This window comes from Phragmites australis, chromosome 3 (assembly GCF_958298935.1).
Source record: "Phragmites australis chromosome 3, lpPhrAust1.1, whole genome shotgun sequence".
In the NCBI taxonomy this organism is placed as follows: domain Eukaryota; kingdom Viridiplantae; phylum Streptophyta; class Magnoliopsida; order Poales; family Poaceae; genus Phragmites; species Phragmites australis.
In genome coordinates this window covers 11,583,674-11,726,787 of record NC_084923.1, presented here as the reverse complement: position 1 = coordinate 11,726,787, position 143,114 = coordinate 11,583,674, and the positions used below count along the sequence as shown (strand labels likewise).

The 143,114-nt window shown below is 45.2% G+C and overlaps 8 protein-coding genes and 1 pseudogene across 17 annotated transcripts; 6 read left to right on the top strand and 3 right to left on the bottom strand.

Annotated features, from left to right (window-relative positions):
• Positions 1-11,542: 11,542 nt before the first annotated feature.
• Positions 11,543-21,020, top strand: LOC133912153 (uncharacterized). Of its 8 annotated transcripts, none has more exons than XR_009908764.1 (14): positions 11,543-11,703; positions 11,831-11,920; positions 12,064-12,186; positions 12,918-13,085; positions 13,490-13,576; positions 13,713-13,837; positions 14,996-15,676; positions 15,756-15,872; positions 16,014-16,157; positions 16,262-16,345; positions 16,436-16,564; positions 17,045-17,988; positions 18,411-18,476; positions 20,680-21,020. XR_009908764.1 is itself a non-coding variant. In XM_062354751.1 (13 exons), exons 1-12 carry the CDS (start codon positions 11,683-11,685, stop codon positions 17,799-17,801), a joined length of 2,526 nt encoding a protein of 841 aa, XP_062210735.1. In that variant the 5' UTR covers positions 11,543-11,682; the 3' UTR covers positions 17,802-17,821; positions 17,917-18,055. The 8 variants fall into 8 exon arrangements, 2 of the variants coding, with proteins under 2 accessions (XP_062210735.1, XP_062210733.1); XR_009908766.1 differs by lacking the exon at positions 20,680-21,020 and having other exon boundaries at positions 17,045-17,821; positions 17,917-17,988; positions 18,411-20,438; XR_009908765.1 differs by lacking the exon at positions 20,680-21,020 and adding an exon at positions 20,068-20,438.
• Positions 21,021-35,457: 14,437 nt separating this feature from the next.
• Positions 35,458-36,698, bottom strand: LOC133912152 (AT-hook motif nuclear-localized protein 20-like). The gene has a single exon (XM_062354748.1). It carries the CDS (start codon positions 36,490-36,492, stop codon positions 35,695-35,697), a length of 798 nt encoding a protein of 265 aa, XP_062210732.1. The 5' UTR covers positions 36,493-36,698; the 3' UTR covers positions 35,458-35,694.
• A 5,597-nt stretch (positions 36,699-42,295) lies between these two features.
• On the bottom strand, positions 42,296-47,358 carry LOC133912151 (uncharacterized). Its single transcript, XM_062354747.1, has 3 exons — positions 46,034-47,358; positions 42,868-43,425; positions 42,296-42,775 (listed from the first exon to the last, which is right to left on the bottom strand). Exons 1-3 carry the CDS (start codon positions 46,913-46,915, stop codon positions 42,674-42,676), a joined length of 1,542 nt encoding a protein of 513 aa, XP_062210731.1. The 5' UTR covers positions 46,916-47,358; the 3' UTR covers positions 42,296-42,673.
• An 18,498-nt stretch (positions 47,359-65,856) lies between these two features.
• LOC133912149 (uncharacterized) lies at positions 65,857-68,330 on the bottom strand. The gene is made up of 3 exons (XM_062354746.1): positions 67,402-68,330; positions 66,340-66,921; positions 65,857-66,199 (listed from the first exon to the last, which is right to left on the bottom strand). The coding sequence occupies exons 1-3, from the start codon at positions 68,257-68,259 to the stop codon at positions 66,098-66,100; spliced, it is 1,542 nt and encodes a 513-aa protein (XP_062210730.1). The 5' UTR covers positions 68,260-68,330; the 3' UTR covers positions 65,857-66,097.
• An 8,580-nt stretch (positions 68,331-76,910) lies between these two features.
• LOC133910979 (proline-rich receptor-like protein kinase PERK1) lies at positions 76,911-80,096 on the top strand. The gene is made up of 8 exons (XM_062353215.1): positions 76,911-77,522; positions 77,653-78,108; positions 78,205-78,291; positions 78,380-78,450; positions 78,748-78,824; positions 78,935-79,082; positions 79,190-79,351; positions 79,700-80,096. Exons 1-8 carry the CDS (start codon positions 77,027-77,029, stop codon positions 79,952-79,954), a joined length of 1,752 nt encoding a protein of 583 aa, XP_062209199.1. The 5' UTR covers positions 76,911-77,026; the 3' UTR covers positions 79,955-80,096.
• A 745-nt stretch (positions 80,097-80,841) lies between these two features.
• LOC133910497 (uncharacterized) lies at positions 80,842-100,585 on the top strand (annotated as a pseudogene).
• Positions 100,586-101,709: 1,124 nt separating this feature from the next.
• On the top strand, positions 101,710-104,042 carry LOC133912148 (tropinone reductase homolog At5g06060-like). 3 transcript variants are annotated; one of them, XM_062354744.1, is made up of 5 exons: positions 101,710-102,001; positions 102,096-102,303; positions 102,798-103,002; positions 103,129-103,235; positions 103,508-104,042. In XM_062354744.1, the coding sequence occupies exons 1-5, from the start codon at positions 101,901-101,903 to the stop codon at positions 103,694-103,696; spliced, it is 810 nt and encodes a 269-aa protein (XP_062210728.1). In that variant the 5' UTR covers positions 101,710-101,900; the 3' UTR covers positions 103,697-104,042. The 3 variants fall into 3 exon arrangements, with proteins under 3 accessions (XP_062210728.1, XP_062210727.1, XP_062210729.1); XM_062354743.1 differs by having other exon boundaries at positions 101,778-102,001; positions 102,798-103,014; XM_062354745.1 differs by having other exon boundaries at positions 101,815-102,001; positions 102,793-103,014.
• Positions 104,043-114,750: 10,708 nt separating this feature from the next.
• On the top strand, positions 114,751-118,468 carry LOC133912147 (tropinone reductase homolog At5g06060-like). Its single transcript, XM_062354742.1, has 5 exons — positions 114,751-114,976; positions 115,075-115,282; positions 117,504-117,720; positions 117,828-117,934; positions 118,042-118,468. Exons 1-5 carry the CDS (start codon positions 114,876-114,878, stop codon positions 118,228-118,230), a joined length of 822 nt encoding a protein of 273 aa, XP_062210726.1. The 5' UTR covers positions 114,751-114,875; the 3' UTR covers positions 118,231-118,468.
• Positions 118,469-128,487: 10,019 nt separating this feature from the next.
• On the top strand, positions 128,488-130,240 carry LOC133912146 (probable protein phosphatase 2C 30). The gene is made up of 3 exons (XM_062354741.1): positions 128,488-128,940; positions 129,055-129,390; positions 129,480-130,240. Exons 1-3 carry the CDS (start codon positions 128,629-128,631, stop codon positions 129,987-129,989), a joined length of 1,158 nt encoding a protein of 385 aa, XP_062210725.1. The 5' UTR covers positions 128,488-128,628; the 3' UTR covers positions 129,990-130,240.
• Positions 130,241-143,114: the final 12,874 nt, after the last annotated feature.

Below are 143,114 nucleotides of genomic sequence, written 5' to 3'. Positions count from 1 at the left end.
GTCCTAGTCAGCTTATTCTATCCATACGTCTCAAGTTTCTCAACTATCTATTTTCTTTGCTATGAATAGATACTTTTAAGTGTAATTATGTGATTAATTAATAAGAGTTATGTCTATTATGAAGGAGCGTCTCCTTAATACACATGTCCTCTCATCATATTTATTTAACATGTATAAATATGTAAACATTATCATCGATGAATACTAGAGTTTTCATTCTCTTTTTTCTATACTTTCTATCTCTATCTACTTCTACTTCTACTTCTAATACGTTATCAGCCACGTTCACTCTCTATTAAAGCAACAATCGCCAAGAGAAGGGCGAACATAGGGTCGCGAGATCAATCAATTCAGGAGACACATAACGGCAGCGCTTCACGTCCAACACAGAAGGGATATGACAGTTGTGTGCTTCTTTGGCGACCGCATGAAGGCCTCTGCAGAAGCCACAACATGCCAGAGGCACGAAAACCTCTCCACAACATGGCGTGAAGGCCAGAACAGAGAAGAAGAAGCACTTCAGGGTCACCATCCTTCATCTTCTTCCTCCACGGTGTCACAACGCACCACAACGACGAACAAAGGAAGCAAACACGTGTGAGGATGAACATAGATCAATCAAGCACAAGCGAAGCACAGATCGATGGCAGCCAGATGCAGCGCCCAACAACATCGACTGTGCTAATCAGTCAACCAAGAAGACCAAAGTAGATCCATGAAAAATAGTGGAAGGATGCACACACTGTATTCGCGAAAGACTTCCTTTCATCATACCAACGTTCTTGGGCACTTTCCATGGATGAAGGCCTTGACGGAGGCCATCCACCTATTTCCTCAGGTGGCACCGATGTGGTGGCCAACTTCTACCACGACAGACCATGGCTGGCCCAAACCGGTCGCGCCCCAGCTATCGTCGCTCCCCTCTACTCGCATCTTGTGATAGCCTACCCCAATGTGGCCCACCCAAGAAAAAAATGCCTGGTGGCAGGGCTTGCCCTTGACGGTGGTCGTCACGTTTTGGCCATGCCCGCCCTTACCATCCAGTGAGGAAGCTATCCTTCGGCAGACTGTTCCATCTCCTGCCAACCGTCGACCTCCATACGGTGACACTCAACACGGTGTGGTGATGTGCCCACTTCGGTGTAGCACACCAAGGGCCGCAACCCATTGACAGTCATCGGCCCTCTAGCATCTAGCAGCACTCATCGCAATACGACGACACGCATGCAATGGCATCGCACACCATGGTGGTGCAGCCTCTGTCTCGGCAGACGCAGCTGCTCCGCGTGAGATTCGGTGACCCACTGTTGGCAACCACACCTCCTCCCACGTCGGCCTTCGGCCGGTGCCTCGCCCCATCCCGCGACTGCCACCATGCGGCTATGACATCTTGGCCCGGTGGACTGGGCGCTCCAAGCGGCGGCTGACCCGAAGATGATTGGCCCGCTCTGGCTGCTCGGCCCTCGACCGACAACCACACCCCCTCCCGCGGTTTGCCGGCCCAATCCGACGGACCTTTTCGTAGGCGACAGTGTGACCGCCCATAGCGGTGACATAGGCACAATGAGGGCGGTTAGGGTTGCAAACCCTAACTGCCAACTGCCTCCTCCTTTATACGGAGTGGGGAGGGGGGAGCCCAAATAGGCCATGGGCCAAAAGGCCATATGGACTCCGGCCCAGGTTGCCATTTGGTTGAGGCTCTGCAGCCTTCTATTTTACAAAAAAACCTGAATTTATGGCAAATTACAAGATGGTCCAACTAAATAGTACTACGAGTTTAGTACTTTTCATGTTTAGGCTATCGGTTTTTTCAGTAATTTCACATTGTGTTATTAACTGATGTTAAAAAAATTATTCCAAACCCTATTTATCTGGAATCCTATAATGTTCAATATGTTTGCTTCTTGCAATCTCTATAACATGCTATTTAGTTTACGACCGTGTAATTTTACAATTGAGATATTTTTTTTTTTTGCAAAACTACATACTAATTCACCTTAATTAAGCCCATAGTGCTTTTTATGCCCAAAAGTGCTTAATTCAAGCAGAATTAAAATGAAAAATCAAATTAAGTGATTATCTCAATTTAATATTTGTAAAACACAAAGTAATGAAACTATGACATCTACTGCATATTTATAAATTATTCACCATTACTGCGATGTCTACATTTTGTCACCTTAACTTAATGATTACCTTTAGCGTATTCTTCCTATTATTATGCTTAGCATAACACAAGATAATAGTAACATAGGCATCTAATAACAAATGTCATATTATGTCTTCTACTACTGTGAGATTTACACCACATTTGTTAATTATCTTCAACGTATTAGCTACATAATTTAATATCTACACTATGTAATTCAAGTCTTAACTTGATTTTACAAAAAGTTGCATCATTATTACAAAATTACCATGATAATTTTTAATTTACCAACAATAAATTAATTAAATATATGGTCAAATCCATATAGGATACAATGATCGGTAAAGAGTTCGATGAACTCGCGCTTGACAGTCACAACTATCCAACATGGGCAATAGACCCTAAGGTCAATTTTGCGTTCCACGAAATAGTAGCGGCACTAACACCTCCCCAAGAGGTAGAACCACCGCTACCAAATCAAATTAAATATGGAGCTTTATACATAATAAGTTAATATATTCATCCGGATCTCAAATCTCAGTACCTCATGGAAGAGAATATGAGCACTATATGGCTACCTCTCAAAACAAGATATGAACAATAGAAGACAATCATTCTGTCCAATACAAATCATAAATAGACACATCTCCGACTTCAAGATTTTACGTCCGTCAAAGATTACAATTATGTTATTCATAAAATCTGCTCAAAACCGCAATTTTGCAAAAAAGAATCTACAAATGCGGAAAAGATAGAAACAAAATTATCTTCTATACTTCCCGCTAATAGGATCTAACGGCAACAATATCGTACAGAATAATACTAAATTTGGTATGACTTAATACATGTATTACTTCATGTTGAAAAGCACGATGAACTCCTTCTAAGGAATCATCTGCAACGTCCAATATGCGCTGCTCCTTTACCTGAAGTATATGCTAATGTCCAGAATAACAACAAGTTCGATGTCTCTCTTAGAAGCCAACCAAAGGACTTTAATGGTAAACGCAAACGCAACTGTCGGAGGTTGAACTCCTCAAGCAGGGATTCGGAGGGACCCCTTTGAGATTCGGCCAGGGGGGATGATTCTGAATCTGTTTTGCGGGTGAAATAAATGGGCGTAAATACGATGCAGGTGGAATGGAAGGATCGAACGCAGAAAGCAGTGCATGCTCAGTAGGTTTTTAGACAGGTTTGGGCCGCACGGAGCGTAACACCCTACTCCTGTGTGTATGCTATAAATGCTCTGAGAATGTCTCTCAGAGATGTTGCTGGTTACAGGAATATTTGTCAAGCCTAGAGCTTCGAGCTCCTTGTTCTTCGGTGATCTCAGCTTCTGCGTTTGTACTGAGCTGCGGTCTTCTAATTCGGCTTGTCTCTAACTTCGCCTTATGTGTCCCTTTCACCGGGGAGCTCGCCCCACTTTAAATACCCGCCGGGGCGGTAGCGTGCCCAGAAAGGGAGGACGCGAGTTCCAAGGCACCATAAATGAAAAGGAACCATCATGGGCTGTTACGCGAAGTGACGGGGAGGGATGAAAATGTGCCCCCGTCCGGTCTGGTTCGTCATCATGCCGTTCTGCAACGGGCACCACGGAGAGGGCCCACCGGGCAGCCACTGAACAGCCCGGCGTGCCCGCTCGGTCTTGTACACCTGACACAGCAGGGCGGCAGAAAGGATGCCATGGGCTTCGGGATGTTATCCTGAGGTGCGTCGGATGTCCCGCGATGGGACCCATGCATTAAATATCCCCACACCTCCCTGCCAGGCCGTGACAGGGACTGACAACGAGCGTGGCAGGAGCAGTTGAAGATGACAGGCCACACGCCCTCTTAAATGCAGCATCGGGCTTTTCACCAGTTGACACCTCATCGTTGGACCTCTGTGGGGGCCACCGGCGAAGGACTTCCGAGGTCCTCGGGGAACCGAGTGCTCGGGGATCACTGTTCACAGCCCCGAGCACTCTCTCCCGGATATGCCATTTCTTAGTCCTCGGGGAACCGAGTGCTCGGGGGCCACTGACCACGGCCCCAAGCACTCTCTCCCGGAACTGACTGTTCGGATCCTCGAGGAACCGAGTGCTCGGGGGCTACTGTTCATGGCCCCGAGCACTCTCTCCCGGAACTAACTTCCTTGGGTCCTCGGGGTACTCGGGTGCTCAGGGGGCCACTGTTCACAGCCCCGAGCACCCCCTTTCCTGTACTTGACTTTTCTGGTCGTCGGGGGACTTGAGTGTCCGGGGGCCACTATTCACAGTCCCGAGCACTCTCTTCCTGACACTTGGTCTTCTCGGGTACTCGGGGACCACTGTTCATGGCCCAGAGCACCCTCTCCCGGGACTTACTCTTCTCGCACCTCGCGAAGATGATCCCCGCGGAAGGGCGCTACGTGGCAAACTGCTGATCTGACCTCGGGACTCGGGGACCCCTGGTTCTTGTGTCACTGACAGTAACAATAAGCAAAAGCCATATGCACCGGATCAGACTCAAGGCATTTCCAAACTTGACAAATATAATGTTTGTCGCAAGTGCGGATGCTACAAGCACTCAATTAAGAAATGTTGCATCCCAAGGCATTTAGTTGACCTGTATTTACAATCCGTGGGATGTAACCGACCTGCTCAAGAACAAAGATTTGAAGCATACTTTAATCTTCAAGCTGACTCCACCAAGAAGACTAGATGTTCATAACAAGTTCCACAAGAACTAAGTAACAAGTAGACTCTTTTGCAAATAGAAGATTCTATGAGCAAGAAAAATATGATTGACGAATTTGCTTTGCAAGACATATTTGGAGATCTTAACTAGTCTCTCATTTCGTTAGATACCATGTTATTTACGTCCATTAAATGTTGTAATACAATATTGTATCAGTACTTATGATATGAAATAAAGTTTTTATATATTCTATATATCTGATAAAGAATTTCATATCAAATTCTTCAATTATATATAGATTTTTGCGAGAGTCAATCAGATGCAAGAGAAAATATATCTTGTGGACAGTTGTATCACAAAGTCGATACTACAAGGAATCAAAATATTTCTAAACTCTTACTAAGAGACAAAGAAATATTTTGACAATCACTAGATACGATGCAGTGGTTGTTGGCTCTAGTTGTGCTATAATTACTCTCCCTATGGGTATATAAGTCATAATCGATGATGCTCTATTATATCTCAATTCAACTTGTATCTTACTAAGTTATTAAAATATTCGTCAGAATAGTTTTTATATTGAAACACATGATAACAAAAAAGAGGAATTTCTCCACTTAACAAAAAATAACGGATATGACAAGCTTCTCTATATATCGTCTGGATTGTACTGCACATACATCAAATCACATAGCACATATTGCGTACAATAATTTTTCTATCTTGATCAAATCAAGATTTGTTATGCTTGGCTTGGTCAATCTACCTTAGAGGTGATAAGAAAAAATTATTAACAATTTTATTGGTCACAATATCAATTCTCAAATCTTTAGATTTGTGTGCATCGTATGTATCACAGGAAATTTAATTTTAAGATCCTCTTACCTTAAAATTCATAATGCACCACCTATTTCTTGAACGCATTCAAGAATATACATGTGACTCTATTCAATAATTTTATGAACTATCTAGGTACTCTACAATACTGATTGAACTATCTATAAAATAGTCTCATATGTATCCCTTATACATAAGGCACCACATTTTTTTTTGCCAAACTCCTTGCTCAAATAATTAAAATTAGAATAGAATATTATGGACGATGGATTAAATCCATTCACATGGATAATGTTGTTCTTTAACGTGTATTTAATTAGTTTGTTTTTTAGGCACTACTACATTAAGTACCTTATGTGCACATTCATAATGGTTAAACTGAATATCTCATCAAGAGAATCAATTCATTCGCATGACCAACCAAAGAATTGCAATTTATCAACATCTTATTGACGACATGAGGCTTTACACACCGTATAATTAAATCAAATTTTCATCCAACTACAATCATACGGCTCCCTCCGTTGCAGTTAATATGTGGAAACTTGGCATCGACCAAGTATTTTCTATCTGCGAATCGGTTACGTTCTGCACTTACCGATATCACCACTGTATAACATACACAAAAGGGCATTATGGATCCTTACGAGGTATATTTATCTGTCAATCACATAATACCTTAAGTTTCTCCTACGAGACTTATTCATTGCCTGTATACACATAACATTTTAAGAATAATTTCAAACATTATGGGGAGATTAATACCACAAAAAATGCTAAGAATCATAAAAGAATGTCACACACATTCACATTCATTCCTCAGATCCACATACTCAAGATTCTGAACTCTAGGTTCAGATAATCATAAATTTATAACATATTATAAATAATCTGTCAAGTGTATTTATTGGCAACAAAGGTGTCAACAATCCAATATTTCTACTAAAAATGTGCCAGAAAAAGTGGATGTAGCAAACAAAAAGACTCAACTCCTAAATCAAAATAAGAGTGAAAGAAGTACGACCACAAAGAATAAAACTTCTTGCAAGTAACCGCGAAAACAGAGGAATCTTTTCTCCACAACAATAAATGTAAATCAACATTAAGTTGATAGACACCTTATGGATATTCACTATCTAAACACCTATGGATATTTAGCATCCAAATGTCTAGCACAAATGTGTACACAAATTCAGACGTTGTGTCGTGGGAACACTCTAACTCTATTGTTTTGGAAAATATACGGAGTTAAATAGGATAGTGTTTCTACTAACTATATTGATTCCATATAATCAATTAATACCATATATTACAAATTATCAACATATATTTCTCTCTTCAAAATGATCATACACCTTCAATTGGATCCTAATCAAAAGTCCTAGGCAGAGTACTTCAACACTCAACTTGGTCAAACTAAAGGTAGTAATTAAGGAGAACCATTTTCACTCAACAACACAATATCATTCCTACAGAAGCAAAATGGTTTTTCGTTCTATAAGATGGTGAAATAGTGAGGCTTGTAGTATAATGGTTCATATAGAGACACATCATCAATTACGATACTAAATGTCATATAATATGTGTGATAATTATATTCTCATATTCAATATTATTGGTAGATCAAATGGATTGGATAGATTCGGACATATAAGTTTCTAATTGACTTTGTATATATAAATATAAATCACAATATATATTGTGTAAAATGGAATGAGTTAGAAGCAAAAATAATAAAACCTACCTTTTCAACTTAACTGCTTAAAGTAATTCCATGATTTCAAGTAGTTAAGTTAATTATGGTACAACTGTTTAAATGAGTTCCTTCTACATAAAGGTTATACCAACTACAACGATTGCATATATGTGTTCATAATGAAATCCCAATTAGATTTTATATCATCTCTAAACTACATACGATAAAGTATGTGATCATCTTAAGACATAACTTGAGATTAATGATTTTAGTAAGCAAATTTCGCTTGAGTCTACAACTTAAGTATATTCTTTCAGAAATATTTATCCATCAGTCCACTAAGATCCAAATGATATTGAACAATCATATTCATCAAAACACTTATAGTCATTCAATCCCTAAATATTAATCAAGATCAATTCATACATTGGGTTGACGATGAAAAGATATTGAATCTAAAGTTCTATATCTTAGTGTCATTAAAGTGCTTATATATCTTGCAAATCGAAATAGATTTGATAGTACATTTACAGATAATTTGCTAGCTTAAATAGCGCATCTCTAACAATGTCATTAGGCGGGAGTCAAAGAGGATATCCAAATATATCTTTATGGCACCAAATATCTAAGGTTTTTTATTAGAAAAATCAAGATATGATCATAGTGAGATATTCAGATACTGGCTATACAATTGATCCCTATAACTCCAGATCAAAGATTGATTTTACGGCAATATAACATTCTCATAGGAGTCATAAAAAATATTTCATAGGCTACTTCTACCTATCATTCTGAAACATCGCAAACATATGCGTGGCTTTGTAGAATGATGAACCACACAAAACTATCACGTGATATTGACTTTATTGAATCACTAAGTATTATCTATGAAAATAATTCTGTATGCACTGCTCAAATACAAACATGGTACATGAAGAGCAATATAATCAAACATATTGCACCTAAATTGTTCTATCCTCATAATAGGAGATAGAAATCTTGCAAATTAAATCATATGATAATCTCGTATATTTATTCATTAAGTCATTACCAACTTCCGCATTAAAAAAATATATTCATGAAATTAGTATGCGACGACTATAAAATTTGCAAAGTTCGGAGGGAGATGATCCCTAAATAATAACATATTCTTATTATATTGTACTCTTTTGTTTTATGAGTTTTTTCTTTACGAATTCTCATATAAGGTTTTTAATGAGATCATATCAATCTTATTCCTCCTATTTTTCTAAGAGGTTTTCGAAGATTCTAATATGATTCATAGATCATAATTATTATTCTCTAAACTCACTAATAAGTTTTTCCCACATATTTTTCTCATATGAGCTTACAATGAATCAATAATCAATATATGCCATATTATTTTGCTTACCTTTTCCCATTAGATTTTAAAGGAGTTTTAATATCATATCAATATATTATTTTTTCTTCCTATTTTCCCACAGGGTTTTAGTGAACTTTCCAATAAAAAGTTTACAACTGAAATAATTGATCAAGTGAGAGTGTTATAAATAGACACATTTTAGATGTAACCATATAATAGATTATCAAGAGTTGTATCTATTAGAAAAGAGTGTCTCACCAATAGACATATCCTCCCATCACATTCATTCAACATACATAAATTATATAAATATTATCATCAATAAATACAATAGTTTTCATTCCCTCTTTTATCTACTTTCTATCTCTGTCTACTTCTACTTCTACTTCTAATATTCTTGACATGAACATCTCTTTCTCTCTACGCCACCTCCCCCTCCCTCCGACAGCCCTAACCTCTGCCCATGTCCGGCTTTCTCGGTTGCACTTTAGATCGAATAGTAGTTCTGAATATTATGGTGAATGAGATTTTTGAATCCTTATATAGTGACTTTTAAAACAAAAAAGTAAATAAAAATAATGAGATACTCATCCGATCACAAATTAGGGTTATTTTGCATATCAACATGATTCCCATAATACAGCTTTGACTACTATTTTTATTATAATATATTAATAAAATATAGCAGAAGTATGTTATTATAAAAATATTTTTCGAAACAAATCTACCCATATCATTTCCAAATATCCAGTCATAATTTATAAAAATTAATTTGTAGTCAAAGTTTAAAATAGTTGATTGCACTCTACCCAAAACGACATTTATTTATGGCAAGAGAAGTACAAATTATAATCGGGAACTAAGCTAACTGAGTAGGTATCGGAACTTATTCGTTTTATTTTTCGGTTTGGAAATCTTCGGCGGGAAAGAAACATGGTAACTATTTTTCAGTATACATTTGTATATCCCATTTAGTCCGGGAAATTCTACACGTGCCAGCACGGTCGATCGTAATGAAAACGCACCTCTCCATCCTATAGCACAACCAGTACTTCCGGAGCGGCATGGATGATCGATGCCCCTTCCCGAATTCATGTCCTTGCTTTGCGGCATAAAAAAAAACTGAAGTGATCTCTACCATGTAAAGGATTCAAACATGATGCTCAAACCTACTGTCAATTAGTTAGATTTATACATACCTGTTTTCTTGAATCTCTTCTCTACTATGTAAATCACAAGTTGTTTTCTATATCACTTATTTCCTTACTTTTTTCCTATCTAATAAAATCATCTAAAATTTGAATAATTTATTCTTTTTACTGTATACCATTATTCTGCAGCCTCTATCTTTTTACTGGCTACAAATATGAGACCTATTTTACTAATAAAAATAAAAAAAATCAGGAGAGAAATTAACAGATAGTCTTTTTTTTTATCCTATGAAATCAAATTACGGTATCGTTTTCAACGTATTGGTTCGACGGTACTCTCATAACGTATTGGTTCGACGGTACTCTCATAACGCACACACATCTCGATACTTAAATGTATGTTTGATGTTATCACAGTATTTTCATTATAATGCATCAACACTTAGCTAGTGGATCTATATATACCAACTATTTTTTTTTACACAGAAGCATTGCTTCATTAACCATTGGCTGTAGGCAAATCTTCAGAGACCAAGTTGCTTACATAGTCTGGTGCATGGCTCTAGAACATGTTAGAGCCAAGATTTGTTGTAGTGTTCTAGGAAAATAAGCCATGATCATGAAGTGAAAAGCACAAATAATGGTCTACCTGCACCGAAGGCAACAAGACTATTCGCTACCTGATTACAAGTCCTACTATAGATCGTGACTATAAAATGATTAAACTCAAAAGCCATAATATCTCTTATGTGCCTAAATAAGCATCCAAACTGATTTCTATGATTCTATCCCATTCTGAAGATTTGAGGGTCTCTCGTAGCAGTGATGCATCCGTCTCCACCACAATTCAGGACATGCCAATTTGTGCAACTTTTTCAAACCTACATTAAACTGCTAACGCCTCTACATGCAAAGCACAATCGACCAGTGGTAGAAAGCTGGCTCTAGCTTCAAACACGCCTCCTTCGCTATCTCTCACGATAAAACCCCATCCTCGTATCTTTGAAACTGCATGAAATAAGACATCATCATTTATTTTATAGTACTCTTCTGAGGGTGGAATCCATCTATCCTTTGTTTTGATGCACTTTGTTTAGCAATGTTGACAAATTTCTCAAACTCCATTAAGTAGTAACTGACCGAGCTACATATCTCATTTGTATTTAGCATCTTTTCTCCTGTATTGTCTTTGTTCCTTGCCAACCACCATCGCCATAGCAATACCAGATCCAAACTTGCATCTTTTGTTCCATTTGCATGATTTATGGATGGCTTCGGTTCCAGAATTGCACAACTCCAGTATGATACACTCATTTTTAAGGAGTATGAACCGTCCATACTGTTTAACCCTTTTACACTTGAAAAATAAGTGACCGTAATCCTCATCCAGATGCTGGTATATTGGACATATAATGTCTTGTTTAATGTCTCTTTTTACAATATTACATCACACTGGTAAACTATTATGGATTATGCGCCATATAACTCTATATATACCTGTTACTACGAAAAAAAGCCGAACTTTTTCTTTTTAGAGGCGCCCAAGTTTTGTTCGATGCCGGCAAGCGGCAATCTGTCACCGAACGAACCAATTAGAGAAGCCCACGCGGCATACAAAGCCCACGGCAAGGAGGCCTCGGCCCACGTAGAGGACGTACTCGGATCGGGCTAGGCCGATAGACCTCGCGTGCCCTTCCTCTCCGCTGCACGGACCTTGCCTCGTCGTCGCCTAACTAAGCGGCACACGCGCACGCCTTCTAACCCTAGTCACCCCCGACCCCCGCACTTCTCCGCCGCCTCCTCCACCCCCGGCGGCGGCTGCGGCTGCGGCGTCTACTCCCGCGAAGATGTCGGGCGGCTTCTTCCGGGTAAGCTGCCAAACTCGCCGTCTCGATCTATCTTGCCCGCGCTTCGTCTCGTCGACGTTGTTCCGGCTCGTCGGATCTGTGACTGCGAGAGAGACCGCGCTGATTCCCCGTGTTTTTTTTGCCGCAGGGGACGTCCGCCGACCAGGACACGCGCTTCTCGAACAAGCAGGCCAAGCTGCTCAAGTCGCAGAAGTTTCCGCCCGAGCTTGACCACCTGGTTAGTTAGTTCGTTCGTTCGTTCACTCACGCACTTCGGTCTAACTGTTGGACTCTAATTATCACAGAGTGTATTGCGGTATGTGCTGTTTGTCTTTGACGCTTACTCTAATTCGGGGATTTGTGTGCTGGGTGTGGCGATAGGTGGACATGACGAAGGTCAAGATGGACGTGATGAAGCCCTGGATCGCCACGCGGGTCACTGAGCTCCTCGGGTTCGAGGACGAAGTGCTCATCAACTTCATCTATGGCCTCCTCGAAGAGAAGGTTAAGTTTCTACCAAAAATACTTTGTATTCATGTTTAGCAATACTGCTTATTTGTTTATGCCCTCGTTGAATTGTCTCTGCACGGTGCATAGGCAGATAGCAAATTTGATTGAAATTGGCTCATTGGAAACCTGGCTCTTGTGCTTGGTACATGTAGGGCATGCCTGGATAGGATGGATTTAATCAGCTTGTGGAATGTAGCTCAGGAATTACAAAGCAATTGTTTGTAGTCTAGCTCAGGAATTAAAACTGAAACACTGCTCGGTGTATTTCAGGAATAAAATCCGAGAACCTATGCTGTTTTGTTTGGATAACATAAGACTTGGAATCTAGCCAATCTTGTGGAACCAATCCTGACTTCTGGTTCACAAATTTCGAATCTAGCAAGTCTTGTGGAACCAATCCTGGCTTCTGGTTCACAAAATTCCAATTGGATTCGGTTACTCTTGGAAACTTATCACAAGTTTGCCATACAATGCCCCGTGTTGTATCTTGTAACAGTTGCTTGTGCCTGATAACAAGCACCTCTCTTTTTGGAAGCTGTATTTCTGACTATGTTATCGAGTTCTATGTTTCCCAGCTGTAGAATTGGATTTTTATTAATTTTACCAGAATTCAAGTACATTACAGCTGTGATGTGTCTTGTCTAATGTTTTAAATTAGTGGGCTTCTATCACAGATGATAGCAGATACCCGTGAAGTGTTTATGATTTTGTTTTTTCTATGGCAGGAGGCGGATGGGAAGAAGATTCAGATCCAGCTGACAGGGTTCATGGAGAAGAATACAGTGAAGTTCATGAAGGAGCTCTGGACCCTTCTCCTCAGTGCGCAGCAGAATGCCAGTGGGGTGCCTCAACAGTTTCTAGATGCAAAGGAGTCTGAGATTCAGCAGAGAAAGGTTTGCTTGAGTAAAACTATACTAGTGCACTGTGCATGTTGGATATGCTATTTTCAATTGACTCAGATCATTATTATTGAAGTTGTACATGGTCTTGTTGGTCGTCGTGCACTGGGCATACAACAACAAACTAGGGCATTTAGATGGCGCGGTGTATATTACAATAGTCCCATGTGTCCTTTTTTTAGTGAAAACTGTGTGGAGGACTTTTGGAACATCATTTTTCTCCATTCTTTATGTGCGATTTTTAAGACAATCAAATAGTGATGACTTGGAAGGTTTTTTGGATTTTCTGTTTGTTTGGAGAAATCAGAAATTTTTTAGACGTCATAGAATATTTTTTATCACATTTAATTTTTAGAAAATGAAAGCCTTCTCGTAAACTGAATGTTACCATGATGCAGGCGGAGGATGATAGAATTGCGCAGGAGATCCAAAAGAAGCGGGAGAAAGATGGAATGGACTCAGAACTGGAGAAGCACAAGATGATGGTGAGCTATTCCTTTCAGTCAATTTTTTGTACCATTGATTTTAGGGTTATATTGTGACATCTTGTGTTTCTGATGACATTCAGATAGCTTCTCCGATTTTTTGGGTTCATATCGTTCTTTACCTCAACTACTGTAGGATGGGGATGCTGGTATTTCAAGATCCTATGGTGATCCAGTTGGCTCTGCTTTAAATAATACCTATGTCAATGCTGAGGAGGAAAAGGAATTGGACTTTAAGCGCAGCTCAAGAACAAAGAACCGGTTAGTTTTTAATTTCTGAGAGAACCTTGTAGGCTTCAACTACAATTTAAATGCATGCATAACATTAGATGATATCGCTATGTACCCATCTTTAGGTAATCCAAATCTTATTTATTTGTATTCTTAACATCTGCGTTATCAATATTTTATTTTTCCTATCCATGAAACACATGCTTTTGTTTTGCCTGATGTCTATTCAGCTTGTAGATTGCCACTCTTTATACAGTTGTTTTGTATGTAATAAACAGTCATTGCCAATCAAAATTTTCTGCCACTCCTTTAAGTAAACCATTTTTTAACACATCAGTAAAATAGCTGTTGTTGTTGAACAGTAAAATAGCTAATTTGTATTAGGTGGATATGCTCAATAAGAATGCCTAGATCTGAAATCTTTCTTAATATGCCATGATATTTTAGGTAAGCATTGTATGTCTGTGAATTATTGTTCTACTGTTCTATGTCTTATCTTTTACACTGATGTATCTTTTCTTAAGTATCCTGATTATTTGTGGTAATCATAGTGTTTTCTCTAAATGGCGCAAATATAGAAGTCCACACTAGACGACTGATCTTTATGACCTTAAGGAAAACTCTTCATCTTGAATTAGTGACCGAATTGGGGTCTGTAATTGTCGGCATTGGCATTCACTGATACCTTCTTCTCTATGAATTAGACAATTAGGGCTCTGATTCCCTAAATTGTGTGGATGCTGTAAACCTCTGGTTAAAGAAAAATGACACTGCTTCAGGTGGTTAAGGTGGATATGTAGGAAATTCACATACCGAATGATGGATTGATATAATCTTTAGTTTACCAGTGTGACCTGATTAGCAGCAGTTAAACTTGATTTCTTTGACCTTGTCATGGCGTTTGATTGATGTATTTGTTATAATGTGGGTGTTTCTTTGATCAATATTCCAAAGAGATGCTTTTCGATTATCATGTGCCTCTTTACTATGTATCTTTCTTTTTTTGTAGAGAAATATATATGATGTGATATGTAAATTTCATTGCTACACATCGTCTATTTATCGTTATGCTTGGGTTATTATGATACAGCGTTGTTCTACCCAGTTATTCTGTGGAGAGTAAACATTTTCATACACAAGAAGCTGAAACAAGCTACTCATGGGAAGCTTATTGATCTTTTTTCCCAGGGGAGGTCGCAGATCCAGGAGCAGATCTTTATCGCCCCGTGATCGGCAAAGATCTATTTCTCCCAGAAGGCGTTCTCGATCTCCTTCCAGACGTTCCCCATCTATTGATAGACACCGTAGATCATCACGGCGTTCAACTTCACCTAGACGATCTGTTTCTCCCGGAAGGCATTCTCCAAGAAGCATTCCGTCCATTTCTAGAAGAAGATCACCGTATTCCAGGAGAGAGTCACCTTCATTTCAAAGATATCCATCCCCATCTTCTCGTCGGAGATCTCATATTCACAGAAAATCACCATCGTCTGGGTCGCGGAGGTCACCTTCTCCTCGCCATCATCGTTCTCCAGCTCGTGCACCAAGGAGATCACAATTTCCTTCACGTCGAAGGTCTCCTGTGCGACGCAGATTTTCACCAGCTAGACGTCGATCTCCATCTCCAGCAAGGCGTAGGCCAAGATCCCCATCTCCAGCAAGGCGCAGGCCACGATCCCCATCTCCAGCAAGCCGCAGGCTACGGTCCCCGTCTCCAGGAAGCCGCAGGCCACGGTCCCCGTCTCCTGGAAGACGCAGGCCATGGTCTCGGTCTCCAGTAAGACGTCGGTCCCCGTCACCAAAACGCCGGAGGAGATCCTCAAGTTCACCGAAAACTCGTTCTGCAAATCGGTGTCCGTCTCCACGGAGGTAACACTACGACCAGATTTCCTTTCCACCTCTCTCTGTATGGAATCAGCCTCCAATTTTGGTATACCGATACTTGCAGGAGTATCGGTCCGTACAGCAGCAAGAGTCCTAATTGTTCCCGTAGGAGTTTGAGTAGAGACATCGAGAATGGAACTAATGGCGCCCCCTCCAATAAAGACAGAGTTGTGCTTGGAAGGTAATATGCATGGTTTTATTTAGAGACATGCTATCAGAAATTGTTCCCTTCCAGTATTACCTAATGAACAAATAAGTATTTGTAGATATGTTCTTTTGCATGTATTCAGAAACTATTGCCTTACAGTAAGTATTGTCTTAGGAACCAAGAAAGAAGATCAGATGGCGACAATGATAGGGATGGTGCAAGGATGGGTGGTCATCTTTCCCCAGATTCTGAGCAATGTAGGTTGTCAAAATCCTTGAGGGCTCCTAACAACGCAGAAAGAAACTCCACACATGATAGGTGTGCATTTTTCCGCATTGAGTTGTATATGCTTTCTTCCACCTTCTTTCCCACACGTTGCAAATATAATTAGATGTTGAAAGGTCTCATCATCTTTTTGGCAGCTCTTTCAAGAGCTCTGGGAAACATTTTCCTAGTCTGGACAGCACAGATACAAGTGGAGATGAGGAGGAAGGCAATCGTGCTAGGTTGGATGCCATATTTTCCTTTCTTGCGCATGCAAAATTGTTTTCCTTGCATTTTCTCAATATAAATGTTGTTTTTCTTTTCACATTCAGAGAGAATGCACGGAAAGCAAATTCAGCACGTATGAAAACTAAGGATTTCTCGGCAGATCTGCAACTCAAGAAAGTCCATGCTGATGACTCAAGCCCTGGAGAAAAATCTCCATTCATGTTACAACAGAGGTTAGATTCTCGCTTCTGAAAGTGCTTTTAGTTCCTGGGACACAGCAACTGGATTCGCTGGACTTCTATGAGCTTCTTGCCTTATTATAGGTTTTACTGTTGGTAGAACCTCTTTGCCACACTGTTTTTATTTCTAGCAAACATCACATTAATATGTTTTTTGTTCTCTTATTTGAAAACTGAATACTGATAAAATTTAGATCAAGATGCATCCTCTGTTAGAGTTGTCTTCTTTGACCTTTTCGAGTAGGAAAGCATTTAATTGACAAGTTTTATACTACCTATGGTTCTGGTGGCTGTGACAATTGTTACGAGTATATAATTCGCCTAATAATTATAATGATATCAATTGTTAAATGACTATTTGATTTTTAGTTGAATGCATGTGTGTTTCATAGCTATCTATCAGAAAGCACCATCTCGCCGCAGCATAATGTGCATCGTCTCAGCAATTGCATGACATCGTTTTCTGTTCTCCAGTTGCAAGGCCGTCCAGAAGAAACACCCTGATCAACTATCAGAATTATCAGAAGATGAGCTTGCTGGTAGAAGAATGAAGCATCAAACTGATTCTCCTGATGACTCTCGTGGGAAACAGCAGTCCCCTGTTAGAACTGAAAAGGATGACTCTTATTTGAAGGACAGGAGGAACAGTGAGGATGCCATGAGGGGTTTGCGTGATGATTCTGATGATGCTATTGGGGCAAAGAAATATTTTTCTAAAGTCAACGAGGACTCTCGATTGGGAGATGGAAGTCCTGTTAAAAAATCCAAGAAAAAAACAGATGGTGATACTCACATTGATTCTGGTAGCTCAGGCTCTGAAGAACCTGATAAACATAGATCCCACTCTGAGAAGCGAAGGCATAAGAAGACTCATAAGCATAAGAAACATTATGATGATAGTTCTGAGTCTGATTCTGAGCCAGATGATAAAGAGGCAAAGAAGAGGAGGAAGGAAGAAAAGAGGCTAAGAAAAGAAGAAAAGCGCCGAAGACGTGAAGAGCGGCACCGCAGAAGGGCAGAACGCCATGCCAGCAAACAAAAAGGGAAGCACAATGATATTGTTACACCGCTTTCAGATTCTGAGAAGGATCGGGTTTCTGATTCAGACGTTGATGTTAGGAAAAGAGGTTCACATGTTGGCAGAGAAGAATCTGATCAGAAGAAACTTGAAATTGAGCTTCGTGAGAAGGCCCTTGAATCTCTTAGAGCAAAGAAAGCCATCAACCACTAGCCTGAAAAATTTCTCGCGAGGCATTTCTGAGTTTCTATTTTCAAGTGCTTATCTCAATGCTATGGAAGTGTGCTTATATGATGCATGTTTAATTTTCTGTGTGTTTATGTGGCAGTTGATCTGAATTGAGGATTCCTGAGCTGTTTCCTTGATGCAGCTGCGTGCAGGCTTAGCTGCTAGTTATCTGGTAATGTTTGCTTTTACAAATTTGTATGAACCATAACACTGAAAAGGAAATATTTATGTTTTGTGAACTTTTGCTTCCTTTTGTTTTGTTCTCATTATGGGAATTGTTATTCTCATAAGTTACTAGTGTACCTTGTCACGCAATTTGTTAAAAATATATTACTGAAACTTAGCACAATTATTTTTCATTATTCATTTACTGGAAAAGTAATAACAATGAACGACCCGTTATTGAATTTGATATGGGCAGAAGCTTTATTCTAAAATGCTTCGGATACGGTGAATTGATTACATATCTTGCACGATTGGCATGCGCTTGCTGTGTAAAGTAATGGTACCTGCTTAGTTAATGTTTCCACTTTGTGGACACTTTGCTGCTGTATACTGTGCCACTTTGTTGATTTGAGTTTGGATTATTGGCAGATTAGCACCATGTGCACAAGCTTTTTATGTTCCTCAGGATGATATGATCCAACACCTCAACAAAAAGTTGGTAACATTATTGATTGCGAAAGTCTCCTAAAGCATTCATTCTTACCAGTTGTTTGATCGCTGCTTCTTTGATTCAGGTTTGTGCAGTAGTTAATATATTTGATGGCTAGGTTCTGATCAACAAAAAGAAGTTGGTAGCATTAAATATTTTAGCAATTGATATGTATACGTAGGGTGCTGGCTGTCATTAATGTTCAGAAACTATATTTTAATGTTGTCTGAATAATATAGCAAAACAAAACCTGCCACCCTCAAATTTTGTGCTTCACATATGCAACCACTGAACCAGCTGATGATTTGAATTGCAAATAGTATCTGGTGAAATCATTTTCCACCTGGGAGGAAGATATGCTACAGTTTGTTCATGAACTTAGGTTATTACTTGCATTTCTGATACATGAGCATGGGAGCCATGTTTTAGAAAAATAAAAAACAGCAGGGATTCCCTGTCACCTCTGGGATGAACAGTGTCCCGAGTTGACTATGGTTATTTAGGATATTTTTATTTGTTTTGGTAGTACTCTCTGTTCCTTTTTGTTGATATTCAAATTTTCAAGCGTCAGATAAAAAAAAGAGTGAAGTAATAAAAAACATGTAGGTTGATCGACACTGTGGATGGCTAACTTGCTGTTTACAGGGATAGCAAGTATATGAAAGATGCTAATTCTCTTTCTTTTCTAAGAGGTAGAGCTTTAGGGCTCGTTAAATGCAGTACCAGTGGTACATGTTGACGCATTCAATGCCTTAGGTAGACCCTGCATAGTCAGATCATGGCTTCATCTGCCCAGTATTAGTCTGTGGGTTCATTCTCATCTCTACGACGGTGTAGCCATAGAGTCAAATTGGTGCAGGCGCATTTAAAAATGTCTTGCATAGACCTGCACATAAATGTTGAATATTAGAGCATTTAGAGGGATGCAATCCGAGCTATGTGTTGTGGTATTGTTAATTTCTAATTCTTGAGCTTGTGTTGTGTTTGGAGAGAAGATTAACTTGCTTTGGCTAGTCGTGGACAATCTGCTTCAGATTCCATTTATGATTAAATTCAATTTATAGAACAGAAGAAATGCAATTAATTTGAAGACAAATTTAATTTCCTTATGCTGTCCAGCTGACTCTTAGGAGGCTTGTAGCCAAACATTGGGACTCAGTTTCCTTATGCTGTCCAGCTAACTCTTAGGAGGCTTGTAGCCATACTAAGTTCACGTTTGCCGTGAGGTAGTTGACAGCATTGTCGACCAGTCGAATCTGAGTTCCAATGTGTCTGCAACCCTCATGAAAGTTAATAGGATGGCACATAGCACAAAAATATATTCCTTTAGACAGTGTTTTTACATTAGTTGCAGTTTTTGTTGTTTAACTTTACATTGAATTTAGTTAACAATGCACTTATGTGGATTAATGGAGTTCATATTCTCTCCAAACATGATCCATGCTCTAAGAGTCAGAAGCTAATAATACAACAGTTTTTATATAACTCATGATGGCTTCTCTCTAAATACTATAGTAATCTACTTTGATGTGCCCATCTACGTGAATCACTTGTAAATGCACATGTGCCGCCTAGATTCAACTTCGTACTGTTTAGGGTTGAGGATGCGCTCGCTAGTCAACATCAAGGTTGAATGGGTATGACCGTATGAGGCCATCTCTACATTGGTGACTCAACGCGCAAAACTGGGCAGATGAAAGCATGATCCGACAATGAAGGCAGTGTACAAACTCGGTTCTACCTTTTGGAAGCAAAATAGAAGTAGCGACCTTTTTTTTTTAATCTTGCTATACACAATGAGTTTGCCATATGGTCATCAAGTAATGGTAATTGTTACATTATGTGAAACTCTTTGGCCATTATTTGTGTTCCAAACTCTAAAACAATATGCATTCATATGAAATTGGGAATGCAACCCTGTAGTTTCTGATGCAGTGTATAAGTAGTGTGGTTTTTTTGTTGTTGTTTGCCCCTGTTTCTTTGCGCACACCGGGATCATTATTCCATGCAGTTCACAAAGTTATTTCATAGATATTAAATCCTTTTTTCAATGTTGCTTTGTTTTTTTATCGTTCCTTGTATTTTCTGTTGATTCATGGATGTTATGTGCTCGCATTTGACTCAATCACTGTTCTTATTCCATGTTTTGCGTTAGTACCATATTGTTTGTAATCTCAATGGTGACATTTGGACTATTTGCCTGTGCAGTTCGACTGGCACAGTAGTGCGGGTTTTAGTTTGCGCAGCAGTTTTTAGCGTGCAGGATTAGCCAGATCATTAAGCTATCTTGTGTACCGCATATGCCTGCAGCACAGCAGACGCCTGCTTGCTGTCATTTGAAATATACCAAATTACCTGGAGTAGAACATAGTCTGCTTGCTGTCATTTGAAATAGACTAAGTTACCTGGAGTAGAACATAGAGAAACGAACATACATGTATGATGATATAGCTAGTTCTGCTGCACTATTTCTAGTACCGCGGATGAGGCTGGTGAGCTAAAAAATGGTTTTTGTTTGCCTTGCCGGCATGGGAAAAAGTCGTCTTTGACACAGTTGTCTCTTTCTGGGTTATTCGTGCATTATGCCGGGTTGTTCGTCCTGTTCTATTTCTTTTTTCGCCTCGTGTTGTTAATAAGCTCTCTTCTGTATATCCATGCCTTCAGTATAGATATTTGTTTGAAATATTCCATTAAGAAAAATGTTCACTATCATTCTTGATTTTACCTTAGTCATTTAGCGTGCAGTTACCGCCAATGCCTTCATCCTCGCTATGCCCTTTTGAAATTTTCCCTGCATGAAGCTCGATTTCTGGGGGAACGCGTCCAAGTTCCAATAATGGATCGGTACTGGAGCCTGGGTGCTTTCGATTCCCATATTCAGCATTTGCCCGGCACCAGTGGCTGCATTTAAAACGCAATCACGATTGCTCTCTCATCGTCAGCGCATGCCTGGCTAAATATTGTCTTGTGAATCGTTATGATTGCTACTCAAATTAGGCCGGCACAGGCCGCGTAGGTCTTCAAAAAGCTGGATGGGACCTGGCCGGCTTCGCCTTGGTTTGGTGGCACTTGCACAACTTGGCAGCAGTCACACCCACCCCTTAGAGAGATGGGAATTGGGTAGTCCTACAAGAAATCACGGCACTGGCAGGAAGACGAATAAGCTGTCGACACGAAGGTTCGTTTCCAGTGCTCTAGCGTGAGATGGTAACAGTGAGCAGGTGGACATATATGGCATGTTCTCCGAGCAAAAGGCACGAAAGTGTTATGAACATCAATTAGTGATTAAACTATCATTAACAGTTATAACAATCGGACACCCATTTGGGTGGAACTGTCACCCGTATAGATATGTATTTGTCCCTGAACATGTATATACATGTGTAATCTCATCGATCAAAAATGTGACTTTATGATTTCTCAAAAGACTACTTATACGGATGGATAATAGTTATTTTATGTTTTATCTTTATTTTTAATTAGAAATAAAAACGAATATAGGAATCCTTATCCTTATTTTTAATCGGAAATAAAAATGAATACGGAAATTTTGGATACGGAAACAAATACGGATAGTATTAGAAATAAATACGGTGCAGATATGAATCGAATATAAATACAGATTAGAATATCTGTCAAATTATAATGACTCCTTAAATTGTGTATATAAAAATAACAAAATAGCAATACAATATAACATCACATATAAAGGAAATAAATTATGCATATAAAATAATAAAAATAATAATGTAGTCTAAGTAGTTTGGGACTGGTGGGTTGTTACTTTGTTGGCAATAATGATAGGCTTGTTCTTTAATGGTCTAGTTGAATTTGATATTATATCTATACTTATCCGGATATGATCCGTTTTCTATCTGTGTCAGACTCAAAAAACGTTTTCGTATCTTTATTCGAATAAAAAATATTCGTATATGATTCAGAATATTCGTATCCGGATAAGATTATCTGGATCCGTTTTTTGAATCCGGGTTGGAAAATATCCAACCGTTTTCAAGCCTACCGAGCACCCAAAAACAGGAGAGATCATTTTCGTTTCGTGAGGGTTTGGAACATGTAGACTCGCACTCGCGCACCCATCACTTCGATCGCCCACTATTCCCAAGAGTGGCTTTGCCGGTTAGTCATCGACTCTATTTAGTTAAATTAAATTAATCATATGAATTTTCTAAAAATTATTTAAATTGAGAAAAAATAGTGTTATTAGTTAAATAAAAATAAATTGGATACCCGATTTGCACCTTGGTGCTAGCCATGGACGCGAGGAAGAGAGTAGTGCGCTGTTGCGGACACGTTCAATTTCAACAGGGCAAGTTAGTTGGACTTCTTGGGTTTGTGCCTTTTCTTGGAAGCGAGAGCAGGTTAGACCTAGAGCAGTATGCATGCATGCACCGAGACAAGTTGCACCGTAGAGATGGAGCATGGGACGTTTTCACAGTGCATGGGACGTTGACCCGAGTGCAAACTTGCCGCAGACGCCTCCAGGTCGCCGGTTTTTCAAGGCGAGATCCTGAGCTGACAGGGTCCCGACCCGGCACTCGGCGTCGATGCACCGACCGGCGAACCGTGCGCTCAACTGACCCGGTCATCGGCTCGATCGCGCGCCGAGTACGCGTACCTACGAATTTACTCGTATTTGTGGGCGCCTGCGCAGCTGCGCTGCATGGGTCTCGCTACTCCTGTACTCTCCATGCATCCCTATCCGATTGTCCTGCGCACCTCGGCAAAAATCTAAAAATAGATAAAAGACGTTATCATATTTATTAAAATAGATAATATATTGATATATTTATAAATCTAGTACCTATATTTAACACCTTAAATATTAAAAATTGATTCCACTACATGAGGTACCAAAAACTCTTATATTTAGCACGTGAAGTACTGAATATGACATTGTTTATTGTATTCAGCACCTCAGCTGCCAGTTGCCGAATACAGGCCGGTCCTGCTCACGTCGCGTCGAGTTAGTGCTTTCAGTGCGCTCGATCGTGTCGTATCGCGTCGTTTCGCTTTTGTCGTTTTCTTAACCTACACGCTGCCGTGTTTCGCTATAAAATACAAGCGTGCTACCGTGTTTCACTATAACGAGCCGCAACGCGACTAGAGAGCAGACGAGCAGCACAAGCAAGGACGAGAGGAGAGGAGAAGCAGTAGCGTAACACGTGGAGAGGAGAAGCAGCGCGATGTGAGAAGTGACAGCAGTGCGAGGAGAGCAGAATCAGTCTGAGACAAGGAGCAGTAACGCGAGTTACCATAAATACTTAAATTATGTATTTAATTAATATTTATAGTAATTAGAGTAAGTAGATTGTTTAATCCGTTCAATTATATTTGTATAATTATTTGCTTAGTTTGATTATAGGAATTTGATTATTTGCTTAGTTAGTGTAATAGTAATTAGTATGAATTTGTATAATAATAATTATTTGCTCAGTGAGAGTAAGTATATTATATAATAGTGATTAACATGAATTTGATTAATTCATGTAATTAGGTTATTTAATTAGTTTAATAATATGATAATCTAGTGGTGACACTTTGTGCTAGTGGTGGCATAGGGTGGTAGCCTAGTGCATGCATGCTCTTCATAGGTGTAAATAGGGTGTCGGTGTAATTAGAGAAAAGAGAGAGAAAAAAGAAAAAAAAATAAAAGATAATAAAATAAATTTTAGAAAGATTCGAAAAAAATTGGCTTGGACAGAAAGATTTGATAAAAATCACAATACACCAAAAAAAATATCAAATTGAATTTTTTTAATTAATAGTTATGTGCGCCTATTTAATTAATATTTTAGTTCAATCTATTGAAATAGTGGTACACACAAGAGCTCCTGCCCTTAGTTAAAGAAGAAAAGCAGCTATGAAGTCAAATAGAGTAATATTTTTAGTGTATTCTACTCACCGAAGATTAGTTTCTCTCTCTTCAGCTCACTCAACATAAAGAAATCTATGAATGGATTAATATTGCATCGTCAAATGTGAGCATTGAAATTTTGCTAGTAACTATAGGCATTGTAGTATTCACCGTAAAAAGGAGATGATCACTCGGGTTGAGAACGGTATGCTGATGCTTTTGACTCCTGGAAGAGTAAATGTGGTGAAAAAATCTAGCAAATTTAGCTTCTAAAATAGTTTTAAAGTCAATTTATAATGAGATCGAATATTTGGTCAATATAACTTTCATGTTAGTTTAATTAATATTTTAATTCAATATTAAATATTAATTATTTTTATTTGAATTTAATATTGATGATTTAATTAGCATTGTTAATTACTTAAATATTTAGTATTGTTAAGTATAGTACTATTTAATTTGTATTGTTAATTTATTTATTATTTATCGAGAGGCGTAACTAATTGTGTATCATACATACATCTAAGTAGTTATTTTATTAGATATACCTTTATTTAGCATATATGGTATGATTTTTCATATTTATTATGGAGAACTTTATGTAGTTTTGCACGAGAGGCTCATAACATTTCAGAACTGCTAATACATAGAGAGATCGGTTCAGGTACCTAATGATCTGGATGGTCTGAAATCATAAGTTATGAGTCTTTTGCGTGTGAACCAGTAATCTCATATGTCCTGGAGTGTGTGCGACCACGTTTTGTTACAAACAGCTCGGTCGTTGTCATACATTGTTCGAGATGAGAAGGAACAACGCACGGGCTTTGTACTCATGCAAGACATTAGAGGAGAACTTTGATACGAGGGTGTACGTAAATATAGTGCCATGACTGGTGCAAGGTGATGTAGTGACTATCGTGAAAAGATAAAGCCAGCAGGTGATGTATGAAGAGGATGGAAGGCATATCGGGGAGAGCAGTTCCGATAGAGAGGGAGCTAGATTGGACCCTTAGGTAGATGCAGGATGCATGGATGATGAAGCTAGTGGTAGTAGGGATAAAGAAGCTGCTAACAATGATGACTCAGTGCCTACGATCTAGTATTTTGTGGTGCTAAGCAGCTGAATTGTGTCATTATTGAGTATAACACCTTATCTAACTGAGGATATCATAATAGCGATATCAAGGTTGGATAGCAGTTTCGTAACAGGGAGAGTTCATTCACTTTATTAGCAACTATGTTGTAATGATAAGAAGGGACCACAAGTACGCTCGGTCTAACCCTACAGAGTATGAGATCAGATGTATCAAGCACCTGAATTGTCCTTAATTCATACGAGCACATATGCCGAAATATGAGAACTATTTTTTGATCAATACACAGTTGATGCGAAGAGACTATTAGAAATGTGAGCCACGCCGTTGATGCGAGGTTCATAGCCCAACTCATCACTTTTGTTGGCATAGACATTTATTTGTCGCCAAAATCCATTATAGAGGAGGTGCATACTAAGACAGGTATGATGATCAATTACCATACCGTGTGACGATCAAAACAGAAGGTGTTGAAGATACTGTCTAGAAGCTTCAAGAAATCTTACAACTATGCTTTGAGGCTACTGTAGAAGATTGCCATGACGAATCTAGAGACTCAGTGGGCCATGACGGATGAACCAATGAAGCTAGATGATGGGTCATACAACATCATTGATCGATATCTCATTAGGTTATTCTGGTCCTTTGGACAATGCATCGAATATTTTAGACATTGCAGGCCAGTTGTATGTGTGGATGCCATATTTCTGAGCGGCAAGTACCATGATACCCCTATAACAGCGATAGCGGCAGATACAAATAATCAGATCATTTCTCTCGCCATTGCAATGGTTAAGAGTGAGAACAATGATAACTAGTTGTGGTTCCTCAAATTGGTGAGGACACGTGTCGTGATAAATAGGGAACGTGTTTGCATCATTTCAGACCGCAAATAGGGAACGCGTTTGCATCATTTCAGATCGCAACAAGGACCTTCTGCATGCGTTGGACATACTACATGCTAGCACAAATAAACCCATTGCATTGCCTGATGTGAAGAGAAGATAGTGCATGTGATACTTGGGAGCGAATCTGTACACAAGGTACTACAATAAGTCTCTTGTAAAGATATTCAAAGGGTTGTGTCTGCAGAACCAGCAGACGAAGTTTAACGAGATATGGAGAGAGTTAAATGAGAACAATCACAAGATGATGGTAGATCAACAAGTACGGGAGGACCATCTGTTAAATGGTTAGAGGACGAACTATCATTAATTGTTCACGTGCTACATTTAGCTAGTAGATAACGGGGAAACCAGCGGAGTGTTGGGCCCTAATCTATGACACTCATGGTACGAGGTAAGCATATAGAATTCAAATGATCATATTGTATCATTTCTTATGTAAATAGACCTTCTAAAATTACTGTATCTCATGTTAGGTATACCATCATAACAACAAACATAGCAGAGGCTTTCAACAATGTCCTAAAGGGATTACAAAGCCTCCCGTTGTGTGTTATCATTGAGCTCACATTTTATAGAATGATAGACTACTTTCAAGACTGTGGTAATGCTGCTATGAATTGTAGCACGCGGTTCACACCTAAGGTGAAGAAAATCATATCCAAAGTATTGGATAACTTTTGCTACTAACTCAGTACATGTATTGGATACCTTTTATAGTTGCCTTCATTGCGGACCCAGAGTGTCCACACAATTACGGAGTTAGACCCTTGATTCCACGAGCCACTCGCACGGGTAGGACTACTACCTTTCGCTCTCATAATGGCTGGAGCTCCCATGGCGGGTGGTGGCAGGACAACTCTCTTGCCAATTGAGGAGCCACTGCTCATAGATCTCTCGGCCGGTAGCGTCTTAAGACGCACACATTCTACTTTATTTTTGGAGAGATAGCTGTAACATCGAGGGACGTGGCCTTGTTGAGTGGGTTGCCAATCAGGGGCACCCTATTAGTAGTTTCATGGCCAGCAAAAGGGCAGTGAAAGGGTTATATTAAGGGTAGGTAATTTTTTATTATGTGATGCACTTTAAATATTGTAGTGCTATTCAAGCTTTACTGACCATCTGCATCTTATAGTTTGGTGTGCAATATGACAAGAAAGATGTTAGCCTCTCTATGTCCTAAATTAATGGGCTATCACAGTTCAGTTTATGCCCACCGGATGCAGATGAGGCTACAATTTTATAGCACTATGAGGTGTACTTGTATGTCCTACTAGGAGACATCATGTCCTGTAACAAGACAGATAATTATGTCGTCCCCTATATTATATGATTAGAGAGTCAGCTCACGTCACATACTTATGAGCTGACATCTTACAGTTAAGGATCTAGTGTACTGGCTACCACGTACAGAGGATTGTGTGATGCAACCCAGCAATCAAAGAAAAGGGGATTAGTTATAGGCTGTCTACACCTCTTACAGCTATGGAGTTAGGAGTACCTCCTGATTTGTGGGCCTTGGTGCTCAAGAGCTACTATCTAGTTCTTATCTCCGATGGTATTGCAGATGATATGAGACATACGATGAAACATCGGTGGATGCATGCCATGCTGAGATGGAGTAAGCAAGACCATGGTAGCTACTCCCGGGTGATCATTGATTTGGACGCCCTTAGCGCTGATCTCGTGAAGTGGGATCTATGGCATATGGCACGAGTGACCGAAATTATGACTGGATGGCTCATCACATCATATTGTTGGCATGACTCAGACTTATGGATGAACAAATGATTCTTATTGTATATGAACAACGTGGAAGTATATTCTCCTGAGCGTGTACAAAGGCAGTGTAAGTGTGTTCCCCTACGTGACGCTAGTCGGGCGTACGAGCAAGTGTGTTATTGTACGAGTAACATTAGTACTTTTGGTGATCCATGTTTAAAAAATTATAACTACTTCGTTCACGTACAGGAGGAGCACACAGTGGGGCGGATGCTTGTGGGACTGAGCATCCGTGAATGCTGAGCACCTGAGGTGGGCAGAGTCACTTGCGGTGGATGTCATCGTTCCTACTAGACAATACGATGATGCCACATACTGGGATTACCTTTTGTGATATCATCTGCGCACACGTGTCACCTTACTCAGCGGACTTGTAAAGCCGGGCTTCAGACCCTTCTTCAAGAATCATGCTCGCCTTCTTCATATTGTGGTAATTTCTAGGTACTTATAACAATTTTTATTGGTTAAACCTCAGTATTACTGACATGACCCTCATCTTATATAGACCAAAGAGATGTACGAGATGGATACGCATGCAAAGTAAGCTTGTGGGGAAGCAAGTGGGTCATCAACGTAAAGAGATCGGGACCTTCTTCGGGACTATATGAGGACGAGAGGGTCCCACTTCCTATCTACTATACGTGGTCTAGATGGTTATGCCCCCCCTATTGGAGGAGGTATGACCTATTAGCTATAGACTTGTCATGTGTCTCCCACAACAGGCGCTCGTCCAGTGCCCGTGATGAACCCGTTTTGGCACAGTCACGAGAGGCACCGTCTGCTTTGGAGCATCGTAAGGAGTGCATGCAGGCTCCAGTACTCGAATAGTGTACACTGGGTTCACAAGCCCCGCAATGGACACAACCTCTTCAAGCTACGCTGACACATTCGCCTATAGCATCGACTCGTCAGGAGAACGTCGTTGTCTGCACGCAGCAGATGCCTGACTAGAATGGCACGTGTGACTTTGACTGGGCAGCTGCAATGCAGGTTGCCAGCTTCACCGAGCTCCTCAGCGCATATTATGACCAATATCCTGATGCACTTGGGGGTTAACAATGATACCAGCAAGGTGAGCTTTTGGCACACCAGACTTCGTCAGAGCACTTTCTAGGGGTGTCCACACTATTACATGAGGATCCTTCTTCAAGATACATGCAGGACAGAGTTAGCGGGGCGAGATACACGTTCGATGGGGGTTCCACATGGCAGGATGATGATGATGATGACGAGCAATGGAACATGAGGCAGGGGCCAATGCAGGCTACTAGGATGAGGGCCGCACACCCACAAGATGCGTACACTCCCAGAGATTGTGTCCGGTGTCGTCGTCAATGAGTTTTCGAGTACAGACTTTTCATGGACGCCTATAACTATTCATATAGCACTTAATGCCTAATTGCATGTTGTACGTGAAGGGAAGTATGATCCCTTCAAGGAGAGCAACATAATCCAAGTCGTGGCTAAATTGCATGCAAAATCTTTCTGTTTTGCATTAACCGCTCTGCTCCAACATATAACCACCGAGGACCTTAGGGCCCTCTTGCACGAGCAGCATCAAACGTATCTCAAGGTGTATGAAATGGTCAACCATCTTTCTGTTCTAGGTTTCTCTAAGAGGCAAAGAACGATAGTGATATTGCTCGATCAATATGCATCTCATATTCATGTTTGTAATTTCCTATGTGCTCACCCTACTTCTCTTTTTTCCATTGATTCGAATGTTACTCTTTTCCGTTAGGTATTCCTGGAAGACGCACAATTAATCAACAAAAATATCACAAACTTCTTGATAATGTATATGCTCTTGGCATCACAAACTTCTTGATGATATATATGCTCTTCGACGGGGGTGTCATGCCTGGTTCGAGTAAAAGACGATGACGGCCAGCAAACCTAAGGGGTATATGGGAACTCTCTACTACTCATCAGAAAATGATGAGGACGACGATGATGATAATTTTATACCCCTAATGTCTCTATGCTCCAACAACAATATAGGAGAAGGTTTAATTATCACTATAAGAGGACGTTCACGCACCACATAGAGATGGTGTACAACCGACAAGGAAATAGAATGTGCTACTACCCTGATAGCTTAAGATGACGACGACGACGATGATTTCATGCCACAACGATCTCTTCCTATGAGGCCTCCATCTTTAGAGGACATTGATAATTATGAAAATAATGGTGAATTTGTTGGTACCCATCCTTACAACTTTACATTACCACCTCGGAGATAAATATCTTACCTGATAGCATTGACTAGCATAACTGCATTCTTTCGCTAATTTGCATCACCACTTTTCTCCACCATCTTAAGATGATCTAGGTATTCAACATATATGCACTATGAACTATACAAATAGTAGATATGAATATTTTACAAACTATTTGTGAACTATTTATCTAATCAATGTGATGATAAGTTTATTATATTAACATACTATCCAAATATATTTTTTCCAACATATGAAAGGTATTTGTAGACTCAGGCTTTAGACACGCCAATGTATCACTAGCATCTCAAAGACTAATATTAATTGCAACTCTAAAAATCAATAATATGATTGTATGAACTGTTCAACCTCGAATTGTGCTTGCTTTAGAATGAATACTTAAAACAGGCTTCTACTCTGGATTATGATCAAAAGGATGGATGTTACTTCTATACCCACTCAAAATCAATAGCTTTCACACGGAATGCTTTCATAGGATTCTATACCTCTATATAGAGGCAACGATAAATTATTGTTGAACTTTTGCAAAATAAAATGACCACAATAAGCAATAGCTTTCACAAAGAATCTCTGCCAAGCATCAATGTCATAACTTTTATAGCTTTCACAGAGAATCCTATGCTCTAGCCCTCAACCATGCTCATACACTCAGTCAATGCACCAGCCCCTAGCCACTATAAATAACCCCACCCTCATCCATGGATAGACTACTATTTCCTCAGCTCTCTCAACTGCAATGTCTTCCTCAGTTCCATCAAACCACCCAAGAAATATTAGGGGATTTTCATCCCTCAAAGGGTCAAATCGTCGATGTGCTTCTATAGCGACCCTTTAGGCTTCGTGAGTCCCAGAATATCTCCTACACATATGGTCTATACTTTTTCATATGTGCCAACTACCAATATGATAAACCTTGATATGGACTTTATGAATACCCACCGGTATAGCGACGTATATCACTAATGTGATATTTTTCGTATAATTTTATGCACTGTCTTACTAATCTACCCTCTTGTTTTATTTGTTCAGTCTCCTTCATCTATCTGTGACTTCATAGAATGGCTAGACATTGAGCAAAATATGCACCAGAAGCGGTGGATCGACATGAGCATGCGATGGAGGAGGGAAGCGCACGAACGCCAAGAGTACGAGCAACAACAAAAGGAACTACGGCTCAAGCGTCAGGAGGATGAGCATATGAGAAAGGCAGCCAAGGAGCGTGCCGTGGCTGAGGCACGCGAAGAAGAGAGGGAAATAAAGTGGGAGAGAGTTTGTCACGCTAAAGCGGAGAGCCCAAATGCCCTGCGAAAGGGTAAATATTCTAGATGTACTCAGTAGAGAGCATCTATTGTAATCCGATTTATTTTTATTTCTTAAATCATGTTTGGTTTAGTAGCGGTACGCTATTAAGTTAGTCTTTAGGTGTACTGTACATGCCAATATTTGTTATCATCATCATTATGGTTAGGATCCATTCACACAGCGACGAAAAATCGCATATCGCATGTAATATTTATCAGCGTATGTAACATCTATACCGGATTATATGATATCGTACTTCACAACTATTATTGTTCGATAAATTAGATTTTGCATCCTCTCAATGTTATTTCCTAAAAAGTTATTTACAAAAATACATTAAATGAATAATAAAATATTAATAAAATTACGTTAAAATAAATTTACACACTCACTATCCAATTACTTTATTTATTTATTCACTCGTGTCCTGATAAAACTAAATTGTGCTACAAAACTAGCCCGCTCGTATATTATGCGAAACACGGTAGCATGTGGGATAAAAAAGCGACAAAAACGAAATGACACGACCAGATACACCGAAAGCACCTACCTGATACGACGTGAGCAGTCGGTTTATATTCGACACATAAGACGCCAAATACAGTAAATAGTATCATATTCAGTTCTCAAGTACCGAATACAAGAGATTTTGGTGACTCAGGTTTTGAAATTGATTTTTTATAGTTAAGATATCAAAGCTAAATTTACAAATATATGATATATTATTTTTTTATAAATACGATGCTTGTTTTCAATTTTTAGATTTTTCGGGCGCACCTCACAGCCTGCCGCTTTCAATGACGCGACTGCTCCCACGTGGGCAGGTTGGCCTGTGCGCAGCCATACGCGCGTGCGATTCCGACCCCGTGTCCCGTCCCATGCCTTTGCCCGCGCCGGCTGCCCCACAGGCCACAGCAGGTGGGCGACGCGCGCGCGGCCGGGTGGCATTGCCCCGCTAGCCAACGGTCAGAATATAAAATATTATATAGAAGTGTGGGAGATTGCCGAGCGCTGGTAGCGTGGCAGGGGTGAAGTTGGTGAGGTCGAATCAGTGGAATTGTCAAACCTAATCCCGGGGCGAGCTTAAGCAACGGGCGAAGCAAAGCGGGACGCGCGCGCAGTGGTGGAGGGGCCACTGCGCGGCGCCGTGCGTAACAACGTCAGGTCCGATGTGAATGCCTGCACTCCAAAGGCCCAACCACCGCTAGCTGCCCCGTCCAAAGCAGCAGTCACACCCACTCCTGAGAGAGATGGGAATTGGGGTAGTCCTACAAGAAATCACGGCACTGGCAGGAAGACGAATAAGCTTTCGACACGAAGGTTCGTTTCCAGTGCTCTAGCGTGAGATGGTAACAGTGAGCAGGTGGACATATATGGCATGTTCTCCGAGCACCCCAAAACAGGAGAGATCCTTTTCGCTTCGCGGGGGTTTGGAACATGTAGACACACGCACGCACGCACTTGCGCGCCCATCAATTCGATCGTTTCATTTCACCTCACCGTCGGTGGTTCAGCCCCACACCCGGCCCGGGAGTGTCCCAGTGGGGGCCAGGCACAGTGGCGCCGTGTCGCCGTCTCCATGCTCCTTTAAATCGGCCCTGACAAGTTTCAGCTAACCTGCTAGGGCTAGGCTACTACTACTCCGTGATGAGATGAGAGCACCTTTTTTTCCTGTCCGACAAGGCTGATTTAGGAAAAGGGTAGGAAATGATTTTTTGTAGGACAAGGGTAGGAAACGATTTGGGGAGTATTTGTGATAGAGGGCGGGGAGTTCTTGACGGGATGGGTCTTTTTCTGGAGGCAGACAAGAATGCAATGTTTGATTCGGAGCGGCTAGAATATGGTTTGACTAGCGAATTTGGCTGCTCCTTTTCTGGTGTTCATGTCATGTTTTTGAGCTAGGAATATCATAAATGGGAAATCGAGTTGCACTACTGCATTGCTGATTGTAGCACTTCGTTTTTTAAGGCTACTAGGCTAGGTCAAGCTATGCCATTTTAGGCTGACGTACTTCCAACCAAAGACGTTCATCCAATAACGAAAACCAGCACCACAGTTGGTGAACTGACCAAACCTCCGTCGCATACACACGCGCATCCTTCACTACTTCTCCAAGGGTCACATGTGACACAAGAAATGCATCCATTCGCGGCGAGCCTGTTCTGACGAGCGTGGTGCTAGGTGACAGCAAATCAATCGGCTTGATTGAAGATGTCGGCACCAAGTCAGAGGCTGAAATAGAGGTAAGGTGAATCACAGTATAGACCAGAAGGTACAAATTTGACCGAAATAAAATGCAATGGATGTATCTGTTGACGAACAGGTGGATTGGTATGATAATTAATAAACTAGCAAATTGGTGTGTGTCAAGATCAGCGGATCTCCTAGCTGTCAAATTCAATGCCATCATCCAAAAGTTGATGTATATTAAAAAAATGTTTTGAAATTTATATTGAGTCGCATGCATCAAGAACACAAGAAAAACAAGGCAAAATACTCATGTTTCTAAGTTTCAAGAACTGATGCTGGCAGTACATTGAGTTCCCGCAGCAACTAATTCACCTAAGAGGTTAGATTGATAAAGAAAGGCGGGCCATGAACTCATATTTCAACACATATGGAAATAGTCATTAAACCTAAGAACAAAATTGCAGCATCAAGAGCAATAAAAAAACCATGCAAGCTTCAAACACATTAGTGTACGAGCGTGGCCGTGCGATGTTCTATGCTTTCTCTATCAAATTAAATGTATATTCGATGGCAATATGTATGGCATCACCATTCCATGACGCGCGCATTCAGCATATAACCGAACTTTTTTTTTTCCCAAATAACCTTCCAAAAGGACATAAAGTTTCTACAATTCATTAAAGAAGAATGAAATTGACCTAATTTATATATAAAAAAAATTAGATCCAAAAACCGTACATCTGCGTAGCTAAGACCTAAGACTCAGTACTACGCAACCTACAATTACACAGTCCGACACAAGTTATTGTTGCCAAACTCATCGTAATAACGACACAACAACTCTGTTTTCTCGTGACGGACCTCAGCCTATTCTTCATTATTGATACACATGCACACAGCTACTGTTAAAATAGCCTCGAGAAAGAGCACATTGTATCATCGTTTTTAAGCTTTGTCACATCCTAACGACGTAACAGCTCCGACTCTATACCAACACGATCAACCAAGCTTGTCATCCACCCCCCTAAAGCATGAAGCTCAACTCCAAGAAGACGGAAGCTTCATCATCACCTACACCCGTATCTTTATCACCACCGATCTCAACGTCAGTCCCCACCGGCACAGGTTAATGAGCTTCAAAACAATATATATAGAGAGAGGACATAATGTCAAAAAAGCCGCCATTGCTCAATCTCAAAAGAGATAGGAGTTTTCACCTCACCCAAAAGATCCTCTCGGGGTGAGGGAAAACAGGAATTTTATAGAGACGCCTCCAGAAAGGATGACGGCGCCTAAAAACGTCATCATCGCTATAATCGACAGATCCAAGTTAGTTTTTCGCCTGAAACACCCTACACCCCGAACATCTTGTGCCCATCTTGCACCCATATTGAACATCAACCGGCCTCCGCCGACATGCATCCCAATAAGGAAGGCCGACATGCATCGCAATAAGGAGCGAACCGCAGCTCGCCGAGCCTCATGCCCCCCCCCCCCCGCACCCCTCAGGCGTTAGGACGAAATTGCATGGTTCGTCGATCCTTGCTCATGACGCCAATTAATCCTGGTAAAGAACATGGCGAGCAGTGGATAGATTAACTAGCAATCATCGATCGATCTTGATAGTTGATGCACATACAGGAATTGTACATTGCACAAGCTCCAAAGAGGGAAAATGAAAAGATCACACAAGTACTCATGCATGACATAACGGAATAAGTAACATGGTAGTTGAGCTACTCAAACAACTAGCTAGCTAGGGAAGAAGCCGGAATCTAACTAGCAAGGTAGAGAGAGAGATATCAATTCGCCCGCCGGCCGCCGGTGCAGCGTTAGAACGACGTCGGCGGAGGCCGCGCCACCGCAGCGTGCCCCCACTGCCCGAACATGTCGTGCGGCGGCGTCTGCGAGACGGCGTACATTGACGGCGGCACGACGGCGCCTCCGCTGCTCTGATGCTCCAGGTGCTGCGCGGTGGCGCCCTCGGACGACCCGGACAGCACGGCGCCCTCCTCGGTGTCCTGGTCCAGCGGCAGCCTCTCGTACGTGGCGTTGCCGAACGTGGCGGCGATCACCATGACGGGTCCAGACGCGACCAGCTCTCCCATGACGCTCCCGCCCACCACCTGCCCCTGCCCGCCGGCCAGGTACACGGCGAGCCCCGTGGCCCCCGGCGGCGCGGGAGCCGGGAGGAAGGCGCCGGACAAGGACAAAATCTCGAACCGCCCCCGCAGCGCGACGGCGGCGGCGCCCCCGGTCCCCGCGGGCTGGCGCAGCGTGACGTTGGTGACGGCGCCGCTCCCGCTGAGCACGGAGACGCCGCGCTGGCGGCGGCGGGAGAAGCTCGAGATGGCGTCGACGATGTCGGCGCCGCTCGCGATCTCCAGCACGTGGGAGCGCATCGCGTTGGGGCTCTCCCGCGTCACGACGACGGGCGGCTTCGGCTTGTTCTTGGACCCCGGTGGCCTGCCGCGCGGCCTGCGCCCAGCCCCCGCTCCCGCTGCGGCGGGCGGCGGCGACGCGTCGTCCTCGTCGTTGTTGTTGCTGCTGGCTGGGCCCGCGCCCGCGCCGACGTGGTGGTGGGAGTAGTCGTGGTGGCCCTGCAGCGAGTGTCCGTCGAGGCTCCCCATCTCCTCGGCCGCCGCGCCGCCGGCCGGCCACCGGTTTGCCAGCCCTACTATTTTCGTAGCCGTAAGTACCACGAGCTAATCGAGAAGCAGTAAGCTAGCAAAGTGCTAGAAACACGAAAACTATGGGCCGCCGTTGCTCTCCGCGGCTATTTATGCCCTTTCCACTCGGAAACCCTCTGGTGCTATCGACTACAGAATGGCCTCCAACCCCAACGGGACATATATACTCTCTGTGCATACCCAGTGGCAAAGCTGCTATTATTAGTAACTGTAGTACCCACATCTGTGAGTGAGTGAGAGAGAGAGAGAGATGGTGAAGGTTCCGGGTGGGTGCTGGCGCCCGGACATGGCCTTCTGAATTCTGATCGCCTGATCGGCGCAGATGGGCCGGGGTTTGAAAACTGGTCGTGCGAATAGACGAAGCACCCGAGCCGGGAGCGCGAGAGACATGACTTGAGACCGTGCACCCTCTGCAATCGATCGATCATGCGTCACGCGGTGCTAATTAGAACATGTGCGTTTTTGGATGCGACGAACGTTCCCGTCCTCTGTCAGTTCTGTATACCGGAATCCACTGTATGTACAGGTCCGTATCTTCACGATGCACCTGAACGGACGGACGGAACGTGCCCCACTCGCACGAAGAAATGTACCACATGGTTTTGTCTTGTACATACTCATCGCTCGTCACTGACCCGATCGCACACTTGATTATCGCTAAAATTATACATGAGCAGAAATACTGCTATACATGTGTGTTAAGTATATAGGACTGTTGTGATAGGATAATATTTGTTAGGCCATCTCCAATGGGGATAGGCCTTAGGCAAAAAACACTAAAACCGATAAATCGAATTGAACCGTAACCGAATCATCGAAATTGTTGGGTTTTTTGTGTTCGATGTTCGGTTTTGTTCCTATTTTCGTGCAATTCAGTTTTGTTCGGTTTGGTTGTGAGGTGTCAAAACTGGAAGACCCGAAGATCGATGGCTACCGCATAGCCAGCTGTGACGACCCAACCAAGCAACCATCCCCTATGCCCACCGCCCAACCAGCTGCGCAACCCAGTATTGTAAAACAAAACCCTAGCGTTGTGTGCCCTTATTGATTAACCCCCGTCGCCCGTTGCCTCGCAAGTCCACCTCCCCGCGACCCCAATGGCCCGACCTTCCTGAGCCACTTCCCGCCTATCGCCTAACGTGCCATGACACCACGCCAAACACTACACACTCGTCTATCCCTAGCCGCATATCGCCAAAGTGCCAGACGTTGCCTGTCGCCCAGCCCCTGTGCCTAGCCGCCGAATGCCGACACATCGTGATATCCTAGCCATCAGATGCATCCCGCCCCAATAGAGAACATACGCCACTACTCGAGCAGAGAGCAGACGACAGCCAACGTCTGAGCCCTGAGCAGACCAGACATGATTTTCGGCGGTGAATACCAAAACCAAAATGTGCGATTTTCCAAAAACTTTCAAGAGCTTTGTTTGCATTCTCTAAAAACTGAATTATTCGAACACTGAAGAAACCGAATCGAAAAACCGAACACCTAGGCCTAAATGGAGATGTTTTGGAGTTGCTTACCAAAAGAAACCATTTTTATTGCCACATAGGATGAGCCGGGTGTTTATTTTGTAACATCGGTGTTTTGTCAAGCATAAATGCTTCGCAGGTACTTGCACATATAACTACCATCAATAAGGGCACGAAACACCCGATTAAGTTGCTAAAAAAGATGGTAGCATTAGAGAGAAATGTGTTTTATATGGGTGCTTCATGATGTGGCTTTACTCAAACACTTTAATAAGCACTTTCATACTGAAGATGCTCTTAGAATTGATTGTAATTTCTCCGATATGATTCGGTTATATCTCTAAGATTTTTTTTTATCTAAGTCATACTTTATATAAATATAGATACGAGGCTCAATAAAAAATAATCTATTACAATATATTTATTCTTTTATATCTGTATCAGATTGGTATCGTTTATGAGCTGTCGCCTCTGCAGCTTCCGCAATATCACCCTAGTAGATAATTCGATCTCCATAATCTCTCCTAATCAATTCTAACAAATCATATACTACAGTAACATTCAGATATACTAACCATGTGTGTTTAGATTTGGAACTTGGAAGGACCACGATATCTAACATTCATTGTCCATTTTTTTCGTGACGTTCGATCACAAACAGTAGTACATAGTCCCCTTTGGCCCTTTCTGATGGAAGGATAAGGCCAAAAATAATAAGCAAGGTAGGGACTGCGTAGTGAGGACACGCAAAGGGCGCATGTCTGCATTCATGCAATCAGATTTCGCTAGCCACCCGTTCTTGTCGTTCTTCCTTTTTAAAAGACCAGCCATGCAAGTTATCGATGGTCGAGGACAAACACACCGATCATCCGACTGTCCTTTAGCCATCCATCCATCCCCCCCTAATATGCAAGCATCTTCTACTTGCATATTTTATCTATAAACACTGCACTCATTCAATCAAAGTGATCATTATAAAGTACGGAGTATAAACTGAATCTAGGCATAGCCTCACATTGTTATGCTCACAAAGCCACAATTGACACCGTCGATTTCCCTGCAGGGTTATCGACAAGCTACTGATTGGCGTGGGCTAATGGTCTAGGGTTGGTGCGATAAACAGGCAGCGCTTTCGTGCCGGTGTCACTATGCCCCGCGCACGACATGGCCAAACCCGATGGTTGGCGAGTTGCGATCGGCGACAGCGACGTCCGTGACACGACCCGGAGGCCGCAGCTCGCGCAGTTGGGGTGCGGCCCCTGCTGCCCTCGCCCCCGATCGAGCCAAGTACACCGCACCATGCAGCCCCCCTCCTAATTCGATGTCCAGTTCAGCATTCGACGTGACGTCTCGATCTTGACCGCGGCTCTCCCTCCCCTAATCTATGGTTTGATTTCCGACCCGGCTGTTAGGAACCGCGACGGATTGGGTCGAAGTCGTTCGCGAATTTTGGGGGCTCGCTGGGGCCGGGCCGGCCTTGGTTTTCTCAGCCGATTGCGTGACCCGTCTGCGTCTACGAACAGTTACAGAGTGATCTGCCTCCATTGTTACTCAGAGAGTAGGCTGTAATTACAATGGAATCAGCAGGAGCTTTGTTACAGAGCGTCTGTGAACAAATGTTTGTCTCACTCTAACCTATTAGGTCTTGATGGGGCAGGTTAAATCATTTTTCATCCACTATACATCCAGTAGACCAGCTCCGAATTGTTCCGCACCCGAGAATGTGAACTCTCGCTTTCTGCCTTGAACAGACAGAAGAGAAGAATGCTTCCCTTGCAAATGAAGCAAAGGCCGCACGAGGTTTGACAAACACATTGCCGACGTACGTCGGCATGCGTGCATGGACATGGAGTTGAGCACCCATTTCTCCGGCCCGCCACAAAGCAGAAGACTTTTGAGCCGCCTACTTGCCTCGCCTTGGTCCGTTGGTCGCCCCTGCCTTCTCTGCCGCCGTACTTCAGAATCCAATTCACCGTGTCCAAACAGCGCAGCGCACCGGAGACTCGAGCGCGGGAGCAGTACAGTTCATGTACTGGGGGATGGTGGTGAAGGAGAGATGCACCATTAAATCAGCGGTTACGCCGCGTGAGTGCGACCGCTGCAACTGGCCCGGCGTCGAGTCCAACCTATCAACGGAACTCAAGTCTGGCCGCCCAACCGTACGTGCCGTGCCAAAACGTTGCACCTATGCACAGATATCCACATGCATTCGGGGCTCGGTCCCGTGGACCAGTCACCAGTGTACCTCTTCTTTTATACAAGCGTTGAACACATCTGTCTGCCTTCCCATGCAGCGTAGTGTCTGACTTCTCGCCGTGCACAGGACAGGTCGTAATTTAAGAACGCGGTGGCGATCTAGAGTTCAGATCGCTGATGTTCGTAGACGCATACGTACAGTTTTGCCAAATACTAGTAGTAGCATCGTCACTGTTGGAGCAAGTTTCGTTGTCTACGAGTTGACGAACCTGCAGCTTGGACCAGATAGATGCTGATTTGCACAAGGGAGTCAGACGGAACTGGTGGTACCTAGCAAGTAGGCTGTCTACTTCCAAGGAACTCATTGGATAATTCTAATTCCACGAGCAATGCGAGCCACACAATGTTGAACGTTTCGGGTGCTTAACCACCTTCTACGCTGCTCCCCACATGGATCATGGATGGTTCTTGGAAAGGGACCGAAATGTCCTTTTTTTCCATTCCCAAAACCTTCACAAGTCCTCTCCCTGCGCCGTACTTTTAGTTGCTTTTAAGCCCTTTCACCGTGAGAACATATGTTGTTTTTTAATCACCGTGAAGTGGATGCTCACCATGTATGTGTCTCCTGTAAGGTGTAGATGCCCCAGAGATGGAGCAAGTCGCTGAAGCAAACATAGAACGAGGCTCTGCTCTGCTGTACAAAGAAGTTTGAGAAAAGAACTATGTTAACGGGCAGTTTTTCAGTATTCAGCCTTGACTGAACAAAACCCCTGCGCGTCAGAGCTAATTAACGATTCTTAGTATCTTACTCGCAAAAAAGAAGGAAAATAAACTCTCTTTTATCACATCTTGGCAAAGCATTAGCGGCTTCGGAGAAACGTTCAAGGGTAGACATAATTCAAGGAACTCTTTGTCGCACTTCGGCATCACATATGGATAAAACAAGGGAGAAATAGTCTTGCAGTAAAAGTTTTTTTTTCCCTTCAGGTGGCGTTTGGATAAAGCTTTGGAATGGGGAATGGATGTCAAAATTGGATATGAGATGTGGGTTATGGTTTGGGAAATAATCAACTTATCCTTTTCCTATGTTTGGCATTTGGATATGGGATATGTGCTGGAGGTGGGAAATACATGCACAATTGGCTAAAATGTCACTTTCTTGTATGTAAGCTTTCATTCCACATAGGGGCAGTAGTGTAATTTTACGTACAATATTCTCATGTCCCTATTCCCCATTTGGATAGAAATGGTGGGATATGAAGCCAACATTTCCCTATCCCAAATCCTCTTCAATTCCCCAAAACCTCAAACTAAATATTAGATTAGTCTTATCCCAACACCCATTTCCCGTTCCCACCTCTCATTTCTAAGAATCCCATCACATGGGATAAGACTAGTTCAATGCTTGGTTTGAGATTTTGGGGAAAAGAAGAGTATTTGGGATAGGGAAGTGATGGCTTCATATCCCATCTTTTCTATCCCAATGGGGAGCTAGGTTTTAGATTATGGTATGTAAAATTACACTACTGCCCTAATATGGAATGAAAGCTTACATACAAGAAAGGGACATTTTAGTCAATTGTGCATGCGTTTCCCACCTCCAGCACATATCTCATATCCAAATGCCAAACATAGGAAAAGGATAAGCTGATTATTTCCCAAACCATAATCCACATCTCATATCCAATTTTCACATAAATTTCCCATTCCAAAGCTTTATCCAAACGCCACCTGAGAGTGCTCTTATGCTTGTATGAACAACAGATCTATGCAGGGGACATGTGTTTCGGTCCAACTCCCAGGTACCAGCCCTTTACCGGATACTTATTGTGGCCCACTTAAATTCGAAGCATTCTGGGCTATAGAGGACATGTGATTCGTTCCGAATGGCCACAACTTATAAGTTTATCAGTTCTGTATTTCTTGCATCGCATTCATTCTGCACCTATTGCCCTTGTGTTTCCTTCCTAGTCAAATACCGTCCCCATTTATCCCTTACTTTATTGAGAACGTCATTTTCCCCATTTTAGATCACAAATGTACCAACTAATAAAAAGGTAAAGGCTGCAAAATAGAACAATCCTATGCATTGCTACTATCACATCTCTCTTTGTAAGCAGAACATCTGGCTTTTACAAACATGAGCATAATAATACACTCGCCCATATGGCCAAACCAGAAAAAGAAAAAGAAAAAGTAAATGTGCACCTGATGTAAGTATATATGATTTGTGATCTGTATGTCTCATAAATCATGTAGGCATTTATACACAGCGATCAAGGCTAGCAGGAAAGACACTCTGCACTCTCTACTGCCGGTCCAAGAACAGAACCTGTAGCCTCTATGTCTCGCGAGCACGAGAGCTATCCGTCACTGCAATCAGTATCGCACTAGTGTCTTGTTCTCCGTGCCGTGGCGAAATCACGGCAACATGCATGGATATATGGAATCTATGGCGTCGTGAGTTCTCCTCCGCCGCAGCGTCGTATCCGCACCACCAGCACCGAGCCCCACCTCGTCCTCTTAGTCTTGCAGCAATGCCGCCGAGGTGCCTGAAACAGCGAACATTTAAGCACGGCTCTGCAGGGGGGGAAAAACATCGGAACAACGAGAGAGGAACGAGGAACTGATGCCATGTTCTTACCCGTTTCCAGTCACTCTCACTCATCCTGGGAGCGAACACCCTGACCGTGTGCACAGTGGACGCCGCACGGAAGCTGGCCTTGTCGCACTGCATCTCCGACCGCACGACGTGCCTCGCGTACTCCGTCACGGTGGCGCGGCCCGTCTCGTTCCGCACTCCGCTCAGGAAGAACATCGCGGGCCTAGCGCACGCGTCGCTGGGGCTCAGCGGGCGGGTATTGAACACGAACGGCCCGTTGGCCCAGCTTCGCCAGGTCTTGAACGTCTGCAGCGGGACCTCCAGCTCGTGCGGGGCCACGGGCCACGGGTACACCTGCACGGTGTAGCCCCACGCAACGGAGACGGACCAGGTGTAGCCCGGCCCGTGCTGGTAGCAGAAGCTTTGCTGTAGCAACCGCGCCGGGTCGAAGTGCGACGCGCCGATTAGCGGACGGACCGCGTCGAGAGCGGTCTTGCCCTGCGGGCTGATGGGCTGGATGTGGTCGAGGTGGTGCAGCGAGACCAGCGGCGCCATAGGGTGGGCCGCCAGCATCCCGTACGCGTCGCCACGGATGTCCACCTGCATGTGTTGCGCAGCACAAGCGTAGTGTCAGTTTTTTAGATAAAAGAAGTTTTTATTCAAAAAATTTGCAACTAATCTTCATTATTACAAATTTTTATCAAAGTAAGTGAAAAAATACCAACAAATAGTATTGGGTCACCCGCCTAAAGCGTAGTGTCAGTTAAACCGTGATCCTCTCAAAAGAAAAAAGAGCCTGTGTGACATAACTTGTCTGCACTCGCATGGAGCTTCATGCCGGTAGATTCTCGAGGCCAGGTGGCACTTCATGACAAGGTAGGCAGGAAAAAGTTACGGCGCAGCAGGAAACAAATGGCATCCGGAGGAGTGCGCGACACGCGACAAAATGCGGAATCATCACATATCTGGAAGAGTAGCATACGCGTGTCCCGGAGCGGCATGCACTTCAACAAGACGTCAAGAAAAAGTGTCGTTTGCCCGTTCGTCGGAAGCGGCACAATAAGAGCCGATTCCATGGCCCGTCAAGCACGGTAGAAATGGGCACCATGCCGACCGCGCTTAGATGCTCAAACGTTTATCGTTCCCTTGTGCACCGGAGCGAATCACGCCCGTTGCTCTCGTTAAACGGGATATCCCATTCCCACAATTTCCCATGCTACAAGAGGGTTCTTGCTACCACAGAATCTACTCTAACCTCGCGACACCTTCACGCGGAAATCTCGTCACCGGAAAAAGACAGCCTGACACCTGGTGCTGCGAGGTCACACGTCGCACCAACAAAACCGCCGTTGGCGGCACCACGCTCGGGAATGCGACGTCGAGGTTTGGACAACCGCCCCCGCGCGGTGGTCTTTTACAACCATCAACTTTGGGGTCTCCAAAACGTGCGAAAGCTTTTGCTCTGCGCCACTAATCGTGGACACACCACCACGGCCGGTAAAAGAGGGCAGCGGTTTCATAATCTCGTGCGCACAACCAAAGGCTCAAGAACCGCGATTCCTACGGCCCAATTGTAGCTAGACTGTAGACACCCTCCGGTCTCCGGTATTTTGGGACGCAATCGATCAAAACCCAAACTCGGGACCATGCAAGCATGATTCACTCTTAACAACCGGCGCCGCGGTGACATGTGAGCTATGTGAGAGCGAATCCACGTGTCAATGACTTTTAATGTCATTTAAATAATTTAATGTCTCTATAGTACCGCAAGGATCCCGTTCGGACGCCGCGCCGCGCAGGGGAAATCTACCCCAATTCTCGCGTTTTCATCTGGTTCTTGTTCTGTTTACGCCGGGTGGGGCACGGGAGATGGAATGGGAATTATATGGTGGCAACGTCGTGGTGCCCCGCAAAAAGGAAAAGATGTCCTTTTGCTAGAGGTTGGTGGCTGTCACGGGCTCACGGCCAATCAGTCCGCTTGTGGCCTGTCGACGCTTGTCCTGCTAGATACCCACGCCACATGGGGTGAACTGGTGAAGAGAAGGGGAGGTGTCGATCAAGAACTGAAAGGACTAGGACTGGTGCCGACGATTCCACGCTGTCCGGCAACTTCAAATCGAATAGGCGATGGTCTCGTGGACGGCATTATCCGTCGCGTTCGCGTACCACCGCAGCCGGGCTCCTGTAATTTCTAGAAAAGGTTCCAGTGGAATCTATTGCATATATTAAATGACTAAGAATTAAAACAATTCTAGGATTGAAATACTACAGAAATTGTTTATGTGGGCCCACATATGTGTATATATATACAGAATTGTATATATATCCATTACATATATTAAAGGATTAAGAATTAAAATAATTTTAGGGTTCAAGTACTGCAGAGACTGTTTATATGGGCCTACGTGTATCCCGTATGTATATGTATCAGTATATATATATATATGTATATATATGTACATATTTTTTTTAAAATTCTAAAAAATAGTGAAAGGAATAATAGTTATATTGATAAATCAACTGAAATAATCTAAAATGTATAGAAAAATATTTAAAACTCAAAAAATATGAAACAAATTTAGTTAGGTTCGTATTACTGTCGTCTACATGTTAATATTATGTGCATAAATGAAAGTACCACTGTTTTTCTCATAATTAAATAAATATGCTAAACATTGATAAATTTATAAATAATTATTGAGATGTTTAAAATGATGAATCTAATTTTTTAATCTAATTTTGTCATGCTCTGTATAAAAAAATAAGTATAATGTAGACGCACCAATCCACCTAGTCTATATTCCTCTTTGCAGAAGCAACAGAAAGAATGAAAGATGCCTCCGTTGGTTCTCAGTGCAAGACAAAAGGATTCTAAAAGCTGCTGAGGCATTTTTCGTAGGGGAAACGGTGAAAAGTTGGGTCAAAAAGCGTTGATCCAGGGTGATGCAGGGAAAATCAGAGCGGAATCAGCATGGTCAAACTGCTGCACCATATGACTAGCAGGGCCAGATTTTGCATGCGAGGCAGAAGTTCAGATAACCCGTTAACGAGTCCTAAAAAGAGCATTTTTTGTTTGCTTAGGCACAAGTTTCATACTCCCCGTACTAAAGAATTGTCATTTTGGTGTGTGTGTTTTTCCCATTAGAGAAGGAATCATGGAAGTGCTTAGAAACGAAGAAAGAAATCAAGCTGCGTTAAGGACGTTCACCTGGTGGAATCCGGGCTCGCGGGTGAGCGGGACGCCGAGCTCGCTGAGGCAGGCCTGCACGCGCTGATCGCTGCCGTAGAACCACCTGTACCGGTCGAGGCAGCCGTCGATGGACCTGGCGAGCTCGGCAGCGGCCGGGTAGCTCACCGCAAACCCGCCGCCGCCGAACGCCATGCCGTACGAGTGCATAACGTTCTGCTCCACGCTCTCCGACGGCGCCCCGACGTAGTACATCTCCTCGTGGTCGTACTTGCGCAGCACGGCCACCAGGTTGTCCGGGAAGAACACGGTGTCGTCGTCGCCCATCACGAACCACCGCACCACGTCCCGCGCAGTGTCGTTCCCCAGCTCCGCCGTGATGGCCAAGAACGAGTCCACCACGATCCTGGCCATCCGCGACGCCGACGCCCGGTTGCCGAAAAACGAGGCGTCCGCCGAGACGCGGTACGGGGGGCACGTCGCCGCCGGCCACAGGCTCGCCGGCTCCTGGTCGAGCCAGACGTGTCCGCGCATCTGGTCGGGTCGCCACCACAGCTCCGCGTACCCACGGCGCTGATCCCACGTCTGCGCTGATGCTCCGATGCCGAACACGATGTGCGACAGCGTCGTCGGCGCGCGGATGCCACCAGCCGAAGGCCCATCGGCCGCGACCGCCTCGTCATTCGGGAACTCGCCCAGCTCGCCCGCGCAATCCTGGCACCTCCACAACCGGTACAGCCCACCGGCGCCGTCGTTCGGGAAGAAGGCGACGTAGGCAAGGAACGCCAGGGTGGCCGCGATCAGCATGGACAGCGACGCCGCCACGCACCGCCGGCGCTGGTCTCCCCCAGCCGCGCCGCTGGCGCATCCACCGCCCTCCACAACCTTCCATTTGTGTAGCATCCGCCCCTGCCACGATCACCACCTCCTCCCCCCTCCCTCCCCTTCCCGGCTACAGCAACGGTCTCACGGGGATCTCGCGAGGCAGGCCGAAATGGCTTGAGCCCCCGGCCGTTCTTTTCCTGGAAACAATGATGAGGCTGGTGGCGAGGCGCTCCCTTTGAGGCCCCTCCTCGGAGACGGCGGAATCGTGGCGCGCGGCGTGGCGTGGCGTGGGAACGGAACGCTGCACTGTTCTCTCCTCCCTCCTCGAGTTGGATTCGTGGGCGTATTTGTATGTCCCCCGGCCGATGCCCGCTCTCGCCTTCGGGAAATGATTCGGCGGCGACACCGTACGGCGTGGGCGCTATGATTTGGACGACGCCTCCTTGCGGCTCGCGGGTATTGTTAAGCTTTGCGGCTTGAAGGACGTCGCACGATCGGAATAAAGGGCTCGTTTTTAATCTCGGTTCGATAGGGTTGGGATGGAACCCTTGAAAAAGTTTCGGTCACTTTTATTGTTTCCCCGAGAGAACCGAGCCGTTTTTAAGATACTCTCTCTGTTTCGTAACGTTTGTTCATATTCTCAGAGTATCTATGGTTCATTTTTCTGCTATGCTCTTGAGTGTATGCATGTATTTACTGGAATGTTGATGAGTTATTTGCTCTTATCCTTGTATTGATTAGAGGTAGTATGATTATCTCTATATATTTTTTTTCGATTTCAGTATTTCTTAGTTTATATGTAATAGTGAGCATGAATAAATATTGTGAAACGGAGATAGTAATTATATTGTCCACAGACCGTCCCGATAACCCTTATATCATTTGGAACAATATCAGAACAGATTAGAACACCTCCGGGCCGTTAACCCTCCCGATAAAGGCTCGCGGAAGGAACCGCCCGTCCGTTCACGACACGACACGACCCGTCCGTGCGACTCACGACACGAGCCATCTCTTCGAGTTATTGTGCCCCCGGCCCCGCAGCGTCCATTTCTTGGTGTGAATCGTGACGGAGGCCGCGTGTGTGGTGCGGTGGCCGATCCGCCGGATGCAGCTTGCTTATGGTGCCAGGCAAACCAACGAGCCAATGCCAAGAGTGAGACTCTAGAACTTCCTGCAACGAGCAGCGTGGAGCCATGAGAACGTCTCTTGGGCCCTTCGCTGTCGACTTTCCCGGCACCTGCCAGGATTTTCTTCACCAAGTTCGCGTCGCACATGGATGAGTCATGAGTCAACATAGTCGGGTGCTAGAGCGGCAGCGGCAGTCTCCAGATTGGTACAGCTTCTGTTGAGCTAACTCTGATGCATATCAGGAAGGTGATCGGCCATGTGGACAGGGGCATCAGCCCATCACGCGTGCTGAGTGCTTCGTTGGGAACATGTGCCTCAAATCCTCAACAACAACACGATTTGGTCTGTTTGTTTCAGCTCAAAATTATAATAAACGATTTATATATGATTAATTATAATAAATTGGAGGGAAATAAGCTATAAGCTATTTAGCAATCTAAATTACTGTAGTTTGAATTATTGATAAAAGTCTGCAATTTCCTTTAATAGGGGTGGGAGATTCGGGTGTATAGTGAGGAGTGGTATTGACGGGTAATTTACTGAAAATTTAATAGGTAGTATAGTAAAAAATCAAAATAAGTTGGAATAAATTTATTTTCACAGCTTATAGGATTATTATAATTTAAGATTCAACTTATAATAATCTAAATAAATAAAATAGTTATTTATTTCAATTCAGAATAAATAAGCTAGTTTATTATAATTCTGATGGCAGTAGTCGGAGGCCTTTGAGTCTTTGACAATGTGGGAAAAGGCGGCAGGTCTCGGATGGCTTCCAGTTCGAGCAAACTAAGCGAACGACACAACGGCATTACTAATCTGAACACGAATTAATATGCTTAGTCACATTCATGAAGGTGTGTCGAGTATTCACGCAATCATATGCTCTCGGTTGACATAATTTTTTTTCCTCCACGTTCTAGCGAGGAATCTCCTAGTTGAAATACTCGTAGTAAACAACAGGCGACAGCCAGCAGATATATATATATATATTATTTGAGGGAAAAAATGAATCACCATGTTCACTTTCGAGATCATAAAAATTACCATGTTAATCGGAAAAAAGAAAAAAAATCTAGATCACAATCGTTGTTATGAACATTCAATGGTTTAAATTAAACAAAAGAGTATATATCAAATAGAATTAATAAATAGTTAAATTTAGAAACCAAACAGTACATATCAAATATGATTAATAAATATATAAATTCGGAATTAAAAATTATGAAAAATTAGTAGTTTGATTTACATACGGTTTGGAAACAAAATATCAAAATAAAGAGTGCAAATAAAATAAAATAAAAATAATAATTAAAATTAAGGTTAGAATAGAAAAAATAAAGATCCATATCAAATATAGTCTTATAAAAATCAAATACCTAAATAAAGAGTCCATATAAAATACGATTAATCAATAGCTAAAATGCATAATAAAAGTAATGAAAATTTTTAAAAATTCTTACTAAGATAATATATTAAAAAGTGTCATATAGCTCAAGGTCATCATATCAAGCAGGCAACAAGCAAGTCATAGCACGAAGAGAAGTCAAATAAATTCTGATTTTAGTTGGGTGTCTACACCTGATGCACAATTTTAACTATTGACCAAAGTACATACAAATCGAACTAATATGTGTATACGATTCAGGTACAAGTTTGAAGCATAAATAATTTTTTTCACTAATATATTTTTATTTTTTCTTCTAATTTTAGATGTTTTGTAACTAAATGAAACTAACCTTATAAAAAACTAAAGAAACTAATTTTTAATCAAAAATTATCTGACAAAATATTGCAGCGAGACTAGATATAACTATTAGTGTGTGCCACATTGCTACTTATATTATTATTTGAGAGAGAGAAGGAGATATCATGTTCACTTTTAAGGTTACAAAATTATCACGTTAATTGAAAAAAAAGAAAAGGATCTAGATCATTTATTGTTAGAAATATCTAACAGTCTAGATTAAATCAAAGATCACATATAAAATACGATTAATAAATAGCTAAATTTTGATTAATAAATACCTAAATTCGGAATTAAAAATTATAGAAAATTAGTAGCTTGATTTTCATATGGTTCAGAAGCAAAATGTCTAAATAAAGAGTCCGAATAAAATAATATAAAAATAATTAATTGGGTTTAGAATAGAAAAATAATGATCCATAACAAATGTAGTATTATAAAAAAGTCTATTTATTATAATAATCAAATACATAAATAAAGAGTCCATGTAAAATATGATTAATCAATAGATAAAATTCATAATAAAGTAATAATTTTTTTCAAAATTCTTACTAAGATAATATATTAAAAAGTACCGTATAACTCAAGGTCAACATATCAAGCAGATAGCAGGCAAAGCATAGCACGAAGGCAAGACGAACAAATTCTGATTTTTGTTAGGTGTCTACACCTGACGTACGATTATAACAGTTGATCAAATCATATACGAATCGAACCAATATGTGTATACGATTTAGGTATATATTTGGAGCATACATAATTTTTTTCCACTAACATAACTTTTATGTTTTCTTCTAATTTTAGGCATTTTGAAACTAAATGACACTAACCTCATAAAAAAAACTAAAGAAACTAATTATTAATTAAAGATTATATGACAAAATATTATAGCGAGCCACTCTATTAGTGTTGGCCACATTGCTAGTTATATTATTATTTGAGGGAGAAAAGGAGATATCATGTTCACTTTTAAGGTCACAAAAATACCATGTTAATTCGAAAAAAGAAAAGGTTCTAGATCATTTATTGTTATGAACATCTAACGGTCTAGATTAAATCAAAGAGTCCATATCAAATACGATTAATAAAGAGCTAAATTCAGAAAAAAAAAGATTCCATATCAAATATGATCAATACATACGTAAATTCACAGCTTCAGTCACTGCGAGATGGAGGACACGAGCAGGTGCTGCCGCCTTGCCTCCCCCTCACGTCACCTAGATCTAAGCTGCCATTGCTACCACTGCTCTCCCTGGCGTCGTCGCCTCCTCTGGCCGCACGGTGGGTTTCGGTGAAAGTAAGGTAGCAAGCTTGCGGTATGTGAGGTGGGCAGCTGTGGGTCAAACAAGGGCTATCATCACTGGAGCACAACTCACCCTAGCCCCATCGTCCCTCACCAATGCCTTCCCCCGTAGCAGCCTGCTGCCCTCTTCGTGGACCAAGGCTGGATCGGTCGGATTCGAGGCTAGGCAGCCAGATGCACCAATCCTGAGCCCGGGTCCATCGCTCCCCGTCGGCCGTCTTCACCGAGCTACTGTTGCTTCACCGCTCCAAGCTGCGCTTCGTTGCGCCTCCTCCACCGTCGCCACCTGCTCCCTCAATGGGGAGTCCCAATGGGAGGAGGGGCTAGAAGGTCCCGCCACCCTCCTCCCATTGCTCGCCACCGCCCAAAGCCCAATCGTTGAATCTACCCATCACAGCTCCTTCTCCCCGGCTGTTGAAGCTCATCTCCCTCGACCGTTGCAGCTCCTCCTCACCGATCCAGATTTGCCCATGCCACCGCCTGAAGTTTGAAGCAGTATGCCAAATCGGCATAGGCTGCCTCCTCCACCATCGGACGGTGCTCCTGAAGGGGGCCATGCGGGTTTTGTGGCTCCTTCCATGGAGATGTCGTGGGTTCCCGTGGGCAAGAAGGGGCACCCCCTTGTGACCCATCTCCATACAATGCCAATCTATCTTCATCGTAGCCGTGCCCATCACAGATGGAGCGGAGCCTCACCTTCAAGAGGTGGGCACCAAGTTAGCTTATGCTGGGACTCCTTTTGTTGCATCCGTTGTCGTCGCCCTGGGCATCAGGAGCGGGATTGCTGCTACGGTTCCCCTCTCCTGCCTCATGAGCCCACTCCTCTCTAGCACATCCATGTCGTCCTCAACAAGCTCGAACTTGGGCTGATGTCGTGGCCACTTCTCTACCGAGTGAACATCGCTCTCTGTCATTATCTTCACCTAGCCTCATCGTTCCCAAATGCCACAACACGAAGGGAGTCGCATGCGTATGCCACTGTCATGCCTCTCCTATGAAGCCCCACCCAGACCTTAAGTCCTTACTTGAGCCGATGGTGGAATCGCTGAGATCGAAGCTCCGTCAGCTACTCTTGAACCCATTCGAGGAAGTGATGCAGCCTTTTCGAGATGAGGCTTTTTCCATTAAGTTGTGGCTGACACGTGTGGCTAACCATCTTGAGCGCGTGGAGCGATGTAGCGTGGGTCCTGACATTGTCCTCTTCAGTCCCTGCTCACCACTCCCCGAAACTATCGCTCTTTGATTCACTCGTGGCAGCTTGCGCGCCTCTGATGGATCCTGTGCTCGAGAGACTACAAGGACCACTGTTGCACAGAAGCAAGTGGAGGAACCCGATGCATCCTCCGTCGACCTTGTAGTTAGCCCCACGGCTTTTAGGGGCCTTTCGCCGTGTATGTCCGAGTCTACAACTGTTTAAATTCTAGACGACCGCTATGTCCCTCTCATCATCAGGGCGGAGGCGGTGCCCTCTTTGGCCTTTGATCCACATGTGCACCAGGAGACACCCATGGAGCAGATGGTGCTCTAAGTCATCTCCCCTACCGAAGGGCTTTGCTTTGCGGATGGTGCTACCCAGCCGATCACCGAGGACTGTGTGCAACTGCTTGAAGTTTACCTTATGTACCTTCTGGAGCTTCTGGATTGCTATTTGGATCCCTTTGTTGTACCTGAGCACCCACCCTACGCGAAGGCTGAAATCCGCTGCACTCTACACTGGACTCCTCCACTGAGGACTCCTCTTCCGAGGAACCCCCTTGCACTATGTTACAACCTCAAATGCTAGTCGCGCCTGAGCATTCTCCCTCTATCGAGGTTGAGTACCCCCCCCCCCTTGCACTCCGCTTCAACCTCCTTTAGCGGTGCTAGAAAGGCGGAAGTGAAGGTCCTATGACCGGTCGTTGGTTTGCCGAAGTGCTCGCCTTGCCGAGTGCAATGTTTTAAGAGGCTTAGACATCGTGGGAGCCAATGGGAAGCTTGATGGCTATGCCTTACATTCGTTGAATCCCTCATGGAGCTGGTTCCATCGGACCTTCTTGATGCTCTTCTACGCCTGAAGGGTCGTGCTTTCTGGGATCTTGTGACGGGGAGTTAGGTACCTTTTCGTTAGGTCCTCTCCTTGCATATGTGTCTTGTTTTTAAGGGTTGTTTATTTTTGCTCCTCTGTTGTTGCAGTTGCTATTGTTGTGTTGCTATCGTTGTATTGTTGTAGTATCTGTTGATGTCCTGTCTAGTCTGGACCCAACTCCTTCTTATTTAATATAATAGGTAGTCCTCTCGCCTGTTCATTTAAAAAATACCTAAATTTAGAATTAAAAATTATGGAAAATTAGTAACTCGATTTCCATATGGTTGTGAAGCAAAATATCTAAATAAAGAGCCCAAATAAAATAATATAAAATAATGAAAATTTGGTTTAGAATAGAAAAAATAACGACCCATAACAAATATAGTATTATAAAAAAGTTTATTTATTATAAAAATCAAGTACCTAAATAAAGAATCCATGTAAAATACAATTAATCAATAACTAAAATTCATAATAATAAATAATAATTTTTTAAAAGTTCTTACTAAGATAATAGATTAAAAAGTACCATGTAGCTTAAGGTCATCACATCAAGCATACATCAGGCAAGGCACATCATATAGGTAAGACAAATATGTTCTGATTTTTATTGGGCTGGTTAGACCTGACGCACGACTTAGACAATTGATCAAAACGTATACATATCAAACCAGTATGTATATACAATTTGGATACAAGTTTAGAGCATAAATAATTTTCTTTTTCACTAACATATTTTTTATTTGTTCTTCTAATTTTAACTAAATGACACTAAACTCATAAAAACTAAAGAGATTATTTTTTAATCAAAGATTACCTGATAAAATATTGTAGCGATGCTAGCCACACTATTAGTATGAACAATCTTACTAGTTGTGTCAAGGGTTAGTTCCTGACAAAGATTTCAGGGTGTACTGGTCGATGGGCGCATGAACAATACTTGTGATGTACGTGTGTCTATGATGAACTCAAGTACACAACGATTATCTAGGTTCAGGCATCCCGAATGATAACAACCCTACGTTATGTGTATTTTGTTATCAGTGTTTGTGAACTGGTTACAGATGAGTCCCTCCTTTAATGCTAGACATGTTCTCCTCTTTATATACAAGAGAAAGAGAACTTACAAATGGACCCAAAACCAGTCAACTCATCCCCTCTAAACCTTTCACCTTTAGGCTATTATAGGCGGCACATGCGCCCCTTTTGCCCTGGTGAATCTATCGAGCCCATCCCATCTACTAAACACATCCACGCTTACCTTAACCCGGTCAGCCGGTCTGCCCTATCCCATCATCGATCTCGTATGCACGCCTGTGAAGCAGCCTGACACGCCTACGCGCTTGTCCCACAACATTTAATGCTATTGGATGGAGCATGTCACCTCTACGTCAGCCACGACCTGTCTACTGGGGAGGAGTGCCTACAGAAGGAAAAATACTTGAGTGGAAAGCATTTAATGAGAATAGACTGGTTTGGTGAGTACCTATCCCGTTGCAGGATCTCCTTATGCGGTAATGATCCTGGTCGTGAAGGCGTGAACCGGTCACGCGGTGGGACCCTGGTCCAGAAAAAAAATCTTTTTTCAATTGGTATTGACTGGTGTGGACCCTCAGTACGGGGACCCTCATATTCTATACACCGATAGTAGCTCAAGCTCCCTGAGCTCCCTGTGGATATATTAGTCTGAGCGGTTTGCCGCCTGGTCGCAGGTGGACCTTGTCGTACCACCTAGGCCCCAGGTCAGCACGAGTTCACACTGGGAGTGGCCATCAACGCAATCCACTTCCATTGTGGGTCCATAGAACCACATCTAGATGGGTGGTTTTAAACTTCCAGAGAGAGAGAGAGAGAGAGACATTGATTTCCACCTAACTTGGGGAAATTTTAGGTCCTAAAGCATGGACTTTCCAATTTCAAGATAGCTAAGCTCCATGCGATAGTTGGAGCTCCATGCGATAGTTGGGATATCGCGCTGACCCTATAAATTGGAAAGCCAAAAGCTTACCCACAAAGCCTTTCACCATCCCTCATAGCCTCCAAGCCCTTGCGCTCAAAGCCCATCATCTCCATCTCCACCCTTGATCTTGCAGCCACCCCTGTCGCCCCCAAATGGCACCACACACCGGTAAAGAGTCAGATTTTCCCATGTCCAGGTGTACTGGGCGAAGCTGAAGCAGATGTACAACAACTTTCTGCTCCCTCGATGCCTTTCTTCGGGGTACTGCTCGGGACAGGACGTGCCTGCTCTCCGTAAGGGGAAGATCGTCATATTTTCCTCTTTCTTTTTGGCTGACCTCGTGCCATCTTTTTTCGAATTCTTCACCACTATCATCTCCTTCTACGATATCTTCCACCTCCACTTCAATCCCAATTCTATCATCATGCTGAGCATCTTTGCTCACATGTGCGAGAACTTCATCGGGGTTGAGCCATGCCTCGATCTCTTCAGGTATTTTTACATGGATAGGTTGTAGACCGATTGACCACTAGGAGCTATGGATGGCATCGTGGGCTCCTACCTTGAGATGGGTCTTAAGTCATCGTGATCAGGCTGGAGGGAATAATGGTTCTACCTTAAGATGGAGGATTCCTTGGACAACATCCGCGTGCCGAACAGACTGGCACATGTCTTTGAGAGCTAGGGGAACTCCCCCGTGACCACTCTAGAGCTGTTGAGCCTCGCAACCCAGGTCAAGAACCTTGCGAACGCCAGGCTGATGGGATCAGATTGTAACACCCTGGTTTTTAGAATTTGTAACTTTTTAAAAGTTTCCAAGATTATTGCATAGCTTCGTTAGTAGAATAGGTTTAAAACCTATTTTATAAACAATCAATCAATATAGGTTATTATTTCTTGTCCATTACATGCTTAATTTTGCTAGGAGCTAGGTAAATGCATTTGAGTTCCCTTCGGTGTTTTGAGTGAAAAAGGTTTTGAAAAGGTTTTTTTTTACAAAACTAAATAGTGAATAAGTTAAGGACCTCAATGGTTGGAATTCAAAATCCTTGAATTCACCATCTACTCAATTTCTTGATCACACCTGATCCTTCTCTAGTTCAATTTAAATCTTATCCAGATCCACGTTGAATCAATCTTTTCTTTTCCTTAAATCCTATCCAAATCCAAATTTAAATTCAAACTTTTTTCAAACTTCTCTAGAACGGTTTCTATTCTAAAACCTTAGATATACCTAAAGTATCCTTGGGCCCAATCCTACCCAAGCCCAAGCTGTTAGCTAGCACACAAGTCCTCTAGAAGCTCTAACAAAAAGGATCCACAAAATATTTAAATATTCACGGAGTCCTGGACAAACTCATCTTCTCATGCAGTCTCGGAGTTCGAGACGGCCTCAAATGCAAATCTTGACAATACCAAAGTTCTGGGTATCATCGAGAGCTTCAATTTGAACCTATGAAGGTCTCCTTTTGGATAATGGAGCTAGGAGTTATGACCCTCGAAATCAGTACTGCGCATATGTGCCTGAGTTTAAATAGTTTTCAAAAGGTCCAACCAATACCAAATTTGTAGATCTTTTCGAGTACTACAATATAGAATCTAGAAACGTCCAATTTGGAGTTAGTACGATGGAGATATCGTCATCAGAGTAGAGGGCTACAAAAAGTAAACCGTAACTGACTCGAACTCGAACCAGAATCGTGTCCAGCTTGTACTCCACCTCAGCCAGCCACCCCAGCCCTATATAGGAGTTGCATGCCCTCCTCCACCCCTATTCTATGCCCCAATCCCTAGCCACCACTTCTACCTTGCGCGTATGCCGCCGTTCATTGGAGCCGCCACAACCACCGCCCAAAATGTGCTACGTCGTCATCTCCACAAATATGCAGCGACACGACCGGAACATGGTTGCCAACCGCAGCATGTCTTAGCCGTCACCCATCTCATCTCCATTGATCGTTCTTTCTCTCAGGGGATGATCTAATAAAACCCATGCCCTAGCATTGTGTTCCCTGGAATAATGAATGTTTTTGTTTATACGGTTTCTCAAATTTCAGAACCTATCTTAGGAAACATAAGCATCTTCTTTGCTGTGTACCTTACAACAGTCATCGCTGTTTTGCTGCTACCTCGGGCGACCCCTTCCAAAACTAACCATACTGATGAGTTAGCCTTCTTCATGAAGTTCGAGACAAAGGAAAAAAAGTTTCTCTATAGCCTCTCTCCGCGTTCTATACCATGCTTTTCTCATTTCACCGAAATGCCACCGAAGCCCAATGTCGATTTTAGTGGCCACGTGCCCGATCGCCGTCTTCGACCAAACCCAAGCGGTTGCCTCTATGCAGAGTCACCTGTAGTATCCTTAACCAAGAAGTGCAATCTCTATCCATTTGATCCATAACGGGTGGTCAAGACTAGACCTCAATGTATCCTTCTTTAATTCAAGTCGATACTTACATGGCATGCCAAGTCAAGTCAGCACCATATCATTCTCCTTAACCTAGTCAACAAAGTCTGGTCTACCCTATACTTCTTGTACCTTACGCAATAATGTTGTCAAGCCTGATACAATGATTGTGCAATAAAATCTTTTTCCCCAGGAATTTAATTCCGGTAAATCCATCTCTCGGAAGCCCATTCTCTTTCACCTTAACTCCGATTTAGGCAATTCTTGCGTCTAATTTTTTCTAAAATCATAACGTATCCAACCATAGTGTTTTAAAAGTGTTTTTGATGATGTTTGGTATGTTGTTCTTAGTAATTTCTTTGTGTTGTTTGTCGTTCCCATGATTAGTCGTTAACGTTTGGAATCGTTCAAGGGACTTCAAGACCAAGGTTTCAACGACACTAAGCATCATTGGGTAAAAGGCAAGTGTACTCCTTGATCATTCTGATCCTATGTTTTTAAATATTTTATTTTACAAATTATATGCAATGTCTATTAACTTGATGGGTAGTTACCTATGTTAGGGTTTCCCCTAGTTTTTCCTTACATCCCTTGAAGCTTAAGTGGTTTATGGTAAGGTGTCTTTTGTGGGTAGAAGTGCTTAGCCATGCTGTCAGGATGTTGGAAAGTGTCATTTACAGGATTAGTGGACATATGCAGTGTTAATTGTAAACTTAATATAGTAACATGGAACCCTAGGACTTAGGCAAGAAGATGGTTGGATAATGGTGGTTCATGTGGTGGGCTTGTGGATACGTTCCAAGCAAAGGTGTTAAGTTTTGTTCATTATTTCCCTCTTAGATAGTCTTTGCCCAAGTGTCATATATAAGGACCGGTTCATAAAGCGACAACCTAAGAAATATCGTACCAACCACGAGGTCGATATGGGTAAGGCTTAGCATATTGATAAGATACCTGGCTCGTATTGGTTGAGGTACCAGAATCTAATTGATGGACCATCCTTCATAGTGATCTCCTGACAGTACACCACTGACGTGTGTTAAGTGTCTAGCTAACACGGTAACATAGAAATCACAACTCGTGGTGAAAGCTGGACAATCTATGTAGAGTGTAAAATCTGATATATCAGTCGTGCTCGCGATCATGAGAGACTTGGATCCTCACGTAATTAGATGATTTTAGTTATAGTTATGGTATTATAGTACTGGTGATACTAGATGGTTATGGTTTGCAAGATGGTTAGTCTTGGATGTTAGTTGTTGGGTTATTTAGGTTACATTCACTTAATAACTATTTAATGCTATTGAGTCTAAATATCTTTTATTTAATTGTATTTACACAAATATACCATGTGTCAACTTGTTCTTGATATAAGCTTGCATATCATTTCCTGTACACTTGTTGAGCGTGTCATGTGCTCACACTTGCTATTTTTCCTATGCCATGTGACATATGTTATGCTACTCAGTGAGTGAAGACGTTGAAGACTATCAAGATGAGGTTGTCATATTTTAGGCGTGTGTCTTCCGGTCGGTTGCCTACGATGTTGTTGGCACAAATACTTTTGTTCTGCTGCAGATATCTACATAGAAGATAATATATATCAACTGCTGTAAGAGTTGAGCGTTTATTTCTTAAAAGTATTGCTTTGTTACTTCATATGTGGCATCCTTATATGTGTTGAATATCCTGGACACACATTAGCCGCATCTGATTTTGTCTGTTAAAATTGGGTGTGATAAGATGTTGCCTATGACTTCATCAAGCGTCGGTTGTGCCCTTTGCAAAAAAGAGCACATCCGGCATACATGTACACCGACAGTGACAACGTCACTAGGGAGAACTCTTAGGTAATATCATAATCATTTCCATGGCGCCCTTTATTTATTCGCGCGATGTCCTAAGTATCCCTCTTATGCAGATCTCACTAACGAGGCTGTCGAGTCACGCCCAAATTTCTCATGGCGGCAACCTCGAGGTTGAATGGCCCCTCGTGAGGCGCTCCTCCATTGTGTGACCTCTCCCCGTCAAAGAGGGCTTGGCTCAAATTGGTATATTTGGCCTTCTCTCAAAACTTCCATCTTAAAGCTTTCTCCTAGGTCAAGGTTTCTTGGTTTGTGTCATCGCAGGCTCTTCCCGAGGTCGATGTCTTGCGTTCGATAATCGACGAGATCACAGAGATAGCCCAAGACGTTGATCTTGCTGCTAGTATTCCTTCTCCTCCACCCAGCGCTGCTCCAACTGGCCACCCATCTAGTCGCAATGTCGGCCCAGCTGGTCGAGGAGGTGACCAGATTGCTTAGAGTCGGGTATCGACCGTGAGTGGTAGTTATGTGAGCGTCGCTAGTCAACAGAGGGTCGACCAAGATCGCCCCGACCATAATCGCTCTGACCCGGTGCACTGAACCTGACCGGGAGTGGTTAGGATGCCGCCGGCCAAGCGATGACTCAAGGGGGGACGAGACTGGTGGAGGGACCGTCTATCGTGGAGACATCCATATGGGTGCACGGGCCGTTAGCACCGGCAGATCAATTGCTGAACTGTCCTTCCTGACCAGCTGACAGAACGGCTTTACCGGGTTCAGGCTTGTGCTGAGCACTCCACCATGGTAAGGTTTCTAGTTTGGCGTAGATACCTCGAGTTTTCTTTCTGTTTTCTAATTTCATAAATCTATTGTCGTCGACACTACTCAAGGCCCCGGTCGTAACTCCTCCACCAGTAACTCAGTAACATGTTTCGGTCCCCCAGCCTACAATAGCTCTGACCTCGGGAGCATTGACCATGGCTCCCGTGCCTACTAAGCTGATTGTGGAAGTGACTGCTAGTAGGTGCGTTGAACTGGAGAGGCAGCTGGCCAAAGAAAACGAGGCGTGACTCATGTTTCAGCAGAAGTGTGGTGAGCTCTAACGGGAAAAAGTCATGCTCGCCACCGAACACACCCAGCGTAGGGAGGACGAGAGCACCACTCGTAGCATTCTCCTAGATACTTTTAAGGCGCTCAAGGAACCCTTAGGGAGCATCGGGCTGGAGATCATCAAGCCAAAGGACCCGTGCACAGCCCAGGCTTAGGCTTATGCTACTAAGGTTCTCTCAGAGAAGTTTTCCGAGCTCCTCGGTATTCTGGTGGCGAGGGGTGCTGAGGATGTGACGCATGCAGTGAGGGATGCGGCAGGGTTTGTCCTCTGGTGCTATCGTAGCCGCGATCCTAACTTCAATCTCGACCTCATTCGGGAGGGGTTGTGGTTGCCGGGCCCGTAGCCAAGGAGATACTGCAGGAGGAGTGCCAAGGGATGATGGACTATGTGGAATCCATCTTCCGAGTGGAGGCCATCGAAGTGTAAATATCAAATTGTAATTTAGGTTATGTTTATATTTGGATGAAACTTTTGATTTTTCTGATGAGTTTTGTTGTTACCGCCATGGTCGTAGAAGCCCTGAAATGACTAAACCTGCCCTCCCCCCTCGCTCTGAGCCCCTGACCACACCTACCAATAATGCCCACGACCAGTGCTAGCAGAAAGTGGCACGACCAGAATGGGTTGACCCACCTGATCGCACCGAACCCCTGATAATGCTTATTGAAGATTCCACTGACATGCTTATCTGAGAAGTGGTGTCCTACTGTGAGCTGGGATTTGCGGTCGAACGAGAGAACCTGCAGGGTGATCTTTGAGGTTCGTCGGTCCTACCACCACTTAGCCACACGTTAGTCATAGGCTAGCTGAGTGAGACTTGATTGACTGGTTTCTGTGTGATTTGTGACATGTTTCATTGACCAGCTTGTAAGGAGGAGCTGCTCATGATGCGAAGAGACCTAGAAAAGATGGCCAGAGAAAGCGACTAGCAGCGAGAATATTTTTATGATCGCCTTAGTAGGGCTTTTACACCCTTCGACCCACTGTTGCGGTTCACCGATGTTCAGGTTCGCCCAACACCTGGAGACACCATGACTAGCCACGTCAACTAGTTTTTGGCATCCTCCAAGGAGGCAAGTGGCCTTGACGACAGGCTACACGTGACAGTGGACCACCACTTGCTGGATTTCGGAGCCACCAACGCATGTCTTGCCCTAGCTTGTGTCCACGAGCACCTTTCAGATACAAACCTCATCCCGGTAGTCTCTGGAGGCTTTGCTGACGCCACAAATACCACCGAGGAGCTCCATGAACTCATAGACTCATATCTGCGTGCTATCCGCTCCTTTCTTTGGCCTGTCTGGTTTGATCTACTGTCGTATATTGTTGGGTCTCGCATGTACTGAATAGACTGTTTAGAACTAGCCTCCAGGAGCTCCTTGGGTGGTCGCTTTGTAATGATAGGCCAATATTCATGTAAATTTTTCCCGTGTTTGAGTGGAGAGTAGGTTCGGGGTGCTCTCTAGCAAGGTTCATGGCGCTTATGATGGCCCTTAGCACGACGAGCCATTCGGGGGTGACCAACGCTCAACCCGATTTAGGACTTATGGCCTCGTGGTCCTCATCCCTCGAATGCCCACACCATCAACATTGTGCAAGCAGCAAGGTTCTTGTGTTCAAGTGGCAAGTCGGTTTAGGGTGCTCGCTAGCAAGGTTCCTGATGCTTAGGATGGCCCTTAGCACGGCGAGTCCTTCTGGGGCGACCAACACTCAACCTGATCTAGCACTTGTGGAATCGTGGTCTTCATCCCTCGGAATTCCATACCTTCGACACCGTGCGAGCAATAATTTTGAATCCCACCCTAACAATATGATCGATTGGGTAGAATAAAACATGTACGCTGCACAAAAACTAACTATAGATCCTAAAAGCTCTAGCCCCCAATCGTCTGGTCGACCGGAAAACTACCAACCAGGCGGTCAATCCTATGAAATGAAAAAACTTACCATTTGGTGAGACAATGCATACCCTGGTTATCCTGCAAAATAGAGTTTGTTTTTGAATTTGAAATAATTACAAGATATGTTTCACGCTCGACCGGAAGATCCTGCAAAAATAGAAAAACAGGCTTGTCATCGAGCAGCCTTACACATATAACTCTTGTTCCGCAAGTTTATGTAATTTGTGGTTGTCCTCTAGCCAAGTCGATCGTGCCGGGTTAGGAAAAGCATACTACTTTGTAGGACCCCTCCCCCCGTCCCCTTGGGGAGGAGCCTGGTACGACCTACCCTATTCCTGGACTCGTCCAAGGTCGAGGTCGCCTACGGCTAGTATCCACTTTCGCACCCTGTGGTGGTGGTAGCACTTGAGGCTCTCATGGTATCGTGCTGCCTGGATTTTGAGCACATTCACGGGACTCTTCTCTCGGGTTTGTATTGTTCTCCCACCGCACCTCCTAGTTATCGTGCAAGTAGTTGGTCATACGAGGCGACATCCGCTCTTCGACTGGCAAATTGAGTCCCATTTGTTCATAATTTTGCAGTTTGTACAGACAAATCACACTACCACCGCTCGTGTGAACTTAATCCTGTTGTGGTGGTGAATTTCCTGACAGCTTGGCCTCGATCCCCTTAATGAATTTGCCGACTGCCACGAACAGGAATTCAAGATCGTCTAGGGCTTTTAGGGAACGGTCCATGATAACGAGCCCCAGATAGTGAAAAGACAACAGAGTGGTATGGTTTGCTGTGCTTGGGCTGGTAGTTTAGTATGTTGGCCATGGTTCTGATATGACCTAAACCGTTTCACCAGCTTGCAAGCATTCTGGAGGGTTGTGGGCCAATAGAATTCTTACCGCAACGCTTTTCTTACTAGAGTGCAGTATGAAGCGTGACCACCATATACGCCTTCAAGAATGTTGGCTAACACTATGCTCCCCCCTTTCCTGAGTGATGTATTTCAGTTAAAGGCCATTGTTCCTTTGGCGGTAGAGGCGTTCCTCTACTCAGGAGTATTTGTGGTCCAGTCACGTGACCCTTTCTGCTAACCCATCATCGCCAAGGGTTGGTTGATTCTGAAGATAGTCCAAGATCTGATCCATTCAGGTCATTCCCAAATTGAGCAGGGTGACCACATGATGGCCATTTGAGGTTGACGACACCGAAGGAAGCGTTGCCTCCAAAAGTGTTGCCTCTGGTGCTCTGTTTCCAAGCAGCCCATCCTTCCACATTGGCCGGACCGTGGTGGGTGGTTGTGTGAATATTTTTTTCAAATACTCTGACAAGGGCATGCATGCAAGAAGAGGCTAGACATGCCAGCTCATTGGCTAGGAAGTTGTCCTTGCGAGGGACATGCTATACTTCAAAATTGAATGAGCGTTGATTTAGCTTTCTTACTTCGGAGAGGTATGTAGCCATCGTCTGGTGGGCGTTTTACCCCTCGTGTAGATGCTACTCGTATTCCAGATAAGAGCCCCTCACATTCTGCAATACTGTTTGGTAGCCTAAAAATATAATTGAAATGTGTACCTGAAGGTGTCGCTGGCTTGTGGGGTTGAGATCGCTATAGCCCCGAGTCCGTTCAACGTGCACGCCCTGTCGACATGTGTGGTCCTGTGCCTATACGTCTCTGGTCGTAGAAAACCCTCACCGCTCGACGACCAGTAACGCTCTCGCGATCTATAGGGGTAGCTGCAAAATAGAGCAATGGCTCCTCGTTTGGTCGAGGAGTGGTCCATACATAAGGAGAAAAGGGTCACCTATTGAGATCTTGGAAGGGTGTCCCTGTTCTTGGTATGCATCGAAAGTGGTTGTTCTTTCTACCAGAAACTTAAAGAGCGGAAGACCCTTTTTCCTATCCTCGAGATGACGCTGCTCAAAAGGCGCTACACCCGATTAGTTTCATGGTACCCTCTTACCTGTTTGGTGATCTTGCCTGACTGATAGCTCTGGTTGAGGTCATGCAACTATGGCACTAACGACGAACCATCCAGTACTGCTACTGGTAGGAGGCTAGGAAGAATTCGCACGGTCCGCAAATTCTATGCACGCGTCATGGCCTCATAGTCGAGCTACCGAGTGTGGAGTGGGGACATATCGCAGTGGGGGGGGGGAGCATCCGACATTTGCGCGGCGTAACCGCCTTGGTGATGCCACCACCAAAGACTGTGTCCTCAGCGGCAGCTCCTCCGGGCGACGTTGTGGTGGTTAGGGTTGTGCTAGAGCCTTCTCGTGTCCAGCACCGTCTAGATCCTTTTTGGGTGCGTGGCCTAGGGATCATTGCCGGCGCCTGGAACAAGGGAGCCTCCACTGCCCTCCGTTGCATGAATTATCATGCAAACTTCCCGTTGAACTTCAGAGCCTTTGGACTCGGATTTAGTGTCCCATTCCTAAGCACACCAAGCTCATCTGGGTTGTATCCCATGGCGAACACCTCGCGGTGACCGAGGTCCTCAGAATCGGACTCAGCGGTTGCCGTGGATTCGACCATGGCTAGCTAAATCTAATCTCCAACACTTACCGAAACGTAGAAACAAGCCCCCTACCTGGCGCACCAACTATTAAGGGTTAGTCCCTGACAACGATTCCAGAGTGTACCGGTCGATAGCGCATGAACAATGCTTGCGGTGTGCGTGTGTTTATGACGAAGTTAAGAATACAGGGAGTATCCAAGTTCAGGCCTTCCAAAGGATAACAACCCTACTTTCTGTGTATTTTATTATCAGTGTTTGTGAACTGGGTACAGATGAGTCCCTTCTTTAATGCTAGACCCGCTCTCCTCTTTATATACAAGAGGAGAACTTACAAATGGGCCTAAAAGCAGTCGACCTATCCCCTCTAAACCTTCCACTCTTAGGCTATTATAATGGCCGATGCATGGCTCTTTTTGCCGTGATGAAGCTGCTGAGCCCGTCCTATCCGCTGGACACCTCCACGCTTACCTCACCCTGGTCAGTCGATCTGCCCTGTCACATCATCGGTCTCACACGCACGCCTGTAAAGCAGCCTAACACGCCCGCACGTCTGCCCCGTAACGTTTAATGCTACGGGACAAGACATGACACCTCTGCACCGGCTACGATGTGTCCGCTTGAGAGGAGTGCATAGGGAAGGAAAAAACACTTTGAGTGGAAAATATTTAATGAGAATGGATTGGTTTGGTGAGTATATGTCCCGTGACAAGTGAAGCGGAATCTCCTTACGTTGTAAGGATCCTAGTAGCAAAGAAGCGGATTGGTTGTGTGGTGGGACCCTGGTCTGAATTTTCTTTTATCAACTAATATTAGCTGGTATGGGTCCTCCGAATGGGAACCCCAATTATGTACACCGATAAGCCTAATCGCGAAGGCACGGACTGGTCGCGCGGTGGGATCCTTGTAAAAAATTCTCCTGTCAACTAATATTGGCTAATGTGAGCTCTTAGAACGGAAATAACTATTCTATACACCGATAAGTTGTTAGTTATACAGGGAGATCAATAAACTCTGAAGAACTTAGCAGTGGAAGGTGTAATGTTCATTTAAAATCTGCAAACTGTGTAGGCGTTGGATCTCTAACGAAGCTGCTATAACATGGACATTCTCTGACAAAAGAACAAAAGGATAGATAAGTTTTCTAAATATATTCCGTATATCTTCTCGTTTCCAGACGAATCGATGATACTGCGACCACAGAGGTCTCGTTCAGCAGTTCGCCCGCATCGAGGCTGCGTAAACGAGACAAAACAGGACACTTCCTACTAGTACCACACAAGTAAACGAACGAAATCAAATGGATACAGCTGGTAATTTTCCTATACCATTGCAGCTGCCTCATTGGGTTTACACTCGTATATCTTGACGAGCAAAGCGTCCTCCTTCGCGCTCTGCGCTTTGCAACATTGCCTCCGTGGAGCCTGAGCCGAAATCATGGTCCAAAACAATACAAAAAACAAGGTCAGCAGTACCACCACAAGATTAGCCACACAGTTAATCAGTCACAGCTTCTATAAGTTCAATTATGACATGAGCATGCATACAGCATAAGTACACGTACCCGCTTCCAAATGGCAGGGTCCATCTTGAGCGCGAGCACCTGGATCGTCTGCACCTTTGCGGCCGCGTCGAAGCCGGGGCCGTTGCAGGAGTCGCTGCTCACCACCTCCGGCACGTACTCCGTCAGCGTCCAGTTCTGCCCGGCGGCCGGGGCCGGGGCCGATGGCTCCTCCGTGACACGGTCCAGGTAGAACATGATGGGCTGCCGGTGGCACGGCAGCGCCGTCGCGTTCCTCGTGTTCACCGTGAACGGCCCCTCCGGCGACCCGGACCATGCGCGGAACGTGCGGAGCGGCGTCTGCAGCTCGTGCGGCGGGACGGCGGACGGGTAGAGGTGGACCATGTAGCCCCAGGAGACGGACACGGAGAGGGTGAACCGATTGCGCGAGCGCCAGTAGCAGATGGACTGCTGCAGCGTGCGGGTCGGGTCGCGGCGGGACGCATCGACGAGGGACCTGACCGCGTGCAGTCGCTTGAGCGAGTTCGGGGAGATCGGATTGAGGCGGTCGACGTGGTGCAGCGACACCAGTGGCGCGACCGGGTGCGCCGCGAGGAGGCCGTACACGTGGCCCTTCAGGTCCAGCTGCAACGTACGTAACGAACCAAGGTATGAGTGAGCGAGTGAATTGCGCTTGTTCTGTAGCGCTTTTGTGCGGTCCGGTTTCGTCCAGATCAACTCCATTGAACGGTGTGTTTCTGCCTCTACCACAACCAACAACCACTTGCTTGTCAGGTTTTAGTGTTAGCCCGTTGGCCTGATCCGCGCACAGATATGAGCCATAAGTAAAATACACGGTGGTTCAGATAGAAGCAAAGACCATTCTGACACGTTTTGGATGGTGAAAAGATATTTGCCAGCAAAATGACATGAACATTGCAACCGCAGGGGTTTTGGAGGACGGAGGTTTGCATCTCCTTTTCTCCGGGCATGAATCGTGACAAGTATCTCACGTTAGGATGTGGAAGGCCCAACGACAGGTAAATCGAGTTCACACTTCACTGTGGGCGTGAGGTAAACTGTTGCATTGCTAACTCAAGGGGACTGACAGCTGTAGGGTATTACCTGGTGGAAACCGGGCTCTCTGGTCAGCGGCACGCCGATCTCGGCGAGGCAGGCCTGCACGCGGTGATCACTGCCGTACAGGTCATTGTAGCGGTCGAGGCAGCCGTCCATGATCCTGGAGAGCGCCGCGGCGGCCGGGTAGCTGATGGCGTACCCGCCGCCGCCGAACGCCATGCTGTACGAGTGCGCCACGTTCTGGCCCACGCTCTCGGAGGACGACCCGACGTAGTACATCTCCCGGTGGTCGTACTTGTCCAGCACGGCCACCAGGTTCTCCGGGAAGAACACCGTGTCGTCGTCGCCCATGACCAGCCAGCGCACCTCGCTGGCGCCCTCTTCCCGCCTCGCGGCCTCGGCCGTTTCGTAGGCCTCGACCACCGCCTGCACCATCCGCGCCGCGGCGGCGTGTTCCTTGCCGAACCGCGCCACGTTCGGCCTCAGCACGCGGTAGGGTGGCCAGGCCGGGCGCCAGTGGCCGGAGGGCTCCTCGTCGAGCCAGACGTGACCACGCATTGCCCCCGGCCGCCACCACAGGCTGGTGTACACCCGGCGCTTCCCCCACGTGGCGTTGGACGCGCCGATGAGGAAGACAATGTGGGCGAGAGTAGTCGGCGAACGAGTGGCAATGGCGGCGGCGGGCGCAGGAGGAGGAGGAAGAGGCTCGCAAAACGGGCATCGCAAGAGGTCGCCGTCGACACTGTTCCGGGAGAATAAAGCGAAGTAGGCGAAGTATGAGAGGGAGAGGAGCATGAGCGCGTACAGAGAGCGCCGGAGCCAGCTCCACCTCGCGTTCTTAACGTCGGCGTCGGAGAAGACGTCCGCCACGGCGGGGACGTGGCAACTGATGCGATGGAGCATCTCCAACGGCGATTGAATTTTGTTGCGACCTTTCTCGTATCCCCAAATTTAGGACAGAGACTTATATCTCCGTTACTTTACCTAGGGCTGTTTCTGCTTCCGACTTTTGTTTCCATTAGAAACCTAAATAAACGGATTTATTAAAAAATAATTTAAAAAAAAATCAGAAACCTACTTTTGAGGTAATAAATTTGAAACTGAGAAGTTAGTTGAGAGTAGTTTTTTTTGAAGTAGTGTGTTGAGAAGCTAAAAAATTGTTAACGGCTAAAATTCAAAAATAACTTTTCAGAAAAATTAAAAGCACAGCTTTTCAGAGAAAATAAAAATAGAAGCTCAAACAAATATGCCCCTAGTATTTGTTGTACCACATACTCCATTCATCACAAGATAGGGGATGTGGCTATTTCGCGTGCGCCTGCGCGCAAACCAACCAGCAACTTTCCGACAACAAAGCGATAACTAGCGCCCGCGTGACGCACACGAGCAGCCTGTCCTTGTGACGCACATGGGGCAGGGTGGAACCATTGTCGAGCCCACTCACTTCAGGAGTAGGCCGCGTGCGTGCGAGGTCCACGTGGGCGGGCACTCGGTGTAGCTAGGTCTTCAGGTATTGTTGGGGAAGTATATGTGTATTGAGTAAAGGGGTGCCTTGACTAACGGGTCCTGTTGAGGACTTAACGACTAAAGGTGTATATTTCTCAAAAAATGGTCGATCGTGCGACTAGGATATGGCTCCAGCGACCAGTATAACGCCTAAGTGACCAGTCTCCCTATGCCATCGCATAAACCCGCGACCAGCCCTATTTGCCGTAGGGCGAGATTTGACACAACCTATCCAAAACACATTTATTGACATCCACTCAAGTGTTTTTCTTCCCCAGGCGCCAGCTCCAGTGGACGAAATCATGGACGACGCAGAGGGGCATTATCCCGTCTAGTAGCATTAACTGTTGCAGGGCGAAACGTTGCAAACTAGCACAGTGGCGCACGATAGATGGGACGTCATCAGCAGCCTGACCAGGCAAGTGGACGGGGACAACACAGAAGGGCACTGCCTCGTCTCATAGCATTGAATGCTGCGAAGTGGGACTTTCCAGGCTAGCACGATAGTGCATGGTGATATGATATACGGAGCCTTCAGAGCAAGTGGGCATGCATTGTCCTCTGTAATGGTGGTTTGGGTTAGATATTTGGATGAGCAGAATTTTTTTTGTTTAGATCCACATGTAAGTTCTCCTCATCTCTACTATATAAAGGGATGATGATCTTGTTTGTATGAGGCAAATCAAGTCTGGTAACCAGCTAGAACATCATATGTAATCAACTGAGATCCTCCGTAACACATATGACGTAGTACTATTATCCTTCGGGAGGTCCGAACTTGTATAACTCCCAGTGTCTCCGAGTTCACTGTCTACACACACATCCGGTTCCTGAAACACCATTCACGCACCCAGTGTTCAGCATACCCGGAATCATTGTCAGGGATTAACCCTCGATATTTGGCGCGCCAGGTAGGGGGCGCTTTTCGTCGTTTCAGCAAGTTTGGAAAAACTTGACCAGACTACCCATGGTCGAATCCACAGCAACTGCTGAGTCTCGTACCAAGGACTCCAGCCACCGCGAGGTGTTCGTCATGGGGTACCACCCAGATGAACTCAGTGTGCTTCAGGCATGGGACACCGAGCCATAGTTCGGGAGCTCTGAGACCCAACGCGAAGTATGTATGGCGGACCATGCAGCATGGGACGTTGGAGGCCCCCAACCTGAAACATCGGTGGCGAACCCTTGGCTTTATGCCCAGAGGGAAACCAGCCTGGCACCGATTAGGCAGGTGCTTCAAGACAACCCCCACATCCACAGCGCCGTCCTAAGGAGCCCCTACATAGGACGTAGTCTAGGGCGGCGACGTCGCCTAGGCCATCACACCGCCTAAACGCTGGGGGCTCCCCACCTCGTGACTTATCACTGCTCCACGCCTAGCATCTCGACTAAGAGACCATGACACCGACGCAGAACCGACAAACCCTACGGGTCCTCTAGAGCCACCCACCAGTACCTGTACTAGAGGGCATGCCTGTGGCACCATGGCTGCATGTTCTCCCCCTCCTGGTCGAGACCGCCCGACACCAGACCATGTCAACATGCACCGCGCCCATCGCAAGGTCTGTTGAGGGTCACGACAGGGCCCACGGTAGAATAGGTCCCGTTCTCCCCCAACCACTGGGAGTACCCGTGAACCACCGCCAAGTTAGGGATAGCCAACCCTCCGAGCTGCGTAACTCTCTGCACCAACACGATCTCCGTGGCATGATCCAGAGCTAGGTGGCCACTAGAGAGCAGGAGGGCAGGCTCGACGGGACCAGGAAAGGGGCAGAAGCAACATTCCAAGAGCTCAAAATGTACCTCTCCTCCCCTTCCGTACTAACCGGGCCTCGACCCGATGAGGAGCTCTTGCTCTATGTTGCCTCAACACCACAGGTTGCAAGCACAGTCTTGGTCGTCGAGTGGGAAGGCCTCTAGTGACCAGTATATTACATCAGTGAGGTTCTACATGACGCGAAGGCTTGGTACCCACAGGCTCAGAAAACTGCTATACTCCATCTTGATGGTCTCTCGCAAACTCAGATACTACTTTTAGGCTCACAAAATTAAGGTGATTTTCTCGTTCCCAATTAGGGAAATTCTCCATAATAGATATGCAACACGAAGAATAGCAAAGTGGGCAGTAGAACTCAGGGGATTCGATCTCCAATTCATCCCCCGAACTTCTATCAAGTCCCAGGCGCTGGTAGATTTTGTAGCCAAGTGGTCATCTTTCGAGCCCAAGCAAATACATCGACCAGAGGCAGACGAGCACTGGACCATGTACTTCGACAGGTCATTCACACTAAAGGGAGCCGGGGCAGGAGTGATTCTAACCTCACCTATCGGTGATATCCTCGTATACGTAGTTCAATTATATTTTCCAGCCACTAATAACACTACTGAATATGAGGGCCTCTTGTCCGGAATACGAGTAGCCTCTGCACTTGGGATTAAATGACCATTAGCGATAGGTGACTCGCTACTAGTTGTGAACCAGGTACAAAAGGAGTTTCAGTGCCCTGACCTGATAATGGAAGCATACCTCGCCGAAGTGAGAAGACTAGAGCGACGCTTTATCAGCTTTGAGGTCAAGCATGTCCCTCGTAAGGACAACTTCCTAGCCAATGAGCTGGTCCATCTAGCTTTTTCTCGTGAACCTGTCCTGGTCAAAGTCTTTGAAGAAAGACTCTCATGACCATCCACCGCGGTCTCATGTCAACGTGAAGGGGATACTTTGCTTAGAAACGGAGCGCCCGAGGCAACACCTTTGGAGGCAATGTCTCCTTCGGTGCCGTGACCTCGGGCGGCCATCATGTGGTCGCCCTGCTCGATTCGAGTATGACCTGGATGGGATCAAATCTTGTACTACCTTCAAAATTGAGCAGTCCCTGACAAGAACGCATCAGTAGAAGAGGTCTCGTGGCAAGACCGTAGATACTCCCTGGTAGAGGGACACCTCTACCGCCGAGGGAGCAACAGCCTTTTACTAAAATGCATCACTCAGGAAGAGAGGAGCACAATGCTCTCTAATATCCATGAAGGCATATGTCATAGCCACGCTTCATACGTACCCTGGTAAAAAAAAAAACGTTTCGGCAAGGATTCTATTGGCCCACTGTCCTCTAGGATGCCTGCGAGATGGTGAAACAGTGTGAGTCGTGTCAGTACCATGGCCGAAATACAAACCTACCAACCCAGGCACTGCAAACCATATCACTCTCTTGGCATTTCGCTGTCTGAGAGCTCGATATCATGGGACCATTCCCCAAAGCCTCAGGCGGTTTTGAATTTCTGTTCATGGATATTGACAAGTTTACTAAGTGGATCTAGGCTGAACCCGTCAGGAAGATCACCACTACGGCAGTGATTAAATTCATATGAGGGCTGGTAGTGCGGTTTAGCAGTTCAAACCGCATAATCATGGACAATAAAACTCAGTTCGCTAGTAGTGCTTTCCAAGACTACTGCTAAGAAATCGGGACCAATGTTTGCTATACGTCTGTAGCTCACCCCCAAAGCAACGGATAGGTCAAAAGGGAAAATGGGATGATACTGCAAGGGATCAAAACCTGGGTCTTTGATCAGCTTAAAAGCTATTCAAGATGTTGAGTGGATGAACTCCCCACAGTACTCCAGTCGCTACAAATGACTCCCAACCGGGCTATGGCTGAAACCCCTTTCTTCTTGGTTTTTGGCACTAAAGCAATGCTCCCCTCAGAAATCGCTCTCAAGTCGCCTCGAGTCAGTAACTACTCGGATGATGACCAGGTGGTATGACGAGAGGATGATATAAACCTGATCGAAGAGTTCTATGATCATGCTCTGATTTGAGCCACTCGATATCAGCAGAGCCTCAGACGCTACCACGACCGAAAGGTGCAAGAACGAACACTGGTAGTAGGCGACATCGTCCTTAGGCAAATTCAGAATAAGACCGATCGGAGGAAACTCCCCCCCCCCAGTGGGAGGGGCCCTATGAAGTGGTCGATTTAACCCGACCTGGTGCGGTCATGTTAGCCATGGAGTATGGTTGTGAATTACACAACTCCTGGAACATCGTCCTGTTGCACAAGTTCTATATGTAGGGTTGCTCAAAAACAGGCATATTTCTCTATTTTTGTAAGACCTTCCATACAAGCGTGGAATACGACATGTAAGTTCTCAAATTCAAAAGACCAGACTCCATGTTTTGCAGGACTACCTGACCAGCAATGGGCTCTGGACAGATTGGTTCTCCGACCATAGCACGCGACCACACTTGACAGCCACTACGGAACCTGGCGACCAAGGCGCCAAACAACAAAGCGGTCAGTGACAGTGCAAAGCCCCATCCCTTATGCACACGCGATGACCGGAGTACGAGCGACCGGAAGTAATGATCACAAGGCCACAAGTGCTCACTCGGGTCAAGCACTGGTCGCCACTGATGGACTTGTCGAGCTATGACCCATTCTACGCCCCCAAGAACCCGACTAGTGAGTAGGATGGGACAATCAGAGCCAACTCATCGCATCAACACTGGGAAGGATTCCAAAAACTCCAAACAGTGGTCCAAGCCAATCGGTTTGAAAAAACCACGTGACTCATATTTGGTCCTTTGGCCATCGGTGAGGCCTTGGGAGGGGGTCGGAACAAAGACAGGTGTCGTAAAGTCCTAGCATTTTCCATTCATAAAGAGGATTGGTTACAAGCTGACTACTTACACCCGATTAGGCTAAACTATCCTAGTACATGCCTGCCCTATCCTCCCTGACTCAAGTGATTAGCGCGAAGTTGACATAAAGAGTCTACTAGACTTCCACCTCTGAACGAGTCAAGGAACCTCTCATACTCCTCCCTGGAATGACAACTCACCACTCCAGGGATCGGACGATGATCTGCATAAGGGCCAGAAAAGGTGGCTGACGCAAACCTCTGCTGGAGCGGATAACCGACCCTAGCGCACCCTGAAGACCTCCCTTCCGCTCCATCTCCGAATCTTCCTCGTCATCGATCTTCTCCAGAAGGTCCCAGTTGATCCCCTCCTCATCATCGGAAATATCGATGACCTCGGCCAAGGGATCCGCTCGGGCAGGAGAGCGAGATGGACCAGCAGAAGGCGACCTTCTTTGGAAGGACGTAAGCTTGATAGTCGCCAGCTCTAATCTTGAGAGCACTGAATTCGACCTCGCAAGCGCACTCGCGACAAACGCCGCCTCCAGAAGCATCACGGCAAGCGGATCCAGAGCCAGAGGCGACCCCGCCTGTGTCGAGTCATCCAAGATCAACGACCCTTCCAGCGATGAAGGAGGGGAGGACGCCATGGCCTCAGGGCCTGCATACATTACAGAGCAGAACGCAAGATGGGATAGAGACGAATAGACTCTATGCACTAAAGGTCTAAAGGTAAAAAGGAAGGTGAGGGGGTGGATCGAAAGGACATCAAACACCCGTCCTTTAAAAGACCTCAACGACGCCCCAACTAGCGTGACATTCAAACCACTCGAAACCCGAGGGGGCGTGTAGAAGGAACCAAGAGTCCTTTAGGTCTAGCGGCAATCAATGTATCTCTCTCATACCCTCTTTTCTCTCTTAGGACACTTAAACCTCCTCATGTGACGTAAAGTTCAGAGTTGAACTTTGAGGACTGATGGTGTCAACGACCATTCCCTGGGCGAACTACGTTTTCCTGGGACCCAAGTGGCATGACCAGGCCGGACCACGGTCACGGGGAGGCTTGGGGGCTATTGTTGTTGTATTGAGTAAATGGGTATCCTGGCTAACGGGCTCTGTTGAGGACTTAACAACTAGAGGTGTATATTTTTCAAAAACTGGTCGATCATGTGACCCGGATATGGCTCCAACGACCAATCTCCCTGTGCTATCGCATAAACCTGCGACCAGCCCCATTGGTCATAGGGCTAGATTTGACACAACCTGTCTAAAGCACATTTATTGTCATCCGCTCAAATGTTTTCCTTCCCCCTGCGCTAGCTCCAGTGGATGAAGTCATGGACGGCGTAGAGGGGTATTGTCCCGTCCTGTAGCATTAAATGCTGCGAGGTGGAACGTTGCAGACCGGCACGGCGGTGCACGACAAATAGGACGTCATTAGCAGCCCGACCAAGCAAGTGGGCGGGAATGACGCAAAAGGGCACTGTTATGTCCCGTGGCATTGAATGCTACAAAGTGGGACTTTACAAGCTAGCACGGCGACGCATGAAGACATGATATACGGAGTCTTCATAGCAAGTGGGCACGCTTTGTTCTCCGTAATGATAGTTTGAGTTAGATATTAGGATGAATAGAGGTTTTCTATTTAGATCCATATGTAAGCTCATCCTTTCTACTATATAAAGGGATGATGACACTATTTGTATGAGGCAGATTAAGTCTGACAACCAGCTAAAACATCATATGTAATAAACTGAGATTTTTTGTAACACATACGATGTACGGCTATTATCCTACAGGAGACCCTAACCTTTATAAGTCAATGTATCCCTCGAGTTCACCGTATACACACATCTGGTTCCTGAAACATCATTCATGCATCCACTGTTCAGCATATCCCAGAACGAGATTAAACCTCGACAGCAAGTCTCATTGGAAGCCTTTGTTAGAATTTTGGCTCAAAAATTTTAAGAAAAAAGTTTGGAGAAAAAGTTTTGAGAAAATATTAACGAGAAAAGTTGAGCTCAAAAAGTTTACACGAGAAAAGTTTGGAATAAAATTCCAGCACAAACTTTTTAAAATAATTTTTTCAGCACAAATTTTTTAACAAAATTTTCAATAAATTTTTTTAACAAAATTCTAGTAAAAACTTTTGTAAAAAAAAAAACGCGGGGCCTCCGGCACCCCCCAGCCTCTGCCCGCGCATGACCGCGTGCCCCGACAGCCTGCAGGCCGTGACAACGGGCGCGCGCAGTTACGCTAAAGAGAAATTTCGCAAGATGGGTCGTCTCATCTAAACGTCGCTTTAAAAAAAATCCCCAGTATTTTGGTCTCAAATATCTTCACGAGCTAACCATAACATGCTGTATATCTTAATTCAGTTACAGAAATGTTTCATCTCAATATCAGGTACTAGTTTTTCTTCCTTCGGGTAAGGTAAAGATGCGTTGTTGTCGTGTGTGTTCTTGGAAAAAGAATGTTGCAGAACATAATGGGAGCGGGTCATGTAACCAGAGCATCTTAAAAAACTGATATGTGCATCTTGGGAGAGGAGTAGCAGTAACTTGGTCTACTTTACCGTATACCTTATCGTGAAAAGAAGTTTGCTACATTCAAACACAGTTTCTTGCTTAATCTAACCTACCCAATCGGAACCTTTAAAAAAGGGGAAAAATAAGTACCTCCTTAAAAGAAAGATAAGTACTGTTAGTAACTAGATCTACCTTAACTACTGTGCCGTGCAGAAATTAAAGTATGGCGATGCTAGGCAGGGTTTTTTTTTTGGCGAAGGAGCGTGACATTATTTCGTATCGTGTTTTTGCTTTCATGCAGTTATGACCTGATCTCACATAATCATTGTCCTTAATTTTAAACGGGAATTTAATTTACTGTTTCATGCCACTAGCTTCATTCGAAGACACTGGAAAACAACGGAATTACTTGGAGTACAGTAGATTGCATGTTGCAGCCAACTCCATCTTGCATACCTTATTGTAATTAGCTAGCCTGTATCTGACCAAACTGCATGACTGGTTGACCTTGCTCAACTAATTTATGATTTGAGTCCACCCCCGAATTTGACCTGTTGGCACCAGTAAAATACTCATCCCTGAATTTGACATGATTCCATTCTTGGTCGTTTAATCATTCCTGCAGATACTAGCATACAAGCTTAGAACAGGTCTAATCCACGTCAGGGATAGCGATTAGCCAGCCAGGATCCCATCGTTTCCAATCGTTGGGTCCGCCGATTTGGCACGCGTGAGCTGTTCTTGTTCTACGCGGGTGCTGCTGAAGTGACGGCAGATGGTTTCAATGGAAATGCACGCTGCAGCGAGTCGCTGATTGTTTCCGCTTTCCCGTGCGCTCGTAGCACTCTGTTACGGAAACAGCAGCACCAGGCGCCGCAAGGTTAAGGACGACGTGTTCCAAGAGAACCGCCCGGCCGTACAAGCTTCGCACGCATCAATAAGCTTATAAATTCTCCTGTTCCCGCGTGCCCTGCTCTTTACTTGCAGAAGCTGCGATGTGGACGCGTTTCTGGCGGTTCATGCTGGCCGAGAGGCAGGCGCCGTTCAAACACCCACCGCCACCGCCTCCGCCGCCTCCGCCTCCGCCTCCGCCGCCTCCGCCTCCGCCTCAGTACGGTCCTCTTCCTGAGCCGTCATCTGTCGCGACGCTGTACGCCCTTGCCGGCAACTTCCTCGATCGCGCCAAGACCGTTTTGTATACGGGCCGGCCGACGGTTCCCCATGTCATCTCCTCCGAGCCGAGCGCTCGCCGTGCTGTGGCCGAGTTCACGGCCCCTGCCTCCGAGGCGTCCCCAGCGGCGCCACAGAAAAACGACTCGTGGAACTTGAGTTCTAGCGCGGTGCGCTGGATCATCGTGGCGGGTGTGGTGGTCGTGGTGGTTCTGGTTTTGTGCTTGGTTGTGTGCTTGGTCCGGCGGGGAAGGAGACGGCGGCGCCGCCGGCGGTTGGAGCTGCCGCCCCAGCAGCCTTCAGCAATGATATACCACAAAGGTTTGTACATGCCTACAGGGTCGGCGCCCAGATGTACATGCAAACGTTGTGCATGTCCTTGTCAGAGAGATTCATCAGGGCTAACTGGCCTGCTTGCATGCTTACAAATATAACACTTGATTGTTTTCAGATGGCCCGGCACGACCAGTACTTCAGCAAGCGCTGTCGGAGCACTACTTGGCGCCGCAGTACCGCCCCACGCCTCCCCACACCAGCGGCACGTTCTCAGACGCGGGCTCCGACTACGTTCATTCTGTCGACATCGTCGCCGAGTTGCCGTCTGGAGGCTCGCACTCGTACGAGCAGCTCGCCGCCGCGACGAACGGGTTCTCTCCGGACAACATCATCGGGCAGGGCGGCTTCGGGTGCGTGTACAAGGGGATGCTGGACGGCGCCGAGGTGGCGATCAAGAAGCTCAAGACAGAGAGCCGGCAGGGCGACCGCGAGTTCCGGGCGGAGGTCGAGATCATCAGCCGCGTGCACCACAGGAACCTTGTCTCGCTGGTTGGGTACTGTATCTACTCCAACGAGAGGCTGCTGGTATACGAGTTTGTCCCTAACAAGACACTTGACTCGCATTTACACGGTAAATTAGTCTAAGCGTATTTAATCGCAATGTTCTTGGTCTTGATTTAACTCTGATCAACGACTTGTATTCATGTCAACGTTGAACTTTGTACAGGGCACAACGGGCCTCCTCTTGACTGGCATCAAAGATGTAAAATAGCTGTGGGGTCTGCAAGGGGTTTGGCATATCTACACGATGACTGTTAGTTTATACTTTCTACGCATTTCTTGTTCTATTCATATCTAGTAATAAACTCTGATGTGCGGGGACAAAATTCACGTATTGGCAGGTTACCCTAAAATTATACATCGTGATGTTAAGGCGTCCAACATTCTTCTTGATCATAATTTTGAGCCCAAGGTACCATTTTGGTCAAAACATTACAGTACAAACTCGTATTACTGCAGGAGATGTATACTAGAGTCAGTTATTTCCTAGTACCGTTTGATCACCGTTTTAAGTGCATTCTTTTGCTACGACCTAAAATTTGTGCTTGAACATAGCATCTGCACTTCTTATTCAACTCTTCAAGTGTTTCAATGTCTTCAAGCCATGTTAAACATTCAACATTGTGGGCCTCAATAAATAAATAAATAACCAACAATGTGCAGTAGCATAAACCTTTGCTTAGTACTACGTGTCAATTATTGTTTGCAGGTTGCAGATTTCGGGTTAGCAAAGTATCAATCGGTAGACCATACCCATGTTTCCACGAGAGTAATGGGAACTTTCGGGTTAGTTCTCTTCAACACTCCTGCGATTCGAGACTTTCCTTTTGAAATTTAGGACAGAAGAATATATGGCAGATGAATGTTATATTCACAGTATCTCTTCTGTTATACAGGTACATAGCCCCGGAATTTTTGTCCAGTGGCAAACTAACTGACAAAGCTGATGTCTTTGCATTTGGTGTCGTCCTCTTGGAGCTGATAACTGGAAGGCTACCGGTTCAGTCATCTCAGTCCTACATGGATGAAACATTAGTTGGTTGGGTCAGTCTGTCAGAATCAAATACCTGATACTGAACAGTTGTTATGAGATTGATTTTTTGGGCTTAGTTAACCTGAAAAACTCATGTGTTATGTGATTGCTTCTGCAGGCTAGACCCTTGATTTCACAGGCTGTAGAGGATGGTAACCTTGAAATCCTTATCGATCCACAACTTGGAGGCTATTACGATCCTTCCATGATGATGCGAATGGTCGAGTGTGCTGCGGCCGCTGTGCGACAAACGGCGCATCAGCGTCCATCCATGGTTCAGGTCCGTTCAGTAGTTTTGTACTCTTTCTTTTTGGGCGACGGGCATGTTGGGTAAGTTCCTGTGTGGAACGCAGGAATTTCACATGAATCTCGTGGAAGCACCGAGTTACAAACGGAGTTTAGATGATACAGGCGTAGTAGAGACTGTAGAGTTATTCTCGACGTTACTGTAGTACTTGTTTTATTTCCACTTTCCAGAATCAAAGGGCTAACGGTAGTTGCTCACTGCCAAATAGACCAAAGAGCATGTCCCAGCTTTAGACAGATTCAACAATCAGTAACATTTGACACCGATGGTGCCTGTAATCCGCTTCAGAATTTTTCAAATTTGACAGCTTGTATTCTGCAGATCCTCAAATACCTGCAAGGAGAAACAGGCGCGGATGATCCAAACAGTACCTTTAAAATTACACTAGCAGACGAGTCTTACAGCACCAGCATGGACTCGGGTGAATCCGTTGGACCAAGGCCAAGAAGAACGCACCGGAGTCAGGGAAACACTAGCACCGGCTACAGCGGCGAGCAAGCTCCTGCAGACAAACCAAACTGGAGTCTGCGAGCGGCTGGTGAACTGGAAGATGTTCCTCCCGGTATTAATGTATGATTTGGAGATAAAACTATGAAGACATGATTGTAGCCCGAGGCATACATGCAGAAAATGGATGTCGATAATAGAGAAGAGATTGGTCGTGTATCGACACAAAATCTGTACCCTCTTCCAAGCTACTGTATACAATTTCCCACAAGCTCTGACCGTGTCTCTTAGCTTGCCATATTGGAGGAGGCTAGCTGCTGGCGCACCCGGTTCTCGTCTATAGTTTCTATGATCCTTGTCGCGGTCCAATTTCATCGCCCCGCTCGAGCTCATCGCTGTTCACCATGTTGCGCGTTCGGCCCTTTCAAATAGGTTGGAACTGCGTTTTTGAGCAAGGTGCGGAAAAGTGACCAAAGGTGTACTCCGGCCCGCCCATCAATACTAGTGAGTTCCCCTTGTAGTTTGGTTTTTGATATACCGATATGAGCCGTCTTTTTTCTTCTAGAGAGCTGCCTCCTGTTGGAGCGCGCGGCGGAGATTATGGAGGTGATCCTGGCCCCTCCTACTCTCGCGGAGCAGGAGCGGCGGGTGGCCCCAGCATGGAGCTGGGAGTGGTACAACCATGTCTGCTTTTACCTCGGCGTGGGGGCTCCGGCATGGCGGGATCCTCCATAGCCTAGGGCCGTTGGAAAACGAGCGCGTGCAGCCCCCCCCCCCCAATCCGTGCGAGGACGCTCCAGGCCCGTCGGCCTTCCGCCTCCAGAGGCTCGCATACCGGTTCAACGGCCGAGTCGTCGGAGGTGCCCCTGGTTCGCAAGAAGCACCTGAGGCAGGTTGGGAGCATGAGCGACCAGTCCGGAGGCGAGGGCCAGGGTGGCGATGATGACCGGGGGAAGGGCCGGGTCTCCCTGGATATTACGGGTCATGGCTAGAGCCGACGGAGAGGCGTGGATTCCATGGACTACGATTTCGATATTGTCGGCTCGGACGTTGAGGACGTTATGGGCCCTCTTGTAAGAGGTTCGGAGGAACTAGGTGTGGTTTGCTTCGTTAGCCATATCCTGTTTTGGTCGTGCACTAGGATATTGATTTGTATTTCTTTTTTTGTAGCGACCCTCGAGGTGGATGCGTCCTTGAATCCACCCCTCGAGGCCCCGGAGGCCCAGCAGGGATCGAGGACTCCTCTGGAGGGGTCTCCAAAGGCCGTTCTGGGGGACGTGGCTTCGTTTCTGCAGGGCCCCGAGCCAGCTGGTGACCTGCCCTTGGCGGCTGGTGCTGGAGGCACCGTGCCCTCCGCTGAGGGTCCCTTTGGAGCAGTTGTGGGGAGCGCTGGCCTCGGGGTCTTGACCCTGGACGACTTCGTGCTGCGCCTGGAGGAGTCAAGGGACTTCGCTGCGGCCTCCTCTCTTCTCCAGAGTGGAGAGGTCGAGCGATTGTTGGCCCAGCGTCCTATGGAGGAACTGGAGGCGCGGTTGGTAGCGACGGACCTTCAGGTCGGTAGTATTGGTTACGATTTTTTGGGTCCGGTGTTGGGTCTTAAGTAGCACATTCTGTCTTTTTCCCTCTTTCGTGGTACCTTGTAGCAAGTAACTTTGACGAGGGCGCTGGGAGGTGGAGGGTGCCAGGCTTTTGCCGCGGCCCGTGACGAGGTTGAGGGCCATCGCCAGGCCTTGGAAGAGGCCCGAAAGCGGGCGGAGTCTGCGGAGGGTCGTCTTCAGGAGGAGATGGTGCTTTGCAAGCGTGCGGAGGCTGAGGCACAGAAGGCTGCCGAAGACCTCCGGGAGGCGAGGGAGGTTGCCGATGCGGCCAACGCAGCCCATGTGTCCGCCGAAGGTGACGTTGACACCCTTCAGGTGGCGGTGGTAAATATGCGGTGAGAGCTAGAGGAGGCTAGGGCATCGGAGGGGGCACTGCGTTTGGAGTGCCAGCAGTTAACGATACTTGTGTCGGAGGTGGCCCGGATTACCTCTGATGCCTTGAGCGGCCTTGGGGCTCGGTGCCCGCCACTGCCCTCCGACTTGGAGGTGTCGGTTATGCCGCTCTTTTGGCTTCGGTCCACCATGAAGGTCATGGTTAGGGCCGCGGAGGTCTATGCGAGGTCCAGCGCTCGTGTGGCCGCTGCGCTTCAGCTGACCCTGCTGCACCAAGCGGGGGTTGATCCCCTCAAAGCACTGGAGCAGTAGGTGCCGGACTCCATGGTTGAGGCCTTCTGGCCAGAGGCACCTACGACGGAGATTTGCGCAGACCTGGAGAGCTTCAGCCATGGTGTATGGGTGAAGCATGGCCGGAGGGTGACATTGCGCTACATGGCCGGTCAAGGGACTCCGGGTGCCTCGGGGGGCCTTCGCCCGGGTCCTTCATTGGGAGGTCCGGTCCCTCACCTGGAGTCTATGGGTGCTTCGCGGCCCTCTAGAGGTTCTTCGTCTGGCGTTGTTGCCTCGTCGGAGCTATGCGTGGATGCCCCGGAGGCGTAGCTCTGCCGCGGGCTGTCTTTTGTTTTCTTTTCTTTCCCGAGGGGGGGTCAAGTTTTAGCATGTTGACTACCCCCTTCTGCTTCATGTGTATAATCTTTTCCTTATTTGATGGAACCACGCCTGTCTTCCTGTGGTTTGCCTGTGTTATTTCTGGAACGTTTGTGCCTTTGAGTTTTAACTAGAGTTCGATCTGCGTGTATAGGTATGGCGGCCCAAGGCCGAAGGAGGCCTCATCCATAACTTGGATAGTGCGGGATTGAGTGCATCCGGATCGTCGGGGGCTACTCCATACGTTTGTTGGCGGAGTCATTTCGTTATGCCCCACGATTCCGAGGGGCGTATTGATCCACAGGTGGCTGCCAATGTCTTGGTTAAGGTCGAACCTGAGGATCCCCTGGTGTCCACTCCGGATGTATATTTTATTTCAAGGGATGACTGGTGTGCGACCCAAACAGCCAGGGAGGTTGCCGGCTCACACTTCTTACAACGCTTCATTGTCCCCCGAGGTTCTGACGGAAGAGTGCCCTCGGGAATTCTCGAGTCTATCTTGGGCGAGGTGAAGGTGGAGGAGGTACAGGCCGCAGAGGCCTCGCCGGAGGGGCAAGAGGAGGAAGAGCTGGACTTCTTAGCCTTTGACTCGTATCCTTTCCCGGCGGATCCTTCGTCTTCCTGAGGCCGAGTCTTTGTTTTGGGTAGTAGCTCTTCTCACGGAGGGGGCTCGTGTTGGCCTCCTGTGCGCAGTTGTCGGGGACGACTCTTCGGGCCCCAGGGTGTTTTCGGGAAGCATGGCAATCAGGCACCCTCGTCTTCCCATAGTGGTACAGGGAGGTGTAGCAGGCTAGCCAGTTTGCTGGGCATAGACTCAATGTACAGCAGTTAGCTATATGAAAAGATTCTTTGTATGTTATGTATGTACAACTTGTGTTGTGTTAGCTTGTTGTTTTGTTTCTTTTTTTCTCTCTATTTATGATTGATCGCATTGACACTTCGCATGTGCCCCTTATCCCAGCCCTTCGCATCCTGCGGCTGCTTAGTGGCCACGGGATGCGAGATTTCGAGGGGCATTGCGTTGCAATAGGTGGGAGTGGGGAGCTCAGAGTTTTAGGTTTTCAGGATATCAAAAGGGTTAGGTGATTTTGTCATGGAGACTTTTAGTTGTGCTGGTGCCGGGGTGTTTATCCCTTCACTATGTTAGGTTAGCTAGGCCTTAGAAATGACAGAGGGTGTTGTGCCTGTCCGGTATGAAGACACTACCTTCAAGATGCCGGAGCGGTCTTTACATATCCGCCATTTTAGGTTTGCTAGATCCAAAGGATGACGGACGGAATGCCTGTCCAGCACGGAGACTTAGGTCTTCAAGATGCTGGAGCGGTCTTTGCCTATCCACCATGTAGGTTAGCTAGACCTTAAAGATGGCAGACGGAATGTCTGTCCAGCACGGAGGCTTATGCCTTCAAGATGCTGGAGCGGTCTTTGCCTATCTGCCATGTAGGTTAGCTAGATCTTAAAGGTGGCGGACGGAATACCTGTCCAGCACGGAGACTTATGTCTTCAAGATGCTAGAGCGGTCTTTACCTATCCACCATGTAGGTTAGCGAGACCTTAACGATGGCGGACGGAATGCCCGTCCAGCACGGAGGCTTATGACTTCAAGATTCTAGAGGGTCTCTCTTTTCTTTTTCTTTTTTTTTGGTACCTTCAGAGAGGACTGAGCCTAGGGCTCTCTATACATAGTACTTGCAAAGGGTCTCTGCAATCCAACTGTGTTCGAGGGAGGTCCCTTCTGTATCAGCCAGGCGGTAGGAGCCAGCCCTGTTAGACTTGAGGGCCAAGTATGGGCCTTACCATTTGTTGTGCAGCTTTCCTAGGGCTAGGGCACGTCGAAGCACTAGTTCGCCGGGTTTGAAGTTTCGCGGCACAACCCTTGGATCGTACCAGGTCTTAGTTTTCTTGATGTAGTGATCGAGGTTCTGAATGGCATGGAGCCGCGTGCCTTCGGTAAGGTCGAGGGACAGCTCCCTTTCTCCATCAGTTTGTGAAAGTTGTACCCTGAGTGAGCAGCCCTTGACCTCAGTGGGGGTCATGGCCTTGTCTCCATACAGGAGGCGAAAGGGTGTGAACCCGGTGGCCCGTGTGGCATTGGTGCGGAGGGACCACAAAACCTTGGGAAGTTCCTCGACACATAGGCCTCGAGCTAAGCCGACGAGGCAGCAATTTAGACGGAGAGGATGTTGCCGTTGGTTCGACGGCCCCATTGGACTGAGGGTGTTGAACTGCTGCGAAGCATAATTTGATGTCGAGGTCTTCGCACAACTATCTGAAAGGCCCAGAGTCGAATTGTGTGCTGTTGTCTACCGTGAGCTGTCATGGGACACCGAAGTGGCAGATTATGTTCTTTCAGAAGAATTTCTAGACATTTTTTAATATGATTGCGGTGAGGGGTTCGACCTCGACCCATTTGGAGAAGTACTCCAATGGTACCACTGCGTACTGAAGGTTGCCTTTGGCACGGGGAAATGGACCGATGAGGTCCATACCCTAACGAGTCAGGGGTCAAGCAGGGGCGATTGGTTGCAAGGGAGTTGGAGGTCGGTGGCTTCGACGTCCCATCCATTGGCATCCTTGACAGGTGCGGATGAGGTCTTCCGCATCGGACATGATCGTAGGCCAATGGAGCCCCTGATGAAGTGCCTTACCAGCTAGAGCACGAGGCGCCAGATGAGTGCCGCAAAGACCTTCATGTATTTCTCGAAGGAGGTTGGCTCCTTCTTGTTTAGTAATGCAGCGAAGGAGGGGAGCACAGATACCTATCTTGTAAATGGTGCCATTTATGAGACGGTAGCCCCTGGCTCGATGCAGGATGCGGTGGAGTGCAATCGGGTCGTCCAGTTCTTCCATTCCTCTCATGAAAGATAGGAGGGGGGCCCTCCAGTTCACGACTTCGATGGGGAGGATGGCGGCGGTCGTTTCGTCAAGAGCTCTGGCGGCCGGCTGGCGTAGGGTCTCGAGGAAGGTGCCTATCATAGGGTCTTTTACCCGTGGCTGAGGCCTTTGCCAGGGCATCTGCCTGACTGTTGTCCGCCCGCGGTATGCTTCGTATTGATATGCCACGGAAGCATGCCTCGGCCTTGCGAATGGCCTCGAGGTGTGTTGTCATGTCCAGATGCCAAACTTGGAAGTTCTTGTTGACGTAACCGGTGATGATCTGAGAGTCGGTACGGATGGTGACTCTGGCTGCCCCCAAGGCTCGGGGCTTTCGGAGGCCTAAGAGGATGGCCTCATATTCGGCTATATTGTTGGTTGTCTTGAAATCCAAGCGAGCAACGTATTGGACCTGCTGGCCTGTGGGATAAATGAGGACCGCGCTGACTCCAGCGCCAATGGAGCAGTATGCTCTGTCAGTGTAGATGGTCCAGATGTCTTGGGTGGGTGTAGTGGTGGGTTCGATGGGTGCTGGGGTCCATTCGGCAATGAAGTGTGCCAAGATTTCGGATTTGATGTCGGTGCGAGCCACAAACCTTACCACGAAGGGGGCTAACTCTACCGTCCACTTGCTGATGCGTCCCGTCGCCTCCCAGTTGTGAAACATGTCGCCAAGCGGGTACGAGGTTGGGAAAGTGATATCATAGGCAAGGAAGTAGTGTCGGAGCTTGCGTGAGGCCAACAACAACGCGTAGGCTATTTTTTTGAGCTTTGTGTAGCGTGTCTTGGCCCCGGCTAAGGCCTCTGAGACGTAGTATACAGCCCTTTGAGTGGAGCGATCGTTAATCTTTTCCTCCCGTACCAGGGTGACGCTGACGGTGGACGCAGAGGCGGATAGGTATAGGAGTAGTCCTTCGCCACAGAGGGGCATCGCAAGTGTTTCGAGGTGAGAAAGGTGTGCCTTTAGGGCTTTGAATACTGCCTGGGAGTCCAATGTCCGGCTAAATGGCTCGGAGCCCCTCAACATTTTGAAGAAAGGGAGGCTATGCTCAGCAGATTTGGCAAGGAAGCGGCTAAGGGCCACGAAGCGGCCGGCCAGGCGTTGTACTTCTTTCGGATTGGCGGGAGGCGACATTTTTGCGATGGCACAAATCTTGCCCGGATTGGCCTTGATGCCTCTTCGGGAGACAAGATATCCTAGCATCTTTCCACCCCTAGCGCCAAATACGCATTTTCTGGGTTCAGCCGCACGCCAGCAGCCCTGAGGCTGTTGAATGTTTCTTGCCGGTCGGCAACATGGTTGGCTTCTAGTTGGCTTTTTACCACGATATCGTCCATGTAGGCCTCGATGTTGTGGCCCAACTGCTGCTGTAACACCTTATGTACTAGGCGAGAGAAGGTGGCCCCAGCATTCCGAAGACCGAAGGGCATCCGGTTAACAGTATACTCTGAAGGGGGTAATGAAACTGGTCTTGCTCTCATCCTCCGTTTCCAAAACACACCTGGTGGTACCCGGAGTAGGCGTTGAGGAAGCTCAGCAGTTTGCAGCCGGCGGTGGAATGCACTAGCTGGTCGATGCGAGGAAGGGGGTACGGATCCCGAGGGCATACTTTGTTTAATGATGTGAAATCGATGCACATACGTCATTTTCTGCTGTGTTTCTTGACCAGGACGGTGTTGGAGAGCTAATCGGAGTGGATGACCTCTCGGATAACACCGGATTTCAGTAGCTTATAGACTTCTTCCTTTGTGGCTTCTGCCCGCTTTGGAGAGATCTTGTGAAGCCCTTAGAGCATGGGCCTTGCCTTTGGGTCGACCTGAAGTGAGTGCTCGATGATGCTGCGGTCGACTTCTGGGAGGTCCTGTGGGGATCATGCGAAGGTGTCGAGATTACCCCGTAAGACGGCCAGAAGTTGGGCTTCTTGCCCGGAGGTGAGGTCCGCCCCTATTCGGAAGGTCCGGTCAGGTTGATCTTGGTGTATGGGGACCAACTTTATGTCCCCCTTCGGTTGTGGCCTCGGAGGGCAGCGGTGCCCAGGATGCACCAACGGAGGGTCCTTCGAGTCCTCCTGTGTCATAGCGTGGATATGGCAACTGGGGAGTGGAGCAGGGTGTCCGTACTCGATGCACCTAGCCAGGTCTTGGTCATCGTGGACGGTTATTAGCCCCTGGGGTTTGGGCATCTTCAGACAGAGATAATTGTGATGGGGTACGGCTCCGAATCTGTTCAGAGTTCCCCGTCCCAACATGGCATTGTAGGCATGTGGTACGTCCACGACGTCGAAGGTGATGACCTCAGATCGTGATGAGGAGCCCTCGCCAAAGATGATCGGGAGTTCTATCTGTCCTAGGAAGTTGAGGGGGGGCCTTTGAATCCATGGAGGGGTCTGTTGCTTGGTGAGAGCCGGCTTCATGGAATTCGGAGTTGGTCGAAGGCATGCACTAATAGGAGGTCTGTTGAGCTACCTCCGTCGACTAGTATTCTTCGTACCTCGACTTCGGTGATGTTGGCTGAGATGACCAAGCCATTGAAGTGGGGAAATTTTACCCTCTCAGAGTCGTTGACGGTGAACGTCACGGGGGCGTTGGCCCAGTCGGGGGCCTATCGATGGATGCTATTCGCTCTGATGTGGTGTACCCTGCGTGTGTAGTCTTGCCGCTGTCGTTTCGAAGTGCAACCAGAGCTCCCTCCATCGGTAATGGCAAGGATGATCTATTTGCCCTGCCCCCCTACGTCATTGTACCGCTCTAGGGATGACTGGGGTGGTGAAGGTAGGGCCAGCCGCGGAGGATTCTGCAGGGCCAGATGATCGACCCGTCGGTTGGCCGATGGCCTGCGATATTCGGACTGCCCCTTGGGGGCCCTACCAGTTGAGGCGAAGGCCGCCTGCCTCCCGAGGTACTCCTCTCAAAAGGTGGTGAGGGTTCGGCAGTCTTCGGTATTATGTCCTCGTTCTGTGCCGTGTTGAGTGCACTAGGATTCTTCCTTGGAATTTTAGTTTGGAGCATGGCTTCGCTCCGGGAGGCCTCTGGAGCATCCCCGACCGCGTCCCCTAGGGTGGCTTTGGTTCGGAGCCCCGCAGCTTGGGCTGATATTACTGATGTTTCGGTGTTGTCGCCGCCGCCCCCTTTGGCACCCAGTGTTAAGGGCCTCCTCAAAGCTCCTCTTCGTTGGGGGAGTGGGGGCGTGTGATGATCCGGCCTGCGAGTGCGGCCTCTCGGAATTGACACGGGAAGCCTAGCTAGCTTGTGAGCACCTCCGATGGAGTTTTTTCTCCTCCGCCCGCGCATATTCCTCGAATTTCCTCATGAGGACTTCTACCGTGAGTATTGGGCGTCGGTTCAGCCGATCGTATAGGGGGCCTTCGGCCAGGCCCTGGGTTGTGACGTCGATGACCAAAGAGTCTGATATGCCCCTAATCTGGGCTTTGGTCTGGGAGAACCTTCGGAAGTAGTCCCGGAGGGTTTCGTCTGGCTCTTGCCTGATAGTGAACAGGCTGTCGGAGGTTACTGGTTCGATGAAGGTGCCCTGTAAGTTGCTACGGAAGAGGTCTCGAAGTTGGGACTAGGTGTGAATGGTGCCGGGGTCCAGCGCCCAGAACCAGTGTATGGCCCCCCCTTCTAGAGCGAGGGGGAAGCATTTAGCCATGGTGGCTGGTTCGCCCCCACTTGCCTCTATGGCTAGGGCGTAGGATTGAGCGAACTCATCATGGTCCGAATCGCCTTTAAACTCGGGCAACTTCGGGGTCCGAAAACCCTCTGGGAAGGGCATGGCCTGCAGGTCGGCCCGCAGGAGAGTGTCGTGGTCTTACACAGGGTCCTCACGACGCCGACTCCTAGGCTCCGGGGACCGAATGGGCCGGGTCCTTGCGCCAAGGGGTTCGTTTGTTCGTGGAGCTTGAGTCAGAACCGCGCCAGTCGTCCCGGGAGCAGCGGCGAAGGTGTGGGCAGCTTGCTATTTGGCCCGCAGGGCTATCCGTAGTTCCTCTATCTAGGTCAGGAGTGCCGCTAAGCATGATTGCCGCTCGGGCAAAACGGTGTTTTCTGCGGTAGCATCGGCCGCAGCTCCTAGGGGCGCAATGGGGGCCTCTCCTTGTTGCTGCTGGGTCTTTGGGGTAGAGAACCCTTCGGTGTCACCCGCAGCTGTGGTTATGGTTGGGTCAGTGATGGACGTAAGGTTCTCATTGTCCCCGGCTTGGGGACTGTAGTCGACATCGCCTGCGTATAGCCGGCTAAATTGCCGCGCAGGCGTGACTGGGGGGTCGGCCACCGTCGACGCGGCCTTGGTGGTCTTCTTCTTGGGTGGCATCCTACCTCTTTTAGCACTTCTGTGTTCGAGTCTCCACAGACGGTGCGCTGTTGGAGTAAGAGTTCGTCTTGCCCCAGAAAGTACGGCAAGGGTTTCTTCTAAGGAGGAGACTCAATCTTAGAGACAAAGTTTAAGAGGGAGAAATACCATGAATGTATTGATGGTAGAAAAAATAGAACAGCGTGACTTGGTGTATTTTCACCTCTGTGTCTTTTTCGATGTCTTTCCCGTCCTCCTAGCCCAGGAGATCATGGCTCCTATTTATAGGGCCGTGTGCAGCTTGGCGTACAAGTTATCATAATGTACAAATATCTGGGATCTGACCGATTTACTGGGTCTTATCCTGGATAACTGATTTCTACCCTATCTGGGATATAAATATCTACCGTGCTAATTATCATGGTGCATGCCCCCTAAAGAGGGCGAGCCGGTCTCTAACTGCGGCCCGGCGCCGCACTGTCAGGGGTGTTAGGACAGCCTCCATCATGCTAGGGTGTTAGAGCGGAGTCCACTAGCCTAGCTACCTAGGTATTTAATGCCGGTCATCTCCTTGCAGGCAAAGTACGACCGGTGCCTCTCTTCTGACAAATCTTTTCTAAGGCCTAATGACTCACCCAGCAGCCTCCGGGAAGCCGGCCCGAGCAGCGGGAGGCCGAGGCTTCGGGAGACCAAGCCTTTGGGAGGCTGAGCATTCGGGAGGTAGGAATCCGGAAGGCTAGGGCTTCGGGAGGCCGAGGCTTCGGGAGACCGAGCCTTCGCGAGGCAGGGCCTTCGGGAGGCAGGACTCTGAAAGGCCGGAGCTTTGGGAGGCAGAGGCTCCGAGAGGCCGAGTCTTTGGGAGGCTGAGATTTCGGGAGACCGAGTCTTTGAGAGGCTGAGCATTCAGAAGACAGGATTCCGGAAGACTAGGGTTTCGGGAGGTGGAGGTTTCGAGAGACCGGACCTTTAGGAGGTTGAGTCTTCAGAAGACAGGACTGGTTAAGCCAAGGGACCATCAGGGATCCTTAATAACGACCCCAATAGACATGGCTTTGGCGACAGTGGGTTCGCAGTGAGCTACTCCGCCACCGCCGAGGTCGCAAAGGCCATCGATGGCTGCCTCCACCGGTACAGGGCGTTCTTCGGCAGCGATGAGCGCGTACATGCCTGCCTCAGCGAGCTCGGCATCCCGCTCACCCGCGAGCCCGGGTTCCACCAGGCGACGTCCTTAACACTAGCTGCTCCATTTACCAAGCACTTCCATGATTTGTCACAGTTTTTCGGTAACACCGTACCGCACATTGCTTGAGCAACACATGCATGCAGGTGGGCATCCACGGCGACGCGTACGGGATGCTCGCGGCCCACCAGGTGGCACCACTGCTGTCGCTCCACCACCTCAACCACATCCAGCCCATCAGCCCGCAGGGCAAAGACCCCGCTGGTCGGCGCGTCCCACTTCGACCCAGCGCGGTCTCTTCAACAAAGCTTCTGCTACCAGCACAGCCCGGGGTACACCTTGTCTGTCTCCGTCGCGTGGGGCTACTCCGTGCAGGTGTGAGTTTTTTTTATTTTTATATTTTTTTCGAGTTTAAATTTAAATAAATAGATTTCCGACGAAAAGATTTGCAAAAGTAGATGCCCACCGCCCTCTCTGAGAGCTGCAGCCCTCTCAGAGGGCGGGTACGGGTGCTAACCGCCCCCTGAGAGGGCGGTAGGCCTTCCCGCCCGGGCCCCACAGCTAACCGCCCCCTCAGGGGGCGGGTAGAGGTCCTTACCGCCCCCTGAGAGGGCGGTAAGGGCGCCTCCCGCCCGCCGCCCCGCGCCGGCCCCCTGCGCCCTGAGTCTATATAAACCCCGAAAATTGGAGAAAGAACCAGAAAATTCGGAAAAAAAGAAAAATTGAGAAGAGAGAGGAGAAGAGAGGAGAGGGGAGGGGAGGAAGAGAGATCGGCGAAGCCCTGCTGTATTTGGGCTGCGGATTTGGAAAAAAATTTCAGGTCAATCTTTTTATCCTTTTTATTGTTGTTAATTAGTGCAGTAGTAGTATATGACATAGATTTTAGATAGTTAGATCTAGGGTTTAGAAAATTGTAAAATTTAGTTAGAAAATTAGTACATTATTTTCAATTTGTTACCTGTAGTATATTATTTGTAGTATATTATTTTCAGTATGTTGTTTGTAGTATATAGTTTATAGTATATTACTTGTACATGCAGACGTATGAGTCAACAGTAGATGATAATTTGCAAACCTAGGGTAGCATTTAAAAACTATTTTATCCGATAATCAGAAATATAGTTTGTTGTCTTAACATGTGTTATGTTTGCGAGTGTTTCCAGGAATGGGAGATAAATTAATTTTTCAGATATATTATGGTGAGGGTGAAATTATGTACGGTCCCAACGGTGTATATCTCTCTGGATTTCGCCATGTTATGAAGGGGCTTAGTAAGGCTAATGAGAGGACTATTGTGGGGGTGTGCAAATGGCTCATGCGATTTTTTCAACTGGATCCGCAGCAATATGAGCTGAAGTTGAAAGGTGTTCTGAGCCGTGCTAGTCATGGATACTTTGGTGAGCTTGTTCCCATCGAAGCCACATCAACTTGGAGGCAGTATGTAGATATATGCTGTGAACGTGGCATGCCGCTTGTTTTATTAGCTGTGGCGTACCTGAAAGATCAAAATGAGGTGAACTCTGAAGAAGCAGTAGCAGGACCAAGTGAGGCAGTGGAAAATGAGTCAGAGGCGGCTAATGTAGGGTCCAGAGAGGAGGTTGGTGATGTTCCAGACCTGGAGCCGATGGGTGTAGGTGATGAAGGGGAGCACATCCCTAGCATCATTGAAGATATGGATTTGGAGGATGAAGAGTTGGAGGAAGGCCTTGCCGATGGGGATTCTTCTGATGAGGAGGGTAATGCTGCAGTTCCTGCGAAGTGGCGGGATCAAGAATTTTCGAAGTTGGTGGTTAGCGAGGCTGACCAGACACCGTGGCCATACCATGAGAATGAGGTGTCACAGGGTGCTATATACCCTACAAAAGAGGCAGTTATTGATGCTGTGAAATTCTGGTCGTTGTCTCTTCGTAGGCAATTCAAGGTTGTTAAATCAAGTAAAAGAGAGTACGATATGAAGTGCTTGGTTCCTGAGTGCCCTTGGCGGGTGCACGCATTTAGAGGGAAATGGGCAGACTACTGGCAATGCTCAATAGTTAAGGAACATAATTGTCATATTGAGGAAATAGAGTTCGCCCATCGGAACCTGTCTTCTGCTTTCATTGCAAATGTTATGTACGGAGAGATTGTGGACAACCTAAGGTATGAGCCACGATCAATAATCCGCGCTATTGAGCAAAGGTTCCAGTACACAATAAATTATGCGAAGGCATGGAGGGCGAAACAAAAGGCTATTGAGATTAGGTTTGGTACATATGAAGATTCGTATCACAATCTACCTCGTCAATTAACCACAATTTGCGCAAGAAATCCAGGCAGCTACTATGATATCAAGCATTACCCCTCTACTGATGTGGAGTACAACGGAAAAAGAGTGTTGCAGCGTGCTTTTTTTGCATTCGGTGCAACTATCAAAGCATTTAGATATTGCCGACCCATCATATGCCTAGATGGAACATTCCTAACTGGGAAGTACAAAAGGCAGATATTGTCTGCAATAGGGGTCGACGGTAACAACCAAGTGCTGCCACTAGGGTTTGCGTTCGTGGAGAGTGAGAATGGGGACAGCTGGTATTGGTTCCTAGAGCGGGTGAAGCATGCAATTGTTCTTGACCAACCAGCTGTGTGTCTCATTCATGATAGATATGCAGGATTGTTGCAAGCTTTGCTGGATATGCAACACGGTAGCGTGCGACGGGGTGTACCAGTACAGTGGCCAGATCTCAAAAGCAGGTGGTGCATGCGCCATATGGGTGCGAACTTCTACAGACAGTTTAAAAACAAAGAGTTAATGAAGCTCTTCAAGAAGTTGTGCAGTCAGAATCAACAACGTAAGTTCAATGCATTATGGGCAAGACTTGATGAACTGACTCTTAAACAAACTACGGAGGCCGCACCTAACCGTGAGGAACCAATAGCTCTCGGTCAGCTCCCAACCGATACTCCGCAGATTGTACGGAGATCTGGCTCATCTATTAGGAGCTTTTCACGGTGGATACGCAATGAGCCCAATGAAAAATGGGCTCTGCTGTACGACAGTGGTGGTGCCAGGTATGGAGTGATGACTACAAACCTTGCAGAGGTTTATAACTGGGTCATGAGAGGAATGAGGTCCCTACCACTAGTTGGAATTGTAGAAGGCATTTTGCATGGCACCTGCAAGTACTTCATTGATCGGTTTGCAGCTGCTAAGGTTGTAATGGAGGACAATCGTATGCTTTATGGCCGGATGCTATGTGAGTACATGGAGAAGGCAAATAGGAAGGCCCACATGCATCGTGCAAATCAAGAGGGCACAGCAGAGCACAGGTTCAGTGTCCTGTGTCGGGATAAGGGTCGGAGGGGGGGTAGACGTGAGCGGCATGTTCAAGAGTGTGTGCTAAGGAGTGGGACATGCATATGTAGTTGTCAGAAGACACAATTACTCCACAAACCTTGTACACATGTCATAGCTGCGTGCGCGGAGCACCATATGCTTCCAAGGCAATATGTGTCACAATATTTCATGAAAGATCAAGTACTGAACACCTGGAACCAGGAGCTGTATGGTTACGGCATTGTTGACACTTTTACAAGTAACCCAGGGCCTTCAAGAATATATGTGCCTGATTTGGGAAAGATGAAGAACGCACCGGGCCGAAGACAATCTCGGCGGATTCGTAACGATATGGATGAATCCGAGGCTGGCCCTAGGATGCAGCGATGCAGTCAGTGCAATGAAGTAGGTCACACTTACAAATATTGTCCCAAAAGTGCAGGCGGTGATGCACATGTTGTGTAGGTCAGCTAGTTTTGTACTTTGTATTAATATGTGTTAATTTCGCGTACGGTTAATTTGCATTCGAAGTTTGTTGTTCTTGTATTTATTTCTCGATGTACTAATGTACATGTCTTTCAAATGCAGAGATGGCTCAGCCTTCGACCCCAGAGCTTTTGGACCCTGCCGTGGACAAGAAGCATCGCAGCTTCTTATCCGCCGAGCACCAGACGGACCTAGGAGTGTTTCGCCCACGAGGCCCTGGAGAGCTGCTGACGGTAGACGAGCGCTGGACCCACAGGTACTTAGAAAAGCTGATGGTGTTACATATCATTTCACTGTTGTTGTTACATATTATTGATGTACTGCAATACTTATAGGTTGGGAGCGGCCGGACTCCTACGGCTTTGCCGGTTGGTCGAGGCCCGAATGACGGAGGACCCCGAGGTTGCGGCCCGTCATTTCTACTTCGATCGGTCGCTGATAGCAGCACTGGTCGACCGTTGGAGGCCGGAGACACATACGTTCTACCTACCGTGCGGAGAGATGACCCCGACCCTGCAGGACGTCTCCTACCTCTTAGGCCTTCCTTGCGCGGGAGCTGTGGTTGGGGTGATCGATGTGCAGGCTGACTGGATGAACGACATGCATCAGCGATTTGGGCCGGTGGAGCGAAAGGAGGATGCACCCCCGTACGTGCCTGAGTTCTTAGCCGATGCACGAGGGCCAACGAAGAAGTGGATCCTACAGTTCCAGGTATGGTAACATGCAACCTATCGATTTCTAACAAATTATGTCGTAATGATTATTTCTCACACCAGTCATATATGCAGCCGACGTACATCCACCCACAAGCCAACACATACGCGGTCTCGAGACATTTGGAGGCCTACCTCCTTTGGTTGTTTGGGTGGGTGATGTTCACTAGTGGCCAAGGCCACCTGGTTACGAGGACCCTTGTGCCGTACACCCGGTCGATAGCGGACGCGCATGCAGAGGATGTACCGCAGTTCAGCTGGGCATCAGCTGTTCTTGCTGCGACGTATCGGGCGCTCTGCAACTCATGCATGAAGAAGGAGGCGCTAGCCACTTTTGCCGGGTGTCCACTTCTTCTTCAGCTATGGTCGTACGAGCATTTCACCATAGGTAGGCCGGTGGTGGATCGCTCCCCGTACCCAGAGGAGTGGTACGGCGAGATGGAAGAGGACGCGCCGACAATGGCCTCGCTGTGGTGTCGTCGACGGGTACGTAATTTACATTAACAGTTTCGTTCGTACTATGTTACTCTCTAAATATCTGTATTGATGTTTGTCACTCAGCCACACTGGGCCCACGAGCAGCCTCGCAGTGCATACGAGCATTTTCGTACCCAGTTTGACAGGCTACGTCCTAACGATGTGGTATGGGAGCCATACAACGTTCGGGCCATTCATACACGTGCAGGGTCGGGATTGTCACCCTTATGCACCCGTGACGAGGAGTACTGGCTCACCAAGGTGCCCCTTGTCTTCGACATCTATGTCGAAGAGTACTCACCGCAGCGCGTCATGCGGCAGTTTGGCCGTCACCAGGCATTCCCGCTCGTCCCCATCCGTACAGTCCCCTTGCACGTCCACAGGTACATTTGATAAATTTTTGTTTGAGCAACCTTCGTTTCAGTTTGCCTTACATTTACCGTGGTTCCAATGCAGGTACACGCGGAAAGGCCAGCCAGCTAGCCACCTCTGGGCGGACCGCTTGGCCCCTTACGTGGCAACATGGGCCCAAGCGCTACAGGACGTCGTTGATGAGGCGCGTCCCCACACCGAGGGAAACTTTACGGAGTACCTACGGTGGTACGTACCTCGTACGCGGACTCGTGTCACCTACACCCCTGATGATGTCCGGGGCCACGTCGCATCGACAACGGAGACATACCCGGTGCATTGGGACGAGGACGCCGCTTTAGCAGTAAGTCATTTTCTGAAGTCCGTACTACATATTGAATAAACATAACCGTATACTTTAATTGTTTACTATTGTTCGTATCCGCAGACAGATATCATTTATGATGTAAATAGGGATGCAGCTGCTGCCATGGACCGCGTCCGGCAAGGGCATCACCTAAGTGCGTCGGATGTTGCGAGCTTCATTAGACGGGTTTTCGATAAGACGACGCGCGCCCTGAAACTCACCTCCTGCCGATCTACCACAGATGCAGCAGGGCCGCCTCCCAGGACGAGTGGTGCACACGCCGAGTCATCTCGGCCGTCAGACGTGCACCGACGTTCTTCAGTGTCGGCACCCACACGACCCCTCCTATCACGTCTTGGAGGGTCCGAGAAACATGGTACGAATTACACTTTTGAAAATTATTGATCAATATTCTTTACTTATTGTTATTAAACATTCATTAGGTCCGTCTGCACAAGTCTCGACGCAGCCTCGCAGATTGAGCCCTGTACGTCCACAGTCAGGTACTCCGGGAACCCTTCTTCTTAATTTCTAGTACTTTCAGCAAAATAAGTTAGAACTGTGCTCAGGTTACTTCGGTGACGAGGCCGGTCCGTCTTCGGCGGCCCCACACCCTACCCCCCCCCCCCCCCGCAACGTACTACGGCACGTCAGCGTGGCCTTCTTCTGCTGCACCGTCGTATCACGCAGGTACAATTATACATTTTTTACTACTACTTTCAATACCATATTTTTCGTATCTAACGTGATTATTTGTTCACAGGCCCCTCCAGCCAGTACACATGGACGCCTGCCGAGCCTTCACAGTCCTCCTACCCTAGTCAGGAGGATGAGGCTGGCCCCGACACCGCATACGACATCGTCCGTGACTTCTTCGGGGGCACACCTGACTACGACGTCCTTCAGCGGTCCCAGGTTTCCAGTGCACCGCTTCGGACCCAGCCCAAGCATGACGAGCCCTCGACACCGGTGGTCCCTACTAGGCCTAGCAGACACGTCGGCCCACCTGACCCCCTCACCTACTCCAGGGGTCACGTGAGGGTTAACCAGCAGCATCGGGACCACGATGGGGCGCACGGACGACGGCAACGAGGGAGGCATGAGTAGCATTTTACATTTTTTGTAACTAACATATGCGTATTCGCTTCGTGATGTGCTCATATATATTAAGACACGTTCACTTTGTATGGTTGACTTAGCATTTCGTAAATGCATTTCATATTCAGACACGTTCAATGAACAAGTGACCACACCACTAAACTTTAACCATGACTTGACAACACAATGTGACAACACTACCCAGCTTTTTCAAATCAGTAAATGACTCAGCTTTTTCAAATCAGTAAATGACAACACGGGTACCAATAAACGTGGAATCTCTGACCATGGGCAACGACAAAACTGTCCTATTCTTCAAGATGGAATCCGATGCTCCTCCCGCCAGCTACGCCCATGCCCTAATTCCTTTCTTTAAGAGCGAATCCATTGCTCCTGCCTCCCCTAACTATAAGTAGCCAAACCTCCTTACGGAGAAGCATCGCTCATTTCTCATATCTCTCAAGTGCAATGTCTTCCTCAGCTCCATCGAGCCCACCAAAGAAACATTGGGGGACTATCGTACCTAAAGGTCTCGAACCACCAATGTGCTTCTGTGGTGACCTTTGTAAGCTCTGCGAGTCGCAGGACATCTCATACACCTATGGACTACGCTTCTTCATGTGTGCCAACTACGAGTATGACAAGCCTCGCAATGCAACAACTGGTTATCGACCGGTACGGTAACAGATGTCCGCCTCATCTCTTCCGATTACGTACCCTCTTTTACTAACCGCTCATCTTGTTCCATTTGTTCAGTCCCCTCCACCGCTCTGTGATTTTATTCAGTGGCTCGACAATGAGCAAAATGACTCACAGAAGCTGTGGGTCGACATGAACATGAGGTGGAGAAGGGAAGCGTACGCACGTCGAGAGTACGAGCAACAGCAAGAGGAACTTCGTCTCAAGCGGGAGGAAGAAGAGCGCATGAGGAAGGCGGCGCACGACCGTACCGTGGCTTAGGCTCGAGAGGCTGAGAGGGAAAGGAAGCGGGAGAGAGCCCGCCGTGCTAAGGCGGCAGGTCCCGATGCCCTCCGAAAGGGAAAGTATCCTAGATGCACGCTGTAGAGAGTACCTAATATAACCCGACATACTTTCCTTCCCTAAGGCATGTTATGATTAGGATCGTCGCACTAATAAGGTCTTAGTGCGAACCGTACATGCCACCTTTGTTTCCTCATCGTGTCGTCACGGTTACAGTGTATTGTAATATTTTCACCATGTGTTCAATACTATGTTTGTCCTCGTTCGCACTCCATACCCAAGTAAAATGCTGCAACTACTGATTACTGATTTTTTCCTCCCGTTATTACATAACCTACTCCAAATTTAATTTCTTAATTTCCTTACACCCCTTCTTTTTTTTCCTTCAATTAAAAAATAATATATTTTTATAGGATAAAATGGAAAAAATAATAATTTTACATGAAAAAATCCCCTAGCCGCCCTCTGAGAGGGCGGTTAGCCCCTCTTGCCGCCCTTTGAGGGGGCGGTTAGCACCCGTACCCGCCCTCTGAGAGGGCTGCAGCCCTCTGAGAGGACGGTGGGCGCCTACTTTTGCAAATCTTTTCACCGGGAATCTATTTATTTAAATTTAAACTCGAAAAAATATAAAAATAAAAAAAACTCTGCAGGTGTACCCGTGGGCCGTGGCGTCGCACCAGCTGGAGGCCCCGCTGCAGACGTTCAAGACCTTGCGGAGTAGGAACGATGGGCCGTTCGTGTTCAACATCCAGCCCTTGAGCCTGGACAATGCATGCGCTCGGCCCGCGATGTTCCTCCTCAGCCACGTTCGGAACGAGACGGGCCGAAGCACCGTGACGTCGAGGCACGTCGTGCAGTCGTCGGAGTGTGACAAACCCAACTTCCGTGCGGCGTCCACGGTTCAGACGATCAGGGTCTTTGCGCCCGTGATGAGCCCTAGTGATCGGAAACGGGTAATATTATTTGCCATCGAAACATAAATCGATAAAATCATTCTTTTTTTACCATTCTACGAAATAAATTTTCTTATCTACCATTGTTTCTAATGTTTTATATTTTTCTCATCACTATCGTCCATTTAACCTATAAAAAAGATATATTTACTCTCGAGTAGGAAAACAGTGCCATCGGACACACACATAAAACGCATTGTTTCCCGCCACATGTGTTAAAAGACTTGTTGTTCATATGGTATAAAAATATAAAAATTGTAAACAAGAAGTATATTCATAGGTGACAACTTATATACATAAATCATACTTAATATATCATATTTTATAGTTAGAAAGTATTGTGAATATTAAACTAAATTGTATTAAACTAAATTGTATTAAAAAATAGCTATGGCACTAATACATCCACTGCAGTCTAGTCACCTTATTTTTTTCATATCTATTTTTTTATAACATAAACATAACAAATAAGAACAATAGAAACTTCTACATAAAATTTTCTACAACTTTGATATTCACTACAAAAATTAAGTATGTCTTTTGTTATGCATAATCGTAATTACATGTTATAACCAAGCAGGGCTCCTAATAGTATGCAAACAACATGACCTCATAAATTCATATTTGTTGATCTATTCATTCAAATTCAGCATTCAAAAGCTCTATAAAAGCATAAAGAAATTATGTACAACTCTCTAGTGCATCATATTCTAATATTCAACATTTAAAGAGCCATAAACTTTGATTGCTATAAAGAGCCATCTCCGAGGCTACTGTCCTCCTTCTAAGAGTAAATATGTTTTTTCTATTGAATCAAATAGACAATAATAAGAAAGTAATAAAAATTAAAAATAGTAATAAATAAAACAGTTTATTTTGTAGGATGGAGAGTAGAGAATTATATCTCTGATCACTAACGATGTCAGCTCGTCTCTTTCTCCATCTGACGCTAGCTTTCCGCATAGCCACGCCTAGACGTGCGTTCCATGTTTCAGGCACCACGGCGGCATTGCTGCAAGGTGGAGAGGACAGTGCCGGGCTCGGTACTGGAGGTACATATACGTCGCTGCGGCAGGGGAGAGCTCGCTACGCCGTAGATTTTGCGGCGATTTTGGTCACACGGCATGCACGAAGAGCAAGACAAGATGCTAATGGCAGTGTGATACTGATCATGGCAGAGACGAATAATTATCACAGTAGTAGTTAGGAGACAAAGCTTTGGATCTGTTTGCTAACCTGGAGTAGTACAGAGTGTCTTCCTGCTGGCGTTGAATAGATCGTCTTTGTTATGCTGCATAATTTACGAGACATACAAGTTCCATGCAGACGTACATGAGGTGTAAATTTCTCTTTGTTTGGCCATATGGCCGGTGTATTATTTATAGACAAATTTACTGTGGGCCGCTCTTAACACCCGGGCCGCTTCCAATAGGTTCGATGCATTGATGAATATCGGGGTTCTGACAAACCTCAAAGTTACACGTTTTTGTTCGAATTTTTTTCTAGGATTTAGAAGGAACGGTCATAAAACATTAAAGTGCTCGTAATGTGAACGGTACATTGCTAGTTCAAAAATTAACGATTTGAGTGGTTCATGTTACCCCATCCTATTATAAATACTTAACGTTTTAATTAAGATCTAATCAAATTTTTAAATTTTAATTATTAATAGCTTCTAAAATATTTAGTTTAGAAATATAAAAATCACACGTGTAGTTATGTCTTGAAAAATATTTTTATAAATTATATTTTCATTTGATATTGTAGATATATTCTAATAGAAAATAATAGTTACAGTTGCACGTTAAAGACCGTAAAAATTCAAAAACTATATATATTTTTAACCGGATGGAGTATTATATAAGGATCTTTCTCCACATCCGTTGGCTTAGATACTGTAAAATCCTCAGTTACAATTTTTCAAGGGGCCACGTAACTTTAAGATTCGTGCATTGATTAACCCTATAGACAGCCGATCCCATTCATTCCGCAGCCGTCACTCCATCGATTTGCTAGATCCCAAACCCTAACTCAAATCGCCTAACCCTAATCCCAATTTCCTTTGAAATTTTCGTGACCGAGAGCTTTGCAAGATCTCAATCTCTCGTGAGACATAGCAAATCTGATTAGATGAAGGAAACCACCATGCGGCCATGCCCCGCCCTCAATCCGTTGGGAAATTTTTTATTTTTCTTCGACTAATCTCTTGTACTAGTTGTGTTGTGTTAGCCCCTCTTGTACCAGTATTCCAGCGCACCGTGCGACGGATTCGCATCGGTCGGACGTCAAACGCCTAGTGATTGCCGGAAGATACCACTATACCAGCCTCTTGCTTCTTTATCCACACCACACCACACCACCCATCAATTGTTCAGTCGCATCAGCGATTCTAGGTCCGGAAGCAACGACGAGATGGCCGCAGCGGAGACCTCGGGCAAGGCGGTAGGAGCGCCGGGGAGATGGTCATTCCACGGCAAGACGGCCCTGGTCACCGGCGGGACCCGCGGCATCGGGTACGACTCCCCTTCAACGCCTACCTAATCTCCTACGAGGGTTCGCATGAGTTGGACTGTTATGTGTGTGAGCGCTCACGCGTGTCCCGTGTAGGCGGGCGGTGGTGGAGGAGCTGGCGGCGCTGGGGGCGGCCGTGCACACGTGCTCCCGCAAGGAGGCGGAGCTAGGCGAGCGCCTCAAGGAGTGGGAAGCCAAGGGCTTCCGCGTCACGGGCTCCGTCTGCGACGTGTCCGTGAGAGAGCAGCGCGAGAGCCTGCTCCGCGACGTCGCCGGCCGCTTTGGCAGCAAGCTCAACATCCTCGTGAGTATAGCTTAAGCGTATACGGAGTATCTTGATTAGGCTTCCTCGCTGTAACATATATCTTTCATCTGACACATACATAGTCCTAAAAAATAATCTCACATATATCTGCAACTTCCATTGCCTAATTGATGTCGTGTGTGAGCTCGAGAACGAACTGGAAACATTGGTCGTTTTCAGCCAAACCTTTAGGTATTAGGAGTACAGTATTTCGTGTTCTGAGCTTTTGCTTCAGTAATGTGTTTTTACTCTGAATATTTGCTTAGAATCGCGTTCAGGTGGCCCTTTAAAGTACCTCAAACGTAGCTGAACGCTACATAATAATGAGGAGAATCAGAAAGCACTGAATTTTCTTTACTACTAGATTTTGCTGCACGGTTGTGTTTATACTTACTACTATCACAAAAGTACTACAGTTTGGCACATTAATTCAATTGCCTGACTGTTGAATTCGATTGCTACCTTCTTGTTTGGCCCGATTTTGGTCAGTTCAGGTAAACAATGTGGGAACAAACTTTACGAAACCAACCACTGAATATTCAGGAGACGAATATTCATTTATAATGGCCACTAATCTTGAGTCTGCATATCATCTTTGCCAACTTGCACACCCTCTTCTCAAAGCATCTGGGTCGGGCAGTATCGTCTTGATATCGTCAGTCTCTGGAGTGGTGGGGGTATCTAGTGGCTCCATTTATGGTATGACAAAAGGTAACTAGTATAGATTATTCAGAATCTGCTGTTGTTTTCATGGGCATCATTGGTTGTCATGATTACATGAAGCGTTTGTTGATCATCCTTCTAAAACTCTGCTAATATGTTTAGGTGCCATGAACCAGCTGGCCAAGAACCTAGGATGTGAATGGGCAAAGGACAACATAAGAACCAACTCTGTTGCACCTTGGTACATCAAAACCTCCCTTGTGGAGAAGGTAGGGATCTGCAGCTTGTAGTATTCATTACAAGGCTTATAGTTTACTGGAATGCTACATCAAAAGGTTGTAGTGGATACTTGAATTGATTACTAGTGTTAACCAAACCGTAAATGCTTGACACATCATCATCATCATCCTCCTTCCCTGTTTGCTTTGCATATTTTACAATCTCAGTACGTAATCTCGTTGTAGCTGCAATGCGAAAATGGAAACTGCAGGAGTTCTTCTGAGTTCTGACTCAGTATACTGTTTTGCATATGACTCTGCAGGATTTGGCAAAACAGGAATTCGTGGATAACCTCGTGCGTCGAACTCCGCTGCGGCGCGTGGGTGAACCAGAGGAAGTCTCGTCGTTGGTTGCGTTTCTTTGTATGCCCGGTTCGTCTTACATCAACGGGCAGACGATCTCGGTTGACGGTGGCATGACCGTCAATGGGTTTTATCCAACTCAGGCCTAGACGAATAAAGCTACTCGGTGTTCAGAATGAGCAGAACAAGCGGTATATATGTACGCTAGCTACTTGTTCAAAAGATAACGCCCTTTGGGTGGTGTCATGCTGCTAGATAGATGACCACAGCAATGCACAAGCCACAGCAATGCAGCCTTGTGCCATAACCGTTAGAGGTGCCTCCTTGTCATGGGCAAGATATGTGTGATGCCCAGAGGTACGGTTCACGCGCAGGGATTACTATTCACGTGCATGAACAGTGACGGTGGTACTGTAGCACGAGCTTAGTAGATGTTATAGTCGGAGATGGAAGATTGTCATTTAATTTGGAGATAAGTTTGGTATGAGTTGGATTAGATTTGTAGCTTGTCATTTAATTAAGAGATAAGTTTGGTATGAGTTGGATTTGATTTGGTTAGAAGATAGTTTTGATTTAGTTTTCAAATTTAATATGAGATAGATTTGGTAAATCAGATTTTGAAGTTAATTTAGGATTGTAAAATCTCTTTTCTATCTAAAAGGACAGTCAAATACTATTATAATCAAGTAAGAAGAATTAATCTGATCTTCTCTAATATTTTAAGTTTTTCTCATCTATAGTTTAATATTTCATTCCTAGCACACTGCTCGGCATCCTTCCAGCGGATATTTATACTCTTTATAATCTAGGGTTATTATAAATTAGTATTCGAGACCATAGCTTCTGATAATGTGAACGAGTAGTTAAAGGTGCTTCTCGCACACGCAAGAAGAGCGGCTGTGAAAAGAATTTTAGGAGGGCTTCACTACCATCAAGAACGCGCTGACCAAAGTCACGCACATGGTGAATGAGCTTATGGAACACATGACGACACTCGAAAAGCTTAAGGACATGAGAGGCATACCGATCACGGGTGACACCTCTGTTGCAACTACGTTGAGTGCAAAAGACCATCGTCGGTACATACCTGCCCGCTAGGTGTTCGACAATATGCTCGAGTGGCGGTAACGGTGCCACTAGCGCTGCTACCATGTCGCCACTAGTTGTTATCATCGTCGTCGACCACAATGTGTACGCTGCTGTTGCTGTTTCAAGTACGGACACCACCCTCAACATCAAGCCATCCATCATCTCTTCGATGAGATGTTCTGACGACAACAACAGCAAGCTAAGGTCTGTAACCAAGCTGGTTGTTCTTCTAGGATCATCAATGACCACTGCGATGTCGCGAAAACATCTGCAGCCTTGCTACTAGCATCTGCACAGACGACGACGTGGGATACACCTTGTGCCGATATGGAGGCTGTAGGGATTGCAACTGTGGTCACCACCCTACAGCTCGAGGACGAACTACTTAAAAAGAGTGGTGTAATATCATGGGTAAGAGTTAAGTAGGGTATGTGTGATGCGCAGAGATTACTATTCAGGAGCAGCTATTACTATCCATGTGTATGAACAGTGCCGATTGTACTGTAGCACGAGCTTAGTATATGTTACGACAGGAGATACATGTTTGCTATTTATATAGGAGATAAGTTTGGTACGAGTTGGATTTGATTTGTTTATGAGATATGTTTGGTTTAATTTATAATTCAATAGGAGATAACGTTGGTAAGTTAGGTTTTATTTTTAAATATCCTCTCTATATAAAGGAGTAGCTACACATTATTGTAATCAAGTAAGAATAATTAATTTAGTCATCTTAATATTCTAAATCTCTCTCATCCTAGCAGCTAATATTGCCTGACTATTCTTTCAATGGATATTTACTCCTGTTATAATGTAGGATCATAACACTCTGCTCTGGGTAAGATAGACTGCAAGCTGAATGAACAATGACCCTCGTCGATACTTCAGTATTGGGTAGTTATAGATATACCAAAAATTTCTGCATCTTAATTTTACCTCACTAGATTGTGTAGTCATTGGCGCATCAATCTATCTATTGTATTATTATTTAAGTGTTAAAAAAATCTATACCACTCATTGTTATGAATATTTAACGATCTAGATTAAACTAAAGAGTTCGTATCAAATATGATTAATAAATGGCTAAATTCGGAATTAAAAATTATAAAAAATTAGTAGTTCGATTTTCCTACAGTTTGGGAAGCAAAATATCTAAATAAATATTCTAAATAAAATAATAATTAATAATTGAAATTACAGTTGGAATAAAAAACTGATCCATATCAAATAGTCTTTGAAAAAAATCAAATTATTATAAAAAATACTAAATAAAGAGTTCATATAAAATACAATACAATAAATCAAATGTTATGGTAACAAAATATTAGCCTAAAATCCAAAAGTAAACAACATACGTAATCGTATTTGTCAAAATAGATAACATATCGTCGTATTTACAATTTTAGCATCCGTATTCGGCATCTCATTTATCGGAAACTGACTTTCAATACACCGTATGCCAAAAAAGCTGGCCCAGCCATATTCGGTACCTCATATGCCGAAAATCAGATGTATTCGGCATATGAGGTGTCAAATATGAGCTATAATGCTGTATTCGGTACCTCGTATACCGAATATGGCATGTACCGGCTATGGACACTTTAATGATGTCATTTTATGCGCCTAAAATCTAAAATTAGATAACATACGCGTACATGTATTTGCCAAAATAGATAACATATCGCCTTATTTACAATTTTAGTATCCGTATTCGACACATCATTTACCGAAAATTGACTTTTGGTACACCATACTCAAAAAAACTGGGGCTCGGCCATATTCGATGCATGAGGTGCCGAATATGGATTATAATGCCGTATTCGGCACCTCGTATGCCGAATATGGCCTGTACCGGTTGTGGGCACTTTGATGCTATCATTTTATGCCGGAAACCTCATGTACATGTCATATTTGACACCACATGTACCGAATACACCTGATTTTTGGCATATGAGGTGTCGAATATGAGCTACAGTGTCATATTCGGCATCTCATGTGCCGAATACACCTGATTTTTTGTATAGCCATATTCGACACCTTATGTGCTGAATATGGTTGTATCCGTGTTTTTTTGGTGCACGGTTATCGAAAGTCAGTTTTCGGTAAATAAGGTGTCGAATACGGATGCTAAAATTATAAATATGATAATATGTTATTTATTTCGGTAAATACGGTTACGTATGTTGCCTAATTTTGGGTTTTAGCCCATTTTATGCCGTGAACCTCATGTACAGGCCATATTTGGCACTTATATGCCGAATACACCTGATTTTTGGCATATGAAATACTAAATATGGGCTACGATACTATATTTGGTACCTTATGTGCTGAATACACCTGATTTCGATATATAAGGTGCCGAATATAGGCTACAGTGCCATATTCGGTACCTCATGTGTCGAATATGATTGAACCTGAGTTTTTTCGCCATACGGTGTACCGAAAGCCAGTTTTTGTTAAATATGGTGCCGAATATGGATGGTAAAATTAAATACGATAATATATTATCTATTTCGATAAATATGGTCGTGTATGTTATCTAATTTTGAATTTTGGCCCAAAATATTACAGCGATACTAGCCGTATTTAGTTTGATGTTACCGTATTCTGATTGACCATTTGACGAACCCCAAACATGGCAAAGTATGTTTGTGAAAAGAACCGGCTCATCGGTTAACAGTATCAAGCAACAACAGTGATTTTGGTAATCAGGGGCCTATTCCATTCAGATAGTCGGTTGGCTCGTGCGGTTAAGCGCTCGCCTGCAGTCCCAACCGGAGAAGATAGAGGAAGCGGAAGGGTGAAGGCACGAGCTAGGGCGGAGTTAGTATAGAATGATAAAGGGGCTAAGTCGTAAATATTAATAATAATTATCTGATATAAATATGATATGATAGTATATATGTATATATACTGACTCAACTGTAGTTATAATTCTGGCTTATTGATCTGGTGGTAATGTATAATTATGTTGATTAGAAATTTGCATATCAACCGATTCAATAGTTTGCTCAATGATCATACTAGAATTTTCAGCACAACTAAAACACAACTGGAAACTATCGATCGTCCTTAGTTTCTTCATCATAGCTAAAGAAGTTAACATGCAAAGGCTATCAAAGCATACTATAGCGAGCGGAGCACATGCACAAGTAATCTACGAGCAACGGCGACACGAAGAAATAAAAAAAGTCAAACATGCGGTACGGAATGAGCATAAATTATGTACGATGGACAAAAGCCTTGTTTAATTGGACTAATTTTCTTATTAGCTTAGAAGTGCAGCACATGAAAACATACTTAATTAGTATGAAAATTAATAGGCTCTTTTATTGGTTAAGGGGTCCAAGCCCTGCATCCCTGTCTCCACCCCTGGCGCGAGCGCAGCGTCTAAGGCAGTTTCAAAGGCTTTTGTTGCTGATGAGTGGGGTCGGGAAGAGTGCTTCTGAGATTTGGTCCTCCTGGTGGTGGTCAATAGTGGTGGGGCGTAGCCGCGGAGCGATGAAAACGGGCGGAGTTTCGTTTCGATTCGTTTTCTATATATTTTTATTATTTTTGGATTTTTAGAATTTACGTGAAAATGGGCAAAAGTAGTTTTGTTATTTTTATGATTATATTGTTGATATTATATTTTTAATTGAAAATTCTTAATTTTCTAATCGAAACTAAACTTCACAAATTACAATATAGCTCACGAATCAAGCTTAGCCAGTCAATACAAATATCATTCTTATCATAAACTTCACATAGATCCAAGTGACTTAGTCTTAGTCGGTTACCGACCTACCGATATCGTTCAAACTCTTACGTCTACACCGTTTTCAACCATAGTCTTTGTATGACTGTATGTTAGATCGAGTACTCGAGTTATAACATAGTAGTTATTTTTCAGTTAAGACTTATACTATTATACGGTCTATCTATGTATGATATGAATTATTTTTGTTGTGTGAATTAATTATATATTGCGTTCATACTCGAAGTTATTGTCGGTAGTCCTAGTTTGATTATTAATTTTTGATAATACTAGTTGAGTGTTCGTGCATTGTAACGGAAATAAAATTTGCACAAGATGATATCAAACATATGCATAGATATTGCTTACATTAATGAATCTAAGGAGTAGTTCCTTGTACTGCCACATGGCATATCTACTGCTCATTTGTAACTTTTTTTATTTCTAATACTTCCGGGGATGAAGGATGGCTTTGCGCTGCATGCGTGTGCAAATTAGACTGTATAGTTGAATGCTCATGTGTTGCAACGAGAGCTGCAAATCTGCACATGATAACATTGTTAACTCCTCTAAAACCAGTCATCATTATCGAAATATCTTTTGAGTAATAACAATGTTAACATTTTTAAAGCACTGCCAACACTAAAGACATTATTCTAAACATCAAGCAATACTGTCGTACAACCAAGTTTACATCCTTATCCGATACGTGTTAGCATTAAACATAACAAAGTATATACTAAAAAATTTGTCATGTAACATAATCAAAAATAAAAAGTACAAACAATTTAAGAAATGGTTGTTGCACCGTCCTCATTGAACCAATTCAAATATAAGGAATGCATTGATCAATTAAATCTGACATCCCTATACTTACTTTAAGAAATCATCTAGAAAAAAAGTGTCCATTTTTTCTCATATCTTGCATGCGTAGCATCAATCTATGATCTATCTATTCTGACCATCGTTTAGTTAGGGAAAGAAAAAAATCTAATATTAAGAAATATTTGTCTCATACGTGGCAGCACGTTCTTAATTGCCAAATCATACAAATTGGTTCTAAGAAGAAAAGTATAAAAGAAAATAAACAATAAGTAATCAAAGTTCCTTTTACACAAGGAGGAAAAGCAAACATAGCAATAGAAACAATTCACATCTTATGAGACTATAATTACTTGAAATTTAAGTCTTCTGTGCTGCCAGACCTCTTCTTTTTTCTTGTTACCATAAGTTATTCTCCTATATATGTCAGAGCTCTGATAAATCAGTTTAAGCTCACATGTAAGCACAACGCTTAGTAAACAATATTGAATAGCATTTGTGAGGCAAATACAAACACTAAAATAGTAATAAATTTCTCGAGCAAAGTACTGAATTTGGAATTTATTTTAACAGATAACACCTAGACAAACCACCATCACATAGCCTGATATTAGGTTGGTAACAAAAAAATTCCACCTAAACCTTCTTCATGGCTCACATGTTAACCCTGCAGGAACATGGACTACTATTAGATATGGGACCTATACATTTTGATTTCTAATAAACAGACAAATAAAAATAGCACAGGATTTTTAAAATGATCAGACATGCAGCCCCCATCAGATACTATATATCTACATAGGTAGATACACAAAGAAAAATCTGAAGAAATGATTGAATTACAACCTTGATAATAAATAATTTTCTGTCCTTTTTAGAAGATAAGATGGCAAGCTCTATATACCTGAAATAGCACAACCGCACAAGTCACTGTACACCATCATCCTCTTAAGCTTCAACTGCACACACAAAAAAAAAAAAAAGAAACAGAACAAAAAATGTCCCTGTTCCCAAAATACCAAATTATCTTCAATTTTGATTAGTTCTGTAATAATTTCATTGGCCAAAATACATATAACTAATCTGATAAAACCTATATATTGAAGTGATCACACTATGCTAAACAGGTTAACATATTGTCATGTGTCAAAGTTTGAAAGATGAAACACATCATAGTGGTAGTCAATCTTCATCTTTCTATAAAGGAGAGCAGCAATGAATTAAGGACACATTATCAGGAGATGCAACACATGCTGCGTATGTTTTATGTCCCTGTTCGAATTCAGCCAAATAGAGACAAATAAAAATCCAGGGAGTAGACAAATCCCATATCAAAGAAATTTACATTAGTAGTTGTGCATTAGTGAACAAACAACTATAGCAGAGTGCTCGTGCGTTGCAACGGTTCCAAAATCGTATCCAGCAAGGCAAGTAACCAAATATGGTGATGCATGTATTTCTACGTTAATAACTTTGAATTGCAATCACAAAAATTTATTCTTATTGGTACATTCATTCTGCTCATGTTGTAAGTTTAGATAGCTGCAATTGGAGACCAAATGTATATTAATCTCAAGAGAATAGGAGTATGTTGAAAATCAGGTCCAACAGCTAGAAGATGACAGACCCATTGTGGTCAAGGTCAAACATCTTGAAAGCCACATTGAAGCTTGATTCAGGGATGCTAAGTAATGTCACAAAAGATATACATGTACGAAGTAACATTAGCAATTTAAATAAATGGATAAATTTTCTTATACTTAAAGAAACAACACGAGTGATACAAAACAACATGCAGTGCTAATACCATAGTGACACCTCCTTAGCTAGATGTATATATCTTAGCATGCGTAGCTGAGGGAGCCCTATAGCAGCCTTACTTAAGTATTGTTAGTTTGTTACTACATAACAACACTTACACAAAATGCAAGAACCTTCCATTTGATAACGAAATTAGGTTAGATACCAGAGCAAGTGGCAAGCACTTATTTCGGCTAAAGTCACAACCCACTTACTCAGCAAAGGAGATGAGCCCATCGCCATTTGTATCAAATGGCATGAAAAATTGCGACGGGGCACAATGTAACTCACCAAGGTGGCGCTCCCTCTTCAGTCTCCCTTCCCTGACAATTTTCGACTCAGATGGAGCGAAAACAGAAACAACCGCCCTCATCAAATCGGGAGGTAATATGTACGCCTCACCATCCAGGTTGTGGACTGACATGAAGTACTCAAAGATCTAGCAGTAAGGACACCACAATCAGAATGCCTACAGTTTATCACGCCATCCAACGCAGAGTAGAACGCAGCATGCCACAGTTACCATCTCTGGAGGGCTGTGCATCCTAATCCTCTTCTCATAGTTGAAGAACACCCTCCTACGATACGAGTCTACACGAGGATCGTGCGATAAGTATCATGTTGTATCCATCATTGCGATCAAATGAAATAAATAGAACAAATTGCTACAAATGTTCGTGCAATTGTGGAACAACGCTAATGGTGAGAAAAAAAGGAGTACTAAAACTGTTTCTCAACCACAATACTTCAAACAGAAAAGGAACAGAAATCCACACGCACAGGCGCATCACATTACAAAGCTACGCAAAATAGCAACAATGGTCATAGAACCAAGGATCAAACCACAACCGCTCACCTCTTAACAGGAACTCGCGCCCCTCCCGCTCCACCGTGGCGCCCACACCGTCAAAAGCGGCTAGAATGGCCCCCCGGCAATGATCGACAGCGTCCACCACCTGACCTGAGTCCGTGAACGGCTGCGGGCTTGAGGGCAGCAGCCAGATCCCCAGCCCCGAACTCACGGCCAGCGCGGTCGCCGCAGCGAAAGTATTCATGTCATGGCTGGCCCCACCGCCTTTGCCTCAGCAACTGCAGAGGAGGAGAAGGCGCGGGGCACCAGAGCTGCCCGACGGCGGATCAGATGCGGGATGCGCAGGCAGGTGACGTGGTGTGAAAGGGAGGAGGAGATGGATGTGGTGGCCAGGAGAGGCAGCGTGGAGAGGAAGGGAGGAGGAGGCGACGTGGGGATGCGAGAGGTTGAGGTGGACGGATGAGGCCCACATGTTGGTGCTGGGTGGCAGGGACAGGACGTCATGTCTGGTGCGGAAATCACTATGTACCTTTTAATTAGTAGAGACTAGTTGAATGCATGTGGGTTGCAATAGGAGCTGAAAATTTGCACATGATAACATTATTGACTCCTCTAAAACCAGTCATCATCGTCGAAATATCTTGATGATTACAACACTAAATACATAACATTGTTAACATTGTTGAAGCATTGTAAACACTAAATACATTATTCACCACGGACTCATATAATATGTAGTAGCAATAATAGTGATAAGTAATAGTAGGATAACTACGCTTATTGAAATAGCATCATACCCGAATTCAACAATCCTTGAGCCAAACGAAAAAAAATTAACTATGCTTTTAGAATTTATAACATACCTACGCGAAGTGATCCTCGACAACGGTGGGTGGGCAGATGATACAGTCCATCGCGCGGTCCTCCAGCCGCACATGTAGCTGCGGTCCTCCAGCCGCACATATAGCTGCAAATTCGATAGCTACGGCGCAGAGGACGCACACCTGAATGAGGAGATCTTGTCCAGCATTGTAGTGCTTATCTTTTTCGTATCTTTTTTTTATACTATAGATATGATAGCAGATAAATGCATATTTAAAAACTACAAAATGAGAGCTACATTGTGAAAACATAATTTTATCATGTCTCTAAGGTCACCTAAACGGCCTCTAAAGACAGCACTGAAAACTGTCATAATCAAACAACAGACATACAAACCCGAATATCTCCAAAACTACTCAACAAAAAAAATTCTTTGGGTGGAAATGGAGACAAAAACAAGAGATACAACTTTGGTATAAAATTGATATGCAGAAAAGGTCATTAACAAGGCTCCATGATCTTCATCGTACCATGTGTTTGATCCTTGCTCTATTCACACAAGCACTTGACATAATGCACCCACAAAAACGGAAGTACAAAAGCATCCTCTGAGAGAACATAACAAAATGGCAGTTAAGATTCATGTTATACATCCTTTCTGACATTCCAGTCCACTACGACACACAATTTGATATTGAAGTATTACCTTAACCTTAACATTTATACCAATATTTCTATCCAACGATTAGCACCCTCCCAACTCATACAAGTGTTTACTATTTTATGGCTATCACCCAAGCAATCAAAACATGAAACTATCCAAGAGGAATTCTCATCCAGATAAATAATAATGTGCATCGCATTACAGTGACAAGCATTCCACATTCAAAGTTTCAAACTATACCATGAAACTTCCATTCTAGACCTTTCCCCCCTTGACGATTGCAGAACTGCATAAGCCAAGGATTTACATCTAAATATGCAAACAGACACCAACACTTCCACTCCTACAAGAACGTACATTTCGCTTGTTCCAACATTACATCCCAAACTGAAAATCCAGAGTTCACAAATTCAATCAACGTGTTCCTCTATTAAAATACTTCCATTTCGGGGCCAACTTCCAACTCTCCATTTATGAAAGTTACTAAATAATGACGACACAAGGAGAAGCAGACAACCGACAAAGCCTTTGTCTAATCAAAATTAACACATCAAAAGAGCAAATTAACACATCAAAAGAGTAGCTTATAGCCCACCAGAACAACAACGAATAGCACGCAACAAGCTAAAGCGATTAGCCCCCAGGATCAAAACCACCTCCATGAGCTCAACCAGTACGACACTCCATTCGAACCCGCAACAGCATCAATAGCATGCAGGTAGCCTCCCACAAGCGGGGAAGGAGAAGAGAAACCGAGGCAATCACCTTGAGCGCGAGAACGAGGACGAGGAACACATGTGCCGCCAGATTCGCTAGCAGCACGACTGTCACCCGCGACTGCAACACGACCATGAGCTATTCCCCGTCCCTACCCGCTGGGCCTCATCATTGAGGAGCGATGCTACCCACCACTGCAGCGTGGTGGCACTGGTCTCCGCGGAGGTGGCCGCGACGTAGAGGCAATTCACCTCTGTCATGCGCGGCGCATTGGCGTCGGGGTTGGCGCGGTGACCGAGCTGAGCCTAACCCTAACCCTAGCCTCGATCGAGGCAGGTGTCACGATCCAGCGCATCGAAGGCAAGTACCAGGGCCGGGCCACGCGCCTCCGGCTTTATTCACATGGGATGGAAAAGCGGAGGGGCTGATACGATACTACGATGATAAGGGTGGCGCCGTGACGGGAACACGACGGGAGGAGGAGGAGAGATCGGGATTGGTGTTGGACGGGAAAGAGGAACCACCTATCAGAGCTCAGGGGAGGGTGACAGGATGTCCTACTGGTGTGAAAATTTCTATATATTTTTAAATAGTAGAGATGATACGTTTTTATTCGAATTGATTAGTTTTTGATATCCCGGCCAACCCGGCGTTTTTTAGTTCGTATCCGTTTATAGGTTTCTTGTTTTCGAAGAGAAAATAAGAAAATGAAAAAGGTTCGCGTCCGTTTGAGGGCGGCCTCGTGCTTTCATTCCATAATCCCAAATTTCTATTTGTTCTGCCAAATATCGCGTCGGCGATTGAGGAAACCTCAGATTCGCAGTCGCAGCGAGAGGTCACAAAGACCGGACCGAGAGCGTCAAGGAGATGGCCGCGGCGGAGGCCTCGAGTACGGCGATAGGGGCGCCGGGGAGGTGGTCGCTCCACGGCAAGACGGCCCTCGTCACCGGCGGCACCCGCGGCATCGGGTACGGCTCCCCTCCAGCGCCTATCTAATCTCCCTAGACCCTAGTAGCAGAGTCGCAACGAAGGTTCACATGGGGAACTTGTGTGTGTGCTCGCGTAGGCGCGCGGTGGTGGAGGAGCTGGCGGCGCTGGGGGCAGCCGTGCACACGTGCTCTCGGAAGGAAGCGGAGCTAGGCGAGCGCCTGAAGGAGTGGGAGGCCAGGGGCTTCCGCGTCACCGGCTCCGTCTGCGACCTCTCCGTGCGGGATCAGCGGGAGCGCCTGCTCCGCGAGGTCAACGACTGCTTCGGCGGCAAGCTCGACATCCTCGTGAGTCCCAACTAATCCCTAGCTCCCGTGCATTTATTCATCTTTATTCCGATATGCTAATGTGGTGATACTACCTCCACTAATGTACACAAAAGTATTTAGCATGTCTGGTAATGGTTGGAAAGGGGAATGCGTGTTTACAGGATCGAGTTCGTGGTAGGATTAGAGTTGGGAGTTTGATTTTAGTCCCAGTCTCTTTTTTGCAAGAGGCATGGGATCATAGCTTGTATGACACGGTAAGTTTGTAACATAAGTCATACCACGAGTGAGCAATTCCTTTCCAATTGCCACCCCCTCGGCTTAAAATGGTGCGACTTGCACTCTCAAATTTCCATTCCTCGTCGGCGCGCCCAAATTCTTATGCACATTAACCAAACAAGTGACTTTAAAGCCCTCGCCCTCTAAATTCTCATTCATTTGCATCAGTTCCATCACATTGTAATGATATTGACAAATTTGTCATTGATAGTACTTTTATTGTATTCTTTAACACATAACTGTAGAAAACGAGGAACGTATGTAAATAGTGGAGACTGTGTTGGTGTTCTGTAAAAAGGAGAATAAAGGTATTATATATATAAAGAATGTGAACAGCATAAGAAACCGTGCAGTTTGTGAAGGCCAATTTTGAGCATAATGCATTGCATTCTGCATTGTAGAATATCCATAGTCTTGATCCTCGGGTGCCTCAACTTGCAAAACTTTCGCAAGTAAATTGAGGCAGGTCCAAATCCAATCTAATTAGAGTTTTTCTGTTTTCTTCAATGAAAAGTATGGAGGCCCCCCTAATGAAAAGTATACACCATAATAAAAGTTCTGTGGTTACAGGGGGCTATCTAGCCATGTTACAATGTCAGGAAAATATTTACTCTTACCCCTATGGATAACCATGGCAAAATCCTTTTAAACTTCTGCTTGCATGTCTGAATTGACGGATCAATGCCCTCAAAAATGTCGTTCTGCGAAGTTCAGATGACCCAACTCGTAGTTATGTAACTTCCATGAAGGAGACATTCTATTTTGTCGAAGGTCCACTAGGCCATGTAGGAGAGGGAGACCTCCTTGCCATGTTTGACAGATAAAACCCAAGCATTGTTGCATGGAACTACAGCCAAGAAAGAGATGATGTTGTGTTTCGTCTGCACCAGTGTCGCAATGCACACAAGACCAATCATTCATAAAAGAACTCTTGCTTTTGACCAAGTTCCTTGTATTCGGCAGCTGCCAGACGAAGACCTTATATCTGGTTTGTCAGGAGCTTTTCCAAAGCCTTCTACAAACCCATAAATCGGTGTGGTCCCAATCACGAGAATTGAGTCACTTTGATCCAGTTCAAGTTAAACTTTGACCATATGCCATCCAACGAATATTGTTTTCAGATGATCATATACAGGAATATAATTGCTATTGAAGGACCACATGCCATCCAAGGACTGCTGAAAAGTACTTTCAAATCCAAGGAAAGCATGTTTCCGTTGATTGCTTATGATGATCACATGCTCAAATGTCCCTTTAGATTAGAGCAAAGTCCCATGCCATCTCCAGTTACCAATTAAGTTAGGTTTGGTTCTATATTATCATCTCACATATAGTAGTTTGGCCAAGTCCAGCTTTCAAAGTTAGACACCCAACAGGCAAAACTTAGAAATTTAAGGACCTCTCACTTCACTTTAGTCTTTACATCTTTAGAATGGACTGCAATTAGTTGTGCCAAGAGAGATTACTATGGAACAGCTAGCATAATTTATGTCCTTAAAGAAAGATAATCAAGACCAGGATGGAATTCCAATGAAAATATTCTGTTTCGTGTTAATGCTGCAGAACGTAGCTGAATTCATTATCAGAGAAATGGTAAGGTTGAATTGAAGGTCTTGATGGTGGCATTAGTCTTAAGGTGAATGTGTTAACTGATGGTGTAAGTTTGTACTGTCTTGGTGGAGATTTCATTACAGTCTACCCTCTCTGGTTCTACGTCCAATCAAACGTAGCTCAGGATTCTCTAAAACTCTGGAGAACTAGAATATAACTTCCTTGTCCGGGTAAAGGTTGACCTGTTATTTCACTCTGCATGTGCATTTTCTCTTTTGGCCTTTTTCCTTTACTTTTGTAATTTGACTACCTTTTTAATTTACAAATTAATTGTGCACCTCACAGCTTGTTCATTCCGCAATCTGAATGCTTCATATTGATTAATCTTGGATTTTTTTATTTGATATTTTAGGTAAACAACGTGGGGACAAACATAAGGAAACCAACTACTGATTTTTCTGCAGAGGAATACTCACTTTTGATGGCTACTAATCTTGAATCTGCATACCACTTGTGCCAAATTGCGCATCCTCTTCTAAAATTATCTGGGTCAGGCAGCATTGTTTTCATATCATCAGTTGGTGGAGTAGTAGCCTTGTTTAGCGGCACTATATATGCTATGGCTAAAGGTAACAGTTGTAGCTCAATACTAAATCATCCTTCTTCTCTTGTCCATGTATGAACATAAGGTGCTTTGGACATTTAGCATGCATAACTAGCTACGAGTGCTGTTCAGGTGCCATTAACCAGCTAGTGAAGAACTTAGCATGTGAATGGGCAAAAGACAACATAAGAACCAACTCTGTTGCCCCGTGGTACATCAAGACTTCACTTACAGAAGGGGTAAGAATCTTACTTCTATTATTCATATTTACTTATTAATTAGCGACATATTTTGTCTCAGTAAGTTGTAAACCTGAGCTCTCCAATCCTATTGCTTCTTCGTGCAGCTTTTGGCAAATAAGGAATTCGTGGAGCAAGTTGTGAGTCGAACTCCGCTTCGACGCGTCGGAGAACCAGAAGAAATATCGTCACTAGTTGCTTTTCTTTGCATGCCTGGTGCCGCTTACATCACTGGCCAGACAATCTCGGTAGATGGAGGAATGACTGTCAGTGGGTTTTATCCAACAAACTACTAGGCAGAGCCGCAGAGGCATGGTCCGTACTGTCGTGGAAACGGCCATAGCTGGTGGTACTCATGGAGCTTACAATAAACCTAATATGTATGCGGAAGTGAGCGTATCACGAATCAATCCATGGTTACGGCCCATTGTACAATTTTTTTCCAGAACCATGTGAAGAAGATTGTGTTAGATTTGTGCGGTACTCTGTGATAGGTTTGTTCTGAATATGTGAAACCGCCTACCTGTTGTGCCATGTTATTCCGCCTACTCTGTGATAGATTTGCTGTTTGGTTTCATCACTTTCGTGTCCTCTGGCGTCGGTTCGACCGGTTTGAGCGGGTGACCTGAGTTAAATTCTTTGTGTGAGCTGTCCCGACTTCTTAGGCACAGGCAAATGAGAAACTCTGGATGCAGCGGCGAACAACTGGCAGCTGCTGGTGAACAGAAGCTAAAATGGTTGCCACCCCAACACAGCAGGAATGGGCGTCCCCCACAGGATGTTACCGTTGCCACATTGGCCGCCTCGACTCGATCGCATCAGAGAAAGCCAAACGGCCGAAATTGACGTGCAAGCTCATCGACAAGTACCATCGATCGGACAAAAGATTCTCCTGTTCGCGCGAGCGAAAGAGAAAAGTACAAGGGCAAAATCTGCTGCGCGAATCCGAGGACCCAGCAGTGCGACCTCCGTGACAGCGAAGGCTCGGCCCGGGACGCCGGACGCGGAACACGTCGCGCGGCCCCGGCCCGCGCCCGCGACACCTCCTGCGTCCACGATCGCCGCGCGGATCCCGGGTTTTGACGTGCGCGCGCGCGGGGATGCGGTGCGTTGCGTGGTGTCGCTGTCGTGCCGGCTTTTACGTGGCGGGCAACGGCGCGCGCCACAGGTAGCGTACCGTGCCGTCGTCCCAAAGCATGCCAGCCTGCCGACCGCACACTGTCAGTTTAATGCACACGCTGACAGATGGAACGAGTTGCGTCATAAATAAATATACTTTCTTGGCGTCCTACACAACCCCGAAATGCGAATAAAAAGGCCGTCTCTGTGATTGCCCTTCGATGCATCTAAAGAGATCTCGCCGTATCGATGCTTTGACAAAGCCGGAATGGATCGTTGTAATGCTGATACCAGTGGCGATCACAATAACAAAAAAAAGGGTCGAGGTTACGCAGCGAAAACTTGTCGAAGTTTTTCTGGCCTGCTGATGATTTGCATCGACTCGTCGTTATCAAGTGTTTTACTTTCCTTGTATATGATTTGATGGGACCTAGATTCCTCTGCTTTTCCAGCCATCAAACGGGTGATAGATGAATGGTGAGATCAGCGGTGGATGCTGAGCTGAGTTTGTGAAACCGATCACTCAGAAAAAGTTACTACAAATGGTCAAAATAACATGCATCATTGCTGATGCTTGCAGAAACCCTATCATAGAGCAGGGCAAGGGAGCCTATAAAATCTCAGTGTATATGGTCCATCACTCAATAGACGCCCTACTTCGTGTCAGCCAACAATCAAGCCACCGTGTCAGTTAGGGGTGCTTCGACCTTATTATAGCAAGTAAAAAAATGCACTAACAAACAAAAGAAGGCTGATGATCCATAACCGTGTGTAAGCTTGCATTGCGGCCAATCACACACGGGGAAAATATCTTGCCGGAGAAATGGACCAGATGGCTGGCTGAGTGGCTGTCGTTGCAAAGCTGCTGGCCCGTTGCACAAGGCACCGATCCATTGAATCTATTGAGGATAGAAGTAGAGATTAAGAGATATAGAAGGAACGGTAATTCATATGTCCATTTATGAACCAGGGTGTACATATTTATACATTGTGAAGGAATGGAAATGCACTGTTGGGAGATCGGTTTCCCGACGGGTGTCCCTTAATTAGTTACCACTAATTACATGTTTATCTGCTAATTATAGAGGTTAACTATTAATGACACTTATTGTCTAATTGATCATATGTTTATCCTTTGGAATAAGCACGTCATTTCATAACACTCCCATTTCAATTATCCCAGTTGGAAACTTCTAGTTGAAACTCCTTTAAAACCCTATATGAAAATACGAGAAGAAAAATAATACGTTGACATACCATTAAAACTTTTTTAAAGTCCAAAAGAAAAATATAAGAAGAAAATGATATGACATATATTGATTATTATCTCATTGTAAGCTCATATGAGAAATCTAGGAAAAATTTATTAGTGAGCTTAGAGAAAAATAATTATAATTTATAAATCATATTAAAACATCTAAAAAATCTCTTGCAAAAATATGAGGAATAAAATAGATATTGCCTTATTAAAGACCTATATGAGAAATCTTATATGAGAAAATCATAAAGAAAAAGAGCACAATATATTAAGAGCGGTTTATTATTCATGTATCAATTCATCTTGAACATTACAAATCTCGAAGTCATCGTATAATAATTCTGTGAATATATTTTTTAATGTGGAAGTTGATAAGAACTTAGTGAATAAATCAACAAGATTATCATATGATTTAGTTTGCAAGATTTTTATCTTCCTATTATTTTACAATTCATGATGATAGAACAATTTAAAGACAATATGTTTTGTTATATTTCTCTTTATATAACTTGTTTGCATTTGAGCAATATATGCAGAATTATCTTCAAGATAATGGTTGGTGATTCAATGGAACCAATATAACATGATTGTTATTTGTGGTTTATCATGTTGCGAAACCACACACATTCACGAGATGCTTCATATAATGTAATTATTTTAGCATAATTTGTGGATGTAGCCACTATAGTCTGTTTTAAAGACTTCCATAAAATAGTTGTTCCACCATGTAAAAACATGAAGCCTGTCTATGATATGGCATTATGAAAATCTGATAAATAGCCAGTGCCAATGTATCCAATCATATTTATATCTTGTTTTCTTTGAAAGAAAAGACTAAGATATATAGTGTCTTGGAGACATCAAAAAATATTGTTGACTCCCGTCCAATATCGCTTAGTTAGAGTAGCGTTATGTCTAGCTAGTAAGTTCACTACAAATACGATGTCAGATATGGTGCAATTTGCAAGATACATAAGTACTCTAATAGCACTAAGATAAGAAACCTCGGGTCCCAGGATCTCTTCTACTTCCTCCCGTGGTCTAAATGGATCTTTCTCCATAACAAAAGATCGAACAATCAAGGGAGTCTTGGATGATATGATTTGTCAATATTGAATTTCTTCAATATTTTCTGGGTATATACGGCTTAGTGTACTAGAATACCTGAAGTAATGTCACGTCCCAAATTCTTAATCATGCGTTTAAGCTTACTCATGCTTCTTAAGTATTATACTTAATTTTGTGTAAAGGTAATTCGGAACGCTAATGCATTTTGTTAAAGGTCAATTGGATAGAGGAGGAAATTCGGGAGAGAAAATAGTTGAATTCGTAGTCTAAACAGACTCCTTTCTCTAACACGTGGGCCCCACACCTCACCCACTCCCTCTCTCAAGTGGGCAGCACCCCACTTGCCCTTTCCCTCTCCTCCTCTCACTCCCCACGTCCCCACTCGAGCTACTGCAGCAGCAGCTCCCCTCTCACTCTCTCACTCAAGCCCACTCTCTCTTTTCTCCCAAAATTCGAGCTCAAGTAGAGGATTCAAGGTATGTATGTGGTACCATTACTTTCTCTAGCTCATGAGCTACTCATCTATCCAATCCATTTTCGTTTTCGTGGAAGAATCAAGTAGTTCTTGAAGTTCTTATCATTCTTGAGCTTTTTGAAGCAAAAATAGAGTTTTGGTCGAAAATGAGCTCTAGAGTCATGTTGCTAGTTGATGAGTGAGTTCCAAGACCTTTGGACTATCTCTAACATACTCCCTTTAGTCTTTTCAAGGATCACAACTCGAATCAACCAAAAATTCACTCGAGAACAGTTTTTCTGGGCTGACTCGGATATTTTGGACTCACCCGGAGACTCCGGGTTTAGCAGAAATACTCCGTTGAATTGTGTTCAAAATTGGTTAGGGTTTATGGTGCGAGATTGGTTTAGAATCTTTTAGATGGGGCATATGCACGTTTGTGTAGCACAGATTTGTAAAGTGAGTCAAATCAGCTGAGGGAAAAGTCGTGAAGAACCCAAGTCTGTATCACTCGGATAATCCGGTCAAACCCAGAGACTCCCCGTAGTTATGTTATTGTGTAGCCAAGAGCTTCGTTCAGAGCCTCACTCGGAATGTCCGGTACATCCCGGATAGTCCAAACCAACCCGGAGGTTCCGGGTTAGGTTAGGATAGTGGCTAACCAAGAGCCTTCACTGGAGGATGGCCCAGATATTTCGGGCCAGTCAAATAAAAAGTAGAAACTGAGCTCCTCTTCCGGAGGTTCACCCGGAGGGTCCGAACACAGATACTCCGAATGGCTGTTATTTTTCGGATTTTGTTTAAATCGTTTAGTATTGCGTTGATTCACATATTTTATACTTCTAGCATGTTGTTAAGCTTGGTGGCATCCCTTTTTGTACTTCATTCATACTCATTATATTGCACGCGTTGATCCTTTTTAGAGAGCGTCGATCCGTTGATCCCAGAGACCGAGGGCGATCCCGAGGCGCCCCACCTTTTTGAGCCAGTGCATCCAGATAAGCAACTAAGCATACTGATCCCTCTTGTGTAATTGGATAAGTCTAAAATTGATAAAATATACTTATGTATGTATGCATGTTTAGTGAGTCATTGTCGGGTACCAATTGGTAGAACCTATGCCGATTACATTTTTCTATTTTGAATACTTGTGTATTTACATTCCTTGTAGCCTTGAGATATTGTCAATGTCTATGTATAAGTTCGACTTATATGCTTAGTCATGCTTAGGTCATTCGGTAGAAGTCGAACGACAGGGTATCCCGTTGTTCGCGAGCATAGGACCTTCTTATGATTACATACACTTGTTGAGGTTGAGATGGTTGTATGAGTAGTGAGTATGAGACGAGGTGTAGGCGGTGCTAGGAGGTGTTTTATCCTGCCCGGATGTGGAGTTCCCCTGGATAGGTCGGTAGAGAAAACCGGACACCATAGACCGCATTGCGCCAGTTAAGCACCGATCGTCGATGTTGTTGGCTTTAGCACTTACCTTACTCACCACATGCCGATCTAATGGTAAGGCGAGCCGAATACCTTCGCAGCTGTGGCTTTTGGGCGTAGACATAGATGGTGTGAGCGAGCGGGCTTGTAGCGGTACTAGTTTGCTCCGAGAGTAGTTCTAGTATCGCCGCCCCGAGCGATGCATGATCCAAATGGCTAGGGCTGGTTGGGAAAGTTCATCACGAGTACCCCTTGTGTGCACTTTGGCTGGTGGCACAAGCCGAATGGTCCTCCTATCGTTTGGGTCCAGGAGTATCCCCTTGCAGGGTGTATAAACAGTTTGAACTGCCGCGCTCTCGGTCATGAGCATGCTTCTGTCCATCTGCATCGTTCGTAGAGTTTCGAGTATGGTTTGTGGTTCGGTATGTGGGAGATGGTGATGTTGGTTCTTGTTACTTATTGATGCACATGTTGGTTACAGTTACACTTGTTCAGTTGTTAGTTGCAGGGTAGTTTTCATATGTTTTGGTTAAGTTTCAGTCGCTCACACATATGTCTAGGATGCTTAATGCATATGTTTTACCTAACCTGTGACTCATACTTGCTAATGATCAATGCATAATCCTTAGAGTCGAGCTATGTATATGTGGTCTATATGGTTTAAGTCTTGCGAGTACCTTCGTACTCATGTCTGCGCTTTCAGGTACTCCTGTTGCTGGGAAAGAGGCTGTTTTTGGCTACTTCGTGCTTACCGATCTTGGTGGCGGGCAAGAGTAGCGCATCCTACTCAGAAGGTGGTATGTTGAGACGGTGCCTAAGGGCATGTGGCGCCGTTCTCTTTTGTTGTTTATAAGTTTAACTTTTCGCTGCATAGTTCTTTTGTGGTTAGGAGTTTGAGGGGTTTTGTCTCCTCCTAGTTCGCTTTTGTTGTAAATTATTGAAATCAGTTGCATGCTTAATACTTGTAATATAAACGTTTATTACTCGCTTTTTATTAAGCTATGTTGTGATGTACATGTTGGAAGGCATGTGTTCCGATCCTTGGACACAAAACACGTGCCGGGACTATCGGAGCGATATTTTGTTAAATCGCTGAAGTCATGATCATGTCAATTATCAACTTAGTGATTAATTAGAATACTGTTTGGACGGTTCCTCACAAGTAAGATGCTCGAGTTGTATACCCAAGCAACTATGAACAACAAAATCGGAAGTAAGATGCTCGAGTTGTATACTCGTTATGCCGTTGCCTAATCTAGTACAAATCATCCTCAACCCCTGGTCAGCTGTAGTTTCCCTGAAAGTTAGCGATGAACTGATTGCACAGGTCCTCTTAGGCATGGACTGACCTGCGGGGGAGGTTCATGAGCCAAGACCAAGGTGAATCGGTCAGGGCGATCGGCAAATAGTTCACAAGACCTTCAGTCGCCACCGACGACTTGCACTATGGTGGTGTAGATCTACATGAACTCCTCCGGATTGGTCGAGCCATCGTACTTTTTGGCTAAGACCAGTTAGAACTTGTTTGACCAGCGCACCTCCTGTAGTCTAGAAGAGAAAGTGTTGCACCCCATCCCATAACGGGGAGCCGCTCACCGATGGTCTCATCGCCCCAACGATAGGATGAAGGAGTCCGACATCTCCCTGTTAGGGGGAGATGAATAACAAAGTTGCTTGTCTTTTTCCTGCTCTCACCTCGTGCGGTCCTCCTACTATCGGGTGGCCCTTTGGCCCTGGATTACGTCGTGGTGGTCGCGATGGCGAAGAGAGTCACGCAGGTCAGCGGGTCTACTGCCCCGATATGGTGGGGGTCTCAGCGTACTCCCTGTTACCGAGGGAACACGACTTCAACCACTCCTTATGATGGATGAGGCGGCTGCTACCACGAGATGGCGTTGGGCAGTCTCTACTAAGAGGGCGAGTGTCGGTGACACAGGAACCAGGGGTCCCCGAGTCCCGAGGCCAGATCAGCAAAGTGCCACGTGGCGCCCTCCCGCGGGGGTTCTCTCCCCGAGGGACGAGAAGACCAAGTTCCGGGAGAGGGTGCTCGGGGCCATGAACAGTAGTCCCCGAGTACCCGAGTTCCCCGATGACCCAAGAAGACCAAGTGCCAGGAAGAGAGTGCTCGAGGCTGCGAACCGAACAGTGGACCCCGAGCACTCAAGTCCCCCGACGACATGAAAAGTCAAGTACCGGGAAGAGGGTGCTCGGGGCTGCGAACAGTGGCTCCCGAGCACCCGAGTCCTCCGAGGACCCAAGGGAAGTCAGTTCCAGGAGAGAGTGCTCGGGGCCGTGAACAGTGGCCCCCGAGCACTCGGTTCCCCAAAGACTCGAACAGTCAGTTCCTAGAGAGAGTGCTCAGGGCTGCGAACAGTGGCCCCCCGAGTACTCGGTTCCCCGAGGACCCGAGCAGTCAGTTCCGAGAGAGAGTGCTCGGGGCCGTGAACAGTGGCCCCCAAGCACTCGGTTCCCCGAGGACCAAGAAAGGGCATATCTGGGAGAGAGTGCTCGGGATTGTGAACAGTGGCTCCCGAGCACTCGGTTCCCCGAGGGCCTGAGAAGTCCTTCGCCGGTGGCCCCCACAGAGGTCCAGCGGTGAGGTGTCAACTGGTGAGAGGCCCGATGCTGCATTTAAGAGGGCGCGTGGCCTATCACTTTCAACTGCTCCCCCCACGCTTTCTGTCAGTCCCTGCCACGGCCTGGCAGGAAGGCGTGGAGATATTTAATGCACGGGTCCCATCGCGGGACATCCGGCGCGCCTCGGGATAACATCGCGAAGCCCAAGGCGCCCCGCCTGCCGCCCTGCTGTGTCAGGCTTGCTCTGACCGGGCGGGCACGTCGGGCTGCTCGGTGGCTGCCCGGTGGGCCCCGCCCCCGCGCTCGTTGAAGAACGGCATGATGACATACAAGACCGGACGGGGGGCGCGTTTTCAACCCTCCCCGTCATCTCGCGCAGCAGCCCATGATGGTTGCTTTCCATTTATAGCGTCTTGGAACTCGTGCCATCCTTTCTGGGCACGCTACCGCCCCGACGGGTATAAAGGCGAGGCGGGCTCCCCAGAGAAGAGAACCAAGTTCGGACGAGATCAAATCCTCGGCAATCGGCGGCAAGCACAGAAGCTCAGACCAGCCGAAGAACAAGGAGCACTAAGCTCTAGACTAGACAAATATTCTTGTAACTCAGCACACACTCAGAGAGACATTCTCAGAGCATTTATAGCATACACACAGGAGTAGGGTGTTACGCTCAGTGGGCCCGAACCTGTCTAAAAATCCCCTGAGCATTTACTGCTTCCTGCATCCGATCCTTCTATTCCACTTGCATCTCATTTACGCCCATTTATTTCACCCGCAAAACGGATTCATAATCATCCCCCCGGCCGAATCTCAAAGGGGGTCTCTTCGGATCCCCGCTTGAGGAGTTCACCCTCCGACAGCGAGGTTGCACAACTATAGCGCTACTGGTAAACTCTCTGGTACCGCCACCGACAGGTGGCTACGAAGAATTCGCGCGGTCTGGAGGTTTTACCTGGGGGTCATGGTGGAGGGCTGTCACCGAGCTTCACCATGTGGAGACACGTCACGGGCCTTGACGTTGTGGGCCACCAACTAAATGCAAGGGCCTCCGCGTGGTTTGTGCGACGTTGTCAGCAATGTGGGCGTAGGGCACCATCGCCTATTGTGTCGCCGTTGCTCGAGCTATTCGTTGTCCCCGTTGTTCCGTTAACCGTCGCTCAGACTGGCATCGTCTGGCGCCGCCCGATGGCTGGCAGCATTGGATGGTTTTACGATCGACACCTGGTGATGGTGCCACCATCGTAATTAGGTAGCTCCCATGCCTGATCGGGTCTGCATTTGGGTGCATCGTCGTGGAGTGACGGCCGGCCAACGGGTGCTCCGCCATGGAGTGGCAATTGGTCGGCCTTCATTGTGTGCATGTGCGCCACTGTGGGTGGTGGTTAGCTGACGGGTGCGCCGCAATGGAGGGGTGGTTGGTTGGACTTTGGATGGGTCCGTACGCCATCGTGGGTCTGGTTATTGGCCTAAGGCTATGCGCCTCAAGGGGCGCCGCTACCTCTATTGAGCTTGTTATCGCCTTGGCGAGGTGGGGTCGACAGTCGACATAGTTTTATGCTTTTGTGCTTATCGTGATGGTTCAACTTCTTAGCGCAGTGTACAACAAAGTTGCCAACCGATTAACGTCGATAAGAGGAAGATGAGTGATGACGTATTGAGAGTGAAAAGTATTTGAGATAGAGATTAAGAGCCTGTTTGTTTGAGCTTCTGCTTTTAGCTTTTCTGAAAAGTTATGCTTTTGGTTTTTCTGAAAAGCTGTTTTTGGAAGTAGGTTGTTGACTTCTACAATAAATTTTTAGCTTCTCAGTACATAACTTCTCAAAAAAAGCTACTCTTACCGAGCTTCTCAGCTTCTAGTTCATTTTCCTTAGAAGCAGCTTCGGATTTCTTCAGAAGCTACTTCTCAGCAAACCCATTTGTTCTAGCTTCTGACAGAAGCAGAAACTTCTGAGCTTTTGACAGAAGCAGAAACCAGAAGCAGCTGGAAACAAACAGACCCTAAATCTGAGAATAGAGATATAATCCCTTTGCGTGAGATTGTATTGATCAATGTTTGATTTATACAAGGCGGTGGTGCTTGAGTTTAGGGAGACGCGAGCGGCGAGCCGGATCAATTTTTTGAGATTTATACGCGAGCGACGAGCAACCGCTAATGGCGGTTAAAATTGATCAATTTTTTGTTTGTAACAAGGACAACCACGAGACGCGAGCGGCGAGCCGGATCGAGAGCTGTAGCCCGTACACCGCCCCTGCTGCACCACCTCCACGTGTCTCCGTACCCGCGCCTCGCCTGCGGACCTCGCGCTTATCCCTCCACGGAAGCATGCGCCAACCACGTAGACCCGGTCCCCTAGCCCGCCTCCTTTCCCCACACAACCAACATGCCGCTGCGTACGTGTCGCGCCCGCCCCTCACGGCGCCCGCGCCGAACACCAAACACCGCGCGGGCCGAACCGCCCGCTCAAGCTCGTGTCACGCGGCCGCGCGCCCCAGCTCCCGCCCGCCTGGTGGCCGCCCTCGCGCATCGACACGCGTCCCCGCGGCACGTCGTCATGTGGAACGGTGCTACGGCTTCGGCGCCATCCAACAACTGTACGGGCGCCTTCCGATGGCCGCGTGGCCTCCCTGCTTTTATATCTCCGGAGGCACCACTTGTGACCCAACCCCTCTCGCCCTCAACACACGAGGGAAAAGAAAAAACGAGAGAAGCAGCAGCAACATTTACCTGAGGCTTGAGTTGAGGAGTTTTCGTGCCTTCGTGGAATCGTTCTTTGTTTCATGGCGGAGATCTACTGCGAGGTGGCGGCGGGGTCCGACCGGAAGGGTGAGTGTGGCGACACTGGGGGCCGCGCGGCGCGGCGGCGGAGGATGGAGATCCGGCGGCTCAGGGTGGTCGCCGAGGAGGCGTCCACGAAGAGGCGGAGGCTGGCGGGTGACGAGGTGGACGGTGTGAGGGGGCCAGCGCCGAGGTACGGCGTGACGTCGGTGTGCGGGCGACGGAGGGACATGGAGGACGCGGTATCCGCTCGCCCGGGGTTCCTCCACGGGCACCACTTCTTCGGGGTGTTCGACGGCCACGGCTGCTCGCATGTAAGTGCCTACGCGTGCTTGAGTCAGTTCTTGGCGCATGTGATTGCCGCCGCACTTGTTTGCATCTGCCTTTTGACTCGAGAGTATTTATCGATAGTTTGCATGTGCATGCAGGTGGCGACGTCGTGCGGGGAGCGGATGCACGAGATTGTGGCCGAGGAGGCGACCGCCGGCGCCGGCGCTTCTGGTTCTGACGAGGCGGCGCGGTGGAGAAGCGTCATGGAGAAGAGCTACGCGCGGATGGACGCCGAGGCCGTCGGCTCGAGAGAAAGCGCCGGCCCGGCGCCCACCTGCCGGTGCGAGATGCAGCTGCCCAAGTGTGACCACGTGGGCTCTACGGCCGTCGTCGCCGTCGTGGGGCCTCGCTGCCTCGTCGTCGCAAACTGCGGCGACTCCCGCGCGGTCCTCTATAGCGGAGGCGCCGCCATCCCGCTCTCAGCTGACCACAAGGTATGCATTTATATCCACGGCAAAAAAAAAAAAAAACTTATTTTCATCAACGAGAACGATGATCTGACAAAACCGTATGATTGTTTCAGCCGGACCGTCCCGACGAGCTCGAACGGATCCAAGCGGCGGGCGGCCGCGTCATCTTCTGGGACGGCGCCCGCGTCTTCGGCATGCTCGCCATGTCCCGAGCCATTGGTGACAGCTACCTGAAGCCGTTTGTGATAGCCAACCCGGAGGTGAGGGTGGTGGAGAGGAGGGACGGCGAGGACGAGTTCCTCATCCTGGCCAGTGACGGCCTGTGGGACGTGGTGAGCAACGAGGTGGCGTGCAACGTCGTGCGCGCCTGCCTCCGGATCAGAGCGCCGCGCGGCGGGGAACGGTCGAGCCCGACCTCCAGCCTGAGCCCCAGGCAGAGCAGCGGCAGCAGCAGCAGCGACGAGGAGGTGGGGCCCAGCGACGACGCTGGCTCCGAGAGCAACGGCGAGGACAAGGCGTGCGCCGAGGCGACCTTCCTGCTGACCAAGCTGGCGCTGGCGCGGCAGACTGCGGACAACGTCAGCGTCGTCGTCGTCAATCTCAAGCGGCGCCCGAGATCGTGACCACTGGATCCGCCATACTAGCTCCTGCTGATTTCTAGCAGAATCGAACAAAATGCAGCATCGTCATTTTTTTGGGGCGTTTGTGATCTGGTCGGATAGATCAGGCCGCGCCGCCCCCCCCCCCCCCCCCCCAAGAAAATCGAGAAGCTCATGTATTTCCGATGTTTGAAGAAACTTTCTCAAGCGTCTGCCAAAATTGTAATATAATCCAGTGCCTCACTCATGGAATTGATCAAATCCTTCCACCCTCCTCTGACTTGATTATATCGTGATGTGCTGCGTCGTTTACGTGTTCTATATGATTTAATTTGGCCAATGTTGTGATTGTGCGAACATAACATTTTGACGCGTTTGTCCATCCGAGTTGTGCAACCTAAAATAATACGCTGGGGATATCATGCCGTTTCTAAAAGGCTCAGGTGTGTTTGGTTCTACAGATAATGTAGAGCTGAAATTAATAGGTTAGAACCAGATGACGTTTCGTAGAGCTGAAATTAATAGGTTGAGTGGAGAGGTTTCGTAGAGCTTCGTCGGATAAACAGTTTGAGCGGAGTGCCTCTTATAAATAGGTGAGCGGAGTCCATACGAGTTGAATTGAGTTATATTTATCTGTAAAGATTGAATTAAGTTTTTATTTAGTTGGTTGAATTGATAGCAGTTCGATATTGACAAGTAGGCTATATGAGCCAGATCAAGTTGCAGAGTCAAGCTCCCGAGTTATAATAAAACTATATATTTGTACCTATTAAGCGAAGCTATGGCATTAAATACAGATAAATAAATATACTTTTTTTTAATTCTACATATCAATCTATATATCTGTTGGGTTAGGATGGGAGAGATCCAGACAACCAAAGTTTTTTTTTATTTTCTGATAGTGTTGAAGTATAATTAAATTGCTCATTTTTTCGTCATCTTACGTTTTTTTTTTGAGTTGGTTGATGCATACGTGAGTTGGTTGATGTATACAATTCACTCTGGTATCCAGACTAAAGATCTCGAATTCGAATTCTCATGGACATAATCAAATAAAAAATTGCATATAACTTAGCCCTAAGGGGCCTCGTTGATCGTTGAATGTAGCTCAGTATAAAATTCGGACACGAGGTCTCGTCGAGACCTAGCGAGCACAATTTAAAAAATTTAGGACATGTTTGATTCTCTACCATATTTATTAAACTTTATCATATTTTGTTAGGTAGTTGTTTATTTCACTGCCGTAGCTACGACGTCTTATAGTTTGTTAAACATTGAGCCCATATGTCAGATTTATTTTTTACCAAATTTTATCTAAGGTGTAGCCATTAATTTGTTGATATATCTTATATAATATTTAGCAAGAAGATGTGGCATTCTTTAAGAGTGAAACAAACGTGCCCTTACAACCTTGACCCCAAGGAGCCTATGTTGAAGTATGAATTGCCCACCACACCAGAACATAGGCTGAACATACAGTATGCAATCCTTCACACGCTAGATTCTATTGCGTCGTTTTATCATATTGTTCTTCTCTTGCCGCCTGTTGGTTGCTGAAAAGTTCGGCCTTTGCTGGTGGGTGAGCCGTGTGGCGGTAGTGAGTCAACAAATTCGCTGCCTGGTCATGATGCTGGGCACGAGGCACGCAGCCATGGTACGAGTACGACTCAACGACGAGAGAGGAAAGAAATTAAGAAAAGGAGCGAAAAGAACAGTGCAGAAAAGATGGGTGAAATCACGTTTTCAGGTTCAGCGGTGTGTGACTGACACCTGTTGCGTGGCGCTAGCTTCGGCCGATGGGTTTGATCACATCGGAGATTCTCCGGTCGGGATGCGTTGCTTGTTTGATCGGGACGGCGATTATCTCCTCGCGCCACGCTAGGGAGGGACGAATCTGGATTCTGACTTTACAGTGAGTTAAAATTAGTGATTTTGTCTTGCTGTGAGCCGTCAAATTGAAAATAAATAGAACAGATCAAGTACCATGTCCTAAAGTTCATATTCTCATAGAATATTAGCTTTTTATCCTAAGTCGGAGGATTTTGATCCGCTCGTGACTTATCCCGTCCGAAGTCGGAAGATTTTGATCTCGAGGGGTGGTTTTTTGGTCCCGGCTTTTCCGGGACGCTGATGCTTTTCGCCCGTGGATCGGTAGTGGAAGGTAGCCGTCACGCACACCTGGCCGGAGGTTCATCGGTTTAGCGGGTTAATGAGCCTATTTTTAGTTGACGGCTTTCCTAATGAGTCATATCCTGTGGTACTGTGCTAACGCTACTTTGCAGCATCGCAGTAGAAACTCCACACGTCACTGAGAACGTAAGGCAGTTACCCCAGCCTTCGAAACAGCATACAGGAATCAAGGACGCGTTTTTCTGCAGTATCTTTTCCGTAGTGTTCAGCGCCTCTTGGCTTCGCTGTTTGGAATTTTAGAATCCGTGCCCCGTGAAACACGAGGTCTTTCGTGCCGCACTCGGACCTTACTCTGCAACTGCATGCTAGGAACCCCGGCCTGCCTTTCCCGACCCTCTTAGCACAAGCAAGCGTCTGCAACGACAGCGCGCTCACTCGGGCGCCAACACAGGGAGCTTTCGTACCGGCACTCCTAAAGCCGTTCCACCATATCAGGCCCCAGCTCCACGTTGCCATTGCTCACCGTTTGAGCTGTTTGTTCGACAGCGACGCACCACTCCACAAGAGAAGGATGAGCTGACGATGATGCGATGTCGTGCTGGTATCGCTGAATACATGGTTGACACGCCCGGTGCATGTCGCTGGAGCAGCCACATGCCCACAACTGTGGGCTACCCGTCAGGGGCGGACCCGGGGGGGGGGGGGGCGGGGGAGGCGACCGGGAAAACCATTTTTCATTTTTTCTCTCCAAAACCGAATCGACAACAGAAAGTCAGAAATGAGTACGAAGTTGAGACTGTTGGGATATCAAAACACCCGGTATTAGTCAGAAATTGATAATTCAAACTAAGAATATCAATCCATATAACAATGGCTTTAAATATCAATATGACACATAATTAATTCATATCAACAAAATATAATTCGTACCATACATAGATAGATCATGTAATGACATAAGTCTTGACTGAAAAACAACCACCGTATCATAACTCGAGTAATCGACATAACATACAATCACACGAAAAGTATGATTAGGACGACGTAAGTGTAGGAGGTTGAACGACATCAGTAGGCTAGCAGCCGATTGAGATTGGGCTATAGAGGTCTAGGTGAAGTTTGGGCTAGCTGGCTGAGCTTGGTCCGTCAGCTATATTATGATTTGTGAAATTTAGGTTTAATTAGAAAAACGGAAAATTTCTGATTAAAAAGGGATATCAACAATACAATCTGGACAACAACAAAACCGTTCGCCCCCTGTCCGTGTAAATCCTAAAAATCTGAAAATGATTGGAAAAAAAAAACAGATTGAAACTGGCCGCCCTATGCATCTATTTGGAGAGAAAAAAAAATCATATTTGTTCTCCTCAATAAAATGAATTAATAATCCAATATCTAGAACTAATTAGTAGATTGATATTGTGTTTTACATTATATATGCATGTAAATTTTGATTATTTGCTAGTTGATCTATGCTCTCAGTTTCCGACTCATGCCATTGAACTATTTATTGTTAACAACCCTTTTATTGTGGAATTATACCTGCTATTAACATTGGTAGAATCAGCATAAACCTTATACTTTCTAGCCAAGCAATATATAAAAAGCTAAAAAAAACTTAAGAGCTCACTAACATATAAACTCATTTTATCTATTATATATATTTTAAGTATTATATGTTTTTTTTAACACAAATTTACTACATATGTTTATTGTAAATGCACGAAACAAAGTATTTTATCTTGCCAAACTTCACTACCAAGTTTAAGCGTTTGTCCTTAATGGTCACTATTCATGTTATATTTTCTTCAGTCTGAAATAAGTGTCGTTTTGGATATCGATATAATCATCAAAATATAACTTTGACTACTACTTTTTGTTGCAACATATTAATAAATATAGTAAAAATATACTATTATGAAAGTATTTTTTGAGATAAATCTACCCGTACTATTTTAAAGTATCCAAACACAATATATAAAAAGTAAATTATAGCCAAATTTTAAAATAACTAACTGCACGTAACATAAAATAACACTTATTTTGGACGGAATGGAGTATTATTATACTCTTTATTGATTTAGACTTAGTTATTTTCAGTTAAAGAGATTTTTTTTTGCAACTTCTATGATAAGTATATATCGAACTAACAAAAATAATATCATCATTCATTATATAAAATGTCATATTTAGTATTACAGGTGAATTTATGTATGAATAAAAAAAGTGTTTTAAGCTAATCATAAAAAATAAATTCATATCAACACCTATATTTTATTCTTCTAAACCTAATTTAAACTTATCTCTCCTCAGTCCCTGTCATCTAATCCTGACTCCGCTCTGACTATCCCATGTGCTGCAGCAGGAGAATAGGAACAAGGCATCGATCGATCGAGGGGAGGAGGGGCTTTGGACACACGGAGGAACCTTGTTCTCTGTCTGGAACGGAAGAACTTCGCGATGAAAAATGGCGATCAACCGTTTGCTAGAATCTACATACTGTGTGAGCAGGAAGCTGCGCAAGAGTCATTCACGTAATCGCGTTGGGATCGCAGAATAATTGGGTGGGCCTCCGATGGCAACTGGAGTATCTCGTCACTGCTGTTGAGGCTTGAGAACGAAGGGGACAGCCACGTTGGATCGATCATCGTCCTATGGAGTGTCGATCTAGTCATTAGCTGGGCCTTTGGAGGCGCCCAGAGTCCTATAAGATGGGCCTCGTGGAGGCGGATAGGCCTAGCCTAACGACTTTCGGAAGTTGGGCCGGTAATGGATAGGCCTAATCTGACGCCATGACTGCCGTAAGTTGTTGAGCCGTTAGTCAGTGGTCAGGTTTATTTTGACGTCCCGTTGAGATGAATTTGGCCCAGCAAGTAGAGTCACTTTTGCATTGAGTTGTTGTATTTTAGGTTAGGGCAACAAAAGTAAGTGATCTTCGTCATCCGACTTGTGATGCTTGACCACTTTTGTGGCACAATGGCGCTGCGTTATGGCAACATGGCGGGCACGTACCAACCGTCGAATGATGCGGCTGTCATCTTCTTTGTCCAGGAAAGGGCAGGTCATTCTGGAACAGCTGGATTTCCTTGACCTGACCACTCAAGGATCACAGTCGTCGAATGGATTAAGTGATAATATCTAGTACGTTGCTTGCACTTTAGGCCTTATTAAACCGATGCCGGTGAACCTCGAAAACCAAATGGAGTACGGACTGGGTGGCCACTTCTAATTACTACAGCCACGTACCTCGCTTGTCGAAAAACTAAATTAAAATATGTCTGTTTTTATACGGGACAAGTAATTAATATTAGTATTTATTTAATTTGATGATTTTTGGTTTTATATGAGCTTTAATGGGTTGGTTCTGGTGAATCTGGAACTTCCGTTCTAAACCTAGAACTTCCGATCGAATATCAAGTATTCAGAGTTTTTATCTTGTTGAAGCTTTCGGTGTTCAGTTTTGATAGTCAATTTGGAACTTTCGGTCAAAAATCGGAACTTTCGGTGTCATGGAAAAACTGAAATTGAGAGCCCTCGTCCGAATTGAATTCGGAACTTTCATATACCGGAACTTCCGGCTTTGACCCAGAAGTTCCAGTACTCAAGTTAAAGCTCAGATGTTCGTGTTCACGATTTTTTTAGATATGATTTCAATTGAGAATTTTGATTTTGGATTAACTGGAGATGGAGTTGAAGAAATATGATTGCTTATCTCTTGATGTGTAGGTAATAGATGCAACTTAGCGGTCGACGGTGGGATGATCAGGTCTAAGCGTGGTGCTTAGTGTCGGACGATCAAATAGGCTGAGCAGAGTTTAGAGTGATTCTAGTTATACATGTGGAAGTCAAGCAATGTAAGATAGATGGAGACAGCATGTTAACAAAGTCAAGCGAAAGAGATGTTGATACAAGTGACAATATGGCCCGAGGGATTAAGGAGCGGGGGAGACGTGCTGTTGGTCAAGATCACAAAATATAGGACACGCAAGTGCTCAGGAGCGGGGGAGACGTGCTGTTGGTCAAGATCACAAAATATAGGACACGCGTCGATATTAGAGCACTTGCTTATGGTGTGAGCAAGTAGCGGTGAGTCACGCTTTGAGGAGCGTGCGAGACAGTTTTGCGGTTTGGTCTCAAAACTGTGAAAGGATGAAGTGTACGTGGCATATCGTGAAGCTTGTGTCAAGGCAAAAGGTAAGTCGTGAAGGCGTCACGATCGTCTGATGGATGGAGGAGAAAATAAATCTAAATATTCTCGGTGATAGGTAGGAATGTACTACAAAACAGGGGTATTTTGGGAAAAAAAAACTTGGTACTTAAGTAAGCTCTCAAGGCTTATAAATAGAGGAATATGATTATTGAGAAGCTTGGTTGAGCCAGCCGCTTGAGTTTATATGTTAGGGTTTTAGAGAAGATAAGAGAGGAAAGCTTATCCTTTGTAATAGGTAAGAGTTTTTTGTGAGAAAAAATATTTATAATTCGTTTACAATAGGACTGACTTCTGCAAGCAATGAAATTTATGTTTTCTTTTCTGATTGCGTTCACCTCATTTTAGTTTTCTTCTCTTGGCTCCCTTGCTTTTTGTAAATTTTTGGTGTTTCGTTGTGATTTTTGTTTTTGGTTGAAAGCTGAAAAATTTCTACCTGTGAAGTCTTTTTTTCTATTGTTAGAGCCATAAAATTCATATATGAATGTATATAAATGAGTCTTTTTTAATTCCACTGCCTCTAGATCATCAACTTGGAGAATTTCTTTATTCGATGTTCTTAATTCCCTTTTGTGTTCTTGGCTAAATCCACAAAATCAAAGGTGAAATCTTGATCTTCTTAAAAAAAAAATCTTTTGGGCAAAGATTCACTATGAATGTGCTAAGCTATGGCCAAAATTTCGTTGAATTTAGACCATGTTTGATTGGATTTTGAGTTTGAATTTTGGGTTCTCGTGCTATAGTTTTTCCTTAGAACTGCTCAACCCGAAACTTCCGAATTATTTCAAATTTCTATATCGAGGCTCTTCTTCCTACCTCAACTCAAAACTTCTAATAGGCCGGAACTTCCAGATCTAACTTGGAACTTCTGTGTTCTTCAGCTTCCACTGTATTTTTGCATTTTGTGTTGCATTTTGTTATAATCTAATTTTAAGGTATGTTAGGTGATAAAATAAGAAGAAAAAACCATTCATTTCAAAAGAAATTATTAAGACACATGTTTATCACTTTAATCGCCGTTCTAATCCTACACTTCGTGCCTGCCCACGCGGCCACGCCCCACGGGATATGTGCGCCAGTGTGCTGCCACACCAGTACACCACACGGACCGACGGATGGGGCCACCTGCTACTACTAGTGGAAATGGTTTCCTCCATTCGTGTACATGGCAGATGGGCAATGCTGTTGTAGAGTTTGTGACTCCCGGCGTGCCACCGTTGACCCGCCGCGGCAGTCGCTGCCCGGCGGGGTGCAGTCGCCACGTTTGGCGATGACCGGCCGTGGCACGTTGCCAACGGCGCGTAGTCCCGTCCCATCGCGCGCCACCGCACGGTCCTGAACGGATGGCAGAGCACGTTCTTAATCTAGAGAACATACAAAACTCGATGCTTCCCAGCTTATCGACTTTTCAACAGTTGGGTGGTGAGAAACATTGCCATCAGCAGTCTCGCACCAATAAATGAAGAAGCTTCTGCTACCGACAAATCGTTGGGCCCTAAGAAGCTGTAAAATGCTCTACCGTTAAGGCCTTGTAATAATGCAGCAAGTTCTAGGGTTACTTTCCCTTTGCATCAGGGTAATTCTCTTTGCATCCTGAATCCGCAACGCGTGTAGGGCCTGTTATCCATGTGATCCACTAAATGCTGCAGGGTTAAGGGGACGCAAGCCTCGGATCTGTCGGTAAGGTATTGATTATATCCAAGCACTACTTCTGCATCGCTTCACACCAGGTCCTTACCAATTTACCATCTTATCCAGAGAGCCTGACCGGGTAACTGCATAAGGTCGTTGTTTAACAGTTTGCAGTACTGGCAGTAGCAGCATGGATGGAGGCCACCACAAACGTTGGCCTTTTAAAAAAATAGCTTCCACATCGACTCAGGTGCATCCACGTAGGCCACACATTCCTGGTCTCACCACTCTACCTGATTAGAACATTGTGGCTGACTTCGACGTGTGGAGCTAAATTCACACGTCAATGACAATGTCACGGTGACTTCGACGTTAGGGGATCTTGTCACTTTCCCCGTCATCCTCCTCTGGACAACTTCTCTTGCTCGGTCCTCTCCCCTTGGCTGTTCCGATCAAACTACGTTGCACTCTAGCCAAATCCAATCGATTTCAACCAGATCCGATCGAATTTGAAGCCTCCACTCTCCTTGAGTGTCTATCCTAGTCGGACTCAAAGCGAAACATCTCAGTTCCGCTCCTATGAGCCAAGCACCGTTGCTCTCAACGCTAGGCAGAAGCCACTGTCGCCGCATCAAATCGGTCGCCATGGTCACCACACATCCTGCCACCACCTCAAATCCTGTCGCTACCTCCCGTCAGCCACAATGTTCTAATCAGATCGAGTCTCAATCTCCAGTCACGCCGTTTAGATATCTCGGTATCCCTGTGCATAATTGGAAGATAAGCAATAATGATCGGCGACTGGCGATAACCGGAAGATAAGCAATAATGCAGGTAAGCAATGGAGGAGAGATTCCAGAAATTGAGTAGCTGGAATTGTAAATATTCGTTTGTTGGAGTTCGATTAGTTCTTATTAATTTAGTTAAGTAGTATTGTGATGTATATGTTGTTTTTTATGAGGTTTTTGTAAGGTATTTAAGAAATTAGACTATTATAGATTCAGATTCTTTTGACAAAATGATGAGCGTAAGAAAAAGTATCGCCGAACAAAATGAGGAATCTTATCCAGACCTAATGGCCAGGGCGGTTTATGCATCTAAAATCTTAATGTTTAGAATAAGTGTTTGCTTAGCAAACAACCTTTCAAACTTATAAAAAATTAGGGTGTGACAACAATTACTTAAAAATAAATATTTAAAGAATAAAACAATATGTGAGATGAGATGGAAACCCAGAGACTCCTACTTTTGGTCAGGCCGAAGGAAGGTCAAAGATCAATTCTTAAGCTTAGAGATTTTTTTATCTAAATAAAGGTATCCAATTTAGATTTTAGTAAGATAGATGGCTTGGATGATCCATCTTACAAGAATTATACCCACACCTCTACCAGATACTAGAAAAAAAAAATGTAACGGTTGCAAACCTGTTAAAGTCAGGACCCCTTAATATATTATTTTGTAGGGCTCTCATGGGGTGAAAACTAAATGACTAGAATGATTTAGTGGCAAAGGTGGTATTTGTGCAACTTAATGACCAGAATGATGGTTTCAAATGGTCTTTGCATGTTACTGTTACATTTACTGTATAATCTATGTACAATAATATAATAAATCGTGGTTTCAATAGTACATACCGTATCTTGTGGAAGTTAAAGATTCTCTTAAAAGTCAAGACTTCTTGTGGTATTTGATTATAGGGTCACTCTAACAAAAAATAATATACTAAAATGAACTAACATGGTAGTGTCCAATGTTATTTTTTTTTAATAACAATGAACCATCCAATATTTGTTTTTTTATTACCAGTTTGCTAGTTCATTTGGAGATCCGTGCAAATTGCTTTTGGTATTACACCCCTAAAAATTGTTTCACATGTATTTGGTGATTGACTTTGCAATATTAACCCAAAGTTGAAATCCTAAGTTTCGGTTAGGACAAATTCATCATGTTGGGTCACATGACTAATCAAGAATGAAATTCTTTTTGACAAATCAAAACCGAATTCTTATATGCAGGCGATCTTCAGGGAAACTCATTAGATTCAATATTTATCTCTACTATAAAAAGAGAAGGCAAGATATCAAATGAAGTTCGCGTATTGTATTCTGGACGGGGATAGATATTTACTAAGAGACTTTGTGCTTGAAGTTTGCTTTCCATCCTGTTTATGAACGGTATTATATTATCATTTGTTATTTATTGGCCTTTTATTTGCATCCCACGATTGAAACTATAAAATAATAAATAATTGTGTGCATATAATGTATAAAGACTGGAATAATAAAATATTCTCTTATCTAACAAATAAAACATGCCGTACAAACATCTTGACCATCCATCATCCTAGATCAAATGATCCACGTTGCTCTAATAATGTTGCACATCCATCACGCTCCATTTAGAAACACTCAATTATCAATTAGCCATTACGACCCGAATCAATTTGTCATTAATGCCATGAATCAATTACCACGTCTTTTTTTCCCCAATTATTGATTGATCGTCAATCTCGTCGACCTCCCCTGCTCTATGTAGGAGTCCATCGCGCCGACCTCCCCTCCTCGGCGAAAGATTTCACCGTGATGTTCTCTCCCTTCTCGGCTACGTCCTTGCCTGCGCGGGAAAAACCACGCCACAAAGGACTGCAGCGTGCTGCCGGCGTCCCATGCTCGGCGAAGGTCTCCACCTCGACGGCCTCCTCTGCTCGGCGACCACAGCCACCCGCGCTGCCGGCGTCCCTGCTCGGTGAAGGCCTCCACCATGCCACCGGTAAATACAATATGCTAGATAGATTTCCCTCGTGCAAAGTGTCACCAGTAAACAATGTCTTGCGCCAAGGCATGAAACCAGCGGCCTTTAGCTTATAATCTCTTCTTGATATCTTGAATATTCTGTTACCACACCTGAACAATGTCTTGCCAAGGTCACGTGAAAATTCTCTTTGTTTTCTCGCTACTGACAGCTACAGGTTCAGAATCGTCATTTTTCTTCAAATGAGTAGTAGTGCGAAAATAATTAAATTGCAATTCATTGTCTATCTTTTCAGGGTTGCCCGTTTGAATATTTGGAGCTAAACTAATATGATCTCACCAATGATTCAGTGCATATTAGTATAGATTTGTACTGGGTGGTTCGTACAAAACCTGGGGCTGCCTGTACTGATTTGTATGGTTTTGCCAATTAGTTATTCATCCTGTGTAGTTTAGATTCTTTGTTTTTCAATTATCTGCATTTATCTGGTTGATAATCCTTCTATGCTTTGGTTTTCAATTATCTGGTTGATGCATCATGCATGTTGGTAATACTCTTCCTAATTTTCAATATCGGCACAGTCAAATAAATATACTTCAACCCTACACAAGGAGGTGTGAACTGCCAATCCTGATCCTAGTGTGCAATAAAACGACCAACATTGCAGATTAGTTGACATATAGCTTATGTTGTGTTTTTGGGATTGCAATTCTGTAATGTTGCTTTCTGTTTCCCATTCTTAATGTAAAAGTGCAAAGGTATCACTTTATTCTGAAATTTGTGCTTATCGCCGGATTTCTCATAGCTGATGCGTCAATCAGATGCTTCTTCATTCCGATCTGAGAAGCGTGCCCCGTTTAAAGATCTGAAAAACACATCGGGAGGTAAGATCATCTCCAATCATATTTTTTTCATATTGTTTACTTCTCGATTTTCTTTCTTCATTCTTTTTTTATTTTATCTTATCTTCAACAGTTTTTTTAACGGATTTATGAAAAAAAAAAAAGAATAATCTTGAGAATCTATTTGTGATAAGAAACCGTAAAGAGAAATTGTTATACTGAAAAGAATGAAAATCACTTGGTAAAAGAATTCTAATCCTGACGGAAATGATGGATGATATAGCTTTAGCTCCTGCTAATATATTTCAAGCCGCGACGCCCATGTCCCTGCACTCTACGCGGCGCGCCGTCCTTACCATATTCACCCATCACACACCGCTCATCACCTCCGCAGCAAATGCACTGAAGCAGGCCACCTGGCCCTCTCTTTGGTACAAAAGCTGAACAAGAAATACGCAGGGGTGAGGTGTGATATGCAAACTTATATTTCTTGATAAAATTATATTTATTACTATGTAGAACACGGTTGCAGACCTTAGTTCCGGAAAATTCTTTGGTTTGTCTCCTTCCTGTATTCCAGCAGATGTAGAACCTACACTCATTGTACTTACAGTTTTGGACTTTGTTTTGGGCCATGGTACAGCATAGGAGTACATATTTTGATTTCTTTTGTCTACCACTCAAAGGGACTCACAGTTTGTGTGATTATGTGGTCAATCATTCTGTTTTGCCACTCAAAGCGCTCCACGTATATGCTACGTACACGCACAGCAGTATTCACAGCACTCCAAGCCTTCGGTTTGACAATTGGGTGGGCTGATTTGCCTCACGTTTCATGGTTGCTTCCAATGTAGTTCAAGTTGTCGAAGGCATCAACGCACAGGCCTAGCGGAGTCAAACGTGAGTAGCAGTAAAAGAAAATAGCCTTTCTTCGTTCTACAATCGGACGACACCCGTTCGTTGACCTAGGAATCAGTGTTAAGTATAGTATATCAAAGATCTGGTCCGGCAGTTAGCAGTACAATGACCAATTCGTGCCTTGGTACTACTTAGTATGAATAACATATCTAAAAGATCTTTTAAACTCGTCAACTAACTGTTAACCTAATGACTTTGAAAAGCTGTTAATATCGGATTATCTGGTGACAACAGTAGTACAAACATCAGATAATCCGGTGTGTACATCATCAGAAACTAGTTGTTAGACTCCTACTCAAAGTCATCCTGAACACCGGATACTCCAGTGAGATCTTTAACTCTATCACTGGACCTTCCAGTGAGTTCACTTGAGTCAGACTGCGCCACTTCTTGTCTGCAAGAAATGCTCTGATGTGTTGACCTTCAAAGCACTGGACCTTCCGGTGTTTTGTTCTTCATTCTTCAATACTTGTTGTCGCCTCTGCAAGAAATACTCTGGTACTACAATCCGGTGCGAACATTTCAAGCACCGGACTATCCGATTAGGTCTTCATCTTTTCCTCTGCACTGGAAAAATACTCTGGTGCACTTCCTTCGATGTGCATAAGCCAAGCAACGGATTATTCGGTCAACTGTTCTCTATTCTTCAACACAACACCCTTCTTTGGA

Excerpts from the sequence above, each read along its gene's own strand:
- LOC133912153 (XM_062354751.1), top strand. The coding sequence starts at position 11,683 with ATGTCGGGCGGCTTCTTCCGG. Across the intron at positions 15,873-16,013 it reads GACAGAGTTGTGCTTGGAAG|GAACCAAGAAAGAAGATCAG; the intron begins GTAATATGCATG and ends GTATTGTCTTAG. Across the intron at positions 16,346-16,435 it reads GAGGAAGGCAATCGTGCTAG|AGAGAATGCACGGAAAGCAA; the intron begins GTTGGATGCCAT and ends TTTCACATTCAG.
- LOC133910979 (XM_062353215.1), top strand. The coding sequence starts at position 77,027 with ATGTGGACGCGTTTCTGGCGGTTCATGCTGGCCGAGAGGCAGGCGCCG. Across the intron at positions 78,451-78,747 it reads ATCATAATTTTGAGCCCAAG|GTTGCAGATTTCGGGTTAGC; the intron begins GTACCATTTTGG and ends TATTGTTTGCAG. Across the intron at positions 78,825-78,934 it reads AGAGTAATGGGAACTTTCGG|GTACATAGCCCCGGAATTTT; the intron begins GTTAGTTCTCTT and ends TCTGTTATACAG.
- LOC133912152 (XM_062354748.1), bottom strand. The coding sequence starts at position 36,492 with ATGGGGAGCCTCGACGGACACTCGCTGCAGGGCCACCACGACTACTCC.
- LOC133912148 (XM_062354743.1), top strand. The coding sequence starts at position 101,901 with ATGGCCGCAGCGGAGACCTCGGGCAAGGCGGTAGGAGCGCCGGGGAGA. Across the intron at positions 102,304-102,797 it reads GCAGCAAGCTCAACATCCTC|GTAAACAATGTGGGAACAAA; the intron begins GTGAGTATAGCT and ends TGGTCAGTTCAG. Across the intron at positions 103,236-103,507 it reads AAACCTCCCTTGTGGAGAAG|GATTTGGCAAAACAGGAATT; the intron begins GTAGGGATCTGC and ends ATGACTCTGCAG.
- LOC133912146 (XM_062354741.1), top strand. The coding sequence starts at position 128,629 with ATGGCGGAGATCTACTGCGAGGTGGCGGCGGGGTCCGACCGGAAGGGT. Across the intron at positions 128,941-129,054 it reads ACGGCCACGGCTGCTCGCAT|GTGGCGACGTCGTGCGGGGA; the intron begins GTAAGTGCCTAC and ends ATGTGCATGCAG. Across the intron at positions 129,391-129,479 it reads CGCTCTCAGCTGACCACAAG|CCGGACCGTCCCGACGAGCT; the intron begins GTATGCATTTAT and ends TGATTGTTTCAG.
- LOC133912147 (XM_062354742.1), top strand. The coding sequence starts at position 114,876 with ATGGCCGCGGCGGAGGCCTCGAGTACGGCGATAGGGGCGCCGGGGAGG. Across the intron at positions 115,283-117,503 it reads GCGGCAAGCTCGACATCCTC|GTAAACAACGTGGGGACAAA; the intron begins GTGAGTCCCAAC and ends TTGATATTTTAG. Across the intron at positions 117,721-117,827 it reads TATATATGCTATGGCTAAAG|GTGCCATTAACCAGCTAGTG; the intron begins GTAACAGTTGTA and ends AGTGCTGTTCAG.
- LOC133912149 (XM_062354746.1), bottom strand. The coding sequence starts at position 68,259 with ATGCTCCATCGCATCAGTTGCCACGTCCCCGCCGTGGCGGACGTCTTC. Across the intron at positions 66,922-67,401 it reads GAGAGCCCGGTTTCCACCAG|CTGGACCTGAAGGGCCACGT; the intron begins GTAATACCCTAC and ends CGTACGTTGCAG. Across the intron at positions 66,200-66,339 it reads ACCCTGCCATTTGGAAGCGG|GCTCCACGGAGGCAATGTTG; the intron begins GTACGTGTACTT and ends ATTTCGGCTCAG.
- LOC133912151 (XM_062354747.1), bottom strand. The coding sequence starts at position 46,915 with ATGCTACACAAATGGAAGGTTGTGGAGGGCGGTGGATGCGCCAGCGGC. Across the intron at positions 43,426-46,033 it reads GCGAGCCCGGATTCCACCAG|GTGGACATCCGTGGCGACGC; the intron begins GTGAACGTCCTT and ends CAACACATGCAG. Across the intron at positions 42,776-42,867 it reads GTGAGAGTGACTGGAAACGG|GCACCTCGGCGGCATTGCTG; the intron begins GTAAGAACATGG and ends TCGCTGTTTCAG.